General features: G+C 48.1%; 6 protein-coding genes and 1 long non-coding RNA gene across 12 annotated transcripts; 4 read left to right on the top strand and 3 right to left on the bottom strand.

Annotated features, from left to right (window-relative positions):
• The first annotated feature begins 1,940 nt into the window (after nt 1–1,940).
• On the top strand, nt 1,941–11,902 carry LOC122364079 (derlin-1-like). Of its 6 annotated transcripts, none has more exons than XM_043334143.1 (7): nt 1,941–2,027; nt 5,632–5,804; nt 6,055–6,166; nt 6,589–6,680; nt 7,020–7,170; nt 10,284–10,351; nt 10,729–11,902. In XM_043334143.1, exons 2-7 carry the CDS (start codon nt 5,652–5,654, stop codon nt 10,912–10,914), a joined length of 762 nt encoding a protein of 253 aa, XP_043190078.1. In that variant the 5' UTR covers nt 1,941–2,027; nt 5,632–5,651; the 3' UTR covers nt 10,915–11,902. The 6 variants fall into 6 exon arrangements, with proteins under 6 accessions (XP_043190078.1, XP_043190079.1, XP_043190077.1 ...); XM_043334144.1 differs by lacking the exon at nt 1,941–2,027 and adding an exon at nt 2,415–2,577; XM_043334142.1 differs by lacking the exon at nt 1,941–2,027 and adding an exon at nt 2,415–2,462.
• Nucleotides 11,903–12,628: 726 nt separating this feature from the next.
• On the top strand, nt 12,629–17,955 carry LOC122364081 (cytochrome c oxidase subunit 5B, mitochondrial-like). Its single transcript, XM_043334146.1, has 3 exons — nt 12,629–12,806; nt 17,218–17,291; nt 17,578–17,955. Exons 1-3 carry the CDS (start codon nt 12,725–12,727, stop codon nt 17,794–17,796), a joined length of 375 nt encoding a protein of 124 aa, XP_043190081.1. The 5' UTR covers nt 12,629–12,724; the 3' UTR covers nt 17,797–17,955.
• On the bottom strand, nt 17,949–29,088 carry LOC122364080 (transport and Golgi organization protein 6 homolog). Its single transcript, XM_043334145.1, has 9 exons — nt 28,940–29,088; nt 26,456–26,749; nt 25,903–26,052; nt 24,815–24,889; nt 22,806–24,551; nt 21,592–21,781; nt 20,946–21,097; nt 18,465–18,578; nt 17,949–18,254 (listed from the first exon to the last, which is right to left on the bottom strand). Exons 2-9 carry the CDS (start codon nt 26,591–26,593, stop codon nt 18,063–18,065), a joined length of 2,757 nt encoding a protein of 918 aa, XP_043190080.1. The 5' UTR covers nt 26,594–26,749; nt 28,940–29,088; the 3' UTR covers nt 17,949–18,062.
• Nucleotides 29,089–29,179: 91 nt separating this feature from the next.
• On the bottom strand, nt 29,180–32,367 carry LOC122364082. Its single transcript, XR_006253484.1, has 3 exons — nt 31,975–32,367; nt 29,511–29,661; nt 29,180–29,252 (listed from the first exon to the last, which is right to left on the bottom strand). It is a non-coding gene; the product is annotated as an uncharacterized LOC122364082 (long non-coding RNA).
• An 18,219-nt stretch (nt 32,368–50,586) lies between these two features.
• Nucleotides 50,587–76,558, bottom strand: LOC122364083 (G-protein coupled receptor dmsr-1-like). Its single transcript, XM_043334148.1, has 2 exons — nt 76,379–76,558; nt 50,587–53,505 (listed from the first exon to the last, which is right to left on the bottom strand). The coding sequence occupies exon 2, from the start codon at nt 53,471–53,473 to the stop codon at nt 52,232–52,234; it is 1,242 nt and encodes a 413-aa protein (XP_043190083.1). The 5' UTR covers nt 53,474–53,505; nt 76,379–76,558; the 3' UTR covers nt 50,587–52,231.
• Nucleotides 76,559–103,388: 26,830 nt separating this feature from the next.
• LOC122364084 (collagen alpha-1(I) chain-like) lies at nt 103,389–124,908 on the top strand. Its single transcript, XM_043334149.1, has 6 exons — nt 103,389–103,557; nt 103,826–103,866; nt 105,447–105,902; nt 106,977–107,661; nt 110,279–110,416; nt 122,165–124,908. The coding sequence occupies exons 1-6, from the start codon at nt 103,475–103,477 to the stop codon at nt 122,343–122,345; spliced, it is 1,584 nt and encodes a 527-aa protein (XP_043190084.1). The 5' UTR covers nt 103,389–103,474; the 3' UTR covers nt 122,346–124,908.
• On the top strand, nt 124,881–128,695 carry LOC122364086 (uncharacterized protein K02A2.6-like). The gene is made up of 3 exons (XM_043334150.1): nt 124,881–125,149; nt 126,284–128,411; nt 128,690–128,695. The coding sequence occupies exons 1-3, from the start codon at nt 124,881–124,883 to the stop codon at nt 128,693–128,695; spliced, it is 2,403 nt and encodes an 800-aa protein (XP_043190085.1).
• The last annotated feature ends 13,933 nt before the right edge of the window (nt 128,696–142,628 follow it).

Below are 142,628 nucleotides of genomic sequence, written 5' to 3' on the forward strand. Positions count from 1 at the left end.
TTGAGATAAGAGTCCAAAGTTATGCCAAGAACCTTCACAGAAGGAGAAGGACTGATGAGCTGTTCCCCAAAATGAATTTTAAATGTTTCGTTGATTTCTAAGTGAATTCGCTTAGACTTCACGACCAAGAGATCTGTTTTTGAGGGATTAATTTTTAAACGATTTTGAGTAAACCAATTCAAAACAATTTTGAGCGTGTTCTCTAGACTCTACTCTAGTACGGAGGTCACCCACGTTGGCCGGAGCATCCGCATCGATAAACTGCGCGTCGTCGGCATACATGATGAGCTGTCCGTGGCGAATAAAAGAAGGTAAATCGTTGGTAAATAGTAAAAACAAGATCGGTCCCAAAGTACTCCCTTGGATCACGCCATGTGTCACCGCCACTGGCGTTGTACACCCCGCCACACGCTGCGTTCGGCCTTCGAGCCAACCGCGGAACCAATGGTCATCCACACCATACCATCCGAGCTTTTCCAGGAGCCGGCAATGCTGCACGCTGTCAAACGCTTTGGACGTGTCTGTCGTCGTCAACGTGGAGACGAGGCCACGGTCCATGCTGCTGACAAGCCTGTCAACAGCGCACAGCATCGCCGACTCCGTGGAGTGGCCCGGGCGGAAGCCATGCTGTTCAGCGCAAAGTATATGATGTTCGCTTAAATATGACATTAACTGATTTCCAACTACACGCTCACAGAGTTTACCTACAACGGACAAAATCGAAATTGGCCTAAAATTATTTGGCTCAGAACGGTCACCACCTTTGAAAAGTGGAGTAATGACGGCAGATTTCCACGCTGTCGGCACCGTGCCGGACACAAGCGAGTCGTTCACAATGTACAGCAAATGTGGCGCGATCACAGGGAAGGTCAATCGGATCAACTGCACAGTGACACCATCCTCGCCACACGCCCTCGACGAACCCAGCTGGCTCAGCGCAGCCGACAGCTCGGGCAGAGTCGCCGGTTTGACACGGAATGAGCCGGCGCACACCCTCGGAGGTCGGGGCGGTACCGTCTCACCCGCGTCAGCGGCCGCGTTCAGCGCCGCGGCTGTGTCTGGTCCGACGGACGCGAAATAGCGATTTAGTCGGTCCGCCCACGTGACATCAGCTGACCTGTCGGAGTCCGGCTGGGGCTCCCGCTTTGTGGCAGACACGATGTACTTGCGAATGTCTTTCCAGTGTGTGGTTTTTGAGTTCTTGAATGTATCTCTGAAGTGAGCTGTTCTGGCGGTGGCTAACCGGCCCTTGACAGCATTCCGCAGGCCACGATACGCGTGCCAGGTGCTGGGAGATGGATTTCTGTCCTTCTCAGTACGGGCGCTGTCTCTGTCACTCATCAGCTGCCTCAGGTCCTCGTCACCATGGCTCACCCAGGGACAGGGCGAATTACGGACCTTGATTTGAGTGAATGGCATATGCTGGTTAATGACACTGTCCCACACTGTCAGCCACGCGTCGTATTTTTCGGATGGTGTCATAGCTTCGTAGATTGACGACCAGTCGGCCGTCAAAAGGTCAAGGCAGAGATGATCCTTGTTGAGATGTCTCGTAGACCTCACGGTGATGCTCCTCGGCGCGCGTCGGATGCGTGTTCCCGTCACTCGGGTGATGATCAAGTCGTGATCACTGATGTGACTCGTGACGACCCTGGTCGAGTCACACTGTTCCGGGTGGCTGGTGATTAGGTGGTCAAGGAGCGACGGTGGCGCGTTCGGAGCACTTCGCGTCGGCGTCGTTATTAGCTGGCTCAGCGAGAGGTCGTGAAGCAGGTCCAGGTATTGCTGAACACCAGGCTTGCTGGGATGGAGCACGTCCCAATTCAGATCACCCAGCACGTAAACCGGGTGTGCCCTGCATAAGACGTGTGTCAACTGGTGCCGGAAATCGTCCATATCAGGCGCCACACGGCTGCCGGGGGGACGGTAGGCAGCACAGATGGTCAGCGGCCTACGGTGCGGAAAGTGAAGCCATAGAGTCTCCAAGTGGGAGCCGGTGGTCGGGACATCTAGCTCCACTGGCGCGAGTGAGTCTCGGTATATCACACAGAGGCCGCCGCCGCGGGCCCCACGGTCCCGCCTGGACACACAGTAACCGGGAAACAGCAGGTACCGGTCATCAATGTTTGCGCTTAACCACGTTTCAGTTACGCATCAGTTACGCAGTTACGTAGTCTTGGTCTTGTTTACCCACCATTTACCTCCAACTAATCAAATGACGTCATTAGTTCTACTACCCTAGCTCTTGTTCTAGCTAGTTTTTTTTCTTGACAAAAAATATAAATTGCAATGTTTTTTATAGGGATAAAGAGTTTTTACTACTGACCTCATTTTTGATCAATATATTTCTTTTTTGGAATACTTATTTGTATTCCTTGATCATATCTAGTCTGAGTCAAGGTTTTGATTGGTCGTCCGGACTGGAACGCACTGAGATAATTTATTCAGCAAGAAATACGAATGCAGGAAGATTATTTAGATAATTGCATATTTACTTTCTTTTGCAATTTACCCATTATAGAGTTCAGTGAATTTACCATTTGTTGTCACGTCTCACAGTTCACAAAAGCCGTATATGTAGGTATATATAGGCCGTATCAGTATATATAGAACGTATATTTAGTCAGCAGGAAAACCAAGAACGTTGACGTATATGTAGACCACTTTCTTTGCCTTGCTGTCACTCTGACTCGAACTTGGAAGATGTGCTCAAATTTCCTGAGAAGGGAGTGGTTGGGGTGTAGGGTAGGCAAGGCGTGGGAAGTTGTTAATGGGAATATACCACCTTCCTTAAATTAGTTTTTCGCAATGGATTTAAGATTTTTTATGGTCAAAATAAGTAGAAAATGAATTAAAACCTTTTTAAGTATTAGGTTTTTTATATGTTTCAACATAGCAAGAAATATATTCTGCATAAAATACCTAATGCTTGACACGGAAGCTTATCACACGCTGGCCAATCATATTGCGTAGTTCAAACCCACCCATGCTGCATTTGCAGTAAGCAGCTTGCTGATTGGCTGATGATTACATGGCCGCATTCTTCAATAAGACACATTCCTGATTAACCCGTGAGTTGCTGGGGGGCGTTAAACGCGCCCGCCGCCCACTTTTTTTGCCACGCTGTAGCATAAAACCGGTGCGCGTAAGGAATTGATTGAAGTATATTGTGAATTTGTGACAAAGTTTCAAGAAAATTGGTCAGAAATTTCTTGAGATAACGTGGTTCTAGTGATGTGATGATCTCTGTGACCTGACCTGTGACCTCAAAATTCAACTTCAAAGTACTCATCTGAAGCATCTCGTCACGTTCTTTTGTTTGCCGCCTCATGAGTTTCACTGCGCCTATTGGTTCTCGAGTTATGAGCTGGGGGGCGTTAAACGCCCACCCCCCCCGCTCGTTTGCGTACCCCCTAGGGTGATCGTTATTCGTTGGGCCGTAAAACTTCTGATTTGTGCTAGTCTCAGCTCAAGCTGTGAAACTGCTATTCCAGTTCAAAACCTCATGTTAAAAATGAACTTTTTCCTATAACTTACACCTCCATAACAAATAACTTATTTTTGGTTTAGTCTAAAAAGTGTTTGCAACAGAAGCTCACTAGCTGGTACGCACTGACCAATAATATTGCGTAGTTCAAAACCAACTGCATGCTGTTTGTCTGACATTTTGCCTCTGTCAGAGGTGGCTGCATCATTTGCATTCTTCCATAAGGCACCACATTCGTCCATAAGGGACTGTTTCATTAATGAAATCAATATATCTTTGGCTAGGGTGATCATTAACCCGCGCGGGGCTGGGGGGGTAAATTTTACCCCCCTCGCGAATTTTTGCAATATCTCAAAAACGGCGGCGCGCAGCGCCGCCAAACTTTCAGTACCTTTTCTTACATCAATTTGACACGTTCCCTGAAAATTTTAGCGAAATCCGTCGGAATTTTTTTGAGAAATTGACGCTTTAGTGACGTCATGTTCGCCATTTTCGCCTAAAAAACGGCAAAATTTCAAACGCCGCTAACATCTTCATTTTTAAAGGAATCAAGACGTAACAAAAAAGGTTATACGTAATTCTACTTTGTCTATCAAATGGCTATCTCGGTTTTTGGAAAATTTTGGATTTTGGCCCAAATTTTTTTTCAAAAAACTGACTTTTTTGGGAAAATAATTATAAAATCCAAAATTTTGGGTGTATCGAAAAACCGGAATATATGTCAGATAAGTGGTCTATGTGCACCTACATACCCATTTTTAGAAGAATCGGTTAAAAAATGTGGGAGTTATTCAGAATTTTATGACATCACGACACACAAATTTTTTGAAAAATGACTTTTTTGGAAGTTCTAGACCTCGTACGGAAACAAAAATAGCATCATTCGATTTCCAGTGAAAAAACTGCATCAGATAGACACCTTTTTAGGCCTTAACAACCAACTTCAAAATTTGACCTCACTTGACCTGACCTTGACCTGACCTCGACCTGAAATTCATCCAGAGGTGGTCCATATCACTTATTGAGTGTGCCTTTTGAATTCTATGAGTAAAATGACCCATAAAACATGTGTCGCACATGCCCTTTTCTACATTTTGTTTTTTTGGTGACCTGACCTGACCTGACCTGACCTGACCTTGACCTTGACCTCTGAATGATATTGTATGCAACGAATATTGTTTTGGTAGCCTAAGAACACGTTTTGGGCTATCAGTCTCAGTCCATGACTCCATTCTTCGGCAACTACGGTGCAAGGCCGATACTGAGAAACTTGCAATTTGTACCCTTGACCTGACCTTGACCTTGACCTCAAACTTTAAATTAAGTACATGTTTTAGTTGTTCGTGATGAGAGCTTTCGATTGGCGTTTGAATTTTTCAAATCGGACCATTAGTTCGGGAGATAACAGGGGGATAAAATTTACCCCCCCCCCCCCCAGCCCCGCGCGTTCGGCTGGAGACCCCAGCCCCGCGCGGGTTAAGGTGTAATTTTTCGTAAGACAGCTAATTTCTTAGTCATTTTTATTCAGGCTAGGTATATCTCTGGATGTTTTAGAGATACTTTGTTGATTTTTAGCATGTGTGAGGCCAGTAAGGGGTTCTGTTACATATGCTCTTTTTTTTACTAAATTTCAAAAATGTCTCAAGAAATCTAAATTCTGAGTTAGAAAGTCAGAAGTCTCTAGATCTAGAGATTTTGATGTTTTGGAAATTCGAGAAAATCATTTTGTTTGCTATGCTTTTTGTACCTACGGTGCAATTTTTGACTCTCTAGGTTGAAAGTCTGATTTTTTCCGATTTTTCTCCGTGAGCAACTTTTTCGACCAAAAATGGCCAAACATGATCCCAATTTGACCTCTATAACTCGTGACCTTAGATGACCTTAGATGACCCCATCCCCCCCCCCCCCCAACGGGTCGCGGGCTAATACAGCTGAGCAGGCTGATCGGTCTGTAGCTGCCGGTCTCGTTCGGCGGTTTCCCGTTCTTGGGAATAGCGACTATTTCCGACGCCCTCCATGACGCAGGAACCTTCCCGGTACGCCAGCTCCAGTTTAACACTTCCAACGGGTGGGTTCGTTTCGTTAGGCTAAATGCTTTGATAACTCCTGATAGGTGGCTGACCAATTTCTGTCTACATTTTCAGGTGAGCATACATACGCCACGATGAGCGACATACAGACGTGGTTCAACAGCCTGCCGCAGTTCACTCGACTGTGGTTTGGCCTGACAGTTCTGTTCACACTTGTTGGCCGATTCGGACTGGTATCGGCATACTACTTAGCCCTGCTGTATGAACCTCTCTTTAAGCAGCTTCAGGTGAGGTCGCATATCTGGCTACACTGGCAGACTTTTTTTTTTGCCAAATTGTGCATTGCTTTTGCACATTGCACATGCTAGAATGACCCATTTTAATGCAACGGATTTAATTGAACTCTTGTTCGTTTGCATTACACGCTGAGTTTTCATCCATGTACGTATTCAATAGATATGTATAGAGTTAGTTGTGTGCCCGCCCATCTGATTAAGCAATGACCGACCACTGACGGAGCGTTGTGCGTGCCCGCAGATCTGGCGGCCGGTGACGGCGCTGTTCTGGTACCCGCTCAGTCCACAGACCGGGTTCCACTTCCTGATCAACCTCTACTTCCTCTACAACTACTCACTGCGCCTCGAGACCGGTGAGTGCCGACCTGGGTCGCAGCACTGCCCAATGCCGAGAGGAGGCACGTGTGCGAGGTCTAGCTGTAATGAGCCGGATGGTCGTCAGCTGAAGGGATGCTTCACTTTCTTTGGTGTCCTTGAATCTTGGATTTGTACAGTTCCAATATATGTGTGCCGTTTTAGAAAATGATTTGCGGTAAGTTCGTGTTAACCGCAGAGCTTGTCCATTGTCCAATATCATATTGAAGAGACAATAATATTATCAGGAATGTTTCTGAAGGCAATTGATTTTATAAACTCGAAAGTGTTCAAGGGTTGCGTTTCTTTTGAGTTACGTGTAACTGTAGACGGTCTGATAAAACAGTCAGCTATTTTCCCAGAATTGCAGTGCTTCTGACACATACGTTTCATGTTCACCGATGAACGGTCGCCGTTTCAGGTATTTTTGCCCGCAGTCCGGCCGACTACCTGTTCATGCTGCTGTTCAACTGGTTCTGCTCCGTCGTGGTCGGCCTGTTTATGAACTACCCGGTAAGCTGTCAATTGGCTAATAAGCAGTACTTCTGACAGTGCCGACATCGAAAATGATTTATTTATATCCCTCTTATCATGTGTTGACAGCGTCGTACCGCACGCATTTTCTGACCACTTGTTCCAACTTCCATGAAGCTTCCAGAACGTCGGTGTGCGAAAAATGTTAATTTCCGCACACCGATTGGTTGCTATTCTGCCTGGCTCGGTTTTTGGGTCGCTACCGAGGTGTGCCCGCCCGCTGCATGTGCCGTGTCCCCGCCCTGCCCTCTCCGCCTGGTCCCCTCTGGCGGTCCGCCCTGCCCGCTGGCATCTGACGGCCCGCCGCCCGGCCGGCAGATGCTGATGGACCCCATGGTTATCTCGGTGCTGTACGTGTGGTGCCAGCACAACCGCGACACCATCGTCAGCTTCTGGTTCGGCACCCAGTTCAAGGCCATGTACCTGCCCTGGGTGCTGATGCTGTTCAACCTCATCATCGCCGGAGGAGGTAGGGCTGCGTCACGTTCGCCAGCACGAGTGCTCTCCAAAACCTGGCCTAACATGCCAACAATTAATTTTTGTGACGCAACTGGGTAGGTGGTTTATGGGAGGACCAGTTACTGCACGACCTTGGTACTGAGAGGAGGTTGCATAAAATACATCGCACGCTCCTTTTTTTGTCGTGTCTTGTCGGTTTCATAGCAAAGTGGACTTAAAAGGCGTTGCTTTATGTTTTCCCTCGATTGAGGTCATTATTTACCAGTAAAACGCCTTTTGGGCGAAGAACGAGCGAGCGAGATAGTGAGCCCTGCACGTGCGGAAGGGGGAGAGGGTACTTCCAACCGGCTTGTGCAAAGAACCCTTCTAATCGGTCGCTAGCGGTGTGCCAAATTTGAACGCAATCGGGCCAGCCGTTCCTGAGATCTGGAAGCGGCATTCTGCACGTGCGCACGTGCAAATGGGGTCCAAAATGATTTTTGCACGGCACCCTACTAACCGGTCCCCAACCGTGTACCAAATTTGAGCGCAATCGGCCCAGCCGTTCTCGAAATCTGGAAACGCCCCCTGCACGTGCGCACGTGCAGTAGCACCCTAACCGCAACACATGGGAATGTATTGCCTGGTGGGTGCCTACCTGTATGCCAAGATTCAGCGAAATCGCCCCAGTAATTACAGAGTTACTGAAATGGGAACAAATTTGGCACCTCTTCTTTTTGTATTTTGCACAATGCACGTGCAGTGGGGGTCACTCACATAGATCAAGAGTATCCGACCTTTGGTAGAAGGGATGCAGCTACCCTATAAAAATTACCGCAAGACAATCGCTCAGGCCGCTGCTGAGATATGGGCCTCTCAAAATCATTACTTTTGCAAAACTGCTTAAACACTCTTGACTTTTCACGTGGCACGTGCCACGACGGTCACTGAGATGTATCAAAAGTAGTCAATTACGGGGTAGAAGGGATGGGGCTACCCAGCAAAAAAGACCGCAGGCCATTCGGTCCAGCGGTTGCTGAAATATAAGCCTCTCAAAAGCGTTACAGGCAGCAGCCGCTTGGGCGATTGTCTTGCGGTAATTTTTGTAGGGTAGCTGCATCCCATCTACCAAAGGTCGGATACGCTTGATCTATGTGAGTGACCCCCACTGCACGTGCAAAATGCAAAAAGAAGAAGTGCCAAATTTGTTCCCATTGCAATAACTCTGTAATTACTGGGGCGATTTCGCTGAAACGTGGCATACAGGTAGGCACCCACCAGGCAATGCATTCCCATGTGTTGCGGTTAGGGTGCTGTACTGCACGTGCGCACGTGCAGGCGGCGCTCCCACATCTCGAGAACGGCTCGGCCCATTGCGCTCAAATTTGGTACACGGTTAAGGACCAGTTAGTAGGGTGCCGTGCAAAAGTCAGTTTGTACCCCGTTTGCACGTGCGCACGTGCAGAATGCCGCTTCCAGATCTCAGGAACGGCTGGGCCGATTGCGTTCAAATTTGGCACACCGCTAGAGACCGGTTAGAAGGGTGCTTTGCACAAGCCCGTTGGAAGTACCCTCTCGCCTTTCCGCATGTGCAGTGCAGGGCTCACTATCTCACTCGCTCGTTCTTCGCCCAAAAGGCGTTTTACTGGTAATAAAATGGAAGCGCAAGTTAATATTTTTAGTACGAGCATCGATCAAACGATAATGAGATCAAACGATAGGTAGTTTGGTGCAAGAGGCCTATCAAGAAAATGCTGCTTTGACTGATCTGTTGCACATACTGCGTGGTAAATCCATCTCATTTTAAAATTTAACTTGACGCGTTTTAGAAGCTTAATACCGAAGCTAAATATAGAACTATTTCGTTTTCCGTTTTATTTCATTTTTATCTTCATGGCGGTGTGAAGCGGAAAGTGTAATATAATTTAACTCGAATCGACGCCATGGCTCGTAAAGAGCACCGAAAGGTGTTTGTGCCTCCAACCTCCTACATCCATCCTGGATTTTCGCACTAAATTCCCGGGTCACGTAGCGAGAAGCGCTAAACGGTTTTTTAGAGGTCGTTAAAAATAGATAGCTTTGCTTATCGTTAAAAGCAAAAACCAAGAAAAGGCATTCAACTATTAAAGTCGGCTGGAATTAATCTTAATCTAACGGTTTTGCCTGCTCACCTAACAGTCAAGTTCAACTTCATTTGGGAAAATTCAACAAGATAGACGTTCAAATTTATTGGGCGGGGGTCGTTTTCTTTTGCGCTGGTCCGAATGCACCCTGATTCCATCCTATGTCTGGTTGGACTCCGCCTGCGGTCGGGACGGCCCGGCGCCGACCCCGTCTGTAGCGGGGTCGGATGTGCCGGCTGGCTCGGCCGATAACGCCACAGATGACGACCTTACCAATACCGTCGCCCGGGATACTTCGGGGGGGGGGGGGGACGGGCGCGGCGTGACTGGCTGGAGACAGAGCGGTTGCCGCGGGGTGTATTCCATTTACCCCGTTTGTCACGTGTCCAAATGCATTTCTTGTACTGCAGTCGGTTCGCTGCGACTATATGGCTGGTCGATGGCACCGGCTCCGTAGCGGATCTGGTCGAGTTGCTGTGTGGGTACCTAATGTTTTTAGCTAGTCACGGGTGCTGCATGTGAGCTGCGCCATTTTTGTCATATTGGAGGCGTTTTAATGGGTATAGGCCAGCGATTGTTAAGGCGGCCTTCTGAGTAGTTGTTAACCGAGCTTGGTGCTGTCCGCAACTGAAAATCTTGAGCTTACGGCTTCTATATCAAAAACTCGATCCCATTCGCTACTATTTTCATTGAAATTCATTTAAAGGTGGTAATTTTTTAGGATCTTTTGCTATTCTGAATGCAGCAACACGCTACATTGGCATTGGCACACGGTGTCTTATATTTCGCTCGTCGCCATAATTCCTTTGTTTGAGGTAGCGGCACGAAGTAACAGAATTGATCACGGGGCCTGAAGGGTGTTCTCCGAGCAATGCTTCGCAACACACCTTGCTGAATGCCAATCGCCCTGTAAATATTGCTCTCAGTCTTTAACATTTACTAGCCAGTTAGGCGTTTCAGCCTTTTATCGTTTTTCTTTCATCGACTCATTTGTTGATGCGCGACGGCTGCGTTTTTTCAGGAGCGATGGAGCTGGCTGGCATTCTCATCGGTCACCTCTACTTCTTCCTTGTCTTCAAGTACCCTCAGGTGAGCTAAGTCTTGGTATTTTGTCTTATTTTCTTCTCCTTTTATGAGATAATGTAATGTAAAGTGTAAACATTAATTACTTGCGTGCTATATTTCTAGTTCTACTCAAGTTTCTAATGCTTTATTTCATCGTCTTCTCCAGTCTTTCGTCGATTGTTTGCGTAAAGCGTGTTGTTGAGACACTTATAGACACGGTATAAATGTCTTTTTACAAAAGTGTTTGCACCGTCACGTCCAGCTATGTCATGCACATTCTGGTGAACTGCTGGTGTTTTCGGGCAAATTGGTGTCTGCGACTTATCGCCTCAGTAACTCACTGTCTTACCCTGTCAAGTGCAGTCTCGCTGACCCTGACTGACACCGGGCGGCTTTGGCAGGACTTTGGCGGCCCGACGCTGCTGCGCACGCCCCAGTTCCTTTACAACTACCTGCCCAACATCTCGGGTGGAATGGGCGGGTTCGGCGCGCCCCCTCCGCGGCCGGGCGCCGCCAACCAGGCCGGCGGCGGCGGCGGCGGCGCGTTCCGCAACTGGGGCGCTGGCCACCGCCTGGGCCGCGAGTGAGGGTCGAGCGGGCCCGCTGCTCGTCACACCGGACAGCTCAGGGGCGCCGGGCGCCGGGGCCGCCTGGCGGATGGCACGTCACGGCGACCCAGAGTAGGTGGGACGGTGCCGACCCGGTCTGCTGAGCACTGGGTGGGGCAGGCAGACAGAGAGGTGGCGGGCGCCGGCCGCCAGTCGGTGTAACACGCTCCGACGGCCGGGGTGACCCGCTGGGGGTCGGCCAGTGAGCATCCACCTGCCGGTGTGTGTTGACTGGAGCGGGGAGGGCGGACACCGCAGACGGAGCCATGTGGAGGTCCAGGAGACGGGCACTACGCGGCTGGAGAAATGGGGGGTGTCTGTGTCCCCGCCAGTTCGGGTCGGTGTTTGCTGACGTACTGACGTCGGTCAAGACACGTGACCAGCGCTGGCTACGGCCAAACATGGCGATGAACCTGCTGTTTGTGCGCACGTCTGGTTTCCAGACCAACATATAAACGTTGTTGTGTATTTTAGTTCGTTTTTATCGCACGATGCAAGAGTGCTTACCCTAAGATTGCCGTGTGTATGTTGCTTGCGGCTGTTTTGGTATGCCACAATAGGAAAAGTTTCGGTGATGAATCGTGACACGGCAAATTGGTGTTCAGTCGCGTTATATTTCTGATGTGATCTCTTCTGTGTGGGCAGGTGGACAGGTGTTTGTCGGTACTCGGCTCTGTGTGCATCTTGATCTATCAACTAATATCGGACGGTATCCAGTAATTCCCCGATATTGTGACGTAGTGATGTTGCGAACGGCATCATCAAAAATTCATGTCTTCTTTCGGTTTGATTTGTAGAAGGATTTCTGAAAAAATGTGCATTTTTGCTCAAGGATTTGTCATCTAAGCAATTACGATCACTTGGATAAATTTGGCACATAATGCGTTGAATACATTGCGTTTCTCTTGGGTAAAAATTGTGTGTGCTCGGGCCTAGCGTTGTTATTTTGTCAATATATGACGCATGGTTATATTGTGTGTGGAATATCCGCCTGTCAAGTTGAAAGTTGGTTTGAGTTTGGGTGAAATTAATTTCCAAGTTAATTTTCTGCATTTTCCCCTTTGATTGGGTGAACCGGATTCTCCTTTCAGGATATTTGTTGTGTCGATCGCCCAGCTTGTTTGCCTAGCTGTCATGTTTTAGCCAGAGTTCTAGTTAGGAAGTTGTCACTATCAGTTTTGATATTTTTTGTGTGTAATTGAAATAGCAAAATGGAGATGTTCTGTTTGGCGCAATGGCGGGTCCGGAAAGTCTGTCTTGGACGCTGTGGGCATTATAATAGTAAAGTAAACAGAGGATTCCTACCCCCAAAAAAGTTTCTCCGAATTCCGAATACTTATCGGATCTCGATTCCTTATGCACTGCTGTGCAGTTAAAACCAAACTTTTCCTTACAAAAGTTAAGTTTTAGCCTAATTGTCGAAAATCCACAATTTTTTGTCGATTTCCACCCCCCCCCCCCCTCGGGTCACCAGTGGTTGTCTTAGGGTGAAAGAAGATGCAGCAGGATCTTGCCATAAATAGAAGTAAGATAAGATGCATGATGTGTAGAAAACCAGAAGAGAACTGATTATTGAAGGATATAAACTGCACTTATTTAGGAACATTTCTTGGTTCTAATTTATGGGTTATCATTTAGTGGTTGATTCCCTCTATCAGCTGTTCGAGATAGTGGTGGAAAAGAATTTTTTCGCATAGTGGTGAAAAACGGCTTTGCAATCTTTCTTTGCGTTGCCCCGCGTTGACGGATTGTTTGGGCCCGTTTAGTTTTTATACGAAAATAAAGCAAAATGGCCCTCAATATCGCACGCCGTGGCATCTACACTTGCGCTCGCAGATACCTCAGTGTGTCAGCGACACAATGTGATAAAAGTAAGTGAATATGATTCATTGTTGCGTCCACTGCCAACACATGAGCTCTGCTAATTTATGAATGTATCAAAATATCTTGCATATTGATGGAATCAGGTACAAAATTTGAATTGACGCCAGTACATATGTGCCTGTTCAATCAATCTTAAACTTGGTAAAGCTTCTCAGCGACGGCCTGTTTCTACCTATAATGCACCGCAATAGTTTTTGCATCCCTTATATCAATATGAACACGCATTGCTGGTTTTAACTGCTCAGTTGCTAGTTGTGGACAACCCAAGTTTTGATTTTGACTGCTTGACTCAATTGACTTTTGCATATTGATTTTTGACTCCTCCTCACTACTAGAAGCCCCAAGGAATTCATAGCACTGATATCTACTTTACTTTTTACTATCATAGAAATTCCTCGGAGGTATGTGGCTCCTTTAGACTTACACTGGAAATAGTGCCACTGGCTCTGAACAATTTTTTGCTTGCTCTTATTGATGGCACCAATAATTCTAAAAAAAATCTACTGGACTGTTGGGATGAACAGCAGTAGAAAATTGTCATGTTGTACAAAAGTATTGGTATATGTCAAGTTTAGGTCCTAACTACAATTGTGACGCTGTTGATACGAATATGAAACAGCAAAAATTTTAGGTTTTAGGTTAGAGCGCTGTTCGGCAGCCGGCTATTTTGTGTGCAGGGTATGACGTATTTCGCGAGCCGACGTCACAGGCGGTGACGTCGGCTCGGCGAGCCGAGTGCCAACGACAAACTAACGGGAACCCTCGGACACCCTCGGGGCATAAATCGCGGAGTAGCATATTGAGCGAGTCTTATAAGGAAAATTCATATATTTTCGTTTCTCAAATGATAATAAGGGTGTCTCTTACCTTTTTACATATCATTTAGGCTTACCTAACACTTCAGTTGCCAAATATCTGCAATTTATTCAAGCGAAGGTATTTTCAGTAAATATCAATGGTATAGACCGAAATCTTTTGAATAAAAACTCCAACCAACAGAAATAAAAATAACTTTATTTATTCCAACCATTTCCTCCAAATAAACAACATAAAAACTCACTTTTACACACATCATTCATAATAAGGCATACAAACACGCCGCTTTTGACAATTGCGGCGTCGAGTGGCGCGCTGCTAGCGCTCTTTTTCGATCGCAGAGACCCTGCACGCGCGCGAGCACACTACGTCACGTCCGGGGGGCACAGGTATATGAAAAATCGCAGTGACGTAACACTTTTCTCGCTTCTCATTGGTCAATAGCCCGTTGCCGGGGTAACGTGCACGTATGTGAGCGCGGGCAAGAGTACTAGCCGGACGCCGATCAGGGCTTAGGTTAGGTTGTAGGTTTGTAGGTTTTAGGTTGTAGGTAGGTAGGTTTGTAGGTTAGGTTAGGTTAGGGTAGGTTTGTAGGTTGTAGGTTGGTAGGTTATAGGTAAGTAGGTAAGGTTAGGTCAGGTTTGATTATGTTTTTCCTTTTATTTGCGAGACAAATGAGTATCATTTTTGGATTCAGGATGTCAAATAATGTAAAAATATGAAAAATTTATCAATGAAATCTTCTTAGGACTTAAACTTGACATTTACCAAAGTATTGCTGCTAAAGGTCCTAATTTATCAGGTTATTATCAGGTTTTCATTACATGTTTTCATCCATTCAAGTTATTGCACTAAAACAACCTTATTGATATGACACATCACAAATGTAACAGCTCTTATTGCTCAACCCTGAAAAACTTTGAAGTCCTGTGATAGATGTTTTAGACAAAATGATTACATAACAGCCTAGCTGATCATGATTCCCCTGATAGTCCTGACCCTCTGTGCCTAAATGAAGACATAAGCATAAAGGACCACAGCACAAAGATGCTTACCTAAATGAAGTCACCAGAAATCATCCCAGAGGATATACACTCTGGTTATAAATCATCCCAGAAGATATAGGTACACACTCTGGTTATACAATGCATGTTTTTTATATTGTTTTATAGCCAGCAGGTACTCATTGGTTGCACTTGTCTAATTGACAATGGAATATAGGCAATAATATGTTTTCAGATATGGTCCTACCATGGATGAGATAATAATGGATTGGTGTCTTCGCAGTTTTTGGCGACATTGAGCTCAGGCCTGCCATCTAGCGGGAGAATTGTCGTAAGTTAGGAGCAAGCCGAGTGAACGCCGCTGATTAGCATTGTGACACACGGGAGTGTGGTGTAGTAGCAGGCTTGTTGTGCAATTTTTCAAAAGGTTATGTCTTTATATGTCAGTAAAAGCGAAGAAATTAATAGATTTATGTGCAGGGTCAGTAATAAGATAAGCAGTGCCATGTTATTTCCTCATTAAATCGTGAAACAGGGAGTTATTGGAGACTTCGCCAGCACGTGTTGTTTTCACTATTTTTCACATGAGTCTTTACTTGGCCTAAATCAAACAAATTGTCCGATCAAAGAACAAAACGAACGTAAATACCATCTATAAGTCTAATGAAAAAGTTAAACGGAATTGCTAACGTCATTGCCGCTCAATATGCCATTCAAGACGCTCTATGAAAAGGACCCAACCAGCGCTGCGTAGTCGATGAAATTTCAGTGACTTTGGCTCCAACTCCGATTCCGATATCCAAATATCGACTCCGACTCCTTCGGGCAGAACTGTCGATTCACAGACTCCGACTCTGCAGCCCTGGTAAGTTTGTGGAGTCGATGACTTTTCGGTGACGTTCGACTCATACTCCGACCACAGCTTTTAAAAATCAACCGATTCCGAGTCGGAACAGAACCGCTGGCTCTGACTACAACTCCGCAGTCCTGGCCCAAGATAGCCGCCTAAAACAACTTTGATGTGTGATCTTCTTCGTACATTGTTAATGTTATTTTAAACAAGGAGTGGAAAAGGGAGACGAAGCCTTCACAAAAAGGATCTCCTGTTGCGGATCAATCAGCTGCTGGAAAAGAAAGGCATAAACACCACGCATCTCATTTCATCGTTTTCCTAACAGCTCTGCACCAATGTAAGCACTGATCAATGCAGTGCGAGCATCGATGTGACATTTGTGTACCAAGTTTGAGTGTTATTCGCCCAGCCGTTCTTGAGATATGGAAGCGGCACCCCGCACGTGCGCACGTGCAGTAGCACCCCCATAGTGACACATGGAAATGCATTGGCCACTGGGTGCCTAACTATTGACGAAGTTTTACTGTAATTGGCCCAGCCATTGCGGAGTTACTTTATGTGGAACACTTTCGACACCCCTAAGTTGGCACGTGACACGTGCCGTAACATTAACTAAGATGAAGAAAATCTGGCGAAATTCGGAGAAGAAGGAATAAGCCTACCAAATTTGTAAGTGACATATTGTCAAACTACTGTACCATTGTGAGTAAATGACCATATAAAAGGTCGTACAAGCCGATGGGACTGGGCGTTTCAATACACACCATTTTACGCATTTTATTTTCGTTATTACCTAAAGGCCGCTTGACGTTTTTGGCTTTCAAGCATTTAAGACGTTTTTTGTCGTCTCAGGTCCAGTAAGATTACTTCCAACTCGTGGGAATATGCACTTCAAGCCAACTAACACACCACTCCCACGTGTGTCATAATGCTGAGAGATGGCGTTCACTCGGCTTGCTCCTAACTTACGATAATTCTCTCGCTAGATGGCAGGCCTGATCCCAATGTCGCGGATCCCAATGTTAATTTCCACGAGACACCAATCCAGTGTTATATCATCCATGGTCCTACTCTAACTCATCACCCACACATTAAGCTTGAAGATTTGATGAAACGTGTCAAAGAGTATTTGGTTTAATTAGGGAATCAAAATGAGCTGTTGGTTTAAAAGCTATCATAAATGTGTGTAGGTGCAAGGTAGAAAAGTGCTGTAATTCATATTTTCAACTTTTCTGCAGTCTGATGTCATTAAAACAAATATACCTTTTCAAATCCTTTTATTTCATTTTTCCTGGCTTAGTATTGCTTATCTTCTTTTTGCTGGAACAAATTGCCTCCACTTCTTTTTAGTAGAGAAGAGCTAGTGTCTGCTTTTTTACATAACATGATGTCTGACATAGTTGTCATGCACTTTCAGGAAATTGAAGTGTGACTTATAAGTTTTTCTTGCATTGTTCCTCAAAGTATATATGTTACCAATATCTTAAGTTGGTGATTTCATTTACCTCTTTACTCCTTTTCCATACTCGATCTTCGTGTTACAAAAATGATATTTTCAGTGTAATAAAAAAATTGTAGCAATACTCTCTTCCTCTCCTCCACAGTGATTAACTGAGTGACAACCCTGCCTTAAGTTTAACCATGATAGGCATGATCGGCCCTATCCATGCTGATCATGAGCCTGCTGTGTCCAGCGGTTGTCTGACTCGGCGCCTTTGCTTGCAGTGATGCCCGACCCGTTCGAACACGCCACCGGTATTGAGAAGCAGGAGATGCTCGCGCGACGGGCCGGAAACAACGTGAGTCACCAGCGCTGTGCGGCACGCGCTGGGGGGGGGGGGAGGGGGGCTCCTGCAGAATCTTTGGGAGTTCTAGTCACTCGGCAAAATTTGTCAGTGTAGAAGGGTTGCTTCGGTATTTGCTCAGTATTTGCACGTCAAAGTTTTGTAATTTTCTTTATTCCCAAAACGTTGTTTCATTGTTTTCTTCACCCTCCCTCCGCAAAAGATGCGTATATGCTGGGCCTGCCTTTGCATCCCGACGCCGTCACCCTGCGACTGACACCGTCACCGATCTCTCCGGCAGGACCCGTTCGACATGGGCCTGTACCACCGCGGCGTGGGCACCAAGGAGCAGCCCAACCTGATCCCGTCGCGCTTCCAGTGCCGCATCGTCGGCTGCGTCTGCGAGGAGGACGCCACCTGCGTCAACTACATGTGGCTCAAGGCCGGCGAGCCCAAGCGCTGCGAGTGCGGCCACTGGTTCAAGCTGGTCGAGGGCGCGCCGCTGCCCGCGCTGGAATAGGCCGCCGGGGCCGAGCCGACTGTGAGAGCGACCATGTGCGGCGTGCGAGCGAGATGAATAGTCTAAATATTACCTGTGAATCCGGCGCGGTGTTGCGGCGCGGCCCGCAGTGTCGGGTCCCGCTCGGGTGAGGAATATACACCACACACATATTGTGTACTCCGCCGTCTGTCGACATGTATTGGCACGGATGGGTGATGGACACGCTGCTAGCAAATATCACTTCACAAAACATGGGATGGGCATTCACGGGTCTCGAGCGTGCATCACGACGGCGGGTCGAGCACCAGGATGCGTTTCTGCAGAGTGCGGGGTGCCGGCGGGAACAGCATCTGTCGTGTGGCCGACTCGAGGCCGTCCAGTGCCGTCTGCACGTGATGGAGCAGCGCCGGGTCCTCCTCCCTGCGCAGCAGCACCTTGAGTCGCCGGTACAGCGGCAGAAGGACGTCCTCCAGCACCTACCGGCGGGGGGTGGACGGGTCAGCAACAGTGCCACTCGCTAGACACGGCAAGGCATTCCCATTTCCTCGCAACTACGGACCAACCGGCTGACAACACCGACACGCTGACACGACACTGACATTGACCGACACAATGACACGACACTGACACAACACTGACACTCTGACACACTGACATTGGCACTGCCGAGACCAGAAATAGCGCACCTTGAGAGCGTCGGCGCCGAGACCTTCGATGAGCTGGGCGACCACCAGGACGGCGGCGCGCCGCACCTCAACGGCAGGGTCCGTGTCCACCAGTGCTGACAGACAGCCAAACACCTGCGGGGGTGGGGCGCTGGGTTACCGGCACCGAAAACCACCGCGTCACCACGGCCCAAACGCCAGAGCACACACGGCAGGAGGCGATGAGTGCAGACATCGGGTTACCACGGCAGAGATGGTCAAACACCTGTATTGAAACGTGACGCCCGCCCTGCGTTCGGCATCTGGAAATGAGGGATAATTACCCGGGATCACCGGTAATTATTTGGTCTTGCAGGAACCATCGATGCAATTAGTCACATTTTTATATTGCTATTGCTTCACAAATGGCTCTTTTACTCGTTGTCATGTCCGCTGTGCACGGCGTCAGCCTAAAACATCGAATGATCCTGGTGATCCCGGAAAATTATCCCTGATTATCCGAATGCCGAATGCAGCTCGGTTACCAGGGTAGACGGTCAAACGCGGGGCGGCAGAGGTGGACACAAGTAAAGGCTACTAATGACAGGCACAACACTGGGAGTTCCAGGGGTCAGGTAGCTGACTTATTAACGTCAACGGTCATTTGAGCTAAGCAATAGCGCCGCTTCCTTTGATCTTAGTGACGTCACAACTCCGCTCCGGCCGTCCCTGACGTTAATGCGTTATTCTGTGATTTGATAAATAACCGGGTACATGATACGGCCTCTCTGTTGACTATTGCCGTAATTGCGGCCGGCGTCTCCCTGGAAACGGCTCGCGGCCGGTGCAGCGGCAGTGGCCGGCCGCCGCCGGCGGCAAGGCCCTATATACCCCGCCGGCGGTGTGTCGAGCGGACAAACCATTGACCTATGGGACAAACAGACGGCATACTGACGTCATTGCCCGGCTGCGGCCCGATCAGGGAGTCCCCGGGTATTTGCGAGAGCTATGGGAGAAACGGCCATGGCGAAACCATGCCGGACGAATGACGTAACGGCCTCTTATCATGGCGAGGAGCCCGGGATACAGGGCCGCGGTCGAAAGGAAGCCGCCTCCTGTCGGACGCAGTGAATGCAGCGGGCGCGCAGATGCCTGGGTTATGTCGGCCGACTGCTCCGCCATGCACCACTTACGGTCTATCTAACTATTTAGGGCTCATCGTTAGCCAAAGGCATTCATGATATGGCGCTCAATAATGGCAACACATCTAATTTATTTTCAAATACGAATATTCCAAACTGTTAGTACATGAACTGAAGTAAACAAATAGAAGTAAATTTAGCAAATTAGAACACATGGGTCCCCCTACAGGACGCCATGGGACGCTAACCTGGTTTCTCACGGTGCCCTGAAAACGACTTTAAGTAACCTCCGTCTCTTCCCATCGGCAGCCCACACAGGCTGATCCGGACGAACTTAAGAGTCGTGCTCGACTGAATCGTGAGTCAAACGCTTTGGGTCGTCCCAACAATTCATCACTCTAGTCTACTGTGTTCAAAAGAACAGATAACTAAACAAAACAAAACAAATTGATAACGTCGGAAATGAAATTATTCGTCGCTGGTTCGTTGCTTGATGATTAGCTCGAAATCCTTTGAATTTTAAAAGACGCTTGAAATGCCACTACAGCACTCTGCACTTGGAACAATGCCAGCGTCCGATCGGGTCTGTTACGTCACCCAACCTGCACACAGCAGTTCAACAAGCCGAGTTGGCGCAACCGGATCTCCAATTGTGGGGAACGGGGGCAATGCCCGTCGCCAGAGCGACTGACTGTTCAGCTGATACGTGCATGCAAAGCGAAAAACGGTAACGACTGGGCTATAGAAGTCCAGTAATACAATGCTCTTTTAATCTGTTCGTTTATGGAGTTTGTTAGGCACGATAATGGAGGCCAGTGGCGACTCTGGCGTCAGTCCTGGGGAGTACCTGTTGACGATATCTGACGCACCACAGTGATAACAAACGGATCGGCTCAGTGACCAGCTCGTGTTGTTCCCCACTTCCAAGACCTGAGAACTAAGGATCGCTAGGCACGTGCTAATTGAAACGATTGGTGGCTGCAGCTAGTGGAGATACATATAATGAGGCCAGCATGATATGGGGGCTAAGCGTTGGTACGAGATAGCGATTTATCATTGTGTGATGTCCCCCGCTGAGCACAATTAGTCAAATACAAAGCCTATTACTGGATAAATGCAACTCAATCTGGCTTCGGAGGTCAGGAGATAAGTCCCATTCGCACCAGTCTCGTATGAGCATCCAAACACCGAGACTGCCGCAGCCGATGGAACATAACGACCAAAAGCTGGAGTCGCCGAGACGAATCACTGAATTCAGAAATCCCCGCAGTCTGCACACACTGAGTCATCCGGTGGGTAAGAACCTCACCGGCCGGTGAGCATATTCTCACCTGGCGCAGGTGAGCATGTTCTCACCCCGTGCAGGTGAGCATATTCTCACCTCGTGCAGGTGAGCGGCCAGTGAGAAGCGGAGCAGTCGGCACACCTCTGCCAGACAGGAGAGACTGGAGGCCCGCACCAGCGGCTCGGGGTCCCGGCAGCCGGCCAGCAGGGCAGCCAGCAGCGGCGGCGAGTGGTGCGGCGCCAGGTCGCCTGAGGGCACACGGGGCGTGGTCAGCTGCAGTAGTAGATGGGACGCAAGGCGTGGTCCGCACTGCAGACAACACTGACGGGGATAAGGGCCATTCGCCCGGGCCCGGCTGACGGTCGGAAGCCGCGGGGATGAGCGCCGCATTATCTGATCAACTCGGTGTGGTTAAAAGGGCTCTAGCAATGCACAGCAAATCATGTAAACAAGTCTGCCTTAGCGTTCGTGAGTTGGTGACACTCAGTAATGAAACGATAACCAAAGTTGATGATAAATATAATTAGGATCAGAGGAATTTGCGGCCAGCAGCGGGGTTCCCTCCCACTCGCCAGATTCCTATCGGTTATCCCCATTTCCGTCCATGTCAAGGATGGATTACAATGGCCTCGTGCCACCTCTCCTAACTCTCCTATCACATCCACCGTACCCCCAGCACTCCTTCCATTTCCCCTGTCCTCCTGCTGCCTCCCCTTCCTTCCCTTCCCCTCCCCGCTCTCACCCAGGTTTCGGACGACGAGCACCAGAGCCTCAGCCAGTTTGAGCCTCGTCTCCGTGTCCTGGTGTCTGGCGCGGTCAGTGAACTGTCGGCAGAGCTCGGGCACTACCTGTGTGGTGTACCGGTCCGCCAGACAGGCCAGGCCGCGCACCGCCGCCAGGTACACGTACGAGTCGTCATCGTCGAGCTTATCCTGCGGGGGAGGGAGGAGGGTCAGAGGAAGGGGGAGAGAGGGAGAGGGAGGGGAGAGAGAGAGAGAGAGAGAGAGAGAGAGAGAGAGAGAGAGAGAGAGAGAGAGAGAGAGAGAGAGAGAGAGAGAGAGAGAGAGAGAGAGAGGCACAGTCAGAAAAGCGTGGGAGCAAGACTGGGACGTAGGAGTAACCAGTACAGTCATGGTGCAGTTTCCGCATAGCGAATGACGCTGTGGGAATTACATCCCAGAGAGAGCTGCCCGATCTCAGAATAGTGAATGCGTGACGCACGTTACCAGGCACATTAGGAAACGAATATATGTATAATTAGCGTGTCACCAGTACAGCTCTCAACCTAAATATAGATGTATCCACAACACGTTAATGATATACGCATATTAATATAGCAGTGTAAAGAAAAATTCACTTGATTCTACGTACAGCCGAAGTGCCGCAAATAGAAAACCGGCGGCCGGCCCCCGAGCCGAGGACAGAATGAATGAGGTCACAATATTCTTCAAAGTATCTTCCACAACTAAGCCCATCGCAAGTCCCTTTTACGCTCATTCATATTACAGAAACTGGTAGCTCTTCGCTGCTGCTGGCAGTTGAGCAAACACTTGAAGCATTTCAAGCCAGCTGCACCTCAGCAATGCGAGAATGATGCCCGAGCAGTTGTCCAAAAGCAACATTACAATCATTTTAATTGCGAATCGATGACGATGTACTACTATACTTTAACTCATTTTCATCGTGGGTTCCAGATTCTTATCGTAATAGTCATCACTACCCCTTTAATAAAAAAAAATATTCCCTATAAATCGTATTCAAAGCCTATCCCCAACTTGCAGTCTTTGTGCCACCAGGTTGCGATCGGCTGGGCATCGCATCGACTGCACTTCCCTGTCATCTCCCCCCGCTCGACCCGGCCTGCCGCGCCCATCCCGCAATTCCCGCTCACCTGAAACACACCCACCCCGCAGTCCCGCTCACCTGAAACACACCCAGCCCGCAATGCCCGCTCACCTGAAACACACCCAGCAGCTGCTCCCTGTGGCTGCACGTCTCCGGGTCGCCACGCTCCAGGAGTCGGCTCAGTGATAGCAGCGCGTGCGCGCGCACCGGCAACAGGGGGTCCACCAGCTCGTACATAGCCTGCTGGTAGGTGGGCGGGTCCGAGGGCCCGCGGGCCGGGTCCGAGGGTCCGCAGGCCGGCTCCGAGGGTCCGCAGGCCGGGTCCGAGGGTCCGCAGGGCGGGTTGTCCCTGACGATGGCTGACGCTAGGTCCTTTGATACGGCGGCAGGGTCAGTGTGGGTAACGCCAGACGCCGTCCCCGTTTCTCCAGGGACCGGCGGCGAAGAGGCGTCAGATCCGACATCCGTGGAAGGTTTAAGCCGCCGCTGAGCTGTCGGAGTAGGTTCTAGCGGGGACTCGAGTTTCACCGCTGAGTCGGGTGCCGCGTCTGTTTGGTCGGTGTTGTCCCGTGAATCGAGGACCGTGATCAGGGGCGTACGACGTTGGTCCGGTTTGCTGTCCACCTGGCCATCAGGGTCCGGTTTTATCCACTGGTCTTCGGGCGGCGTCTGGCCAGAAGTACGCTGGTCTGGCATTTGACCGGGGCCCGGTTTGCGATCCGGGTCGGCCTTGACGCGGTCGTCGGTCGGCCGGCTCTGCGGCGGCCTGGTGACCAGGTCCTCGGGTCGGACGGCCCCGTTGGTGAGGATCAGTGTCCGCAGATCTGCCGCCATGTCCCGCACGCGCTCCGAGCCACCCTCAGTCCCCGCCAGTCGCTGCAGGACGGGCTCCAGGCGGCGGGCGCCCGCCCAGCACGGCGCCGTGCTGGGCTCGCTGCCAAGCAGACCGCCCAGCACCCCCAGCGCCAGGCAGACCGTCTCCACCTGCAGCAGACCGGGCTCGCCGCCGCCGGCCTCGAACCCCTCCAGCAGGGTCTGCACGACGGGCACCAGGCGGGCGGCGTCCTCCAGGCCGGCCCGCGCCCGCTCACAGTCGGTCAGCGCGGCCAGCGCGCGCAGTGTGAGCAGACCGTGCCGGAACTGGCGGCGCCGCTCGGCGTGCCGCCGCTCCCAGGCCAGCAGGGTCTCGGCAGAGGACAGCGGCGGCGGCGCCTCCTCCGCCAGACCGTCGAGTGCGGCCACCGCGCGCATCCGCTCCAGCAGCGTCACAAACACGTCGGCCACCAGCTGCTGCGCGGCCGCCTCGGCCAGCAGCCCGGAGAACGCCGCCGCCAACACGTCGTCCTCGAGCAGCCAGTTGTCGGCCTCCTCAGCGGGCACCGGCTCGACGCGCGCGCCGCCCGTCTCACCCAGCGCGAACCGGCGCGCCTCACCGACTCCGTCCGACAGCAGGAGGAGCTCCACGGTCTGCGGCGCGCCGCCCAGCCGGCCGGCGCTCAGCAGCCGCAGCAGCAGCTCGCGGCACGGCGCGCGCAGCTGGCTCACGCTGCTGCCGACCACGGCGTGCAGTCTGAGCAGGGCGCCGGCGTACGGCACCAGCGCCTCCAGACAGGGCGAGTCGGGCTCACTGCCGACCACCACCAGCTGCCAGAGCGCCGTCACGGCTCCGCTCAGCTCGGCCTCGGCGGCGGGCTCCGGCCGCTCCGCCGACAGCGGGTCCAGCAGGGGCCGCAGCAGGGCGGCCTCGACCGCCGGCCGGCCCAGCGGAGTGGCCCACAGCGCGGCGGACAGCGCGCCGGCCACCCGGAGCACGGTGACACGGGCCTCCTGGCGCGGCAGCCGCAGCAGACTCAGCACCTGGAGAGCCATGGCAGCGCAGAGAGTCAGTACAGCAGGGCCACATTACCAATGGAGGGCAAGGAGGATATTCAGCTGGCCAAGCAGCAGAAGAGACAGAGACGAATGAAGTGGGAAGGCCGAGAATTACAACATGGATGAAAATAAAGCAGAAAAAAAAACAATAGATTATTCCAGTCGGCAATGACTAATGCAGGCAGACTGGCAATAGGTAAATGATGAAGCGAGACACGCAAGCAGCCGATCCCTTTCATTGGCCGTACCTCAGAAGCCAGGTGTGTGAAGTACTGTTCGTCTTTGAATTCCGGGAGGGGTGCACAAAGCAGCGTGGCCACAGCCTGAAACGAAAATGAAATGGTGAAAAGGTTCAAGCTTATATCTGATTGTTTCGTACCAATCAGATATCAGGCATTGGTAATATTACGGCATATATCACGGCACATATCACGACATTTGGTAACAACATCACGGTATTGGTAAGATTGGGCCCTGGCTTTTAATTTGTAAAGAAAAACAATTAAAACCATATTTGCTTGAATAATATATGAATAGCAGGCTCTACCGAAAACGCTAATATTCGCAAAATTGATATAAAGGTATCAATTTTGCTTTCATAAAAGTAAAGCATTGCACACTGCAGTTCGCGAAACAACAAAAGGGATTATGAAGTGAAGGCTATAGTGCGCAGCGTCTCATATGATATGTGCGTTCCGATAACAGCATAAGGCACTTCCGATATAGGATAGCATTCATAACACAGTAGTGCGTTGAACATACAAAGCCTCTATAAATTGGCCCATTGCAGAAAACGGCTTTCAGCAAGCGCGACTTCAATTGAGCAACGCAATGCGAACGGAAATGCATTATCGTCGACACAGGACATTATTACCCCCGAATCGACCAAGCCTGCCGCCGGGTCTCGGAATGTAAGTGAAATTTTACAACACTCCCCCGAATCCATCTTCTGAAATGTCACACACGCCAACATCCGATCATAATACCAAGCCTCTATTCTTAAGACGCGGAAACGGGCGAGCGCCACTGGCGGATCCAGAGGGGAGGCATTCGGGTCAAATGCACCCGCGTCCCGCAGCATCCCAAATCGACGAAAATTGGCGCTTTTTTAGAAAATCAAACGAAAACTAAGCAACTTTTATGAGGAAAAGTTTGGTTTTAACTGTAAAGCAGTGCGTGAGGAATCGGAATCCGATGAGCTTTTGGAATTTGGAAAAAAAACTTTTGAGGGGGGTATGCCTCCCGCAGCGTCCAAGACCGTCTTTCTGGATCCGCCGGCGGCGAGCACTAAGGTGCACTACGCCGTCTTATACCACGCCACACTCAGCCTTCCCACCTGTATTCTCTCCAGAGGCACGTCATCGAGCCGGTCCTGGCCCCAGAACTGGAGCAGGCCCTCTGTGACGGCGGCCAGCCCGCCGGGCCGCCGCACGTACTGGAACACCCACCAGGCGGTGCGCTCGTGCAGCCAGCGGCGGGGCGGCTTCTGGAACACGCACCAAACGTGAAGGTTATGGCCACCAAAGGTAATAAAACAGGTGAACGGCAACACCGGTGGTCGATATCGCATAAACCTGGTAAGCCGCGACGGGCGAATGCGCGAGTAACCTGAATAAAAACAAACACACCACGCAATAAAGCTTGCCTATCCTTCGATATTGGTCACTAGCTAACCATTGTAATAATACACGGACATAGACCTCTATATACCAGGTATACAGAGGTCTATGGCACGGATTGTGATTGTGGCCTACGGCATGAGGAAGACTCGGTACACTGTTAATTGTTAATCATTAGTCAGTACAGCAAATCCACACCCAGCGGCCAGACGCTCCCAAACAGCCGCTGTGTCGGACGCTCCCCCCTCCCCCCCCCCCCCCGCGACTCACGCTGGTGGCGGCGCAGCGCTGGAGCAGCAGCAGCTCGCGCACGGCGCCGCTGGCCGGCAGCCGGCCCAGCAGCGGCGCCAGCTGCGGCTCCAGCTGGCGCCGCTGGCGCAGCAGCTGCTGGCGCCGCTCGGGCGTCATGCCGGCGCGGCCGTCGGCAGCCAGCGGCGCGTGCGCCACCAGCAGCAGCAGCGCCAGCAGGTCCGTCACGTGGCCGTCCAGCACGGCCCGGGCCAGGCTGCGGTCGGCGCTGAGCGGCAGCAGGCGCCGCGCCGCCAGCACGGCCGCAGCCCGGCGCTGAGACACACGGCACCGTCAGTGGGGACTGGGTGGGTCGGTCACACAGACAGCGTGGCCCGGGAGACGGGACACTCAGTGGACGGGACCGTCAGTGGGGGACTGGGTGAGTCGGTCACACAGACAGCGTGGCCCGGGAGACAGGACACTCAGTGGGTGGGACGGTGGACACTGTTGACGGGACGGTCAGTGGGGAGGGGGGGGGGACTGGGTGAGTCGGTCACACAGACAGCGTGGTCCCAGGAGCATCCGACTCAACGAGCGTGTCAGTCAGACGCTCAGAGAGGCTGACAATGAAATAATAACGTGAAACAAGTACTAGTACTAGTAAATCAAGACAAATCACTAGTATATTACGCTTCTTGGTGAAGCCATGAGTGCGAGAAAGAAAGTTTCTCTGCTGCTCTCAGAAGGGTGTGGTCTTGCCGAGCTCGTCTGCAGTGCAGCTCCGTCAGCTACGACAAGAGTGAGCTGTCCGATGCACCGGGGCTTAGCGACTGACAATTCCGATTTACCATTCTGGATCGCAAATTTTGATTTACGGTGGGCCCACAGACCTTATTGAGGAGTAATGGATAGATAGCGAATCGATGCGACGCCATAATTTACTGAGTCAAGTACTAGCTGTCGGATCTGCTGAATAAATAAAACTGAAGTTACTGGACGCCTACGTCCAGCCGTATGAGGAGAACCTACAACCAATGGCTGCAGCTTCACAGCTCGGAGGTCGGGCCGCATTTCACGTATCGAGTCTGCACTCTTAGGTGCCTACATCAAATACCATAAACCAGGAAATCCATTAATAGCTGAGCTGCGACAGCCAGACAGACAGCAAATTAACACACTATTAATAGGTGCGCGGGAAGCACCTGTTCATCTCCTCAAATCCAACTAAATTGAATGTCAAAGTCTCGACAGTCTCGTCAAACTACTTATGACGACTGCGTTACAGAAACGACGACTGCGTTGGAGACTGTAGAACTAAAACAACGTATTCTAAACAGCATTACAACAGGACGAACCAAGTTCGTTCCTTTTGTCGAGATAAAAACCACGACAAGGAACTAGGAAGTGATATTCGATTATTTTGACTCGCGCAAAAATAGCTACCCGTAGCTTACGTAGATTGCCAAATGAATAGCTAGGCAATCGACATATCACTGTCTCAGTAAGCTTTGCAAATACCAACATATGGATTATACAGGGTGACACAAAAAAAAAACGGTCATCACCAAATTCGAATAACTTCGGAAGTTTTATTCACATCATCACCAAACTTCTGCCACTTTAGGTCACACCTATGTAGCAGACATCCACCAAGTTTCAAGTCTTCACTACGAATACTTTTAGTACAGTGTGTGTTACTGACACTCCACAATGTGCTCCAGGTGAGCGCCCCGGCGCTGCAGGGCGTAAGCTAAGACTAAGCACACATGCATCCGGCGGGCAAAGTTGTCGATAACCCGATAAGAATAACGTTTCTGGGGTAGCTCACCCCCTGAGCACTGTCTCCAGAGACCATTGCACTCTGTAAAGTGCACAGCCATCGGGTTATCGACAACTTTGCCCGCCGGATGCATGTGTGCCCACGCCCTGCAGCGCCGGGGCGCTCACCTGGAGCACATTGTGAAGTGTCAGTAACACACACTGTACTAAAAGTATTCGTAGTGAATACTTGAAACTTGGTGGATGTCTGCTACATAGGTGTGACCTAAAGTGGCCGAAGTTTGGTGATGATCTGAATAAAACTTCCGAAGTTATTCGAATTTTGGTGATGGCCGCTTTTTGTGTCACCCTGTACCATATACAGGTCAGCAGGTCAAGTCCTGGTGACCTGTACTGCCCATCCCAGTCCCCCTGACCTGGTACTACCCGTCCCAACTTCCAGCCCCTGGTGACCAGGTACTGCCCATCTGCTGGCCTGGTTCTGCCCGCCCGTCTGCTGACCAGATACTGCCTGTCTGCTGACCCGGTACTGCCCCTACTGACCCGGTACTGCACCTACTGACCCGGTGCTGCCCCTACTGACCCGGCACTGCCCATCTCTGCTGACCTGGTACTGCCCCTACTGACCTGGTACTACCCCTACTGACCCGGTGGCCGGTACTGCCCTTACTGACCCGGTACTGTCCCTACTGACCTGGCACTGCCCACTCCTGCTGACCTGTTACGACCCGCCCGTCTGCTGACCTGGTACTGGTCCGTGTGGAGCGCGCCGGCGGCCCGCAGCAGCTCGGCGTTCTCGGAGCGCTGCTGGAGCGGCACGCCGACGCCGGCCGGCAGCGCGGGCAGCACGCACAGCGCCACGGTGAGCTGCACGGCGCGGGCGGCGGCGCGCCGCTGACGCACCGACAGCTCGTCCGGCGGCGGCGGCGGCGGCGGCGGCGGCGGCGCGCCCGGGGCGGTCGGAGCGGCGGCGGGCGGAGGACGGGAGGCGCGCGCCGCCTCCAGGCAGCGGCGCAGCAGCTCCAGCAGCGCCAGCACCGCCAGCGAGAGACGCACACTGCGACCCGAGCACGGCCGACGGTTAAACGGAATACTCGCACACAGGAACACGTACACAAAGCGCTCCAACTAGGGGGCACAATGTGAACATTACTGAAAATCTTCATAAAGGCATATTACTAGCAACATGCAATGCAAGTACAAATGCAAAACAATTCAATCAAGATATAGTCAGGAACTCAGTGAATGTTCCCAGTTCACACATGTTTTGCATGTAGAAGAAAATGCTGAATGCAATTAAACATATTCCACTCACTTGATATTACAGTCTCCATGCCACTGAAAGTCATCTGAGAGTAAAATATCATGTAATGATGACTTAAGGTTGACATTTTCTTCCTTCTCCAGCCAGTAGTTTAAGATATTTAGCCTCCTCTCCAGTGCTTCCTCATAGCAATGGCTTTCGCCTGCAAAAAGGCACACAGATTTACACATGCTTGCTTCTGGCAGAACATTGTTAGATTAGGGGATTCTGTAAGGCTATCCAGATTATGGAAAATCTTTCCTAGGAAGCATAAGCAATCATTCAAATGAAACACTTATCACACATAAAGATATCCCAAACATGGATCCAAATGGATGTGGTATCCATGCCATCAGAGGGCGAGCACAGGATGACCAGACAGACTAAAGAGTAGCATGGAGGCAGGGATGGACAGTTGACAATGTCTCACAGTATGTCATCAACTTAGATGCAATGTTCAATTTTCATTTAGCTGAAAATGTATTTGTCACCACCAGATTTACACAGAATATGTGGTGAATGCACAAACAACCATCCAAAAAGTTATGAAGCATTATTTATTGATCAGTTACTTTGTTGGTTTAAATTTTACGAGTTCAAAAAATTTTAAATTGGTATCTACCAAACTGGTTTAACCTCATCAAATGTTTTGATATGATCAAGTTAACATTGCAACTAAAATTGACTCAAATTTCAACAAAAGAATAATGATCACAATATAAGTGTTTGAAACAGGATACGAAAAAACAAGTTTAATTGTTAACTGACTGTAATATGATATATCTTTCAAGAGTTTGACAAAGATGCCTACACAAAAACTTGCAAGTGTGTTGACACTCAGCATTTAAGCATGGGTACAAAGTTTGAAAAAACACAACACACTTAAATAAAGTTAAATTGGTACCAGATTACTTATCTTACCTTACCTTAGGTCTACACAGAATTTAGAGGCCTGTATATGCCTGATGGACTAGATCTTTCCTCTAAAAATTTGTTCATGGTATTGGCCGCCAAAGGCAGAGGAGAAGCAATATAATATAGTTCATGCAAAATTTCAAAGCTCAATTGGTTTACAATGATGTCAAGGTATGACACACACACTACCATAAGCTACAAGGATCACATTCACAGTACAGTCGGGCGCACTGTGGTATCTCCGATTCATTTATGGAGACGTTTCTATTATTGGAAACGTTTCCAATTTTGACTACTCTTCTGTTCCAAAAATGGAAACGCTCGTTCCATAAATAGAAACGCTAACATCTCCGCACATATTTTCTTGCCAAGGGTGGCTGGATTCGATGTATAACAACTGTTTCGCGTAAAACAAGCTCAGATACACCAAAAGCACTTGTCTTCTTGCATGGAAAGCTGTCGTATGCATTAAAATTCACGTCTTTAAAATGCTCCTGAATCGTATCCATTTATGGAGACTTAGTTTCCAAAAATGGAAACGCCGATGTTCCAAAAATAGAAACGCTGAATTTCAAATGTGTGCAAACTTAGCTTAAATGTGTTTTTAAAATTCACATGCAACCAAAAATTTGATGTTTTGGGACTGGTTTAGCATCTCGGCTCTCGGCAGTTACCTTGGACGTCGGGTTCGATAATAATACCTTACGCGCCGCAACTTGAGCACATTCAAAAGTCAACTAAAACTAAGATTTCCCAGAAACTACTGGACAGATGTGGTCCAAAGTGGGCAATACATAAAGCGTAGATATCATTTCAATATATAAAATTAATATCAATGTTACACATGAGCTAGAATGAATAAATTCATCGTCAGAATACAACGATATTTGGTGTGACGACGGTGCAGACCTTATTTCCATCCTGCTTTTTACGTATTTGCACGGAGATTTACGTTGATCCGAGCCTACGATCATATTCAGCACATTTGAAATATCATAAAATGCCCACTTAAGTCTCCAAATAGGGCTTTGCAACAACTTTCATGCGATTTAATCAAAGATTGACGACCACCAGGCCGCTGGTACACCGGAAAACGCAGCGTGAAATTGAATGAAAAACTGAAGTTCCCGGTGATGTGGTTGTTCCAATCAATGGGTCAGTCTTTCAGTAGTCTGTTAAAAACGCTATTTTTTGTTCAAAACATTCATAAATGTTATTATTTTCGATTAGAAAAACGTGTGAATTTTTTATCACGTCAACATGTTATAAGTATTGCCTCGTTCGTCAACTTTCGGTTTTCTGATCGGAAAGTCGGAGAACAGGAACATAAACTAGAATGCTGGCTGTCGATTGGTGGCATCCTGCGCATGCCAAATTGCACCAATCAATGCCCAGTTTGCTTTAAAGGTAGCGATGCACACAGCGTCTCCATTTATGGAACAGATCGTTTCTATTTTTGGAAACGGCGTATCCATTTTTGGAACATTGTTCCAAAAATGGAAACGTTTCCATAAATGGATCGGAAATACCACAGTGTGCCCGACTGAGTACATTGACATACCTTCAAAATCTGCTGATGTTAGCTTATCAAGAGCTTCAAAACATGCTCCAATAGAAAAGTTTTCCATTTCAATTGAAATGCACGTACAGACTAGGCTGAAAAGACACACTCACAAGATCTGTGAAAGCACTTCATATACATAGAGTGGAGCATGTTTGGAAAACTAGAACACTTTCTGGCTTTTGCAGCATGGAGCATGTGCATGTCATCTTGATATGATGCTGATCTTGGTCTGCTGTGTAGGCCACATTCCTCTGATCAGGAAAAACGGCAATCAAATAGGACGCTTTAATTTATTTATTTTTTATTTTATCTTGAATCGCCGTTTCGCAGCCTCTGAAATTCAGCACAGAAAATTGAAATTGAGCGTAGCATTTCCCCCAATGTTTCCACTAAATGCTTGGTAATCGTTTCGTAATGATGTTTCGTAAGCAGCAAAGCCTGCAAGTGTTACCAGCTAGCGAGCCTACCATTTGTCGTTACTTCTGAAATCACTGCCGTCAACAGAACCTATACTAATTTTAAGAACAAAATTGTTTTCATCTTTAGATGTCACACGTGCGTCATTTCTGTCATACTTTCAAGCCAAACTTGATGCCATTCCAGAAAGGAGGCATAGCAGCAAAATAATGATGCGGCATGAGCAAGGTCAAATGTGCATCGCGTAAGATATGAACTACTTAAAGGGACCCTCCCACCTTCAAAAAAGTTAATGAATTGGCATGAAAGTGATGTCGCTCGGTTCAGAAAGAGCGAAAACGAATATCTACCAAATTTCACCGAAAAATATTCACCGGTTTCCAAGACATTAGACTTTTACTTTTGTTTACTTTTTTGGGATCTCCGCTGTTTCTAGCGACTTTATTTTAGAAGTGCGGCGTTTGCGGCAGATGTTGCGCGCAAATAGCATATACCACCGCGTGCTACAAAACGTTTTAGTCAAACATTTAAAAATCGTTAGATATTTGCGCTGACGTCACACATTCAGAGGGGTATTCCTAAGCATTAGCCCCTCTGAATCAAAATGCTGCAATTTTGAAATTCAATATTTCCGATTTAAGGCATTTCTCGATGTTGTGAGTGCCGAAACCGGTAATTGTGAGCCAGGGACCCCATTTTGGCTATCTCAACTCAAATCTAATGTTAAGGTGGGAGGGTCCCTTTAAAGGGACCCTCCCGGGCCTCCCACCTTCAAAAAAGTTAATGAATTGGCATGAAAGTGATGTCGCTCGGTTCAGAAAGAGCAAAAAGGAATATTTACCAAATTTCATCGAAAAATATTCACCGGTTTTCAAGATATTAGACTTTTACTTTTGTTTACTTTTTGGGATCTCCGCTGTTCTTAGCGACTTTATTTGAAAGTGCGGCATTTGTTGCGCGCAAAGCAATATATACCACCGCGTGCTACAAAACGTTTTAGTCAAACATTTAAAAATCGTTAGATATCTGCGATGACGTCACACATTCAGAGGGGTATTCCTATGCATTAGCCCCTCTGAATCAAAATGCTGCAATTTTGAAATTCAATATTTCCGATTTAAGGCATTTCTCGATGTTGTAACTGCCGAAACCGGTAATTGTGAGCCAGGGACCACATTTTGGCTATCTCAACTCAAATCTAATGTTAAGGTGGGAGGGTCCCTTTAAGAGGGACATTTTATACATACTGTTGCTAACATCAATCGCTGAAACTTTCCAAAGTGGTTCAGTCGGTGTAGCTGTCGCACTGAACTAGTCTATACCTACCTTATGTGTGGAAGGCGCATCGGCCGCCAGATGGTGTCCAACAGTGCCGCCATGTTGCGTAGACCAGGAAGCGGCCGCCGCGCCGCCTGTGTTGGGGAATAGGGAATTCTAGACCTCGATTTACGTTTGCGGCCGCTGGCCCGCTGGCCGCTGCCATAGTCGGCGGAACGGGAAGGGCACCGGGGCACCGTGCCCCCTTTGATTTTTATTTTAACATTAGCCCTATAGGCGCTGCATGGAAAGAATGGGACCAAAAGTCGGCAGTGCCCCCTTAACCCTATTCCTGGCGGGCTCCGCCGGGACAAGAAACTGGCGGAAAAGATGCCCGAACAGGTGTGCTAAAAACGGCGGCACGGAGCGCCGCCGTTTTTTAGATACCTGCGAAAAACCGCAGGGGGGGGGTGTTCACCCCCGGCCCGGCGCGGGCTAAAATTGGGTATCATCGGCTTCCTCTCGTCACGGGCAACACGCTCGTTTTTTTTTCCGCGAAGCTCTAGCTCGATCAGGGGCGAAACGGCAAAGGGGGCGTCCAACGGACCCCCCCCCCTTATACGTTCGCGGCTGGAAAAGCACCAATACGGGCAAGGGTTAAACTAAAAACGGAAAAGGACTACTCTTACCTGACTCTGGATAACAACTGACTCGAGTCGTGACCGGTGACCAAAAGCACACAGTCTTCAAGCTCGATAGCTAAGGGATATCTAATAAAAGTACGATGCTTTTATATCATTAGAATCGAGCACAGTCGTACTTTTAGCCAGAAAATAAATGTTCGAGTAATTCTGGGACACCCTGTAATGCCTATGTTATGCAAAGCCTATAGTGAGTTGGCTTAATAATCAATCTTCTTATCTACCCATCACAATCCTCCTCGATGGATTAATAAAAAGTCGCCCTACCTATACAGCCATGATGATCAGGAAAACGTTTGCATCAGTGATTGCAAATGTTTACTATGCCTAGGTGCCTAAAGAAATTAGGCCTATTGGAACTTCCCGAACATGAACAAGCGAGTTAATTGTCGCGATGTTCCCGAAGGGTGTTCACACAAAGAAAGCGTTCCCTAACCTAAGGACTATTCGACAAAGGCTGCCCCGAAACCTTGACACCACTGAAAAGTGCCGGTTTCAAAGACGTTCGTTTTTTTACAGCAAACAGTGTGCCACGGCAATAGTCTTTTGTTGCTCTCAAACCGTCAAATACTGCCAAACAAACTGACCAATATTGACAAACTCTTCCACACGTTGACATAGCACACACACCCACATAAACGCAGTACTTACAGCACAATCAATTCTCCCGCAGCAAGTCGTGCCAGGAGACCATTAGCACATTCCCGCGGTGTTGCCCGTGTTGGATGGTCTTATGAGCCAAGTCACTCACCATCAAACGTCCACGGTCCACCTGCTACCAGCGTGCATGCTCAGTAAATCTGCATAGCACCTGCATCCATCGCATATAAGCGCTTTATAGGCGATAAAGGTTACCAGACAAGCAATCTTATTCCCTGTTTTTAAACCGAGCAGGGGCGGATCCAGGAATTTTCGGGAGGGGGGGCGGCAAGTCGAAATAGGGGCGACCTGGCAATCCGGGGGCGCTCCATACAAAGGGGGCGCCAAACCGTCAAAATCGGGAGCTAAAAGCCCGCGCCGTGCTAGGGGGCGTTATCGCGCTCCCCCTCAGGTTTTTCGCAAATATCTGAAAAACGGCTGCGCGCAGCGCCGCCATTTTCAGCATACCTTATCATGCATCTTTTTTGCACATGTTGTAAAAATGTCTGACGCGGGTGATGGAAGGTCAGGTCACCAGGTTATGCCAGGTGACCTAGCCTAAGAAAAAGTTCAAATGTTTACCATTGCTAATTGCTATACCGACTGAACGATTGCTTTGAACCTTTCAGCGATTGATGAAAGCAACACTATTCATGAAATGTATATCTCGGAATTTCGATATCTGTGACCTAAGGTCAGGGCAGTTGTGCGACGTCTCCATTAGGTAGGTAGGTATAATTAAGTCTTTGGGAGAAAACTGAAAGGCATCTCTTTTGGACGAGCGCCATTCTAGACAATATCAAGCATTGGGATACATATAAAATTAACACACTGAAATAAGAACATTGCACCTAGTGTGACCACTCATTATGTCCCAGAGGTCATCCCATGTCATGAAAGGCCGCAGCAGTTTTTTAAAATAACTTTTGATAGATTCAAGCTAGAGCGATAAAAACACCTCAGCTGTGTTCAGCTCGACGATACGCATCGACTGCTATGCAGCATGACCTTTCCCGGTCAGGTCATGACCTTGACCTGAGGTCAAATTCTCAAAATTACCCTTCATAAGGTCAACCTTTCGTCAACCAACGTTTGTTCGACGTGTCTCGACGACAGAAACGCAATGCTGGCAAACGTAATGTCGAGACTCTCTTGAGTCAAAAGTTATTGCAGGAAAACATTGTTCGTAAAAAGGCTATTTTTAGAATCTTTTGCCCTCTGAAGGCTAAACCGTTGACCTGAGGTCAAATCTGAGCGCAGCTTGCAGAAACACCTTTAAAAGGGCTATCGAATGCGCTTTTCTGCGGCGCTATAGCTCTATTGGTTTCCGAGTTATGTGCTGCTGCTTCGGAAACGGAAAAATGTTGAAACAGGCAACATTTTACCTTTGATGACCTCTGGTGACCTGACATTCGACCTGACCTAAAAAATGACCGTTTTGTTTTCGTCCTGTTTTTGACGATCTTTCGAATGCCGCTTATCGCGTGTCACTACGCGGCCCAGGAGCCGAGTTAGACGAGGGAGTGTGCCCCCCCTCCCCAGCAGGACACGGAAAACTCAGACCACCAGCACGGCACGGGTTAAAAGTCGTAGATGGGCACCGCTACCCTAGCAAAAGATATTAGCAAAAAGGTGACCTCCATTTACTGGTGCAGTCCTCCTTCTCCCGGTGATGCCCCCTCCTTTTTCTGGAAGCGTCTCACTTATGCTAGTATGCCTCACTTCCCGGGGGCGCCCAACCTCTGCTTGGATCGCCTAATCCATTATGGAGAGACCCACTTTGCTTAAGTCGCCTCATTTCTTCCTTCTAAGAACGACCAATTTGCTGTAGGCGGCCCACTTATCTGGGACGCCCATCTTCTGCTAGAAGTGCCCATCTTCTTCCTGATGCGTCCCACTTCTATTACGAGTGCACCTTTTCTGTTAGGGCGCCCCTTTGCCGCTGAGGAGTCTTTTCTACTGTGAATAGGGCGGCCCTCTCCTGTTTGGCGACCCCAATTTCTGCTGGAGGCGCCCCACTTCTGCCCAACTTTTAGTGGAGTGCCCCTCTCTTGCAGGGGCACTTCTCTTTTGCTGGAGACGCCACTCTTGTGGGGGCGCCCTTCCACTGCGGGGAACGTCTCTCTTCTGCCAGAGGCACCCCTTTTCTTCTTATGGGGCTCCTGTTTTTTTTTCTGGGGCGAGGCGACCCTCTGCTGCTCGGAACGGGGCACACCTCTCCTTTTACTGGGGCACCGCCCCTCTGCTGGGGTTGCCCTTCCGCTGTCGTCAGGGGCGCCCCTCTTGGTAGAATATGTATACTCCTTTTCTTTTTGTAATGGGGCGCCCCTCTTCTACCGGGGGCGCCCATCTGCTGCTGGGGCGTCTGTCTTCTGCCGGATATTGTCAATGGGCCGCCCCTATCCTGCTTGGCGAGCCCAACCTCTGCTGAAGGCTGCCTATTTCTGACTAACTTTGGCTGTGGCGCCTCTCTTCTGCTGGGGCGCCCCTCTTCTGCCAGTGGCACCCATTTTCTTATTATGGGGCTCCTTTTTTGCTGGGGCGCCCAGCTGCTGTCAGGGCGCCCCTCTTCTCGGAATGGGGGCGCCTCTCTCCTTTTGCTGGGGCGTCGCTCCTCTTCAGGGCGACACGTCTCCTGCTAAGGGTGCCCTTCGGCTGCCAGGGGTGCCCCTCTTGCATGGGTGGAGAACCTGCCCCGGCCACCCCGGCCGTGGCCGGGGTAACTTTCAGTCTACCCCGGCGCGGCCGGGGTAACTTTTCCACTCTTGTAAATCCTAAAAAAATGTCTCCATACGAGCAAAGAAAACTCCCTCTTCGAATATTGACTTCCATGGGCATACCATTGCAAATCAGGTAGGTATTTATGATTTACTTAACTTGCCATAATCTCCAACCCTAGGACCCGCTTGTGGTCGCCACTGCCAACTCAAATCCTGTTCACTGTTCAGTTTCGAAAATTTGGCGCGCTTTCGGCGCACTTTTTCAAAACCATTGCCCGAAGTCGGAGGCGGAGCTGCAGCGTCGCTAAAATCTTACCGACTCCGACTCCGGAGTTGGAGTTAAGACTGCATGGCTCAAAGCCATGCCTTGCACCTGGTTGCTTGACGATTTTTCTTTCGTTGACCTTTCAAAATCAGGTTTTGTTGAATATAAGGACCTCTTTTGGACCAGCGTTTTTATTTAAAAAAGCTGAAGAAGGCTGCTGCGTCAAAACCTGTTTTTATTTTGCACGCTATTTCAAGAGTAGGTACTCATTTGCAATACAGGGCCTTGGAGCGCGTAAAATTTCGTTTCAGGCAAGATGAAAAATATCCAACCTAAAATGTGATTTCATTATATGGACTTAATGAGCAATGCCCGGAGTCGGAGCTGGAGTCGGAGATGGAAATGGAGTCGATTTTTGAAGCCGGAGTCGGGGTCGGAGTCGGAGTCACCTTAAAATCTATCGACTCCGCACTCCGCAGCCCTGTTCAGAATAGCACTGACTGTTTATGACGATCGTTGACAACAACGTGAGCATTTCGTCTTTCCGACTATCGGTCGCCGGCCGGGGTAACTTTTTCAAACATTCTCCACCCATGCCCTCTTGAACAGAAGGTATTTTATATTCTTGTAACGAGACGCCCTCTTCTGCTGGGGGCGCCCATCTGCTGCTGGGGCGACTCTCATCTGCTGGGAATAGGCAATTGGGCGTCACTCTCCTGCTTGGTGAGCCCAACTTCTGCTGGAGGCGCCCTATTTCTGCTTAACATTTGCTGTTTCGCCGCTCTTCTGCTCGGGGCGCCCTCTCTGCCGCGGGATATGGGCGCCTTTTTCGGATGGCGGGGGGGGGGGGGCGGCCGCCCCCGTCGCCCCCCCCCCTGGATCCGCGCCTGAAACCGAGGATTGAGGAATGACTCATTTTGGAGCATTCATGGTCTTGTTGTCACTCTCTTGCGTTTTCTTTTCTTTTTTACTGAAGTTGTTAGTGTAGGTTTTATGTGTTCTTACTTTATTTTCATGACTTTATGACTTTATTAATGCAATTCCACATTTCTCTCGTTAAAAGTACGTCAGGTGACAGGCACAAAACATTATTTCTACCTTGCAAAACGCACACTGCTTCGTATTTGCACCGTATGCTCATTATGTGACCGGCAAATTATATACACTGGACTGAATAAAAAATAACGCGTATAATAAGCTGGGGGGATCCGTGCTATCGTAAGTTATATCGGACGTGGCTGCGAAACTTCTCTCGGTACGAAACTTCTCTTGATCGGAAGAAAATCGGAGGGATGAAAAAGAAAGAGGGGCAAATCGGAGCTACGTTGTACGTAAGTTGTTTCGCAGCGTTTAAATGCCAGTTTTACTACGATTTAAATGCCAAGCAGATCAGCTGACCTCGTAGTACCATGTCGATAAGGTCGAATTCCCCATACGTCTATAGTGTAAAAGTGACCCCTATTGCAAAGGGGCTGTCAGGGACATCTCCTCCTCTGTAAATTTGGAGGGATCATGTGTCGGCATTCCCGCGTTCGTTTCGGAGTCCATCTGTTCCATTTGGAGCCCGTCAGTTGTCGTCGAGAGTTGGCGCAGCGAGCGCCCCGAAGACTGCGTCTGCGCACGAGGCTTCGCGATAGAGGAGTACACCTTTTTGCACTCAAAATAGGCATCTTTTCATTCAATTTCGGCGAATTGCATTCAATTTTAGCGATCTCTCTATTCGAAGCAAATGAGAGATCGCTAAAATTGAATGCAATTCGCCGAAATTGAATGAAAAGATGCCTATTTTGAGTGCAAAAAGGTGTATTTTGACGAAATCGCCCTCGCTGCAGAAGAAATAGAGGGACTTGTTGAGAAAGAGGAGGCCGCAGTGTGCCGACGACTTTAAACTGTACGCCAACGCCAAGACCAAGGCAATCAGGGGGCGCTCAGATGATCGGGAGGTTTCAATTGATCAGGGACCCACCAGGTGACCAGGGAACCCTCTGATAACCAGGGGTCCTTCCAATAACCAGGGACTCCTTCAATAACCAGGGGCCCCTCAGTAAACGTGGGCCACTCAGGTTACTGCAAGAGACAGGAGTCCCTTATAACCAGGGACCGGCAAGGTCTCTCAGGTCCGTTTTTGACAAAGCTGTTATTGATGTCATATGCGAGCCCTTTGCCACCAGCAGAGGGCCCTTTCAAGCCTTTTTAGGGCCGTTTAACGTCTCTTGAGTTTCCTTTGAGGCTAAGGGCCTCTTCAGCAGCCGAGGGGTCTTTGAGGCCTTTTTGAGGGCCTCTTAACGTCAGCTGAGGACCGTAGGACGCCATCTGAGGACCGTTTGGGGCCTTCTGATGGCCAGTAGATGCCAACTGAGGGCTCTCTGACACCAGCTGAGAGCACGCTGACACCAACTGGGGGCCTCCTGACACCAACTAAGGGCGCTTTTATATTTGACACGAGCTCAGGGCCCTTTGACGCCCTTTGAGACCTTCTGAGGTCCGTTTGACGCCAGCAGAGGACCCTTGGGGGGCATATGAGGGCCCTTTGCTGCCTTCTAAGCGGCCTTTGAAGCTTTTTGAGGGCCGCTTGACGGCACCTGAGGACCGTTGCGGTTGGACTCCAGTTACGGACCGTTTGAGGCCTTCTGATGGCCATTTTGCGCCAACTGAGGGCCGGGGGGCCCTCTGACACTAGCTGGGGGCCCTCTGACACCAGATAAGGGTCCTTTAAGGCCTTCTGAAGTCCGGTTAACGCTAGGTGAGGGCCTTTTGAGGCCAAATGAGGGCCCTTTGAGACCTTATAAGGGCTCCTTGAGGCTTTTGAGGGCCGCGTGACGGCATCTGAGGACCGTTGTACTCCAGCTGACGACCGTTTGAGGCCTTCAGATGGACTTTTGGCGCCAGCTGAGGAGGGCTCACTGACACCAGCTGGGGGCCCTCTGACACAAGCTAAGGACTCTTTAAGGCCTTCGGAGGGTCGTTTGACGCGAGCTCAGGGCCCTCTGACGCAGGTTTAGGGCCCTTTGACGCCCTTTAAGGTCTTCTGAGGTAGGTTTAACGTTGGCTGAGAGCCCTTTGAACCCATCTGAGGGCCCTTTGAGGCCATCTTGTGGCCCTTCATTTGGCCATCTGAGGGCCCTTTGACACCAGATGAGGGCCATTTGACTCTAACCGAGGGCCCTTCGAGACCATCTGAGGACCCGGTGACCCCATCTGTGGGCCCTTTGAGGTCTTTTGAGCCATTAAAATTTCACCACAATACCCCTGGCTGCGCTACTGGGCATTTATGGACTCGTATGGGCCTGCTGGGGAACGAGATGGGCCCTCCCGGTCTTTTTAATCATTATTTCAGTTCATTTTGCATGGTCTTCGGCGGTCTAAAGATTAGGGGCCCCAACTCGAATGGGGGGGGGAGGCCCGTGTGCCCTCTCCTGTGTGCGGCCTTGCCGACACTACACCGCTTCCCCTCCCTCCGCCATAAACTCACCGCTGCACTGCTAGGCGCCGACAAATACGGACCGGCGCCGCAACCGGCTCCCCCGCGGCCTGCCTCGCGTTGACATAGCCCTCCCCGAACACCAGTGTAACCCCCACGCGGCCTAGGTATCGCCGCGCCCACCTGTCCGCGGCGCGGCCTCTGATGGCGTATCGGATCATTGATGGTGCGATACATGTTTTGGTCAGATTTTCGCAATTAACGCGAAAAATTGCCCAAAACACTTTTTAAACTTCAAAATTGAAAAAAATAATTACAAAAATGACGTGAAAGTGACCGTTTTCAACGTGTAAATTTAAAACGCTCTAGCGCAGCCATTTTTGAAGAAATCGACTTCAAATTTTGCACACGTGTTCATCAACCATATTTGTTTAACATATATTTCGGTTTTGTGAAAATTTCGAAAATTTCTTATATTTTTCTCTTGAGAAAGAGGTAAAGCTTCGCTACGATCGGCCTTCCGATCGACCGAGAAGATTCGTAAAGTTAGTTCGTATCTTCACCATTTGCGATACAACTTGCGTATCTACTTAGCCTACGATGTGATGGATCCCTCCAATATCTGTTCCGATTCAACTTACGTTTGATCGCAACTGCGAGGTGCCTTGCGATCACATGGATCCCCCCAGCTAAATCAAATAAAAATTCGTTTAGCGTGGTTGAGTCGCGACCCACCGGTGTAAGCTGTAATTACGGATCGTTCGCCGTCACCTGCCAGAACAGCCATGATGGTTGTGAGTTACGAGTACAGGCATCGTAAATTAATCTCCCGTGCAAGTGGCATGTCCGGTATTCTTTCTGCGAGCCTCGCGCCGACAGCTGGGACGAGCATACATCATTAGGTCGGCTGCGGTGCAGCTTCAGGCTCCATCAGCTCTCTGGTGACAGGATCATTGCCGAGACGGTGCAGGGTGAGACAGAGCGCTAATTAGGACGCTACTCGGGAGCACCGATTTAGGCGGAGATCTCCGAAATAACAGCCGAGAATGACACGCAATCAAACATGGTTCGAATAGATAAACTGAACCTAAAGCGATGTCAGTTGACTGATGAAGCTATAGCTTTAGATAAATATGGTATAAGCGACAGTGTTGGAGCTGTTTAAGTGCATTTTCAAATGTCTCCCGTTTCAAGTGAGGAGTTCAACCAAGGAGTTCTATTGCATTGGTTTCAAGCCTACGTTACCTGTAGACCAATTATGTTTTTAAACTCTTAGTGTCTTTTCAGTATATATGGCAGAAGAACAAGTATTCATTGTATTCATTGTATTCATGTAGCTGACATCACAAGTGCCAATTGGCCCCCATGGTGATGAGGTGCGACACTTGCACAATGCACAATATCATGCAACATTGTTAACACTTGTAGCTTGGTAGTAACTTGATGAAATGGTTTTCACACAGAACAAAGCATAAAAAGCTTAATTTTAGCACTAAACAAAATGGCGCGTCAAGGTCTGCACTCTACTCTAACAAAACATGAACTCCCTCTACGAGTTAACCGCTGCAATAAACTCATCAGTAGATTTGTGCAGCACTTGGAGAACAAGACTAGAGTGCACAGCTCGCAGCTAGAACACAGCCACAAACACAGCGAAGTCTACGATCAACAGCATATGGCTCTTTAATCTCCGGCGATGAAAATTTCCACCTGGGCAGGACATTCGACAGAAATATGTATCTATTCTGTTATGTTCCACACTCTCTATTCCACGATTTTTCATTTACCTACTCGCTCGTCTCGCTGCTGTTATTTGTTCTCGAGCAGTCGGATGGGGGCATTTAACGCCCATCCCCCTCCGGGCCTTTGGCAGGCGGCGAAATACCCTAGCAACTAGCGGTTTATACTCTGAGGGATTGACGGGCTGTGGGTTAACCGCCATCCGAACAAAACCGCTTGTGCTTGTGCTGTGATTCATTAGTGCTACTGCTGGCCGTACTGAGATCGTTCAAGATGTAGATCGATGCAGAATGGATTATAGAATTTCAAGTATAATCTCCCAAACAAATGAACCCGATAGCCTCAGTTTTTGCAGTTTTTTTCTAATGTTCCGCCTGACCGAACGCACAATATATTTGTGACTTATGAGTCCAACTGGCAACTGGGTGCTCATACAAAGTTTAACTGAATATTTGTAACACTGAACACTTCAGTTAGTTCGAGGGCGGCTGACATTTGCTGCTGATGATTCGAGTACTAGCTGGGCACTCGTAGGGGAAATACACGATTGTATTTCAGTGCGGGGCTCTTTTAATCGGCTGGCTACGTCCTCAATAGCATCGTTTAAAGTTTTAATAGAGCGCAAATGCTATTTAAGGATGGCAATTGCGAATAGGTAAATATTTAACAGTTTGGAGGCGTTTTCAACCCATCGGCTTTGATAAAGGCTTTGTTACATAAATCATCTATATTTATATAGATGATTTATGTAACAAAGAGGCGAGTGATTTGCACTGGTCTCCAAGCAGCCAGTTTACGAATGGACAACTATATATGCCTGGTGATCTTTGACCAACAAATGTGGTGACAGGTTCAAGAATCTAGTCGAACTCTTTTTATTTAAGCAGAACTTTGCAGCACACAATAACACAACAGTTGTCAGGTTGACTGATAAGTGATAAGCTCAGCAGCCGGTTAACCAGCAGCCAAGTGACAGACCGACCAAAGGTCCAAAGCCATCTCCTCGTTGGATTGCTGGTTTTGGTCCGTGCACTGAAAACAATTCAACCCGCGGATTGCGAGTTGGCCCGGGTATCGCGGGTATTTTGAAGAAATTACCCGCTCTGCGCGAGTTTTTGCTGCCGGGTAGGCTGACTACCCGTTTAGCTTCCCGCGTTTTGCAGAGCATCCCGTTATCATCGTAGCTTTCACCCGCTTCACGGGTGTCAACGCCCGCTATACTCGGGTAAATCAGCAACCCGCGTGTGAATTTATATCCGCGCATGACGCATGACGCGTCATGCGCGGATACATGAAACCTCCTCTGGCGGGGTCAATCACTCGTCCGCAGCGGGTTGTGGCCGCAGGCGTTACTCGCGCCCACGGAGTAAGCGCATCACGCAGGTTTTGCATCGTGTAACTCGCTGCGCCAAGGTAGGTGACATGCTATACGCAGGTTGCCTTGATCACGCATGTGTCATGGCAGATATCCCACTGATGCACGGCATTGGTTTTGAAATTAATACTTTTGACTTCGACGCTCAAACGAGTGTTGAAATGTGACGCGCCACAATAGTCGCTTTTCGGCTCGGCTGCGTGCTTGTGCAGGCCTTGTGCAGGGGTAGAGATGTGCAAGGCAATTGTAATCGTAACTGTAACAGCTGTGGGGCTGCGTTCTGTGAGTTAGGAGGGTACTTAACGGGCTTGGGACATTTGAATCATTGTTTGGATGACGTCACGTCTTGGCCGGCAGAATATTTCGCTGGAACGCTCAGCAGAATATTCTGCAGTCCGCGAATCTGGCGCATTGTGGTGAAGTTTGCAGACCGTTCTTAGCACATTTTATTGGTAAAAATAAGCCTGGATAAATAAATCTTTCCCGATGCAAATGAAATATTTGTCCAAACTATTCCTTAATATTTAAAACAATATAGGCGGATTCATGTCAATTGTCTAAGATAAGCCTTTTTACTTTCTGTATTGAGTCCGCCGTCAGTTCTTCATTTTAATCTGATATACACCGACATTTCAGTCGCTTTGCGTCAGGTCGCCTGTGGCGCAGTTGGTAGCGCATCGGTTTGTAATGTCAAAGATATCGGGTTCGAATCCCGGCGATGGCGGCGTTTTCCTCCTTGAACGCCGCCACTGGAGGGTACTTTACCCTCCAGCTGATTTGGACACCCTACCAGCGGATATTTGTACTCGCAGAAAGCGAGTTCCCAACCCACGCAGCGCAGGTAATACGCCATGTGCGGATTGTGTACCCGCTGCGAACGGGTAGGTTGCCTTCTGTGTGTGGGTTGAGTCCCCATCCTATGCGGGTTAGGTACACAATATACTCGGGTTGACAGCCTGCGATATGCGGGTAAACGCACCCGCTGGTAGAGTGTCAAATTAGGTGGTGGGTAGGTGTACCCGCCAGCAGCGGGTTTTACTCGCTGTACGCGGGTTGAATTGTTTTCAGTGTGGCATCGTCCCAACTGACGAAATGTGCCTTGGCCCTTGACCTCTCTGCAACAGCTTATCAGTGCACATGGGTGGAGAATGTTTGAAAAAGTTACCCCGGCCGGCGACCGATAGTCGGAAAGACGAAATGCTCACGTTGTTGTCAACGATCGTCATAAACAGTCAGTGCTATTCTGAACAGGGCTGCGGAGTGCGGAGTCGATAGATTTTAAGGTGACTCCGACTCCGACCCCGACTCCGGCTTCAAAAATCGACTCCATTTCCATCTCCGACTCCAGCTCCGACTCCGGGCATTGCTCATTAAGTCCATATAATGAAATCACATTTTAGGTTGGATATTTTTCATCTTGCCTGAAACGAAATTTTACGCGCTCCAAGGCCCTGTATTGCAAATGAGTACCTACTCTTGAAATAGCGTGCAAAATAAAAACAGGTTTTGACGCAGCAGCCTTCTTCAGCTTTTTTAAATAAAAACGCTGGTCCAAAAGAGGTCCTTATATTCAACAAAACCTGATTTTGAAAGGTCAACGAAAGAAAAATCGTCAAGCAACCAGGTGCAAGGCATGGCTTTGAGCCATGCAGTCTTAACTCCAACTCCGGAGTCGGAGTCGGTAAGATTTTAGCGACGCTGCAGCTCCGCCTCCGACTTCGGGCAATGGTTTTGAAAAAGTGCGCCGAAAGCGCGCCAAATTTTCGAAACTGAACAGTGAACAGGATTTGAGTTGGCAGTGGCGACCACAAGCGGGTCCTAGGGTTGGAGATTATGGCAAGTTAAGTAAATCATAAATACCTACCTGATTTGCAATGGTATGCCCATGGAAGTCAATATTCGAAGAGGGAGTTTTCTTTGCTCGTATGGAGACATTTTTTTAGGATTTACAAGAGTGGAAAAGTTACCCCGGCCGCGCCGGGGTAGACTGAAAGTTACCCCGGCCACGGCCGGGGTGGCCGGGGCAGGTTCTCCACCCATGTGCAGATAGTTGCCTGCCATGAATCCGGGAAAAGTCCGGCACGCCCTTTCAGCAGACAGCCCCCCTCCCCCCCCCCCAACGAGCTGAGCAGGCTCACAGCGCCACAGAGTAAGGCGCTGTCCGGGAGTCAGTTTGTGAGCAAGTCGCCAGGTGGCGGATAATTACACAATGTTCATGTGCTCACGTCATCATGAACTATGTCAAACACGAAGATATTGTGTTTTACTGTTAAATTATCTGTCAAGCACAAACCACAAGAGAAACCACAGAAAACTAATAGGTCTGGCGAGGGTTAAAGCTACGCAGGTGTAGTCTAGGTGGCCCGTGACACTTGTTCATTACAGAGCTGTGCATTTTCACTTTTCAACAAATATCTACATACGTGCACGCACGTAACAGTGTTTTGTCTAAGCTAGTCTAGTCAAAGTATGAACCTTTGGAGTTAGGCCGTGTAGCTATATATAGGCGGCCGTTCAGTAGATACTGGTCTGTGTAATATTTTTTTTTTTTTTAATAATTGTCTACATAGCGTCAAATATCATAGGTGCGGTTGACCGCATCCCTCCCATTGCGTAATGCGTGCAGGAGCTGATATTCCCGATGATATCACTGATATCTGCATGGGCCACGGCGCGTACATACCTGCACGGGGAGGGCGGCAGATGCGGGACACTATTGTTTGTCCAGCAATCGTCCTGTGCACCATTAAACGATAGCGGGAAGCTATCGATCGCTGGCACTGTTTGCTCCGGTACCGGCCACGCGGTTTTTGCTGGCTTTGAGGGTCTTATCAGCTGCAGTCGGCGGCTTGATTTTCCAATTCAAAATGATTGGGCTTGGCATTTGCTGAAATGAGGAGTACGATTGTTAGGCATCCTATAGCGAAGTCCTCGCACTAAGACACCAATCAAATGATGTAATGTTATTTTTGTTAATAACATAAATTCAGTTCAATGAGAAATCAAATTTATGACACTAATTTAACGTATTCACATGTTAGTTCTGAAGTTCTCTAAAGGTTTGATTAGGTCCAGGTAATTAGAAGGTAACATACTCATAGGTGTACCTTGATTTTATTGACAATTACCATGACATTGCAATGCTTCAGGTTCGATAAACTTTTTTAGGAATGAAAGGCTTATTCAATGATTTTTTTCTGACAGTATCATCTCAGGACCATGCCACTAATACTGAGCCTGATTGAAGAGCTTGAGCTAGCAAGCTAAAAAGAATTAATTGAGCTCTGGCTGCCAAATCAAGCGATATACCAACAACAAAACATCCCCTCCGAAGCCCTGATCTGAACCTATTCGACCTGACCTTAAAAGGACCCTCCCACCTTCAAAAAAAAGTTAATGAATTGGCATGGAAGTGATGTCGCTTGGTTCAGAAAGAGCGAAAACGAATTGCTACCAAATTTCATCGAAAAATAAACACCGGTGTTCAAGATATTATACTTTTACTTTTGTTTATTTTTGGGATCTCTGCTCTTCCTAGCGACTTTTTTTGAAAGTGCGGCACTTGTTGCGCGCAAAGTAGCATATACCACCGCGTGCTACTAAACGTTTTAGTAAAGGATTTAAAATCGTTAGATCTGCGCTGATGTCACACATTCAGAGGGAGTATCCTAATGCATTAGCCCCTCTGAATCCAAGTGCTACAACTTTGAAATTAGATATTTTCGATTTGAGGCATTTATCGATCTTGTGAGTGCTCAAACCGGTAAGTGCAAGTCAGGGACCCCATTTTGGCCATCTCAGCTCAATACTAATGTTAAGGTGGGATGGTCTAACCATGTACTTTAATTGACCTCTTCTAGCCAAAAGTATAGCACGATACGTTTCTGGACTGAACATTGCAAAGTTTCTAACATTAGGTATTGAGCTGTGGTCATATTTGCTGGCTCATAACAAAATGATGCCGCCGTTTGGTCTTTGGCCTAGCCTTTTAGTTATTCTTATATTCAGGTACCTCCCCCCACACAGACGTACACACACTCCCGCTTGTATGTAGAATCCAGTGTCCTCGCTTTTCGACAACCTCAGGCTCATCAGGAGTGAAAGCCGAGAGAATCCCATAGAGAAGGTAGGTTATAGGTATTTGGTGAATGAAGAGCGTAGTGTGTAAATGCATGTACCAGTCGAGAGTTTCTTTTTCGAGAATCGTTTCAAGGTAGCATTTGGGGCATTCCACGATAGATCGTACCAGGCCCGTCACCCTCATCCCTCAGATTTGAATGAAAATTGGTACTAGGGGTAATCATAGGCTCCAACAACACCTGCCAAAATATAAGACTTCTCAGATGAAAACTTTTTGAGTTATATTGCCTAATATTTTCTAAACTCCAGATTGCAAGGGTGAGTTTGATGAGCTATAACTTAAAAACGAGCTAAGCAAGCAACAAACGGTAAACAGCTTTGAACTAACGATGAATCAAAGATTAATACAGCTTTTTTAAAATTGGAAAGAAAAGCTTTACATATTGAAAAAAGTCGTAATATTTTTTTAATTGTCTATAATGGCCCTTGGGACCAAAATTTTTGCCATTTTTATTTCCTCAAAATAAACTTCAGGCTATTTAAAATCGACATGAAAAAAATAGAAAGGTGTTCTTTCTATAAGTTCCTCATTTTAATGCATACTAATTGGGTTTCCGGGGGGTCGGAACGACCCCAGCTCGCCGTTTCGCCTCTAATGGAGCTAGAACCTTGCGGAAAAAACGAGCATGTGCTCCGTTACAAGATGCATCGAATGATACCACATTTTAAGGTCTCGGGTTCATTGGTGAACCCTGAGGTCATTTCAAGTGACCCAAATTACGGGTCCGGTTTTTTGGTAGATAACTTCGCAACAAATGGTCGCAGAGCCGCGATTTCAGCATCTTTGTGTTTGCCTAGCTCCGGCGCGTCGAATGGTATACTGTTTGTTCTGGTGAGGTCAGCATAAGTCTCTGATCTCGGGTCAGCACACTGCCGTATATTTGGCTCCGCTCCCCGACCGGGCGGCCCAGCCGGCAGCCAGCCCCCGGGCATCACGTGACCGCCCCGAGTCCGCGGCAAAGCCAACCAGCGCGGCGCTGGACAAACAGCGCCGCCACAGAGATGTTAACAGTCGGGTCAGGCCACGAAACTGGGTGAATGAGATCATATTGCACATCATTCGATTCGCAAGGTCTTCCCGAGTCCATTGGTAGCTTTCCCGTCTCTCTAGTTCAATTTGATCGAGAGTTATTGACGAAAAACTCTTATGACCCTAGTGACGTACGATTGACGTCACGCAAGGTCAACAATGCAAAAGTCAGGCACAAATGACTTCAATTGAACTTTCAGTAACCGGTGATGTCACTAGGCAGCTTTACCACGCCATTTGTAGGCTCTCTTCCCGAAATCACAATTTGAGACCATTACGGTAACGCAAAATAAGTACATTTATAGAAAGAACACCTTCCTAATTTTTGTCATACTACTTAATAATGATCCAAAAATGTTTTTAAGAACATAAAAATTCAAAAAAAAATTGGTCCCAAAGGCATGAAAATGCAAAGGAAAGGAAGCTCGAGGTGTTATATATCAAAAAAAGTTTACATTTCAAAATTTTAAAAATGAATGTTATTCTTTGTTTCAATGCAAGTTCAATGCCGTATAGCATTTGGCATTTCGATTATCCGTCTTAGAGTTACAGCCCGCCAAACATGGCGCTGCAACGCGAGATCCAAAACATGTTATTCACTATAACTTAAAAACTACTCATCTGATAAGCCTGAAATTGTCACAGGAGGATTCAGAGCCCCTGATTACCCCTTAGACCAATTATCGTTAAAATCCGAGAGATGAAGGTGTCAAATTGGAAAAAAGTGATACGATCTATCGTGGAATGCCCCATTTACGAAAAGTGTGATTTCGTGGGTGACAGTGATTAGTAGGTACCTAACTTTGGAAAAGTACCCCTTCGTCGTCAAGGTACCCCTTCGTCGTTTCCTCGCATCCCTTTATAAGTATATTCTTCTCCGTGTGATTCCGCATAACTACTCCTCTTGTGTCTAAAATAATTGTATTCGTGAAACAGCAACAGTTGTACGACAATATACACTGAGCTTTGTTACATCATTCGACATGTCTCTACATCACACGAAAGTGCCATGAAAAGCCATCATTAGGTACTCTTTAGAGCGTTGAAACGTAAACACATATCTTTGAAAACAATTTCCTGCTTGTGGATGACACTATACAAGAAGTGGTGCACAAATTACGAGCTCCTGTATCGCTTTGACTGAAACAACTACATAAACTTGTTACACCTAAACGCAGTTCGCATGAACTTCCCGGTTAACTTGCTTATTTTGTTTCTCTTCCGGATATCGCAATCGACCGTGCCACCTCGTGTTATCTTTGACTGGATATATGGCGGAAGCCTCTTGTTCCGGTCGTCATGTTTACTTTCGGGAGGGATGGAGAAATGTAAAGCAGAAATCTGTTCATTGTTTGGCACAGAAAACGTCATCATTGACGCCTCAATCGACCGTAGATGACAGGAGACAAATGAAGATCTCCTGTTAACTATGGTTACATTAAAGAGCGTGCATTTCATCTCACATGACCTGTTAGGGCTCAGCACTTGGTCATGCTTTGATGCAAATGTTGGTATTTAGTATGACACGTAAACTAGTTTGGAGTGAAAAGTAGCAGAAATGGTTTAAATACCCTCAAGTTTCTTTTAGGACAAAAGCTTTTGCAAGTTCCTTTAGAAAAACGGAAATTTACACGGCAGTTGTTTTAAAGATATGAAGAAAATAGGACGCATTCCCATCAAGCAAAGTCGCAAGCAATATTGTGCTTTACTTGCACATAAGTTCTTGAAGTTAATTTTCTGAAGCATCATTCCAGTCCACGGATAATGCCTTCGAATGGCTCCTATCCGAACCTGTATGGCCAACTCTTGCGCAGGTATTGAACTTCTAGTTACCATTCAAAACATGACAGCAACAACGACCAACACATAACAGCCACTGTAAAGCCGTCTACCGGTCATATGCCCCTCACACATACATACGTCGAATGATGACCAATTAAGAAAGGTCACAGGCGCACAGAAAGACCATCGCCGTCCGGCCGTGAGCCGTGATTTCTCAAAAGTAGCGGCAGCGCCGAAAGCCAGGTGTCATCCGGACGACATTTGGCACAACATTAACATTCTGGCCGAAGCAGGTGAAGTCAAACTTCATCAAACGCGGCCGGCGGCTGTAGTGAACGCACTACACCCACCTACCACGGCGACGCCAGAAAGTATTTATCGAAACGCCAGCCGAAAAGTCAACAGCAGCTCAAATTTACATAATGCTGCCTCACGAATACGCACAAATGTAAATTTCTGTCTGGTTCGTACACTGTGCAGCATATATGGATGGTAGTGTAGGATCGCCACAACAGTTTGTGATGCCGATAGATGCGTGTGCGTGGCACACACAGGGAGTTCGAACAACTAGGTGCGGCTCACAGCCTGCAGAGTTCTACCATCGGTCACAGCAAACAGCCTGTGATTTCACCCACTGTGAGCTAGTTGCAGCCTGTGACACTGACGACCGCACGGCTCAGAGTCCAGTTCAACACTCCACGCCCGTCCTCCAGTCTGCGTTTCGGACGAGTGCGCCGGGTGCTCGGCCCGCGGCTCTCTGGCGGCGCTCACACGCACGTCGTGTCGGTGACGCACGCCTGGCGCAGCTTGTTGACCGTGTGGGTGCGTCGGCGACGACAGGGGCGCGCCGGCAGCGACATCAGCGCCCGAAACTCCACCCGAAACTGCTTGTTCATCAGGCAGTAGAGCAGGAAGTTGACGGCCGAGTTGATGAGCGCCAGCATGTCGAGCAGCTCTCCGACGTGCAGGTAGCAGCTGCGGAAGAAGCGGTCCTGCAGGATGCCCGACAGCAGCGCCAGGATGCCCTGCGGAAACTCGGTGATGAGGAACAGCAGCAGCACGGTGACCAGCATCCAGGTGGTGCGGTCGGCCTGGCGCGAGCCGCGCGCCAGCGGGTGGTGCTCGCCGGCCGGCTGGCAGCCCGACAGCAGCCGCTGCTTCCGGCGCTTCGTCTCCAGCAGCACGCCGATCAGACGCACCGAGAAGTACGTCAGCGCCAGGCACGGCACCAGCTTGATGGCCACGGCGAAGAGCCAGAAGTTGACGCGGCTCAGGAGGCCGCCGTGCGCGCGGCCGAGGCTGCTGATGTCGATCCGGTACAGCACCTGGCCGCTGGGAGTCGGGTGGCCGCGCAGCGAGAACGTGAAGTAGGACGGGATGCAGATGATGGGTGTCAGCACGTACGTGGCCACGATGCAGCAGATGGAGTTGCGCATGCTGCAGCAGCGCGACGCCGTGTGCATGTGCACGATGGAGAGGAAGCGCCACACGGCCAGCATCACCGTCATCCAGATGGAGATGGTGTGGAACACCTGCGCGAAGTGGGCGTGAAACAGGATGTACAGCGTGTCCGGGTAGCTGAACGTGTCCTTGATGGTGCTGATATGGCGGCGGTAGGCGAATGGGATGTACTCGACCATCACCATCAGGTCTGCCACCGCCAGGCCCGTCAGGATGACGTTGGTCGGCGAGCGCATCTCCTTGCGCGTCAGCACGGCGATGTTGAAGAGGTTGGCCACCGAGCCGAACAGGCAGACGAAGAGCGCCAGGTAGCCGTGCCAGGGCCGGTACGAGTCGCGCAGCCACTGGCCGCGCTCGCCGCAGATGGCTCGCTCGTCCTCGTCGCCGGTGTCGACGGCCCACAGCTGGTCGCTGAGGCCGCCCAGCTCGCCGCTCTGGCCGGTCAGCTCGCGGTAGATGGCCCAGTCGTCCAGCGTGAAGTTGAGGTCGCGCAGCATCGTCTCCAGGTAGCGCTTGGCGTTCGACGTGACCACTGAGTTGAGCGCCATGGCGGCAGACGTGCAGTGGCGCCCCACCCACACTGTCGGCAGGAGAGGGCGGCGGACGCGTGAGGTTAGGGGTGCGCTCGACAGCGAGACTTTTAGATGACTCCTTTCGCTATTACTGCACTCAGCAACGAGTTGCGATGAATCTTAATGTCATCTATGTAGCTTTGTTTATAGCTTTATTTATTGTGATATAATAAAGCTAACTTTGTTCATTGATATTTATCAACTGTCTGTTTGATCACCTTGTAGGTATATCTGTTCGTGGAAAGCAGTGCATGACAAAAGTGTTGATTGCATGTTATTTTCAAGCATTGAAAAACGAGTTCAAGCAATTCCACGTCATTATTGGCTATAATTCAAATAATTCAATCAAGCTAAATGTTTTGTTTGCTTCGTTTAACTTTGTACTGGAATCGAGAGACTGCAGGGACCGTGCAATATTCAAAATTCGCAACTCATTTCACCCTCACAATAGATTTGGGTCAACGGCTCAAATCTATTAGGTTATTACGGTGAATACGGCCCGTGAACAAGCGATAACCTTACGCAAAACGTTCTCATATCACAGGGGTCTTTATGCTTGGATCAGCTTCGAGATTGGCCTATTTATTCGGGCGTCATTGACAGAAATTGTTTTTCGCCGAAAGTAATCCCAAAAGATTCTGGATACCCATTTACTAGTGTAACTAATGTGAGTCATTTTTCATGTCATCAGCGAAAATCTGGATTTGCTTGGCAAATTCAAATCACATTAGTTTAGGATTGGATAGGGATTGATGGTATTGGAATGGGGATATCAAATTAGTCAGGATGGTTCATTCGCTGCACCACGCTGACCATGGACTGGGCATTACGGTAATGAACTGGTGTGGGCTGAACCGGGGCGGCTACCAGTGAGTACCACGAGCCATCTCGTCAGCGCCCATAATGAGCGGCGAGCTGGTCCCGGCCGGACTGGCGCAACGGGCTGCGGCGCGGTGTTCTATAGTCACAGCGAGTCTGTGGGGGCGCGTTATGCTCTGCCATGATATTCAGGCAAAACGAAATAGTACCTAACAATATATTGTATCATGCATAATTATTATTGAAGTGTTGTATGATGCTTAAGGCCTCAGAATAAGCCAAGCAAACATTTGCTTAAAGTATAAGTTCAACAAATACCACTTCATTATGCTGTTCTACGGAAACAATCTCGATATTGGTTGATTGAACTGTTGAGAAGAAGTTGCACCAGCGCAGCATCGCTATTACCTAAAAATGCGGATCATTTGGTTATTTTACTGCTTCACGCAGCATTGGTTCTTTTACTGCTTCATACACAAACGTCTCGCTCATATGACCACGCATGATATAGCAAGGCCCGATAACGAGCGCAGACCGTTTGTAGCAACTGTGATCACTGGGATTGCAATATCCAAGGCAATATCCCTAACTTCAAAACCGTTACATTTCTCATTCAGTCAAACACCTTTTAGCACGTGCAATGCTTTCCATTGAATAACGTGAGTTGAATTTGTGAAGCACATTATTGGCAACACAATGAACAAAATAAAACGAAGCAGCCTATCGAGTAGACGCATTCAACCCCAAACCATTTATTCTGTAATCTGATGTGATAAAGTACTGCACTGAGCATTCAAGTCAGGAAGAGTTGTGATTATCAAATAGCTCTTGCTCCTATAATGTCCCTGCAATTTTTAAATGAGTATACGTATTGAATGTCCGTGAAGTTGGCGACGTCGCCAGCGACTTTTCCAGCGACGAGCACCGATTTTAGCCAAAACCTCGTCCAAGGTCAATTGGACCATGAGGATCACGAAAATCGAACCCATTCACCCCTGAACCTTGACCTTCAAGGCCAAATTCAAGGTCAAAGGACGGGGAACTGAAAAAGTGCCACTAAATATTGTCCGATTTTCAAAATTTTGGCACCAAAATGTAGCGCGTGCAAAGTTCTAGCCGCACATCGAAAGCCATTTTCATCAAGGTCAAACTTCAAGGTCAAATTCAAGGTCAAAGGACGGGGAACTGAAAAAGTGCCACTAAATATTGTCTGATCTTCAAAATTTTGGCACCAAAATGTAGCGCGTGCAAAGTTCTAGCCGCACATCGAAAACCATTTTCATCAAGGTCAAACTTCAAGGTCAAATTCAAGGTCAAAGGACGGGGAACTGAAAAAGTGCCACTACCTAAATATTGTCCGATTTTCAAAATTTTGGCACCAAAATGTAGCGCGTTCAAAGTTCTAGCCGCACATCGAAAACCATTTCCATCAAGGTCAAACTTCAAGGTCAAATTCAAGGTCAAAGGACGGGGAACTGAAAAAGTATCACTAAATATTGTCAGATTTTCAAAATTTTGGCACCAAAATGTAGCGCGTGCAAAGTTCTAGCCGCACATCGAAAGCAATTTTCATCAAGGTCACTCTTCAAGGTCAAATTCAAGGTCAAAAGACGGGGAACTGAAAAAGTGCCACTAAATATTGTCCGATCTTCAAAATTTTGGCACCAAAATGTAGCGCGTGCAAAGTTCTAGCCGCACATCGAAAGCCATTTTCATCAAGGTCAAACTTCAAGGTCAAATTCAAGGTCAAAGGACGGGGAACTGAAAAAGTGCCACTAAATATTGTCCGATTTTCAAAATTTTGCCACCAAAATGTAGCGCGTGCAAAGTTCTAGCCGCACATCGAAAGCCATTTTCATCAAGGTCAAACTTCAAGGTCAAATTCAAGGTCAAAGGACGGGGAACTGAAAAAGTGCCACTAAATATTGTCCGATCTTCAAAATTTTGGCACCAAAATGTAGCGCGTGCAAAGTTCTAGCCGCACATCGAAAACCATTTTCATCAAGGTCAAACTTGAAGGTCAAATTCAAGGTCAAAGGACGGGGAACTGAAAAAGTGCCACTAAATATTGTCCGATTTTCAAAACTTTGGCACCAAAATGTAGCGCGTGCAAAGTTCTAGCCGCACATCGAAAGCCATTTTCATCAAGGTCAAACTTCAAGGTCAAATTCAAGGTCAAAGGACGGGGAACTGAAAAAGTGCCACTAAATATTGTCCGATCTTCAAAATTTTGGCACCAAAATGTAGCGCGTGCAAAGTTCTAGCCGCACATTGAAAACCATTCTCATCAAGGTCAAACTTCAAGGTCAAATTCAAGGTCAAAGGACGGGGAACTGAAAAAGTGCCACTAAATATTGTCCGATTTTCAAAATTTTGGCACCAAAATGTAGCGCGTGCAAAGTTCTAGCCGCACATCGAAAGCCATTTTCATCAAGGTCAAACTTCAAGGTCAAATTCAAGGTCAAAGGACGGGAAGCTGAAAAAATGCCACTAAATATTGTCCGATCTTCAAAATTTTGGCACCAAAATGTAGCGCGTGCAAAGTTCTAGCCGCACATCGAAAACCATTTTCATCAAGGTCAAACTTCAAGGTCAAATTCAAGGTCAAAGGACGGGGAACTTTAAAAATGCTACGTCACCAGCGACTTTTCCAGCGACGAGCACCGATTTTAGCCAAAACCTCGTTCAAGGTCAATTGGACCATGAGGATCACGAAAATCGAACCCATTCACCCCTGAACCTTGACCTTCAAGGTCAAATTCAAGGTCAAAGGACGGGGAACTGAAAAAGTGCCACTAAATATTGTCCGATTTTCAAAATTTTGGCACCAAAAAGTAGCGCGTGCAAAGTTCTAGCCGCACATCGAAAACCACTTTCATCAAGGTCAAACTTCAAGGTCAAATTCAAGGTCAAAGGACGGGGAACTGAAAAAGTGCCACTAAATATTGTCCGATCTTCAAAATTTTGGCACCAAAATGTAGCGCGTGCAAAGTTCTAGCCGCACATCGAAAACCATTTTCAGCAAGGTCAAACTTCAAGGTCAAATTCAAGGTCAAAGGATTGGGAACTGAAAAAGTGCCACTAAATATTGTCCGATCTTCAAAATTTTGGCACCAAAATGTAGCGCGTGCAAAGTTCTAGCCGCACATCGAAAACCATTTTCATCAAGGTCAAACTTCAAGGTCAAACTTCAAGGTCAAATTCAAGGTCAAAGGACGGGGAACTGAAAAAGTGCCACTAAATATTGTCCGATTTTCAAAATTTTGGCACCAAAATGTAGCGCGTGCAAAGTTCTAGCCGCACATCGAAAGCCATTTTCATCAAGGTCAAACTTCAAGGTCAAATTCAAGGTCAAAGGACGGGGAACTGAAAAAGTGCCACTAAATATTGTCCGATTTTCAAAATTTTGGCACCAAAATGTAGCGCGTGCAAAGTTCTAAGCGCACATCGAGAACAATTTTCATCAAGGTCAAACTTCAAGGTCAAATTCAAGGTCAAGGGACGGGGAACTGAAAAAGTGCCACTAAATATTGTCCGATTTTCAAAATTTTGGCACCAAAATGTAGCGCGTGCAAAGTTCTAGCCGAACATCGAAAACCATTTTCATCAAGGTCAATCTTCAAGGTCAAATTCAAGGTCAAAGGACGGGGAACTTTTTCAGTTCCCCGTCCTTTGACCTTGAATTTGACCTTGAAGTTTGACCTTGATGAAAATGGTTTTCGATGTGCGGCTACAACTTTGCACGCGCTACATTTTGGTGCCAAAATTTTGAAGATCGGACAATATTTAGTGGCACTTTTTCAGTTCCCCGTCCTTTGACCTTGAATTTGACCTTGAAGTTTGACCTTGATGAAAATGGTTTTCGATGTGCGGCTAGAACTTTGCACGCGCTACATTTTGGTGCCAAAATTTTAAAGATCGGACAATATTTAGTGGCACTTTTTCAGTTCCCCGTCCTTTGACCTTGAATTTGACCTTGAAGTTTGACCTTGATTAAAATGGTTTTCGATGTGCGGCTAGAACTTTGCACGCGCTACATTTTGGTGCCAAAATTTTGAAGATCGGACAATATTTAGTGGCACTTTTTCAGTTCCCTGTCATTTGACCTTGAATTTGACCTTGAAGTTTGACCTTGATGAAAATGGTTTTCGATGTGCGGCTAGAACTTTGCATGCGCTACATTTTGGTGCCAAAATTTTGAAAATCGGATAATATTTAGTGGCACTTTTTCAGTTCCCCGTCCTTTGACCTTGAATTTGACCTTGAAGGTCAAGGTTCAGGGGTAAATGGGTTCGATTTTCGTGATCCTCATGGTCCAATTGACCTTGAACGAGGTTTTGGCTAAAATCGGTGCTCGTCGCTGGAAAAGTCGCTGGTGACGTAGCATTAGTTCCCCGTCCTTTGACCTTGAATTTGACCTTGCAGTTTGACCTTGATGAAAATGGTTTTCGATGTGCGGCTAGAACTTTGCACGCGCTACATTTTGGTGCCAAAATTTTGAAGATCGGACAATATTTAGTGGCACTTTTTCAGTTCCCCGTCCTTTGACCTTGAATTTGACCTTGAAGTTTGATCTTGATGAAAATTGTTTTCAATGTGCGGCTAGAACTTTGCACGCGCTACATTTTGGTGCCAAAATTTTGAAGATCGGACAATATTTAGTGGCACTTTTTCAGTTCCCCGTCCTTTGACCTTGAATTTGACCTTGAAGTTTGACCTTGATGAAAATTGTTTTCGATGTGCGGCTAGAACTTTGCACGCGCTACATTTTGGTGCCAAAATTTTAAAGATCAGACAATATTTAGTGGCACTTTTTCAGTTCCCCGTCCTTTGACCTTGAATTTGACCTTGAAGTTTGACCTTGATGAAAATGGCTTTCGATGTGCGGCTAGAGCTTTGCACGCGCTACATTTTGGTGCCAAAATTTTGAAAATCGGACAATATTTAGTGGCACTTTTTCAGTTCCCCGTCCTTTGACCTTGAATTTGGCCTTGAAGGTCAAGGTTCAGGGGTGAATGGGTTCGATTTTCGTGATCCTCATGGTCCAATTGACCTTGGACGCGGTTTTGGCTAAAATCGGTGCTCGTCGCTGGAAAAGTCGCTGGTGACGTAGCATTTTTAAAGTTCCCCGTCCTTTGACCTTGAATTTGACCTTGAAGTTTGACCTTGATGAAAATGGTTTTCGATGTGCGGCTAGAACTTTGCACGCGCTACATTTTGGTGCCAAAATTTTTAAGATCGGACAATATTTAGTGGCACTTTTTCAGTTCCCCGTCCTTTGACCTTGAATTTGACCTTGAAGTTTGACCTTGATGAAAATGGCTTTCGATGTGCGGCTAGAACTTTGCACGCGCTACATTTTGGTGCCAAAATTTTGAAGATCGGACAATATTTAGTGGCACTTTTTCAGTTCCCCGTCTTTTTACCTTGAATTTGACCTTGAAGTTTGACCTTGATGAAAATGGCTTTCGATGTGCGGCTAGAACTTTGCACGCGCTACATTTTGGTGTCAAAATTTTGAAAATCTGACAATATTTAGTGATACTTTTTCAGTTCCCCGTCCTTTGACCTTGAATTTGACCTTGAAGTTTGACCTTGATGGAAATGGTTTTCGATGTGCGGCTAGAACTTTGAACGCGCTACATTTTGGTGCCAAAATTTTGAAAATCGGACAATATTTAGTGGCACTTTTTCAGTTCCCCGTCCTTTGACCTTGAATTTGACCTTGAAGTTTGACCTTGATGAAAATGGTTTTCGATGTGCGGCTAGAACTTTGCACGCGCTACATGTTGGTGCCAAAATTTTGAAGATCAGACAATATTTAGTGGCACTTTTTCAGTTCCCCGTCCTTTGACCTTGAATTTGACCTTGAAGTTTGACCTTGATGAAAATGGCTTTCGATGTGCGGCTAGAACTTTGCACGCGCTACATTTTGGTGCCAAAATTTTGAAAATCGGACAATATTTAGTGGCACTTTTTCAGTTCCCCGTCCTTTGACCTTGAATTTGGCCTTGAAGGTCAAGGTTCAGGGGTGAATGGGTTCGATTTTCGTGATCCTCATGGTTCAATTGACCTTGGACGAGGTTTTGGCTAAAATAGGTGCTCGTCGCTGGAAAAGTCGCTGGTGACGTAGCATTTTTAAAGTTCCCCGTCCTTTGACCTTGAATTTGACCTTGAAGTTTGACCTTGATGAAAATGGTTTTCGATTTGCGGCTAGAACTTTGCACGCGCTACATTTTGGTGCCAAAATTTTGAAGATTGGACAATGTTTAGTGGCACTTTTTCAGTTCCCCGTCCTTTGACCTTGAATTTGACCTTGAAGTTTGACCTTGATGAAAATGGCTTTCGATGTGCGGCTAGAACTTTGCACGCGCTACATTTTGGTTCCAAAATTTTGAAGATCGGACAATATTTAGTGGCACTTTTTCAGTTCCCCGTCCTTTGACCTTGAATTTGACCTTGAAGTTTGACCTTGATTAAAATGGTTTTCGATGTGCGGCTAGAACTTTGCACGCGCTACATTTTGGTGCCAAAATTTTGAAGATCGGACAATGTTTAGTGGCACTTTTTCAGTTCCCCGTCCTTTGACCTTGAATTTGACCTTGAAGTTTGACCTTGATGAAAATGGCTTTCGATGTGCGGCTAGAACTTTGCACGCGCTATATTTTGAAGCCAAAATTTTGAAAATCGGACAATATTTAGTGGCACTTTTTCAGTTCCCCGTCCTTTGACCTTGAATTTGACCTTTAAGGTCAATGTTCAGGGGTGAATGGGTTCGATTTTCGTGATCCTCATGGTCCAATTGACCTTGGACGAGGTTTTGGCTAAAATCGGTGCTCGTCGCTGGAAAAGTCGCTGGTGACGTAGCATTTTTAAAGTTCCCCGTCCTTTGACCTTGAATTTGACCTTGAAGTTTGACCTTGATGAAAATGGTTTTCGATGTGCGGCTAGAACTTTGCACGCGCTACATTTTGGTGCCAAAATTTTTAAGATCGGACAATATTTAGTGGCACTTTTTCAGTTCCCCGTCCTTTGACCTTGAATTTGACCTTGAAGTTTGACCTTGATGAAAATGGCTTTCGATGTGCGGCTAGAACTTTGCACGCGCTACATTTTGGTGCCAAAATTTTGAAGATCGGACAATATTTAGTGGCACTTTTTCAGTTCCCCGTCTTTTGACCTTGAATTTGACCTTGAAGTTTGACCTTGATGAAAATGGCTTTCGATGTGCGGCTAGAACTTTGCACGCGCTACATTTTGGTGCCAAAATTTTGAAAATCTGACAATATTTAGTGATACTTTTTCAGTTCCCCGTCCTTTGACCTTGAATTTGACCTTGAAGTTTGACCTTGATGGAAATGGTTTTCGATGTGCGGCTAGAACTTTGAACGTGCTACATTTTGGTGCCAAAATTTTGAAAATCGGACAAAATTTAGTGGCACTTTTTCAGTTCCCCGTCCTTTGACCTTGAATTTGGCCTTGAAGGTCAAGGTTCAGGGGTGAATGGTTCGATTTTCGTGATCCTCATGGTCCAATTGACCTTGGACGAGGTTTTGGCTAAAATCGGTGCTCGTCGCTGGAAAAGTCGCTGGTGACGTAGCATTTTTAAAGTTCCCCGTCCTTTGACCTTGAATTTGACCTTGAAGTTTGACCTTGATGAAAATGGTTTTCGATGTGCGGCTAGAACTTTGCACGCGCTACATTTTGGTGCCAAAATTTTGAAGATCGGACAATGTTTAGTGGCACTTTTTCAGTTCCCCGTCCTTTGACCTTGAATTTGACCTTGAAGTTTGGCCTTGATGAAAATGGTTTTCGATGTGCGGCTAGAACTTTGCATGCGCTACATTTTGGTGCCAAAATTTTGAAAATCGGACAATATTTAGTGGGACTTTTTCAGTTCCCCGTCCTTTGACCTTGAATTTGACCTTGAAGTTTGACCTTAATGAAAATGGTTTTCGATGTGCGGCTAGAACTTTGCACGCGCTACATTTTGGTGCCAAAATTTTGAAAATCGGACAATATTTAGTGGCACTTTTTCAGTTCCCCGTCCTTTGACCTTGAATTTGACCTTGAAGTTTGACCTTGATGAAAATGGTTTTCGATGTGCGGCTAGAACTTTGCACGCGCTACATGTTGGTGCCAAAATTTTGAAGATCAGACAATATTTAGTGGCACTTTTTCAGTTCCCCGTCCTTTGACCTTGAATTTGACCTTGAAGTTTGACCTTGATGAAAATGGCTTTCGATGTGCGGCTAGAACTTTGCACGCGCTACATTTTGGTGCCAAAATTTTGAAAATCGGACAATATTTAGTGGCACTTTTTCAGTTCCCCGTCCTTTGACCTTGAATTTGGCCTTGAAGGTCAAGGTTCAGGGGTGAATGGGTTCGATTTTCGTGATCCTCATGGTTCAATTGACCTTGGACGAGGTTTTGGCTAAAATAGGTGCTCGTCGCTGGAAAAGTCGCTGGTGACGTAGCATTTTTAAAGTTCCCCGTCCTTTGACCTTGAATTTGACCTTGAAGTTTGACCTTGATGAAAATGGTTTTCGATGTGCGGCTAGAACTTTGCACGCGCTACATTTTGGTGCCAAAATTTTGAAGATCGGACAATGTTTAGTGGCACTTTTTCAGTTCCCCGTCCTTTGACCTTGAATTTGACCTTGAAGTTTGGCCTTGATGAAAATGGTTTTCGATGTGCGGCTAGAACTTTGCATGCGCTACATTTTGGTGCCAAAATTTTGAAAATTGGACAATATTTAGTGGGACTTTTTCAGTTCCCCGTCCTTTGACCTTGAATTTGACCTTGAAGTTTGACCTTGATGAAAATGGTTTTCGATGTGCGGCTAGAACTTTGCACGCGCTACATTTTGGTGCCAAAATTTTGAAGATCGGACAATATTTAGTGGCACTTTTTCAGTTCCCCGTCCTTTGACCTTGAATTTGACCTTGAACTTTGACCTTGATGAAAATGGTTTTCGATGTGCGGCTAGAACTTTGCACGCGCTACATTTTGGTTCCAAAATTTTGAAGATCAGACAATATTTAGTGGCACTTTTTCAGTTCCCCGTCCTTTGACCTTGAATTTGACCTTGAAGTTTGACCTTGATGAAAATGGTTTTCGATTTGCGGCTAGAACTTTGCACGCGCTACATTTTGGTGCCAAAATTTTGAAGATTGGACAATGTTTAGTGGCACTTTTTCAGTTCCCCGTCCTTTGACCTTGAATTTGACCTTGAAGTTTGACCTTGATGAAAATGGCTTTCGATGTGCGGCTAGAACTTTGCACGCGCTACATTTTGGTTCCAAAATTTTGAAGATCGGACAATATTTAGTGGCACTTTTTCAGTTCCCCGTCCTTTGACCTTGAATTTGACCTTGAAGTTTGACCTTGATGAAAATGGTTTTCGATGTGCGGCTAGAACTTTGCACGCGCTACATTTTGGTGCCAAAATTTTGAAAATCTGACAATATTTAGTGATACTTTTTCAGTTCCCCGTCCTTTGACCTTGAATTTGACCTTGAAGTTTGACCTTGATGGAAATGGTTTTCGATGTGCGGCTAGAACTTTGAACGCGCTACATTTTGGTGCCAAAATTTTGAAAATCGGACAATATTTAGTGGCACTTTTTCAGTTCCCCGTCCTTTGACCTTGAATTTGACCTTGAAGTTTGACCTTGATGAAAATGGTTTTCGATGTGCGGCTAGAACTTTGCACGCGCTACATGTTGGTGCCAAAATTTTGAAGATCAGACAATATTTAGTGGCACTTTTTCAGTTCCCCGTCCTTTGACCTTGAATTTGACCTTGAAGTTTGACCTTGATGAAAATGGCTTTCGATGTGCGGCTAGAACTTTGCACGCGCTACATTTTGGTGCCAAAATTTTGAAAATCGGACAATATTTAGTGGCACTTTTTCAGTTCCCCGTCCTTTGACCTTGAATTTGGCCTTGAAGGTCAAGGTTCAGGGGTGAATGGGTTCGATTTTCGTGATCCTCATGGTTCAATTGACCTTGGACGAGGTTTTGGCTAAAATAGGTGCTCGTCGCTGGAAAAGTCGCTGGTGACGTAGCATTTTTAAAGTTCCCCGTCCTTTGACCTTGAATTTGACCTTGAAGTTTGACCTTGATGAAAATGGTTTTCGATTTGCGGCTAGAACTTTGCACGCGCTACATTTTGGTGCCAAAATTTTGAAGATTGGACAATGTTTAGTGGCACTTTTTCAGTTCCCCGTCCTTTGACCTTGAATTTGACCTTGAAGTTTGACCTTGATGAAAATGGCTTTCGATGTGCGGCTAGAACTTTGCACGCGCTACATTTTGGTTCCAAAATTTTGAAGATCGGACAATATTTAGTGGCACTTTTTCAGTTCCCCGTCCTTTGACCTTGAATTTGACCTTGAAGTTTGACCTTGATTAAAATGGTTTTCGATGTGCGGCTAGAACTTTGCACGCGCTACATTTTGGTGCCAAAATTTTGAAGATCGGACAATGTTTAGTGGCACTTTTTCAGTTCCCCGTCCTTTGACCTTGAATTTGACCTTGAAGTTTGACCTTGATGAAAATGGCTTTCGATGTGCGGCTAGAACTTTGCACGCGCTATATTTTGAAGCCAAAATTTTGAAAATCGGACAATATTTAGTGGCACTTTTTCAGTTCCCCGTCCTTTGACCTTGAATTTGACCTTTAAGGTCAATGTTCAGGGGTGAATGGGTTCGATTTTCGTGATCCTCATGGTCCAATTGACCTTGGACGAGGTTTTGGCTAAAATCGGTGCTCGTCGCTGGAAAAGTCGCTGGTGACGTAGCATTTTTAAAGTTCCCCGTCCTTTGACCTTGAATTTGACCTTGAAGTTTGACCTTGATGAAAATGGTTTTCGATGTGCGGCTAGAACTTTGCACGCGCTACATTTTGGTGCCAAAATTTTTAAGATCGGACAATATTTAGTGGCACTTTTTCAGTTCCCCGTCCTTTGACCTTGAATTTGACCTTGAAGTTTGACCTTGATGAAAATGGCTTTCGATGTGCGGCTAGAACTTTGCACGCGCTACATTTTGGTGCCAAAATTTTGAAGATCGGACAATATTTAGTGGCACTTTTTCAGTTCCCCGTCTTTTGACCTTGAATTTGACCTTGAAGTTTGACCTTGATGAAAATGGCTTTCGATGTGCGGCTAGAACTTTGCACGCGCTACATTTTGGTGCCAAAATTTTGAAAATCTGACAATATTTAGTGATACTTTTTCAGTTCCCCGTCCTTTGACCTTGAATTTGACCTTGAAGTTTGACCTTGATGGAAATGGTTTTCGATGTGCGGCTAGAACTTTGAACGTGCTACATTTTGGTGCCAAAATTTTGAAAATCGGACAAAATTTAGTGGCACTTTTTCAGTTCCCCGTCCTTTGACCTTGAATTTGGCCTTGAAGGTCAAGGTTCAGGGGTGAATGGTTCGATTTTCGTGATCCTCATGGTCCAATTGACCTTGGACGAGGTTTTGGCTAAAATCGGTGCTCGTCGCTGGAAAAGTCGCTGGTGACGTAGCATTTTTAAAGTTCCCCGTCCTTTGACCTTGAATTTGACCTTGAAGTTTGACCTTGATGAAAATGGTTTTCGATGTGCGGCTAGAACTTTGCACGCGCTACATTTTGGTGCCAAAATTTTGAAGATCGGACAATGTTTAGTGGCACTTTTTCAGTTCCCCGTCCTTTGACCTTGAATTTGACCTTGAAGTTTGGCCTTGATGAAAATGGTTTTCGATGTGCGGCTAGAACTTTGCATGCGCTACATTTTGGTGCCAAAATTTTGAAAATCGGACAATATTTAGTGGGACTTTTTCAGTTCCCCGTCCTTTGACCTTGAATTTGACCTTGAAGTTTGACCTTAATGAAAATGGTTTTCGATGTGCGGCTAGAACTTTGCACGCGCTACATTTTGGTGCCAAAATTTTGAAAATCGGACAATATTTAGTGGCACTTTTTCAGTTCCCCGTCCTTTGACCTTGAATTTGACCTTGAAGTTTGACCTTGATGAAAATGGTTTTCGATGTGCGGCTAGAACTTTGCACGCGCTACATGTTGGTGCCAAAATTTTGAAGATCAGACAATATTTAGTGGCACTTTTTCAGTTCCCCGTCCTTTGACCTTGAATTTGACCTTGAAGTTTGACCTTGATGAAAATGGCTTTCGATGTGCGGCTAGAACTTTGCACGCGCTACATTTTGGTGCCAAAATTTTGAAAATCGGACAATATTTAGTGGCACTTTTTCAGTTCCCCGTCCTTTGACCTTGAATTTGGCCTTGAAGGTCAAGGTTCAGGGGTGAATGGGTTCGATTTTCGTGATCCTCATGGTTCAATTGACCTTGGACGAGGTTTTGGCTAAAATAGGTGCTCGTCGCTGGAAAAGTCGCTGGTGACGTAGCATTTTTAAAGTTCCCCGTCCTTTGACCTTGAATTTGACCTTGAAGTTTGACCTTGATGAAAATGGTTTTCGATTTGCGGCTAGAACTTTGCACGCGCTACATTTTGGTGCCAAAATTTTGAAGATCGGACAATGTTTAGTGGCACTTTTTCAGTTCCCCGTCCTTTGACCTTGAATTTGACCTTGAAGTTTGGCCTTGATGAAAATGGTTTTCGATGTGCGGCTAGAACTTTGCATGCGCTACATTTTGGTGCCAAAATTTTGAAAATTGGACAATATTTAGTGGGACTTTTTCAGTTCCCCGTCCTTTGACCTTGAATTTGACCTTGAAGTTTGACCTTGATGAAAATGGTTTTCGATGTGCGGCTAGAACTTTGCACGCGCTACATTTTGGTGCCAAAATTTTGAAGATCGGACAATATTTAGTGGCACTTTTTCAGTTCCCCGTCCTTTGACCTTGAATTTGACCTTGAACTTTGACCTTGATGAAAATGGTTTTCGATGTGCGGCTAGAACTTTGCACGCGCTACATTTTGGTTCCAAAATTTTGAAGATCAGACAATATTTAGTGGCACTTTTTCAGTTCCCCGTCCTTTGACCTTGAATTTGACCTTGAAGTTTGACCTTGATGAAAATGGTTTTCGATTTGCGGCTAGAACTTTGCACGCGCTACATTTTGGTGCCAAAATTTTGAAGATTGGACAATGTTTAGTGGCACTTTTTCAGTTCCCCGTCCTTTGACCTTGAATTTGACCTTGAAGTTTGACCTTGATGAAAATGGCTTTCGATGTGCGGCTAGAACTTTGCACGCGCTACATTTTGGTTCCAAAATTTTGAAGATCGGACAATATTTAGTGGCACTTTTTCAGTTCCCCGTCCTTTGACCTTGAATTTGACCTTGAAGTTTGACCTTGATGAAAATGGTTTTCGATGTGCGGCTAGAACTTTGCACGCGCTACATTTTGGTGCCAAAATTTTGAAGATCGGACAATGTTTAGTGGCACTTTTTCAGTTCCCCGTCCTTTGACCTTGAATTTGACCTTGAAGTTTGACCTTGATGAAAATGGCTTTCGATGTGCGGCTAGAACTTTGCACGCGCTATATTTTGAAGCCAAAATTTTGAAAATCGGACAATATTTAGTGGCACTTTTTCAGTTCCCCGTCCTTTGACCTTGAATTTGACCTTGAAGGTCAATGTTCAGGGGTGAATGGGTTCGATTTTCGTGATCCTCATGGTCCAATTGACCTTGGACGAGGTTTTGGCTAAAATCGGTGCTCGTCGCTGGAAAAGTCGCTGGTGACGTAGCATTTTTAAAGTTCCCCGTCCTTTGACCTTGAATTTGACCTTGAAGTTTGACCTTGATGAAAATGGTTTTCGATGTGCGGCTAGAACTTTGCACGCGCTACATTTTGGTGCCAAAATTTTTAAGATCGGACAATATTTAGTGGCACTTTTTCAGTTCCCCGTCCTTTGACCTTGAATTTGACCTTGAAGTTTGACCTTGATGAAAATGGCTTTCGATGTGCGGCTAGAACTTTGCACGCGCTACATTTTGGTGCCAAAATTTTGAAGATCGGACAATATTTAGTGGCACTTTTTCAGTTCCCCGTCTTTTGACCTTGAATTTGACCTTGAAGTTTGACCTTGATGAAAATGGCTTTCAATGTGCGGCTAGAACTTTGCACGCGCTACATTTTGGTGCCAAAATTTTGAAAATCTGACAATATTTAGTGATACTTTTTCAGTTCCCCGTCCTTTGACCTTGAATTTGACCTTGAAGTTTGACCTTGATGGAAATGGTTTTCGATGTGCGGCTAGAACTTTGAACGTGCTACATTTTGGTGCCAAAATTTTGAAAATCGGACAATATTTAGTGGCACTTTTTCAGTTCCCCGTCCTTTGACCTTGAATTTGACCTTGAAGTTTGACCTTGATGAAAATGGTTTTCGATGTGCGGCTAGAACTTTGCACGCGCTACATTTTGGTGCCAAAATTTTGAAGATCAGACAATATTTAGTGGCACTTTTTTAGTTCCCCGTCCTTTGACCTTGAATTTGACCTTGAAGTTTGACCTTGATGAAAATGGCTTTCGATGTGCGGCTAGAACTTTGCACGCGCTACATTTTGGTGCCAAAATTTTGAAAATCGGACAATATTTAGTGGCACTTTTTCAGTTCCCCGTCCTTTGACCTTGAATTTGGCCTTGAAGGTCAAGGTTCAGGGGTGAATGGTTCGATTTTCGTGATCCTCATGGTCCAATTGACCTTGGACGAGGTTTTGGCTAAAATCGGTGCTCGTCGCTGGAAAAGTCGCTGGTGACGTAGCATTTTTAAAGTTCCCCGTCCTTTGACCTTGAATTTGACCTTGAAGTTTGACCTTGATGAAAATGGTTTTCGATGTGCGGCTAGAACTTTGCACGCGCTACATTTTGGTGCCAAAATTTTGAAGATCGGACAATGTTTAGTGGCACTTTTTCAGTTCCCCGTCCTTTGACCTTGAATTTGACCTTGAAGTTTGGCCTTGATGAAAATGGTTTTCGATGTGCGGCTAGAACTTTGCATGCGCTACATTTTGGTGCCAAAATTTTGAAAATCGGACAATATTTAGTGGGACTTTTTCAGTTCCCCGTCCTTTGACCTTGAATTTGACCTTGAAGTTTGACCTTAATGAAAATGGTTTTCGATGTGCGGCTAGAACTTTGCACGCGCTACATTTTGGTGCCAAAATTTTGAAGATCGGACAATATTTAGTGGCACTTTTTCAGTTCCCCGTCCTTTGACCTTGAATTTGACCTTGAACTTTGACCTTGATGAAAATGGTTTTCGATGTGCGGCTAGAACTTTGCACGCGCTACATTTTGGTTCCAAAATTTTGAAGATCGGACAATATTTAGTGGCACTTTTTCAGTTCCCCGTCCTTTGACCTTGAATTTGACCTTGAAGTTTGACCTTGATGAAAATGGTATTCGATGTGCGGCTAGAACTTTGCACGCGCTACATTTTGGTGCCAAAATTTTGAAGATCGGACAATGTTTAGTGGCACTTTTTCAGTTCCCCGTCCTTTGACCTTGAATTTGACCTTGAAGTTTGACCTTGATGAAAATGGCTTTCGATGTGCGGCTAGAACTTTGCACGCGCTACATTTTGGTGCCAAAATTTTGAAAATCGGACAATATTTAGTGGCATTTTTTCAGTTCCCCGTCCTTTGACCTTGAATTTGACCTTGAAGGTCAAGGTTTAGGGGTGAATGGGTTCGATTTTCGTGATCCTCATGGTTCAATTGACCTTGGACGAGGTTTTGGCTAAAATCGGTGCTCGTCGCTGGAAAAGTCGCTGGCGACGTCGCCAACTTCACGGACATACGTATTGAACACGTATTAATCAAACTCGTGATGCTGTATCCGGTGAAAAACAGTACCATTGCGCTATATGGATTGCATTGTATCACCTATCATGTCCCTGGTGTCTGTGCAGAAGAGCCGTCACGTTTTGCGTTCACTGACGTTCATTGCGACAGACGCCGCAGTGCGACTCGAGGTGTGCGACAGAACATGTGGCTTGCTAAATGCTATGTAGTTAAACAATCCGGCCATAACGTTGAGGATCACATAGCTCTTTGCACTTGACGACTGCCTTTGTTTCATCATTCCAAATGGTCACGACTCTCGAACTGAATGGTCGGTCTTTCAGGAATTTCAGATACTTTACATGTTCGAAAGTTCCACAAACTGTTTTTTTTTCTCAAGAGCGAGGACGTTTACGAGGTGTTAGTGCCTGCGTTACTCTTGATCACCGGGAGACAGAACAGGATTTATGGGGTTTTGATCACCAATGGAAATATTTTTTAGAACTCCATGTACAGATGTTCTAACGAGGCAGCGCTGTGGATTTTCCGGGTCTTCGAACGTCCTAGTTAGCAGTGTCCGTTATCCGGGTATTTACTCTGTGTCTATTGTTAATGTCTGACGTTCCACTAATTTTAAGACAACGCTGTAGATACTATTTTTCAGAATTAACCATCTCCTCAGAGAAGCTGTCGTATTTCATTGCACTCTATACCCGAATAGGTTAGTTATTGACCACCACATAGCCAGCTGCAGCGGGCATAGCACCTAGTGTTTTCAATCCCATTTGACCTGTTTCAAATATAAACCTTCATTTCCGGACAGTCATCGCATGGTTCTATAACAGTTCTCATTCCCCGAGTCTATTTCCCTTTCCAACAGGCTTTAAGCTCGACTTTTAGAACTATTTTGCCCCACGAATCTATTGAGCGGTATCCAGATTTCCGGCTCTGCTTATGTTAACCCGCGCCCCAGTGGCGGTCTCAGCCAACTTCGCCCTAGTGGGGGGGGGGGCATATGTTACCACCCACCTCTAACTCAAAAACTAAGAGGGCTAGAAAGACGCGGTAAAAAGCAGTCGATAGCTCTCAATGCGTACGTTTGAAAGTATTTCGGTCATTTTTCACCTTAGAGCAATATTGGGGTCACCAGAGGTCATCAAAGGTCAAAATTTGCCAATGGTCATTATATTTTTCAGAAAACATGCCGCTATCTCAGGAACTATGGTAGCTAGAAAAACGCATGGAAGACCAAACGATAGCTTTTGAACTCTTCTTTTGAAAAGGTCATTATCAATATTGACCTCAGGTCAACGGTGTAGCCTCCAGAGGGCAAAAACTCCAAAAATAGCTGTTTTTACGGAAAGTGGTTTTCGACAATTACTTTCGACTCCAAAAAGCCACGACATTTCTATGGCCAGAATCGTGTTCCCCTCGCCGAGACGCGTCGAATGAACTATAATTTGACCTTGAAAGGTCAACTTGAAAATTTGACCTCAGGTCAAGGTCATGACCTGACCGGAAACGGTCATGTTGCATATCAATCGATGCGTCTCAACAAGACAAACACAATGAGACCATCCCCAGCGTTCTATCTCTTTCCAATCGCGAGTTATTGGCAAAAAACTGTTTGTAGCCTCAAGTGACCTCGGATGACCTGTCTAGAGGCTATCAGCAAAAATGACACCTTGGTCATCACGAGTGGACTAAATCATTGTGATTCTGAAATATTTGGACTGTTCCGATGCGTACACACGGATCTAGAGGCATTTTCATTTTTCTCCATTGACTTGTAATGGAAAGGTCACGCCACTGACCTGACCTTAGGTCACAGATATAAAAAATCCGAGATATACAAATTGTAGGCGCCCATAACAGCATGCAATCCACCAAGTTTCAAATCTTTCTGACAAACACTGTAGGCTGCACTGTAAACCAAATTGACAAGTCTTGTGTAATATAACCAATCATCTCTTGGTATGTTTACCAACTGATACTTTTCAAACAAGCCGCTGTCTGGTGCATTGCTTGTCAGATGACAACTACGAGTCAATAGTTACTATGCACACCAACTTCTCAGTATCCAGACCAACTCTACATTTGTTTCAACGTTTGTTTCTTAACCAGTTTTGGAAACTTGTTGCCGCATGGTTATTTAACCGGCGCCAAACTTGTACTGGTCAGCTAGTCAGCATACACATGGTCAGCTGCGCCCGTGACGTCAGACTTGGCGGACCAATCAGCGGTCGCCGTCCGGCCCCTGCGCGGCGGTTTCAAACCGTTCAAACCAGCAGTTGTCGCGCGGCCGCCGTGCAGCATGGATCAGCGACGAGGGCTGTTCCAGCATTTGTGCAGTAAAAAGTGAAATCTGTGAACTGTGGTGTTCGTGCTGTGAGTGAGGCCCGCTCTGGCCTGCGGGACGCACTAATCGTGCCTATACCCGCGGTCGAGACGCCTCCCTTCCCCTGCGCGCGCAATGTAAGTGGGCCAGACCTTTGCATGCACATATGAGCAGATGTTTTGCGGTCGGTGTTTTTTATATATAAATACATTTATTTGCCTTTAATTCAACTCTTTGTATTTTCAACTTAACTGATGGACATATATGGGCTGTAAAAGCTAATCTGGTTGGCGATCATGCTTTATTCGAATTATCTGCGTGATCGTGCAACTGCCATGATTGTTATGGTCAATGTGGAAATATTTGTCATACGGGCATGTGTTATACTTCTGGCTTGATGCGATGCACAAAACCATGTCCTTCCACATACGCAGCAGTTCTTGCTTCAAAGACTTATATGCTGACGGTGCACGATAGGTATACCTTATACCTCATGCATTTACCACATCCATTCGAAAATATGCACTTGAAATTGTCTCCAGTCAATAGTATTAATTACATACTACGTGATGTAGGTACGTGACCGTAATAAATACTAATGATTCCAGAAACTTCCGAATGGTTGTGGTGTATGCATTCATCGATTATATAACCCATCAGTATTTCGTTTCTTGTCAGCGCAAGCCTTTGAGCAATAACTGATGCCAGTCATGATTTTGTGCACCACTTCCAGCCAAAAAATGACCTGTCCGTATAGAAAATATTTCCTGAATCAGTATCGTGGCAATTGAAAACGAACGCGAATCGTAAGTTCTTAAGGTTATCAACGCAAACAAAGCGATTGTAAGGAAGAACAAGTTCGAACTGAGCGTTAGTACACTTACTTGTTGACAATTTGTAAACTAGCAATGCCCAGTCAAAGGCTAGTTCATCAACAAACCAGGGGTTGTTGAACCGACAAGGAAACGGCTATGCCTATCCAGAAGTTGGTAGGTTCACAAGGCCCAGACTAGTACTCAACAAGGTGACGCCTATGCGAATTGGAACCAAACTTGTAGACAAACTGTTAGTTTGTTGGCCAACACGCCTGGGGTTGGTGAATCGACAAGGTGACGCCTATGCGAATTGGAACCAAACTTGTAGACAAACTGTTAGTTTGTTGGCCAACAAGCCTGGGGCTGGTGAATCGACAAGGTGACGCCTATGCGAATTGGAACCAAACTTGTAGACAAACTGTTAGTTTGTTAGCCAACAAGCCTGGGGCTGGTGAATCGACAAGGTGACGCCTATGCGAATTGGAACCAAACTTGTAACAAGGAGCCAACTTGTAGATTTGGTTTACAGTGTGGACATGATTGCAAACTTTTTTTTAGGCTTGGTCAGTTAACTTGACCTGGTGACCTGACCTGACATGACCTGGGGTCAAAAATTTCACACATTGTCCGAAATTGATGTACCAAAAGCTACCCAAAGCGGCGCGGCGCTACACGCCGCGGTTTTTTAGTCACACGCAAAAAACGCGACAGGGTGGTAACATATAGCCCCCCCCCCCACTGGGGCGAAGGTTTATGTATCGTCCAACCAATGAGAACAATTATTGTAGTATGACAGCTTGGTATTTTGCCCGGTTTTTCGTAGCATCAATCGCTTAGGAAAGAATAGAATGACAAACTCCACGTATTTTTTCCGAGGCGTGCCAGTCCTGCATCGGGATGCATAGTGCATATACCATTCGTTTTGCCACGCCTTTCGAGATGTACGAAGCATACCTAAATTCAGTCTTCCCGAAAGGTGCCTTGCTGCGGCTAAATTAACCCTCGCCCGTAAACGGCGATCTGCCACCTTCGCCCATGCAGGGGGGGTTGGTGCGACCCCCCCCTTGGCGTTTGAAAACGGAGCGTCGTAGAGCTTAGCGGAAAAAACCAACGGATTGCTCTCAACGAGATCTCGCGATTGGTGGCATATTTTTTGGTCCTAGGTCAACATTTGACCTACTTTTGACCGGTCAAAGGTCAAATTTTCGGAAAAATAGACTTTTTTCAACTTTCCGCGGCGATTGCGGCAAAACGGTGGGAGATATCGACTTGAAACCTTCACTATCGTGTTCCTTAATCAATTCTCTATCGTTTGGTATGTATTTCGTTTCCCTAGCTCTAAAAATGGCGCGTTGGGAGCGCCGGAAGTTGGCAAGGTCACAGTCGGCGGCAGAAATTCGAAAAATCAAAATTTAAATTTTTGAAATCTGATTGTATTTTTGGATTTGGAAGGTCCATTTGCTCCCTATAGAAGCTAATATTGCTGCATATTCCCATTGAGGTGACAATAATTAGCAAAATAGTGGTTCGGGCGCTTTTCAAAAATAGTACCGGACGCTGTTCCTCTTGTGACGTCATAGCTCCGTGACCTGACCTGACTCGGTCAAATTTCTTATACCATATGATAGCCAATACTTGCCCCAACATGCATGGGAAGTTTCATCACGATCCATCAACCGATGTCCGTACCACCGGCAGGAAACCTCGGGCGTTGGCACTCAGTTTGTGAAAATCCGGCCGGAGGCTGTTCCCTTTGTGACGTCATAACTCCGTGACCTGATATGACCCGGTCAATTTTTTTTTATCAAAAGATGCGCAAGGTTTGCCCCATAAGGGACCCAAAATTTGGCGGCGCTGCGCGCCGCCGTTTTTGCACTATTTCCGAAAAACCTCAGGGGGGGGGTTGCATCAACCCCCCCCCCTACATGGGCGAGGGTTAAATAAAACGGCTCATTTCTACGTCCTTTTGTCATCGAAGTCAACTTCATTCTTCAATTCCCAAAGCAAGGCGTAAATAATGTTGTGTTTATTTCCTTGAGCCTCATACGGTAAAATGCGTTATCATTCACATTAAATAAACAAACTCGCCGTTTGGCTTCAATTAATTGATGAATACATACAGATACAACGGCATCCACATAATTGGTGGTATTTCAGCCGAAGTGAATACGAGATGAATGAATGAGCACTAAGGCAAAGAGGAGAATAGAAACGGGGATGATTGAAGGAGGTGGGCCCAGTTCTGTGAGCGCTGCTGCTGCTGCTGCCTCGATTGTGCTGCGGACATCTACACACTGAAGGTTCAAAAGATGGCACCGGGTCCTAACTCCTAAAGCTACTTGAATAAAGCGCTGTGTTTGATGATGAATCATGAACACTTGCATTCGAAGTCGCTCGTTTTAGATATCGCCGCTTTATCTTTTGTTCTCTTGATCAATTACCTGCTGTACGATAAATCTGCCTGATTTTTCCCGCAATATTCTATCTGAATTTTTGTCGAAGGGCAGAGTCGGCGTGAGCGATGTGTTCATTCGTCGGTTCGTGGTGCTGTATATCAAACCTTATTGTGAGTTTGGAAAGCAAACTGGAGGTGTGGTTACCCCAGCCAGCTTTGGCAGCATTATTCAGACAACTCATGCTTAGTTTTCAACAGAAAAGCACCGTTCTAGTGAATAGTGTTTTTATCAATTGAAAATTCGATTACCTTCGGTTACTCTGTGTAGGGGACTTCAGGGCCCTTGTAACCATCCAACAGTATAAAAAGGCAATGAGTTATTTCCAAACCGCTGAGTGTGCCGTAATTCATCGATCAGATTCGCTCATATCATGCTTCTTCATAAAACATTAATATCAAACGATTAATGAGAAAAATCACATCCTATCAGTAAATTTAACAACAAGTTACCCTATGGGAAGAAATAAAGGATTCCCGAATCACTATATTTTATATACCAGACAATGAGCTAAAAGACGTCGAATATGTCCTTCCAACCTACATCGCTGACTTATGCAGCTTTCATCAGCAACAGCTGTTAGCAATAGTAGTTTTCTGCAAGCTTTTTCTCAAAAAGAACAGGGCACGCTCATGAGTGCATATTTACTAAACATATCTCCAAACATCACTCGCGTGTTATCTAGAAAAGAGCTCACCTGCACAAGACCGTTGAGCGGGCCAAATCACCGGGTGAAAGTCACGAGCGCCGTGTTTCGTTCCCTTGATCCTGTTCCAGACCCTCGTCCCAGTAGTATTCTCTGTTCTTCCGACAACTCTCTCAGTGTGGGACCCGCCCGAGCCGAGTCCAGTTGGACGGAGCAGGAATCAAACGCGTCCGTCGCCGCGGCCCCGCACAGTCCCACTGACCGTCGGCGATCGTCGTCGCCGACTATGGCCTGCGTCGTCACCGACGCAGGCGACGACGTCGGCGCGCGACGGAGCGAGTCGGTATACACTGAAAACAAATCGACACAGTGAGGGCATGTTCTGTACTGGTAACACATCAGTCATGTGTTAATCGCACCCAAAACACAATAAGGCTGTGTATTTTCACGCTTGGCGGGACCTTCGACACGTTTGATAACACATAAAACAGAATAATGACACAATTTTATCGTGCCAAGCACGCTGGACGAATGTAATGCATCAGTGTACCGTAAAGTGGGGCTATTTGAGACAGTGGGGCTATTTGAGACAGTATTTAAAATCGCTATAAAATGAAGAGCGTTTGATTTTTATGAGATCTTTTTGCTCAGGAAGGTGTGGAACCGAGCAGTAAATCGCCTGAGCAAAAATTAAGCATAAATTTCAAACGGTTTTTAATAGATTGATTGATTGTTGAGTAGGTGCTTCGGTCCGCGTGGACCATTTCGCACCATAATAAGTTACCTATTTAAGATGGGAACGTGAAGATAGTTATTTCTAGAGTCTGTCGAGGAGGTCTATTGTGGAGAGAAAAGAGAAAAGAAGCTTGAGCAAAGCGGAATGTTCGTCTCCTAAAATAACAGACATTGTCATTGGCACGCCTTGTGCCCGACAGTAGTCTTCCATTGGTTTCCTTTTTCTAGCGTGATTTAAACAGTGTAAGACAATGTGTTCGATGGTGAGTGTTGTCCTGCATCGTAAACATACAGGTCTTGGTTGTCGAGAAAAAATGAATGCATGAGTGAGATATGTATGACCTATGCGCAACCTTGTCAAGACCTTTTCTTCTCTTCGGGACGGACGAGTTGATGATTCCCAGTGAGCTATAAGTGGTTTAATGCGATGAAGGTGTGTAGGTACCTGGACCATCCGTGTCCCAGATGCGCTGCCAAAGTTGATGACAATGACGTTTTATTGAAGACTGAATACTACTAATATCAATGGAAGTTTCAGTTACGATAGGGAGATCCAGAGATTGCCTAGCATATCTATCTGCTTCCTCATTTCCGTGGATACCACAATGGCCTGGTACCCATAAGAAATGTAGTTGTACCCCTTTTTTCCTTAATGCTTCATGAAGGTTTAGAATGTTGATTTTGATGTGCTGGGTCAATTCTGGATTTTTCAAGTATTGAATGACAGATTTTGAATCGGTGCAAATGCATGCATGCTGAATACTGTTTTGCTCAATGAGTTTAAGTGCATGCAAAACCGCATGCATTTCCGCCGCGAATACTGATGACTCATCAGGTAGCCTCAGCTTTGCATGTGGGAGGCTTGGAGAATAAATGCCAAAGCCTACCTTATTGTTTTGTTTCGATCCATCCGTATACAGAAAATGGAAGCGAGAGTGTGCTGCTCGGAATTTCATAAACGTTTGCTGTATTTCAGTCGGAGAGTATGAGTCCTTTTTCTCGGTGATCAAAAACGAAATAACTAATGGTTGCATCATCCATGGCGCCACTCCCAAGGGCGGTAGTGGAGTAACTTCAGGTAAGTTATATTCTATATTTTGCTGGTATTTTGTAACTCTGGAAGCGATTGTGAGGCCAGTTCTTCGTTCACATCTCCCAATGTAGCTAAAGTGTAACCGAGGAAGAATCGATATTGCTTGGTAAGCTGCGTGAGATGGGAACTGTTTTATTTTTGTATAATATCGTAAGTTCAAGTTTATTCGTCTAATATGCAGGGGAGGTATATTCGCCTCCACCTGTAGGGACAGTATTGGCGATGTCCTCATGGCACCCAAAGCTAGACGAATAAAGTTGTTTTGTATGACCTCTAGCTTCTGTAAGGAGCAACGGCTTCCTCCAGAATACATAACTGATCCATATTCTATTACTGGTAATACTATGCTTCGGTATAAACGGAGTAAAGTTGAACGATCAGCACCAGCTGGAGTACTTGTGAGGCATCGGAAAAGGTTCAGTCTTCTTTTTCATTTTGTTTGTACATGTTTGATGTGCCTATTCATTGTTAACTGGGAGTCCAAAACGACCCCCAGAAACTTGAAACTTGAAACCCGTGGAATATCGGAACCATGTAATTCTGGAAGCTTCAAGGGTGAAATCCTGGTGTTTCTGGAAAAAATCATAAGTGCCGATTTCGCTGCCGAAAATTCTAAGCCGTATGTTTCTGACCACCTTTCTACTTTATGGAGAGCGAATTGCAAGCGTTGAATACCATAATCATAATCAGAGTCGGTACACCAAAGTGCGCTGTCATCCGCAAACAAAGAGAAGGAAATGCCGTCTGGGATGTTGCTGAACAAATCATTAATCATAATATTGAATAGAATTGGAGAGAGGCAGCTCCCCTGAGGAAGGCCATTCTGTGTCTCGTGAACGTTTGAAAAAATAGAGCGAATCTTCAAGCGGAAACGTCTGGTTCCAGACAGAAAGTTGTAGAGATAGAATGCCATATGTCCTCTGATGCCAAGTTGTGCTATTTTGTGTATTAATGCAGGCTTATGGACCATATCAAAAGCGTTTTTGATGTCCAAAAAAATTGCTGAAGTGTGATGTTTCTTTTTGTATCCTTTCCTTATGTCACTTTCAAGGCGAACTATGTGGTCAATCGCAGAATGATTGTTTCGGAAACCACATTGAAACTTGGAAAGCATATCCTGTTGTTGACTTATAAATGAAAGACGTGATGCAACCATCCTTTCAAGCAGTTTTCCTCACTGGCGGTCCCAGGGGGGGGGGGGCCACGGGGGCCATGGCCCCCCCTTTGGTGTTGAAAGGTGGGGCCATACTATCTTTTGGCCCCACCTTTCAGATCGAACAAAAGTCCTAGAAAAGCTTTTTGTATGTTTCATTTTCTTTCTTGCGCCATCAAAGGACGTAAATTTCACTCATAAGTGGGCTCAGTTTCGTATTCTGTCAATTTGGCGGTCAGCGTCGCTGGCACCGGTTCACGAGTATGGCCGCAACTTACATGGAATATCAGCGTGGGTTTACTTGAGGCTCTCGTAGGCCCAGCAATGGCTGGCATGAGACCTCTTCGGCAGTGGCGGGTGGGCCCTGCCAAAGGAGTGTGGCTCTAAGACACTAAAGTAAGACCTCATGGGTTGGTGCTTTGCACCTCAGAAGCCCGGTGGTGACGCCGTATGCCGGCTTGGTTTCTTAAGGATTAGCGTGGGATCTCCGGGGCCTGCATAGAGTTTGCATTAGCTAGTATGTAATTTCAGAGGCCTGTATGTAATGTGTACACAGTGGCGGTCGCGGGGGGCATCAGGGCCATGCCCTCTCAAGGCACATAAAGGGGGCCATCATATTATTTGCCCCCCCCCCTCAAGCAACCGATGGGCCCCCATAGGTGTATGGGACCCTGGCCCTGATTCGATCGTCACGAGGCTAAAAAAAACACGCTCACACCGGTCTTTGAGCGTCCAACACTGACCTCTGAGGGAACTTCAGTGGCGGTCAAGCGCTCAAGTTGACCGCTAAGAGCCCACATCGACCTCTGAGGCCCCACATCTGACCTATGAGGACCCCTTACCGGCCTCAGGGGCCCCAACCGGCGTCTGAGGGTCTCACACCGGTCTCTAGTGGCCTTATTGCTGTCTCTGGTGTCCCAAGACGAACATTTAGGTGCCAATGAGGGCCCCGCATTGGCTGCTGAAGACCCGATGCTGGCCTCTAAGGGCCTGCATTGGCCTCTGAGGAGGGCTCATCTTGGCCTTTGAGGGCCCTCTGCTGGCCTCTGGGTTCCAACGACGGCTCATTCCGGTCTTTTAGGGCCCCACGCTGACCTCTGAGGGCCCCATGTTGGCCTGTAATGAGTAGGACCCACATAAGCCTCCGAGAGCCCAACTCGGTCTCTGATGGTCTCAAACTACTGGCCTTTGCAGTTTGCAGGCCCTGTACTGGTCTCTGAGGGCCCTAAACTGGCCTCTAAGTAAAAACATACATGGGTGGGTTTCTGAAGATCAGAGGGCTCACGCAGTCTCCGGCACAGCCTTACGTTGGTCCTGATCGAGATAACTTTACGTCTTGATGGTCCCGCGCAGATTCCCTCATATTTCGACGTCGGGTCCCCATGAGCCGGTGTGGGTCCTGGGGCTGGCAGAGACTGATGAAGTCCTTAGGGCTCAGGGCCAGTCTTTTTAGCAGTAGGACTATGAGGCAGGTTGAGTGAGCCCCAATAGAGCCGTTGCGAGGCCCCGCGCGAGTCGTGCGCGGCCCTCAGATGCCAATTTTGAAAACCAGGAACCTGTGCGGCTGGGGGTCTCCAGAGGTCGGTGTACTTATTCTCTCCCGCCGCCAAACAACTATATGGGTAAATTTCATAGTCTGAAAATGATCTCTGGGTTTCACATGCTTGTTCAAAGCAAGAGGTATCCGTACTTTTCCGAATTGTTTTATTGTGGTAAGGTCATGAATCCGCGTGCCCGACCTTCCAGTATATGCTACACCGATCCGTCGCCATGGTGCAGTGGCCCGACCGGTGGAAACACCGTGGGACGGGAAATGGAACTGGTGCTTTTGCCTTAAATTGAGCTTAAAGATTTCACGCAAGAATGAGGTGGATGAAGCATAAGTAATGACAACTGCGCGGCGCCTCGTGGACGTAAAAAAATAGCCGATCACCCCCCCCCCCCCGGTGACTGATAAATGTTATGTCCTGCGAGTGTGACTTTGGCCCCCCCTTTTGCGAGCGGCTGCGACCGCCAGTGGTTTTCCTAAACAACTTGACATTGCGATAGGTCGATAACTTTTCGGGTCGTATCGGGCTTTACCAGGTTTCAATAATGCTACTACTATGCTTTCTTTCCAATCTTCAGGAAAAAGATGTCCGCTGAAGAGATCGTTGAATGTTTGTAGAATTCAGTGCTTGGAGTGATCTGAAATATGGCGAAAGAAGGAATAATGCAGTTTGTCTGGTCCTGTTGATGTGTTACCAGAAGAGTTTATGGCCTTGTTAAATTCTTGCATCGTGAAAGGAACGTTGTAGTCTTCACTGTTATCAGAGAGAAAAACATTGTGATCGAAAACAAATTGCTGACGGGCAGTGTCGATAAACCCGGGACGATATCTTGCGTTTGAGCTTGTGTGGGAGATTGTCTCAGCCAGACAGTTCGCGACGTCGTTCGGCTCGCTCACTGTTTCCCCAGTTCCTGGGAGCTTTAGAATAGGGAAGGTTGCGCTCACACGTTTCCCTGACAACCGTCGAACTAAATCCCAAATCTTAGAAAGTGGTGTTGAAGAAGTGAAAGATGATAAGAAATGTTGCCAGGATTGACGCTTAGCCGTTCTTATAGTACGTTGTGCATTTGCACGTTCTCTATTTCGGATGATTAATGCGTCATCTGTACGGTGTCGTAAATATGCTCGAAAAGCTCGCTTTCTCTTTGCCACAGCTTGTCGGACAGCAGGAGTCCACCATGGTACCGGGTTGGCTTTCCGGCATGGCTTGGTTAATGGGATACAGCGGTTTGCCACTGAGATAATTGTTTCAGTAATGTAAGAAATATTGTCTACTGGATGATCTAGGTGTTCATTGAGCTCAAGTTCACACAACTCAGTAAACTTGACCCAATCCGCCTTATTTAGATTCCACCTAGGTGAAAAAGAAGAGACCCCGGCGACTGGAAAATTAAAACGAAGAGAAATCGGATAATGGTCGCTGTCGTGGATGTCGCCGTCTACCGACCACTGGAACCAAGTGGCTAAGCATGGAGAAGAAATAGATAAGTCGATGGAAGACTCAGTATTATGTGACAAATTGAAATGTGTGGGCTGGTTAAGATTAAGTGTCACCAGCCTATGAATGTCAAGAAAGTCTTCGATTATTTTGCCTCTACCATCCAACAGTTGTTCATCCCACCAAGCTGGACTGTGGGCGTTAAAGTCACCGAGAAGAAGAAATGGATGTTCGAATTGCTGAACAAGATGGTTGAGCTGCCGAAGGAGTTCGGAGTTATCGAAATCCGGAGGAATGTAAATACTGCATACGTCTACGTCCCTGCCATTGATATACATCGTACATGCGACGGCTTGTAATTCTGTTTGGATATCAAGTAAACTATGTGTGTAATCATTTTGTATGTAAAGCGCCACACCACCGTGTCGGCGCTCTCCGTAGAGCTCATCGTGTCTGTATAATGTGTAATTAGAAAGTTGAAAATTATACTGGTCGGTTGGTAAAAACCAAGTTTCTTGGAGAGCAATCAGTACCGGAGTAAGTACCGAGAAGAAGTTTTTTATTTCGGCCCACTTAGAAAGCAGGCCACGACAATTCCATTGCAGCATGGTGTGCGGATTCATGATTGTGGACGCGAAGATCTTCCACGGCTGGGCGAGGCCCAGCTCGACGCGCGGTTACGCCCCATCGCCACCCGAATCGGTGGTCGTGGTTGGCGATCTTTAGACTGTTCATCCGTGTGATGGGAGGGTTTTGGGCGAGCGCCACTCGACCTCTGGACTTTTATCCAGCCAGTGGAGCGGCTTGCTCCAACAGACTTCGGCTTCTGCGCAATCTCGGGAGAGACAGCTGGCTGGGAGTCGGGAGGGGACGGCATCTGTTCATCAGGGACCTCAGACGTCTGAGTCGTGCTCGTGGTGGCGATCGGTTCGGGGCTCAGAGGCCGCAGCAGCTCCAGAGGAGGTAGCGCGGCGATCGGCTCAGTCTGTGTGCTGGAAGAGGTTGTCTGGGTGCTGGCAGCCTTAGCGTAAGACCTACCGGGTGTTGGTGTTGTGGTTTGGGCTTCCACGCGACGGCGGGCCTCGGGGTAAGAGATGTCAGCTTTGGCTTTGAGTTCACAGATGCTTTTTTCTTTTTTCCAGGTCGGGCACTGAGAGGATGAGACGGTGTGGTCTGGGCTTCCGCAGTTGAGGCACGAGACAGGGGAAGTGCAGGGAGAACCCTCGTGAGGAGCCTCACCACACTTGGGGCAGCGAGCAGTCTGCCGGCAGGAGGAGCTACCGTGTCCAAAGCGTTGGCATTTGTAGCAGCGAAGCGGGTTCGGGACGAAAACTCGGATATCCTTTTTCAGCCAGCCAATCACGATACTTTCCGGCAGAGTGGTGAAGTCGAAAGTAAGGACTAAGAGACTTGTGTCACGCCGTTGGCCATCACGGAACGTGGTCAGACGTCGGATGTGGGTCACCCCGTCCCCTCTGAGTTCGGCCAGGATCTCGTCTTCGGTCATGTGGCGGAGTTCGGGAGCGAAAATAGTTCCTTTGCAAGAGTTCCGAGCGTGATGGAGCGAAACGGTGACCTTCTTGCCGCAGAAAGTTGTAGTCTTCAGGAGTGCCTTGGTGTGTTTGCGTGAGTTCGTTTTAATGATCAGAGTACCGTTCGCCGGTGCCTCGATGTCTACATCGCATGGACCGCATATGGCGTCTACCTGTTTTTGTGGCCAGAACACGTTGATCTTCCGGAAGGAAACTTCACTATCGCAAGGCTTAACGACCAGGTAAGAACCGTTCGAAGCTAAGTAAGGCTCGTCAGAAGAGCGATCAGCGGTGGCACAGGCAGGTGAGTAATCAAAGTTCGTGCGCGGGTCAGAGCTCCGGGAGTGGTCGTTGGACGGGCGAGGGTCAGAGATCCGGGCGTGGTCGGCAGACAAGCGAGGGTCGGAGTCCAGGGCGGGGTCAGAGGTCGAGCAAAGGTCAGAGGTCCGGGCGTGGTCGGAGGACGAGCGAGGGTCAGTACCGGGTAGGGCAGCCGAGGGGTGGGTGGAGGAGGGAGGGGTAACGGTTGGGCGGGAGTCGGTTTCCATGGAGGCAGGAGCAGGGTCAGGAGAGGGATTCGAGACGGGAGGAGAGTCGGTGTCAGAGTCGGAGCAGGAATCAGAAAGCGGGCGCTGACGGCGCCGCTTCCCCATGATGGGGCAAACGGAAGTTGGGTGTAGGCAGTGAAGGGTCAAGGATGGGAACAGTTGGTATCAACGGGGAAGATAGGAGTGCGTGCGCGAGGAAAGAGCTCAAACAGTACCCGTGAAATGCCAGCCAAATGCCAACGATCACCTTAGCCTGTGAAACGGTTTTTATTTTATAACAATTTTAAATACTGTCTCAAATAGCCCCACTGTCTCAAATAGCCCCACCTTACGGTATCGAAATCATGTGTTGTCGGATATGGTAGATGTGTACCCTTGCACAAATACACCGTGCCATCCACCAGTGAGCGACCTCTGAACCTTAACTTCAGATGGGGATAATAGAGGGCGTTTTTCGAGCACCTACTTTTATGCTGGGGCTTTGTAAAAAATTGCCAAAGTGTTTTGAGAAAGGTCAAAATGCACAATACAGCCGAGGGAGTCGATACATGATAAATTGTCTAGAGCAATATGCGCATTGCGCTGATTACATCAAGTGCAAGCTGAAGCATGGCTAATTAACGTCTGTTTGGAGGGAGAAACTCCTCGGTCTATATAGGATATATTTGAAAAATTGGTGGCTGGAAAGTCATCTATCCGTGCTTCTATCCTCAGGATACTGAAATCCTTCTCCTCCACGCCGAAACCCCCTTCCGGGCTGGACAGGCAACTTTATCTCATGCGGGCTGCTCCCTTGGAGCGGCACCGCTGCTCCTGAGGGAGCGCACCCCGTAGCCGGGTGCAGTGAGTGCCTTGGGGCTGGGTGGCCTGTCTTTGGACGGGCTCAGCCCCGGCGACTCACTAGGGTGCCTGCCCAAACCAATGTCTCCCCCTAATTCCTATCATCCTTCCGGCTCTGCAATGGTCTTGTCGACCGAAAGGGCCTAACCCAACAAAACAAACAAACAAAAGGCTGGAAAGTTATCCCGGTTTTCTGGATAACTGTATTGTACAGTTAGTCCTCCAATTTGGAGCATCGTCATTGGTGCATTAATTGAGCCGTCCACGTGACGCGTTCACCCTTCGGCTCTGAAGTGGCCGACCGGGCGCAGCTCCAGCTCGTGTATGGGTCGGCCGCCCGCGTGCTCAGCCCTGACCGCGCCCTGACCTATGGGTCGGCCGGCCGGGTACTCAGGTCTGACCGCACCCGAGCGCCCGATTCCACTCGGGGCCCGGCTTTGGCAGTCAGCCTGTCCGGCTAAAGCCAAAGTCCCTTCAACTGCGCCCCGGCAACAAACTACATAATCACCACGTGTTTCCTTCTTTCACTTGCGATTTGTGTTAAATTTAGTAACACATTTACCTTGTATTCTGCAAATGTATTCACACAAGCCTTATGTGTTGAAGACACAATGATATTGTGTTTTAGGACACAACACGACTGGGTTAACACATTTGTAAATTGACACGTCTGCGACGGGTCAAAAAATGCATGATGCAGGATTGCAGGGTAGGGGAGAGTGGGGTAATTTGGCCGCTTTTTTTAGAAAATGATGTAACTAAAAATCGACAACACATTTCTGCATTTTCTCAACGCTGACAGGTGTGGCATACATTTTACTTTCCTGGACAGTAAATTTGAAATGATAGAGTAACTACTTATATTGAAATTGTGACGTATTACAAAGGTCTGCAAAGCGGCCAAATTGCCCCACTAGCAGGGTTATTTGGCCGGGGGTGTGGGACAATTTGGCCGGTGTTAGTTTGAGGCCATGATTTTTGTTATAGGCGAGTCAGCTTCACATTCAGCAATGACGCGTGTCCTACGACGCATTTGAAGCATTTTGGAGGTTGACTCAGCCGTCACAGGGGTCGAAAATAGTCAAAATAGCGGCTCTAGATGCGATGACAGTTTTTTACGAATAGCTTTTGAAGTAATCAAGCTAGGCCAAAACTAAAAGTACCATCGTAATTGTCTCGTCATTGCGCATCGAAACATGTATGTGTTGACCTCGAGAGGTCAAGGTCAAAGGTTTGCTTCAGGTCACGTTACCTCAGGTCGCTTGACCTCAAGGTTGCGTGAGTTCAAGGTCATCATGTATATCATTCGATGCGCCTTGACGAGCTGAATACAATGAGATCATTTGCGCGGCTGTATCTTTTTTCTGTAAGTATTTATTAGCAAAAAAGCGTTAGGTAGCCTTTGATGACGTCACATGCCCTTACAGCTGTCCAATAGGAAATATGACGTCAAGGTAGTCAAAGTTGGTCATGAATTATGTCCTTTATGGTATAATTGACCATGACAACTCGGCCGTCCCAGCATATAGTGACTCTGAGCGCACCGGCCAAGTTGCCCCGCTAGTCCCGGCCAAATAACCCCACATTGCCATTCTGAAAATTTTTGTCTATAAAGTTGTCATGGCTGTACAGAACTAGATGAAATTGCTCTTGGAACCGCTGAACACGCTCAAGAATGGCGCTATAAGGTTGGAATTCGTTTACAGCCCAAATACTAAATGTTATACAAATTTTTAAACGGAAGTGAAAGTTACCATTTTCTAACGAAATTCACGTTTTATTAATTTTGAATAAAACTAAGAGGGGGAAAGTTTTGACATTTGCTCTCGAGTTAGTTCTGCCGATGACAAATGACTAGAGACTAAAGTTATTTCATTCACTTTTATCAGCTTTCGTACAGGTGGGGGCGGCCAATTTACACCACCGGCCAAATTACCCCACTCTCCCCTACACAAGAAAGCCTAGTTAACACGCTCTGCCTGTGCGTTTTTAGTCGTTTTTGTGTCATTTTGTTTTCAGTGTATGTCCGGCGACAGGTTGGCTGACGGGTTAGGTGGCCGGCCACCGTCATTGACACGGATGACGGGTACCGGCCGCTGCTGATCCAGACACCACGGCCGGTCAGCCCACCCAGGCGTCGAGTGGCGTGGGTACTTCTAAAAATGAATAGCTTTCAACAAGGTTTTGTTAGAGCTTCCGATCGCTATCTTCTTGACTCCAGAAGTCCGATCGTCTTAAAATAGCGCGATGAGTGAGCACAAACACATTCGCACATACATAACCCTAGAACGCCTAGGGAAGGGGGGGGGGTGTATCAACCCCCCCCCCCCCTGAGGTTTTTTCGAAGTGCACGCTAAACGGCTTGTCGTAGCGGGCTGAAATTTTCAATACCCTCTGGGGCAACCTTTGCGCATCTTTTGCCGAAAAAAACTGATCGGGTCATGTCAGGTCACGGAGTTATGACGTCATAAGAGGTACAGCCTCCGGCCGACAGTTACCAAACGTGTGCGCCGAATCCCTAGGTTTTCTGCCGGTGATACCCACATTGTTTGATGGATCATGATGAAACTTCCCATGCATGTTGGGGCAAGCATTGGCTATCGTGTGGTGCAAGAAAATTGACCGGGTTAGGTCAGGTCACGGAGCTATGACGTCACAAGAGGAACAGCGTCCGGTACTATTTTTGAAAAGCGCCCGAACCACTATTTTGCTAATTCTTGTCACCTCAATGGGAATATGCAGCAATATTAGCTTCTATAGGGAGCAAATGGACCTCCCAAATCCAAAAATACAATTAGATTTCAAAAATTTAAATTTTGATTTTTCGAATTTCTGCCGCCGACTGTGACCTTGCCGACTTCCGGCGCTCCCAACGCGCCATTTTTAGAGCTAGGGAAACGAAATACATACCAAACGATAGAGAATTGATCAAGGAACACGATAGTGAAGGTTTCAAGTCGATATCTCCCACCGTTTTGCCGCAATCGCCGCGGAAAGTTGAAAAAGTTTGATTTTTTCGGAAAATTTGACCTTTGACCGGTCATAAGTAGGTCAAATGTTGACCTAGGACCAAAAAATATACCACCAATCGCGAGATCTCGTTGAGAGCAATCCGTTGGTTTTTTCTGCTCAGCTCTACGACCTTCCGTTTCGAAACGCCAGGGGGGGTCGTAACCCCCCCCCCCCCCTGGTCGTTCGTGTTATGAGAAATGGCCTGGTCGTGCGAGGGATAACAAGCAGTACCACAAAAGAGTCTAGGATGTTAATGAATTGAAGACCAGCTAGATCACGTTAAGCGCTACATCGGGCTCATCAGACACCCACCCACTCCACCCCCCCCCCCCCCGCCGTGCTGCAGTGACAGCTGGGAAATGGATGGCACGTTAATACTAGATAGTAACTACTGATGTAAATCGCCCTCCCCAATCCCAGTTTCATTGACGAGTTGACTGGAATCTTCAGGATAGGCTATTCAGAAGTATGTAAGCACCTGTATGTAAATAGGTATGTACGGCTCTCCAGCACTGGCGAATCCAGGCTTGCGTTTTGGGGGGGGGGCCAACTCATGCAGGAGCCAAACCTAGGGTACCCCCAAATCCTGTTTTCTCATCGGATTTAGGCCACTTATTTTTCGTCACAGCCCTGACACTATGAATTTTTTTTTAACTAAAAAGAAAAATATATAAATGGTAGCCCACCCGACCCATGCCTTTATATTACTTTGTAAACACTTACCATTGTTTTTATCGACCAGTTAAAGGGACCCTCCCACCTTAACATTAGATTTGAGCTGAGATAGCCAAAATGGGGTCCCTGGCTCACAATTACCGGTTTCGGCACGCACTCACAACATCGAGAAATGCCTTAAATCGGAAATATTGAATTTCAAAATTGCAGCATTTTGATTCAGAGGGGCTAATGCTTTTGGATACCCCTCTGAATGATGTCCGTGAAGTTAGCGTCAGCAACAGCAACGAATACAGCGTCGGATTCAGAATCGCTTCAAAAAGTGCCATCAGGTCAATTGGGGGACGGGGAACACGAATATGACATTTATTTTGCCCTAGCTCTCTTCCTTCATCCCTTAATCGTCCCTTAAAGGACGGGGCGCGTCAAAAGTGCCCCAAGGCTTCGTCTGATCGCCAAAATAATGGTCGCAATCGATTCCTCGGGTCAATGTCTAACCTCAGTCGAAGGTTCCAGACCTGTGGCTCCTATCACTCATCCCTTAATCGTCCCTTAAAGGACGGGGCGCGTCAAAAGTGCCCCAAGGCTTCGTCTGATCGGCAAAATAAGGGTCGCAATCGATTCCTCAGGTCAATATCTAACCTCAGTCGAAGGTTCCAGACCTGTGGCTCCTATCCCTCATCCCTTAATCGTCCCTTAAAGGACGGGGCGCGTCAAAAGTGCCCCAAGGCTTCGTCTGATCGCCAAAATAATGGTCGCAATCGATTCCTCGGGTCAATATCTAACCTCAGTCGAAGGTTCCAGACCTGTGGCTCCTATCCCTCATCCCTTAATCGTCCCTTAAAGGACGGGGCGCGTCAAAAGTGCCCCAAGGCTTCGTCTGATCGCCAAAATAATGGTCGCAATCGATTCCTCGGGTCAATATCTAACCTCAGTCGAAGGTTCCAGACCTGTGGCTCCTATCCCTCATCCCTTAATCGTCCCTTAAAGGACGGGGCGCGTCAAAAGTGCCCCAAGGCTTCGTCTGATCGCCAAAATAATGGTCGCAATCGATTCCTCGGGTCAATGTCTAACCTCAGTCGAGGGTTCCAGACCTGTGGCTCCTATCCCTCATCCCTTAATCGTCCCTTAAAGGACGGGGCGCGTCAAAAGTGCCCCAAGGCTTCGTCTGATCGCCAAAATAATGGTCGCAATCGATTCCTCGGGTCAATATCTAACCTCAGTCGAAGGTTCCAGACCTGTGGCTCCTATCCCTCATCCCTTAATCGTCCCTTAAAGGACGGGGCGCGTCAAAAGTGCCCCAAGGCTTCGTCTGATCGCCAAAATAATGGTCGCAATCGATTCCTCGGGTCAATATCTAACCTCAGTCGAAGGTTCCAGACCTGTGGCTCCTATCCCTCATCCCTTAATCGTCCCTTAAAGGACGGGGCGCGTCAAAAGTGCCCCAAGGCTTCGTCTGATCGCCAAAATAATGGTCGCAATCGATTCATCGGGTCAATATCTAACCTCAGTCGAAGGTTCCAGACCTGTGGCTCCTATCCCTCATCCCTTAATCGTCCCTTAAATGACGGGGCGCGTCAAAAGTGCCCCAAGGCTTCGTCTGATCGCCAAAATAAGGGTCGCAATCGATTCCTCAGGTCAATATCTAACCTCAGTCGAAGGTTCCAGACCTGTGGCTCCTATCCCTCATCCCTTAATCGTCCCTTAAAGGACGGGGCGCGTCAAAAGTCACCTTTGACCATTATTTTGGCGATCAGACGAAGCCTTGGGGCACTTTTGACGCGCCCCGTCCTTTAAGGGACGATTAAGGGATGAGGGATAGGAGCCACAGGTCTGGAACCTTCGACTGAGGCTAGATATTGACCCGAGGAATCGATTGCGACCCTTATTTAGGCGATCAGACGAAGCCTTGGGGCACTTTTGACGCGCCCCGTCCTTTAAGGGACGATTAAGGGATGAGGGATAGGAGCCACAGGTCTGGAACCTTCGACTGAGGTTAGATATTGACCCGAGGAATCGATTGCGACCATTATTTTGGCGATCAGACGAAGCCTTGGGGCACTTTTGACGCGCCCCGTCCTTTAAGGGACGATTAAGGGATGAGGGATAGGAGCCACAGGTCTGGAACCTTCGACTGAGGTTAGATATTGACCCGAGGAATCGATTGCGACCATTATTTTGGCGATCAGACGAAGCCTTGGGGCACTTTTGACGCGCCCCGTCCTTTAAGGGACGATTAAGGGATGAGGAATAGGAGCCACAGGTCTGGAACCTTCGACTGAGGTTAGATATTGACCCGAGGAATCGATTGCGACCATTATTTTGGCGATCAGACGAAGCCTTGGGGCACTTTTTACGCGCCCCGTCATTTAAGGGACGATTAAGGGACGAGGGATAGGAGCCACAGGTCTGGAACCTTCGACTGAGGTTAGATATTGACCCGAGGAATCGATTGCGACCATTATTTTGGCGATCAGACGAAGCCTTGGGGCACTTTTGACGCGCCCCGTCCTTTAAGGGACGATTAAGGGATGAGGGATAGGAGCCACAGGTCTGGAACCTTCGACTGAGGTTAGATATTGACCCGAGGAATCGATTGCGACCCTTATTTAGGCGATCAGACGAAGCCTTGGGGCACTTTTGACGCGCCCCGTCCTTTAAGGGACGATTAAGGGATGAAGGAAGGGAGCTAGGGCAAAATAAATGTCATATTCGTGTTCCCCGTCCCCCAATTGACCTGATGGCACTTTTTGAAGCGATTCTGAATCCGACGCTGTATTCGTTGCTGTTGCTGACGCTAACTTCACGGACATCTCTGAATGTGTGACGTCAGCGGAGATCTAATGATTTTTTTAATATTTTACTAAAACGTTTGGTAGCATGCGGTGGTATTGGCTGCTTTGCGCGCAACAAATGCCGCACTTTCAAATAAAGTCGCTAGGAACAGCAGCGGATATCCCAAAAAGTAAACACAAATAAAAGTATAATCTCTTGAAAACCGGTGAATATTTTTCGATAAAATTTGGTAGATATTCGTTTTCGCCGTTTCTGAACCTAGCGACATCACTTTCATGCCAATTCATTAACTTTTTTGAAGGTGGGAGGGTCTCTTTAACCCGCTTCGAGTCAGTGCTTGGGTCCCTTTGCGGGCCGGGAGGTGGTAAAACAGCCCTGTCTAACTCGGCTCCTGGGCCACGCCCTGATTGAACTATGTTTCGTTATCGTTTGGGGAGGGGGAAAACGGGCCACTTTAGGCCTCTGGGAAGGGGGCATGGCCCTAAATGCCCCCTCCCTGGATCCGCCAGTGTAAGAAGAGACCATTGGAGCTGCAGTTGGGTACCTCAGACATCAGGGTACGCCCTCAGATGTATGTATAGGACTCGCATGGAGACCTCTTATGCTATAGTGTACTGAAAGGACCCAAAGGAGCCTGTCTATATGGGCTCCCGGAGATTGACGTGGGCCCTCAGGAGCCCGCCAGAGCCCCAATGAGGGATAAGTGAGGGATACCAAGTGCCTGCAATTGCATATTGCATAAGCCATAACGCCTTTACAAATCAATATATTATGCATCAGTGGCAGATCCAAGAGGGGCCACATGGGTCATGACCCCCTTGGTGCCCGGGGGCACCACAGGCCTGTCAGGGGCACCACCGGCCTAGTAGGGGCACCACCAGCCCGCCAGGGGCACCACAGGCCTAGCAAGGGCACCACGGGCCTGTGAGGGGCCCCACAGGCTTGTCAGGGGCACCCCAGGTCTGTCAGGGACACCAGAGACCTGCCAGGGGCGCCGCCGGCCTCGCAGGGGCACCATGGGCCTGTCAGGGACACCAGAGGCCTAGCAGGGGTACCACAGGCCTTACAGGGGCACCACCGGCCTTGCAGGGGCACCTTGGGCCTGTCAGGGGCACCACAGTCCTGTCAGGGCCCAGGGGCACCAGCGGCCTAGCAGGGGCACCACAGGCCTGCCAGGGGCACCACCGGTCTAGCAGGGGCACCATGGGCCTGTCAGGGGCTCCACCGGCCTCGCAGGGGGCACCACCGGCCTCGCAGGCATCACGGCATCACGCAGGGGCACCTTGGGCCTGTCGGGGGCATCACGGGCCTGTTGGGGGCACTTTAGGCTTGTCAGGGGCACCACAGTCCTGTCAGGTCCCAGGGGCATCAGCAGCCTAGCAGGGGCACCCTAGGCCCGCCAGAGGTACAGCCCACCGCTAAAGTAATGTAGGGTTTTACCAAACTCAACGGTTGGCTTTGACTGGCGATTGTTTAATGCGAAGGGATTGAAAAGAAGATGTCAATAGCTAAAGTTGCAGCTGCAAGGGTGACGATACATATAAGCTACATTCAAAGTTTCATTGTAGTCTGGCTAATCGTTCCTAAGCTTCAGAAGCAGAACATACCCATGACTGAAACCCCACATTACTTCTGCTGTGGACTGTACCACAGGCCTGCCAGGGTCCAGGGGCACCACAGGCCTAGCAAGGGCACCACAGGCCTGTCAGGGGCACCTCAGGCTCCCGTGCCCCCCCCCCCCCCCTCCCCCCACCAGATCCGCCAGTGATGCCACACCACGCGAAACACCGCCAACTACCAGCTGCCGCGCCATAAACACGTGCCAACAAGTCTTTTTTTTTAAGGTCGACTCCGCTCGCGCAACTTTTGACTGACCCTCACTGCTACTATATTGCTTCCATATTATGCTGTGGAAAGCTTTACTTCACCAAGTGGCTAAAAACCTCCATCAAGGTATATTTTCTTAGCAATTTTTCTGGCGTTTTGGGGGGGGGGCCAAACAGGCCACTTTAGGCCTTTGGGGGGGCCATGGCCCCCGTGCCCCCCCCCCCCTGGATCCGCCAGTGCTCTCCAGTAAAAGTCTTGCTGGTTTTGCTTTTTCGGACATATCTGGTCCTATATAATGTTTAAATGCATAAGTATCAACCCGGATTATGTGTATGCACATTTACCACGAGACTGTGAAATTTCATCGTTGTATGCCAAATACTTTCCGAGATATCCACCAAAAACCTCATTTTCTGCCGTTTGGGGTATTCTGGCCGCAATCTTCCTGGGATCGCCTATGACATCCATGGTGCCACCTAGCGAGAGGGACGCGGAAACACAGAATCATGAATGAATCGAGCGCGTAGTAAACGGTGTATGGAAGGGAGACTCGGCAGAGGCTATCCGGGTGGCCGGCGCGCGGCGCGCCCTTAGGCATCGGCCGACCCTTCGGACCGCGTGGGGTCAGAGGTCGCGCTCGGGAAGTCTCGGCTCTGGGTTTTAGCGCTGTGCAGTCAGGAAGGGAGGGGAGGATAGCGCTAGCCCGACTGAGTAGTATCTCGGCTGATTCGTGTGGGGTGGAACGGATCACAGAACGGGATGGTGGCTAGTGGTGGATGATGGGATGGTGGTTAGGTTAGTGCGTACTGCGTAGAGCGTAGCTGAACATGCTTTTTTCATGGCAAACAACATGCAGCATAATGTGCGGGATTATGCCAGAATTGATACAAAAAGGAACTAATATTTCGGCCGAGGGAGTGGATGAGTGCCGTGACAAAGCATGACGATGCTGCCAAAATCGGGATGCTTGTTTGCTCCCATTTTTTTTTTTTAAGTTTTAACCCTAACATGCAGCGCTTGATCCAAACTTAGAGGTCCCCAACTGACCTTGGACCTTAAAATCGCACCCGTCCGGTGCGCCACCTTTTCTTCAGGGGCATAGGCGGCGGAACGATTTGAGACAAGGGGGGGCACCAGCCCAAGGAGCCAAACCTAGGGTACCCCCAAATCCTGTTTTCTCATCGGATTTAGGCCACTTATTTTTCGTCACAGCCCTGACACGATGATTTTTTATTTTTATTTATTTATTTTTTTACTTAACGAAAATGGCAGTTCGCCCCCATATGTGTGGTTAACTTTAAGCTGATCCTCAAGTACCTATGTGTTTGTCTCTTCCTTATTGTCGTTGATAAATTCCATTTATCCTACATGTATCAAATTCCCAAGAAGCCATCGCAGTACTTATCAGTGGCGAATCCCAGGGGGGAGGTCACATGGGTCATGACTTAGGGCCTGGGGTCACCACATGCCTGCCAGGAGCACCACAGACCTGACAGCCGACAGAGGCACCACAGGCCCGCCAGGGGTACCACAGGCCTAGCAGGGGCACCACGGGCCTGTCAATGGCACCACAGGCCTGTCAGGAGCACCATTGGCCTAGCAAAAGCACTACAGGTCTTCCAGGGGCACCACAGACCTGCCAGGGGCACCAGAGGCCTACCAGGGGCACTATCGGCTTCGCAGGGGAACCACCGGCCTCGCAAGGGCACCATGGGCCTGTCAAGGGCACCACAAGCCTGTCGGCACTTTAGGATTGTCAGGGGCACCACAAACCTGTCAAGGGCGCCTGCGTTCTAACAGAGGCACCACAGGCTCGCCAGGGGCACCACAGACCTGCCAAGGCCCAGGGACACCACAGGCTTAGCAAGGACACCACAGGCCTGTCAGGGGCACCACGGGCCTGTCAGGGCCCATGGGCACCTAAGTCATGTCAGGGCCCACGGTAGGCCTGTCAGGGGGCAGGGTAGGTAGGTACCACAGTCTTTCCAGGGGCACCAGCGGCCTAGCAGGGGCACCAGTCATCACATGCCTAACCAAAAATAAAGAAAAAAACTGAAAATAGGGCACCACCAAAATTAAGTGGCCGAAATCCGTTGAGGTTTTAATTTTGGGTAGGGGCACCACTTCGATTCATGACCCTCCCCTTGGAGTTTTCCCGAATCCGCCCCTGGTACTAATTCATCAAATTTAAGGGGGGGCACCTTGCTATTGGTGCCCCCCTTGCAGAATTCAAGGGGGGCACGGTGCCCCGGTGCCCCCCCCCCGTTCCGCCGCCTATGTTCAGGGGCGCTCTTCTTGGTTGTATCTGTTCTTACCAATAACTAAAGCAGATCGAATGTATAATAAAAAAGGCATACCTCAAACACAGCTTAATTCACATCCGCTCGTGTGCATACTTGTTTTTACCTATACCTTCTCGCATCATAATATATCACTTCAGTGCTTAACCTTCAACGGAATTTTGGGTTTTCTGCATATACCCCGGCCGAGGGGGGGGGGTTACGACCCCTCTCCGTCTTTTTGCCCCTAATTGAGCTAGCGCCTTGCGGATAAAACTGAGCGCGTGCAGTCGTATGAGATGCAGCCAGGGCTGCAGAGTCGGAGTCGGAGTTGGAGTCGGAGTCGGAGTCAGTCGGAGTCGACAGTTGTGACCGGAGTCGGAGTCGGAGTCGGAGTCGATATTGGAGACCCCAGCCGGAGTCGGAGTCGGCGTCACCGAAAATCTGTCGACTCCGCAGCCCTGCCAGGTGTGCGGAGTCGGAGTCGGGAGTTGGAGTCGATCGGAGTCGACATTTCTGCCCGGAGTCGGAGTCGGAGTCGGAGCTGGTTTTTGAAAGCCGGAGTCGGAGTCGGAGTCGGAGTCGCCGTAAATCCATCGCTTCCGCAGCCCTGGATGCAGCAACTGGTACCCGAGTTGAATGTCTCAGGTCCACCGATAAACTCTGAGGTCAGTATAAGTGCTCCAAGTCGCGGGATCGGTTTTTGGTAAACAATTTCACCTTAAGTGGTTGCAGAGCCAAGAGTTTTGCATGCTCAAACGCGTCGAATAGTTTATGCTTTGTTTTTGTTGAGGTCAATTTAAGGTGTTTACCTCAGGTCATGTCAGGGCAGAGCCACTCAGGCCACGAGGCTGACTCAAGGAGGTCATATCGCTTCTTCGATGCGGTAGGTCCTTACAAGTCCACTGGTGGCTTCCCGACTCGCTAGCTCAATTTGATCGGGACTTTTTGGTGAAATCTCCTGTGACCTTAGTGACGTCATAAATGAAGTCGCCTAACTTTAAGAATGGAAAAGTGAATGCTGGGGCTTGCAAAAATTGTATAAAATCGCGAATTCATGCGCTTGAGACAGCTTTAGGTGGCTCCCGGCGCCAAAATACAGTTTTCATATTTCCCAATTGATTAATAATCGTGAGGTTGCGTGACTGACCTGACTTCAGGTGACTCTTAAGAAAAATACGAGATAGCTACATACAAGTTGTGACTTGTGAGGCCTCTGGGAGATAGTACTAGATCATATAAGCTTCATTCCCCGTTGAAAAGTCCCCTGGCACGAAGGGTGCTGCGACGTCGCGACATTTTGGGGCCTTACAGAGGTTCACTTTTGACGCCATTGGTCAACGGCCTGACCTTATCCTTCGCACTTGAAGGAGGGTGTCGAACAGACCTCCTACCCTCAGTTTTTGCAAATAACTCGCGCAAAAAGCGGCTGATTGCGGCGAAACTTTCAGTACCCTCGAGCTATTCAATATTACGCCTACCCTATAATTTGCATGACCCTGACTCAAAAGACCTTTGACTTGTGACCTGTTTTCCGAGACCATGTTTGGCCGGAATCGCGTTTGGGCGTATTTCGAGTAGAACGCGTTTTATTATCTTTTTGTGGCTTTAAGCGATCAAACATGTGAAAGGATGTTGATCGCATGGATTCTAGTGGGTATCAAGGTCACGTGAAGATCAGTCAGGTCACTGACCTTTGATGACCTTTGTTCACTCTTTCGAGTTCTACATGTTTCTAGGGTAGATTTTGGAGTTGATTTCGCATTTAGAAACCGTTTGAACATTTAAGAAGTATGTTTTGGTTCACTCGTAACATGTGACCTGACCTGACCTAACCCGACCTGGCCTAAATGCACGAAAACATCATCTGTGATCAAAACTAACTTGAATTTCGTGATCAGCACCCCGCAAAACCCTATAACAGCTTCACTTTACGAAGCTCTTACAGGTCCCGATTCCCCGACTTTTGAGTTATATTGACCTGTCAACCAATGACCTAGGACCTTAACCCTCGCCGGCACAGGCCATTTTGCGTCCTTCGACGACACAAGGGGGGTTGGTACGACCCCCCCCCCCTCGCGTTTGGCCCCTGATCGAGCTAGAGCTTCGCGGAAAAAACGAGCGTGTTGCCCGTCACGAGAGGAAGCCGATGATACCCAATTTTAAGGTCCTAGGTCATTGGGTGACCTTCCAGGTCAGGTCAATGACCCAAAAACCGGGAAAATCGGGGCCTGTTAGAAAGTCGTAAAGTGTGGCTGCTATGTGGTTTTCCGGGGTGCTGATCACGAATATCGTATTAGTTTTGATCAGAGATGATGTCTTTAAGCATTTAGACCAGGTCGGGTCAGGTCAGGTCAGGTCAACCGGTAGGGGTTGTGACGGGTATTCGTAATACGTGTCAACCGCCTCTGACCGCTTCGTAACATGTTACGAAGGCACCAAAACTACTTCGTAATTGTTCAACGGGTTGCTAAATTCGAGTTCAGCTCCAAAAACTAGCCTAGAAGCATGTAAAACTCGAAAAAGTGAACCGAGGTCACCCGAGGTCACCAAAGGTCAATGACCTGACCTGACCTTCAGCTGACCTTGAAACCCACCCTAATGTATGGGAGCAACATCAAATCACATGTTTGAACGTTTGAAACCACGAAAAGCTTGCAAACGCGCGGCTAATGCGAGCCGACATACGCCGAATCGCGATTCCGGCCAAACATGGTCTCGGAAAAGAGGTCACAGGTCAAAGGTCATTTGGGTCAGGGTCAAAAAATTTTCAGGGTAGGTGTCAAATTGATCAATGCGAAGGTACTGAAAGTTTCGTCGCGATCGGCCGCTTTTTACGCGAGTTATTCGCGAAAAACCTTAGGGGGGTTGCATCAACTCCCCTGTGCCGGCGAGGGTTAAAATTGGGTATCATCGGCCTCCTCTCGTCACGGGCAACACGCTCTTTTTCCGCGAAGCTCTAGCTCGATTAGGGGCTAAACGGCAAAGGGGTCCAACGGACCCTCCTCCCCCTCTTTACGATAGACGCTGGCAAAACACCAATATGGGCGAGGGTGAAAATACAGCTGCTGTCATAAAAATTCAGCTTGAACCAAAGGTCAGGCGTGCCAAATTTCAGCTCTCGCAGAACAAAAATAAACATGTGGAGGCGGCACCCGCCTCCCCCCCCCCTCCTCCTCTCGGCCACTGCCAGCGAGGTTGCGTATCATACATGTTACAAAGCATCATATCAAGATGACACACCCCAGCAGCCTGAACAAAAACTTATTACCCACGCTAGTCTATCGGCACCATAGCACATGGTCGAGACTGTCGTCAGCCACGGACGCGCACTCGACCAACCCTCCGAGCCCGTTGACTGCGGATGACCTTGACATGTCTAGCCTGATCGGCGGCCGGCCGCTGTCGTGCGGTCGTTACACGCGGAGGGGAGAGAGACACAAAGTTCTACGTTATAGCTGACCTCTGACCTTTCCCTGCGCCCTGGTCACCGACCCCGCTCCATGTCGCTGGGCGGTGGCATGGCGGTGGAAACCGGTTCTAGCCTCTACACATGCCACCATTCTAACCCTCCCCTCCCCACGCTACTACGCGGCGTGGAGTACGCTCGTGCGTAACTGGGCGGAGCAAGGGGCCACGCGATACAGGGGCGGAACTTGTTGCCCTCCCGCTCGCCGAGCGACCAACGACTAATACCCTGGAGAACCGTACCTATTTAACAGCGAGGTAGGTACAGTCAGGCAAATTCAAAGTTAGCAATCAAGATAGCGTCTGTAGTTTAAAGTTTGGAATCACCAACTTAAACAAATCCCACACTCTGCTCTATACAAAAGAGCTGGGGAAGGTATGTGACTAAATTTAAGATACCCTTTCCTACCGTCAGCAGTCAAAGCGGTGTCACGAGTTGAGATCTGTGACAGTACGTTGAAGAGAAACTGTGCTGCTCGCATGCGAGCGCGTAAGTGCCGTACATAGGTGTCAGCCAGAAAGACGAAGAGCTGAATGCTGACTCCGATTTATCTCACCTACATCATTCCAATAAAAAGCCTTACCCGCGCACCGACAGGGGGCGGTTGACCGCCCCCCCCCCCCCCTGAGCTTTTTCACGAAATTTGGTCTGAATATTCCCTCATTAATATCTAATACATGATGCGCAAGTTTGAACCTCCTACCTTTCAAGGTCAAGTCACCAGGTCACTTCGAATGACCCAATCTCAAATCACTTTTTGCAACTTTGTCACCGTGTCAGAGCTAAAATAGATGACGGAGGCCTTTGAAAGTCGCAGGATGTAACGAAGTAATTAGTAACTACAAGTTGTATATCTCGGAAGTTTGATATCGATGACCTAAGGTCAGGTCAATTTTTTTACCTTCCCAAGTCAATGGAGGAAAATTAACCACCTGTTTTTCCACTAAACGCGTCGGAATGGCCCAATATACCACGAATGAACTTACATTACATTGTATATAGATCAACCTTGATTACCTTGAGGCCTTTTTTACTCTTCGGCAACTGTAACGTCATATGACGTCACCAAGGGTCACCAAAGGTGCTTATACCTCCTCACAGGAACAAGATGCAGCCGCGTAGATGGTCTCATCGTGTTCAGCTCGTGAAGGCGCATCGAATGATATACGTGTTGACATTGAGGTCACGTGACCTTAGGTCAACCTTTGACCTTGACCTTTCGAGGTCAACACATAGATATATGCTGCGATGCGGATTGACGAGAGAATCACGATGGTGCCATTAGTTTGTTCCTAGCTTACTTACTTCGAAAGTTATTTGAGAAAAACTCTCCTCATATTTAGCGCCGCCATTGTGACTTTTTTACCCCTGTGACGTCATCTTTGACCTGACCTGAAAGTGACTTCAGTAAAAATTGTAGACCTTGTCCGTGCATACCCCATGCCGTTTATCACATGTCTCTATCTTGCTTCGTTCTCGAGATCTCAGGGGGGGGGCGGTCAACCACCCCCCCCCCCGTCGGTTCTATGTTGGGTCGGTTTGCGGGTTAAGACTTATTTAGCTTTTGTTGCTTATTTTGGTAGATTGGGTAATGATATCCATGCTTTTAAATACATTTATTTGTACTTATTGGTTTGTTATTTACATCAATATTCAACCTATTAATCTGATTAAATACACCCCACACCTGTCTTATTGTATCAGCGCACCGCTGACTGAGTGACGGGTAGGTAAGTGCCGTTATATAAACGTTTGCGCAGGGTCCTCGGATGACGTCCCTGTTCCGAGAACTCAGAGAATGGACGACAATGATATGAACTGGCAGTCACAAGGACTCCCACGCACGCCGTCAGGTTCTGGTCAATTCACAACCTCGGCTTGTATGGATGCTCCGACACACTACTGAGTGAAGGGGAGACGCTTCATATAGCCTCCGAGTTTATAAAGTTAGGCGTGGGCGAGTGAACGAGTGAAATACACAGGTTACCGTGACCGGTGATTGAGGGAGTGAGTGAGTCAATCACTGTAAAAAAAATTCACTAGCTAATTTTGAAATTAGGCATTTTTTACGAGTGCCTCCCTTGCACCTCGTTACAACATATATGGACATTAGTAGTCAGAGCCATGCACGTTAACAATGCCCTTTGTGGAACAAATGCCTACGAGCGAGAGCATGTTCAGGAACCTAATTTTGCGCAATGTTAATGAACTACGCACAGCCTCACAGTGTTACCCGGCGTTGGCTTGTTCTCGGCCAGTTTTTGGCGTGTCCCTCAATTAGGTAATTTTGCTATTAGCTCAGCTGACGAGGCCCCGGCTGGCACCTACTAAACGGATAACCTTGCGTGCAACCCCGCTTGTTGTCACGAACGCCTGCAGCTGGTAAACGTGCTGGTAAGCTTGCGTGGTAAGCGGCTTCGGATGGCTATGAGGATGTGCCTCATAGCTATCCTCGTCGCATGTTACAACCTAGGAGTCTGTGGCTGCTTTCAGAAGGAGTCCCCCCCCCCCGCATCCGGGAGCCGGCGTCCATTTTGTGTTGCGTCGCCATTGCTGTGTGTGTCTGCCCAACTGCTCTTTGGCTTGATTGAAGGTGAGGCATCTTGTATCATTTGCTGTGTGCTCAACAAAAAGGTTGTCCATTTGTAAACAAAAGTTATTATGTTGTTCAGCTTCTTAGAAGATGTATGTATCGCATAATGTTGCCCGTCGTTGGCAGAAGTGCGCCGGTATCGTCTATCCAAGTCAGAATAGCTATACGTTTGGGACTTACGCTAGCTTGTGGCAGGAATATATCACTTTATTCAACTTTAATTTAATCATTTTCCAGATTGGTATGCCTTATGATAATAATAATGTTAATATTGTTTTTTTTTCACCTATTACAGACTTCTCTGGTAAAGAATGGGGCCATGTACATATGTCCTGGCCTACCTTCACCCCGCGACTGCCGCCGGTGCAGAGCTAATGGAAAATCACAAATGTTTGATTGTGGTTATTTAAGAAACCTGATTGCAAATTATTCAGTTAGTTGTTGTTGTTGTTGTTGTTGTTGCTGTTAAAGTTATAGTTATTGTCCTGGCGTTGTTATTGTTCTCGTTCTCGTTCTCGTGTCCGAATAAATATGCTGCAGCGCTACTCAGTCTATTTACTTGCGGGTGGCGGTCGAGAGTCGGGGGCACTGGGTTGACGGAATTCCGTCGACGGAATTCCGTCGACCAGTGCCCCCGACCCCGAGGGCCAGTAGTGGTACTAGTTAACTAGTGCCACTACTGGCCTTGAGCTAGTACCACTACTAGCCTTGGGGGCTAGTACAATTACTGGGTATGGATTAGTAGGCAGTGGCTAGTTACCTTACCAGGCAGGGGCTATTATGACACCTAGTAGACGCACTACCCACGCTATTTACGTGCGTGTTGTCAAACTAGGTGGAGCACGGTGGTCGTATGCATACGAGGCACAGCCTTGTCGAACAAGCTTGTTACTCGGCAACTAGCCTAAAATTAGCCAAATTTACACGCTCCTGCAATGTTATTTTTGCGCTGAGAATTCCTCTACGAGGGGCTTGTAAGTTTTTTTTACAGTGATGGGTGAAAGAAAATGAGATGGAGCAAGATGGGGATAGAGAGGTAATAAGCATCGCAAGGGCCTATTCGGCCCAATAAAATGAGGATCATAATACCAGAGGAAACAATTTAAGGTCATTGATGAAACTTTAGGCTCACAAACCTACAGCTCACATCACTTGTAGGTATTTCAGTCATAGGTATATGTATTCCAAAGAAATACAAGGCGCACGGCATTGTGCAAAAGTGGTTGCAACTGAAAGCAATCACCCTGAGAGAGCAGATGACGTGCCTGAAATCTAATGACAATACCAAAGTTGTTGTTTGACCTCAAAACATTTCCTTCAGACTCACAAAGACCGGTAATTTAATGCTCCTGCATTACACCGGTGTGCGTCATAAATTCACAGCGCCGCCGGGCGGAGCTGCTCGTGTCTGTGTCACTGACAGGCCGAGCCACTCTGGGCCGGCCCTGCACCGTCCGCTGACACCGCGTCGGTCCGCCGAAAGGTCAGCGCCGCGACACCTGACAGCGCGTCACCCGAACTCGGCCAGTATACTCTGATTCAGCCGGACTCACCGGCTCAGTCAGGCGCGACCGCAGGACTGGTTCACTGGGGTTCAGACGTCCAGTGATGGTGCGAGCTCCGGGTGTGGTTATTCTGCTCTGCTCTCTCATCACCACCTGTCTGGGACAGGTGCTGTGGCTCGGAGGCGGGTAAGTGTCGAGCTATGGTACTCTGGGACAGGTGCTGTGGTTTGGAGGCGGGTTAGTCCAAAGTTGCTGAAGCATTAGCCGAGTATGACTTTCATCAAAGGACGTTTTGCAGTACGGTAAGCCAGAAAGGGGTGAATAAAGTGAAGCTCTTCAGGTCCAGAGATCACCGGTGGATCAAAATTGAATACGTTGAATGAACATTTGTGCATAGAATGCTGATATGACTATGATAACTGAGTGTTGAGTGTTTGGTTTTGCCTCCTTCCAGGGGAGTCGGTGGCAGCCGTGATGCAGAGATGCTGCCTCCAGGTGAGGAGCTCGTTTGTGCTCGGCTGACTGTGCGCGGTGTGGGAGTGTAAACAGGTATAGGTAGGTATGTGTATTCATGCATGCTTGCATGTGTCGTATTGCACGCGTACAAACATGCGTACTAACATAAGCTGACGAATGTTTTGTATAAATGCGATTTGATACGCGAATCATAGATCATACTTCTTAGACATGTCCTTTCCTAAATTTGCCACCATCAGGTCCCCAGGGGCCGTATTCACGTCGATCATTTTCATAAGAATTTTCTTAAGTTTGACCTACTTCTTAAGTAAATTTTTTTATTCACGTGAACTCCGTCGATAAAAACTTAAGAAGTGTCGACTTGAATACCAAATTATACTTACGAAAGAAAATCGACTTACGAAGTCGACGTGAATACGGCCCCAGGTCACCAGCTTAACGATTCTGTATATAGTTTTTTATTCTTTAAAGAATGCATCAGTAGAAGACCAAAATAGCCAAATGGTTTCGATTGTCCCATACAGTACCTTACCTCGGCACCTATTATTTTTAGAAAATGGATCGACACCAGCGAAGGATATCTTACCTAATACATGCCCGAAACATTTCCGCTATCTTGTAGAACCCAGTCCTGTTGGCCGCTACCTACCTAATCCACTGCTCAGTGCTCGTCCAATCACGTGAAACCAGGCGATGTGTTGTACTGTGATACGAGAGTGGGCTGGCTGGGGTTCCTGGCCTAATCCCACTAAAAGGGCGACATTGGGGAGGCGGCGGGCACCATGCAGGGAGATGCAGCTTCACGCTGCCCAACCGCACAGATAACAACCCGACCGCCGACAGCTAACTACCCTGCATTTCTCAGGGGGGGGGGATTTCGCTTGATTTGATTTTCGATCGTCCCTTATCAATTTGTCTTAGTATATTATGCATGAGCAAGTCTGGGTGCTTAAGTGGCAATGAAATGCATTTCAGAACAAAAGCACAACATTCCGCAAAGTACGGCATAGCTGAGTTATATTTATATCTAACTCTGAAAAGATACTGGCGAAAAAAAAAACTCAGAAGTGTCTTACCTATCGATGTCCCCTCGAGCTAAGATAATCTTTACCGCTACATATCGCTACGTCATTGTCGTTACATGAACGGCCTCGATACACGACTCTGTCTCTGTGCCCGGGCGGACCCAGGTCACCAGCGCGGCGCCGGCTGCGGAGCGCAGTAATCCGACCCGGGCCGGCTCGGCCACCGCCGCCGGCGAGACAGCCCCGAGCGCTGCGCACCAATCGGACCGACCCGGTCACCGGACGCCCGACCGCCCCAGGGAATCAGACCGCTCCGATTTCACGCAAAAAGCCAGTCCATCGAACCGGGAGGAGGGATACTCGCAATCAAACCCATCTCTTATCCGGTTCGGGTCCCTCTCCACTGCCGCAGGCATGTTGAATGATGTTGGACGTTGATGTTCGGTTTGGATTTTTACTGTTCGCGGTAGATGTAGGTATGTGATCCGCGGGACCTTACACACGGAATATGGATAGTGAGGGCTCCAAACATGTCATACCACGTCAATTCACAATGCTACCTTTAATTTCCAGGTTTTCCGAGGCAGGGAGGTGGACCCGGGGGCTCGTACCGTCCCAAAAGAGACTACGGTAGCAGCCCGCCGCCGCCGGCACCCAGGAGGACGCCTCGGCCCTCCCCTGCGGCGGCGGAGGGCAGCCAGACCGGCCGGGGGAGAGCCGCTGGGGACAGCCGTCCTGCCTTCTTCGGGGACGCCGAGGGAAGTGGAAGACCAGCTGCAGGGAGAGGTGGAGATGTTCCTGTCACAGGCGGCCCAGAGAGACGTAATACTGTTGTGATCAGACAAAATAGAGGCAGTGTTCCTGTTCATACCGCTGCAAAAAGGATTCCAGTCGTCGTCCAGGGAAGTGGCGGAAGGGTTCCAGTTACAGGCCGTAGAAGAGTTCCTGCGTTCGTTATAAGGAATGGAAGACGTATTCCGGTTATTGTTCGGAGAACAGAAGGAAAGATTCCAGTTGTCATACAGAGCGGTAAGAGTCCCAATGATTACCCAATCCAAAGTGCCCTGACATTGGACAGGAATACGACCGGTTCAAGGTAAGTGCGCTGGCCGCTGCGAGTGCTTCATCAATATGATAGTTCAAATGAGATGTAGATGAAAAGATATTTAACTACCTACTTATTTAACTACCACTTACTTGTATGTACGATGGCCCTCACGGTCCCTGCAACGCGCCGAGCTTTTTGCTCCGAAATGCGCTCCAGTGCATGACCATGTGACCAACTTATTTCAGCTAATCTATTGACGAAATAATTGATGTATGCTGCGTAAAGCCTCAACTGGCTATCGATGATTGCTGTTCTTGTGTGCCCGTTTTCAGCACTCACTATGCGGCCGTATCTGTAATTTGCATTGTGCCCTAAATCCTTTGTTCCTAAATATTTAAATGTTAAACATATTTATGCATCCCCTGAATTGAAAGATAAGTATGTGATAAAATATGTTCTGCATCCATGACTTATGGATTGCAACAGACACCATAGTTTGCGTCATCGTTATTAACTGCGTCCCTCTCAGTCTCAGGTTTCAAACGTTGGGGGAATGTTATGATAGACTAGTTCTATGTAACATCATACAAAAACTGAACACACGATACTGATTACGGATTCATATTGTGCCCATTCCCATAGACCGTCATTTGCGCATACGGGCAGCTCTACGGTGTTATGATGAAACTAATTCAGTCTGGCGTCATCGCCATATTCCTGTCATTCCTATGCTGCTGCCGTATGACGTATGAGCCCAGTAATATAGCCAGCTGGTTATATGGCTAGATTACAGGTAACAGGTTGATTGTAATGTGAATATTTTGTAGCCACGCATTTGTTTGGAATTGAAATTGTATTTTTTTAATGATTGGATCACTTCATGTGAGTTTCGTCGATGATATGGACGAAATGGGTGTTTTTCCCGTTGAAAGTAAGCTGCATGGAAGTGGCACAAAAAGAATGCATAGTTTTACTCCGCCAGTGCCATCTGCCAGTTACTGTCCAACTGCGAAGTTAATCCTGGAGGCAATTAGCGTATCGTTTATGACCTACAGGAGCTCCGGAGCCCGACGGAGGTGTCGATGACTCTCACAATTGCCGAGAGGGGGACGGAGAAGACAGGGCGGCTCGCCGGCCCGGGACCACCGGCAGTGGCGCCGTCGACCGAGGGCCAGTCACAGGTCAGAGCGGCAGTGGATCCTCCGGTAGGAGAAGGGTCAGCACCAAACCGCCGGTGCGGAAGAGGAAGGTCGGTGAACCCACAGTGGCCAGACGGAGAGCTGCTGATAGGGACGCTGCTGCCAAGCCCACTAACCGTGCGGCTGGAGCTCGAACGCGAACTGTGGTGGTCAGACGCGTGCAGCGGCGCCGACCCGTGGTGGTGAGGAGGCGGTTCATACAGATCCCCTTCTACGTGGGTCGCCGCCGGAGGTCCCGGGGGACCCCAGCGTCTGGTGACGGCGGTAAAGGCTCGTCCCCGTCCAGCTCCACGCCGGCGGCGGGTCGGGCCGCTCCGACTCCGGCCGGTCCCAGGGTGTACCCGGTGGTGGTGCGCGCCGTCCCAGGAGGGGTGGTGCGCCGCGAGGGCTACTTTCCGTCAGTGAGCGCCAGCCGAGGGCGCGGCGGCAGCTCCCGCGGCAGCCCAGGGTCCGGTGTGGACGACGGATTGGTGGAGAGGAAAGAGGCGGTGGTCAGCTCAGGAGGCGGCCGTTCCACGGCCGGCGGGCCTGCCGGCAAAAGGTGAGGGCTGGGGAGTCGCCCAGTATCACTTGCTGCTTGCAATGCAATTTAATTTTAACGATAGTTATACAGTGTGCGAAAGTGGTTACAAAACTATGTTTTAGACTCTTACTAGCCGTGTATTTTGCAACAAAAAGCCGACGCCATTAAAGGGACTATCCCACCTTCTAAAATGTTGTTAAAACCAGTTAAATTGTGCCCGACTTTATAGATTGGATGACCAGGAACACGGTTCTGGCATTTATTTTTCATTTAACATCTTAGGCTTCCCATATTCCAAACACAAACTTTCAAATATGTGACGTCACAGCCCAAAATTACCTCCTTCCCCAGGCCACATTACTGTCATAAAGCTGATTCTTTTTACTCTGTAGGCACCACAACAAAGTTCAGACCAAGTTTTAAGCGATTTTTCAACGAACAAACCCATTTAAATCAGAATGACTAAACGAGGTGACGTCACACTAACGGTCGCTCCATGTTGAAGATAGGGCCTTGTACAAGGCCCATTTTCAAATGAAGGGAACGAATTTCTTCAACACCAATAGGCCGCGGGGGTTGCAACCTAGATAGATAGTGGTTTCTGAACCTCGCCGCAAACTTGGCTATCTCAACTCGAACCCCATGTTAAAGGTGGGATAGTCCCTTTAAGCTAGAAATGTCTAAAAAGAAACAGTTTTTTACAAGGATCATTGACCACACACGTAATAAAGTGTCGAGGTAAAAGGGTTCATTATAATGAACCCTTTTATTATTCATAATTATGAACAACACAGCATTATGAGATAAGTACCGTAAAATTAATGCAATGCAGTTTAAAATTCGCGGAGCAGTGGAACTTAATTACGTGTAGACCGTAGACAAGGTGATAGGACTCACTGTTTTGTTGAGACGTGAAAAAAAAATGAAGACAAAACGAATAAATTTTTATTGGTGCCATCTTCTTTTAATTAATTGTTTTGAATGACCTAACAAATTAAAGCTTTTTCATTCATGTATATTTTATACACACAAAAAATAGGTAAAATAAAAATGAATGTAAAAAATTTATTTTTGTTAGGTCATTCAAAACAATTAATTGATTTAAATGCCGTATATTCAGCAAGCACTTAGCAATGAAAAAAACATTTGCTTTCACTACATCACCTTCATCAAAGTTCAAAGCCTTTATCTAATGGTTTTGAAATGTTGTTCCTTTAAATCATTGTCAGAACGTCCTGTGCAGACCAGCCTAGCCGGCCGTCCCGGTCCGTACAAAACTTTGGTCGGCGGCACCACAAATAATGAAATATGTTACTTTGATAGCAAGTAATGGCTTACATTTGTAGGTCCTGATTGATGTCGTCGTTCTGGGTAGTTCGTAGCTCTGATGTCTCTGTTATACTGAGCCGCTGCCAGTAATCATTGCCACCTCATTTCCAACTCCACAACTTTCCGCAAACTCGTCGAAAGTTGAACTCGCAAATCCATCGCGGTTAAATGTGTGAATGCATCATTAGTCGCAAAGGCGTAAGATCGGTCTCGTCATTGAGCAAACATAGCGGTGTGTCTTCAGGATAGGTACTTAAGGTACATACACTGTATATACAGTGTACAAGTGTCAGGCGCGGATACAAGGGGGGGCCATGGGGGCCATGGCCCCCCCCCCTTGGCCGATTTTCTTTCAAAAATAAAATAAAAAGTTAAAAAGTTAAAAAGCTGAAAAGGGGGCCTCCTGAAAATAAAGTGGCCGAAATCCGATGAGTTTTTTTTTAACCTACCCACTTCCAAGCCTGCACAGATGTTGAGATGTTGCCTGAACAGCTAGATAAGCTCAATAAACGCAGTTTTTTTTGGGGGGGCCCAACAAGTGGGCCCCCCCATGGGGGCCTGGGGATGGGGCCTCCAACAGGTGGGATTATGGGGGGGGGAGCCTCCTGGTTTCTAATGGCCCCTCCCTTGGAGATTTTCTGGATCCGCCCCTGACAAGTGTACAGTGCGCAGCCCCTTGTTTTGTCCATCGCATATCGCTATTATCCTTGTCATAGATAACAGTAGAACAGTAGTAGTTCTACTGTTATCTGTCCTTGCCCATATCACAATCATAGCTTATGTCTACATAGGCGCGGGAGCCGGGGGGGGGGGCAGTGGGGGCAGCTTGCCCCCTCAACTCTGGGGCCGTTGGGGCGATGCCCCCACAGCTTTGAGACGGAATACCACACTTTTTGCAAATGTTTTCTTTTTTTGAAAAAGCCAAGGGATGAAAAATAAGTGGCCTAAAACCGGTGAGAAAACTAAATTTGAAATTACCCTAGGTTGATCTCTATTATGGTGTGCCCCCCCCCCCCCCAGTCTGAACGTAGTTCCCGCGCCCCTGTATGTCTAAATCAGCATAGACGGACAGATTGCAAAAAAAATGCTTCTCAAGAACAATATCAGAGCAGTAGGCCTACGTGCACTGGTGTGCACTTTGATCAGTTGCATAACATATTGACGTCATGTTCATTTTGACAAGAGGGTTATTATCAAGCTTCCACTCGGTAGCTGGTTCATATTCCGACCCAAATCCAGACAGGCTGAGTGTTGTAATATGGCACTGTTTCGTATCTAGCCCTGGACCACCCCGTCCCGTCTGCAGGGGCAGCGGCGGCCTCTCGGGCCCGCGGGGCGTCTACCGCGGCAGCTACCCGCAGTACCTAGCCGGGGTCGGCGGTACAGCGAAGGGTGACCGGTCACACGACGGCGGCACCTCCGGTTCAGGAGATACCGGTAAACGGTGAGACTGGTAGTGTGAGCAGCGGAACCGGCGGCGAAGGGGGGGGGGAGCAGATGAGTGGAGAGGGTGATGGTAAACATTAAACACAGTTGTGGGGAAGGAGCCAGAACGGAGATGTGTATACTAATTACTATACAGAGAGCGGTAGGCGCTAGATTTGTCAATCGGATACCAGCTTTTTGGTATACCGATACCAAACCGATACCAACTTGGTATTTGGTATTTCAATCGTATATTTTATATTACAGTTTGGTATTTTGTTGGTATCATAAGCCCTCACTAATGTATAAGAGGCTAAGAAATCGATAAAAAGTTGGTATTTCCCTCTGTTTCCCAGTTGGTTTGGTTTCGGTATTTTCCCGTGGTTTTGGTTGGTATTTGGTTTGGTATCGGTATTCCGATTTTCCGTAATTGACATCACTAGTAGGCACACTAGGTAGAGAGATGGAGAGGGAGGCGGTAGGCGAAGAGAGTGGAAAAGAGGGCGGTAGACACCAGACAGAGAGGCCAGGGACAGAGCCCAATATCACTCCCGTTTTCTGCAATAATGCTCTGAACTACCAGACGTATCTACCCGAAACGTTTACTACATAGTTTCGGCTGGCTGCATCCTAATATAGCATCTTGTGTAGAAAGGAAAATTTGTAGCTTCCCGGGTCGCTTGAAAATGATATCTGAGCAACGTCATGCTCGGTCGACTTTGACGCAAAACAAGTTTCCACGATAATCGCTGTCGCGAGCGCTGTATCTATTTTAGCCAGGGGGAGGCACTCGCCTTGGCCGTATATGGGCCAGAATGTCTAACGATTTCCGCCCAGTGGCTCTCCGTCTTGGCGCCCCTATATGTGAGCCTCATGCCTGTCGCCTATGCAGCCGCCCGGTTGACAGGTTGGGTCATCACGCCTTATCCTGCAGCAAAAGTGCTGGTCGATTCCCCCGTCATGCCGAGCTGAACGATTTGGTGAAGCGCAGCCTCGCTGCATCTGGCATCCCGTCCGTCCTCGAGCCTACTGGCCTTGACAGAGGTGACGGCAAGCGTCCTGACGGGCTTACCACATTCCCTTTTAAAGGCGGAAAATGCCTGATCTGGGACGCGACATGCACGGATACTTTTGCTGAAAGCAGCCTGACAAAATCGGCAATAAAACCAGGATCAGCGGCCCGGGCCGCAGAGGATCGAAAGGTGCAGCGGTACGCCTCCTTATCATCCCAGTACATTTTCGTTCCATTGGCGGTCGAAACATCAGGCGTTGTTGGCCCCAGTGCCATCAACCTAGTGCAGGAACTCGGCCGTAGGATCACAACAGTAACCGGCGAGAGGCGCGAGACGGCCTGGTTATGGCAAAAAATTTCTATTGCCGTCATCCGCGGAAACGCGGTAGCAATAAGAGGCTCTGCTGATCATTCCTCCTCCATGAGCCCCGCCAACCAAACCTCACCACCACGTGCAGCTCCACATCATACACCGAAACAACAGACTTATCATGACACCCGTAACACTCAGGCCCACTTCTCTCACACCCTCCCTCAGCCACGATCACCAGCTCAATCCAACCCAACAGCACCACCATCCCCAGCGCTTGAAACCCACGACTACGACACACCATCAGCATCCCACTCTTTTGCCGGACACCAAGACATACCATCATCACCCTCAAAATCCATCAGCTCAATCTCTACTCGCCTTATAATGTATAGAAAGATATATGAGGAAATGAGGGCAAGTTTTGTGCTACAAGATGTCGATCTGAGCCGCGACCCCCTGGCGGACCCAGACCTGGCTCCATACCTCATGCGCGGTGTTACTCAGTGTCCTGACTTATCGTGTCTAGCTCAGCCTTAGCTGTAGTTATCTGTGCATATCTAACTTACTATTCCAACAGAATCCGTCTGTGAGTCTGTGAGTCTGTGTGTCCGCACATCGTGTAGTGGGTTCAATTAACCTCGCCTACAAGGCAGACGGTATGTCGTAGGAAGTTGAAAGTTGCACACCTTATAGGTGACAGAGCGGGTCAGCGCCTTTTCTAGGTTTCGGCTCGCTGGGGTGCACGGTTCGCGCGTGGGGCGCGCTGGAAGAACGCCAATGAAATTTTGATCGGTTCGTAGATCTTCATTGAGAGCCGGGGTCGACAAACTTTGTGGACTAAATGCATGCCGATCGGTGGCGGGTGCCTCGCATTGGCGGATGGGCAAGTTTTTAATTTGAATGAAAAGTGGCGAGATAATGTATAGATTATAAAAATGCACCGTGAAAGGTGACCAAGTATAAAAATGCACCGTGTTTGCCGCAATGCGTCACATTGGTGACAAGGCGTCATTTTTGCCGCAAATCGCACAGTTTTGTCAAATATGGTCCGATAAGGGTACAATTTGTTGCCAGGATACATGCTCAGCCAACAGGTTCAGATGCGCCGCGTTTGTCGCAATGCGCCACATATGCCACAAAGCGCCATTTCCGACAAATACGATTAAGCGTAATGGAATGGCACGAATAGGGGCAGGGCTGGGAACACTTTAAGTCTGATATTTAAGTACTGATTGGATCCAATTATTCTGTGACCTGACATGACCCGGCGGTGTTGGTAGGGGGGTAGGGGTAGGGGTAGGGGTAGGGGTAGGGGTAGTGGTAGGGGTAGGGGTAGGGGTAGTAGTAGGGGTAGTAGTAGGGGTAGTGGTAGGGGTAGTGGTAGTGGTAGTGGTAGATGTAGTGGTAGGGGTAGGGGTAGGGGTAGTAGTAGGGGTAGTGGTAGGGGTAGTGGTAGGGGTAGTGGTAGAGGTAGGAGTAGTGGTAGGGGTAGGGGTAGGGGTAGTGGTGGAGGCAAAAGTAGAACAGTGGCCAGGGCTGATCCGATCGGACGAGAGGCGACCTATGTGACCTGGCCTGACCTAAAGTGACCGGGGCTGACCCCTTTGGCCCATCTTGACCCCGTATCAGCGAAATTTCATCCAACAAAGCCCCCAGAACAGCTCTTTTTTCTCTTCACATTTCCGTCCATATCTACATATGCTTCTAGCCAACATATCGATTTGAAACGAACACCATTCGAAAGCAAATTGGCTGGTGCCGCAATTTTCTCCTACCACGCAGCAAAGCAAGTGGCGCAGCCGCTTGTCTATATTACTATTTGAGGAGGGTGCGTCTGTCCGTTACCGAGGTCCCGACTTGGTGGTGCTTTGCGTGGACTACAGGCCAGACCGTTGCACCTATCCCGGTGAAATTTGCACAACTTATAGATCAAGGATGCGCGACGTGCCTTTGAGGGGTCTCAGCTTGATCGGATTGATAGGGAGCGCGTGGTGCGTGCTCAAAAAGTGCAAATTCGCGTCATAGACTTTACATGTATAAATCGGCGTGCGAAATCGGGCGAAAACGGCTAATTTTGGCCGACACGGGTCCAGTTCCCGTGCAATATCTTGGTGACCAGGGGTCCGACCGGCACGGGGAAAACAGCATCGTGTAGATAATTGAATGAGCAATGGAATCGTGTGCGATACAGAGGATAGCACGCGCCACGTGCACCGGGGAGGGCACTTTTGTTGAAAAATTGCGGTTTTTGGCGGATTTTGGAATTGATTTTATTTTTAGGTGACCGTTAAACAGGGCGAGTTGGAACAACGTCTGTTGGCAAGAGAAATGTACCGCCTATCATATAAAAATTGTGAAAAGCTGATTGATCCAAATCAAGGTGGTACAAATCACGGGAGAAAATGGTGTTTGTCAATTTTGTGTCACTTTGTTCATCAAAATGGCTTTGCTCCATGATCTGATGTATCTGGCAATCAAAAATGGCACCGTTGGAAAGAGCATTCAATTCTGACCAAGGTTAAGTCTTCATTTTTGCATGATGAGCAACAGTATTCTAAAAAACGTAAATTTTCCAAACCATTGCATCGTCATTTTTAGCGAAATTCATCGATGGCCCTCAAAAGACTTCACGCCAGTTTTCGAATCATTCTAAAGTAGAACGCATGATAATACGACACGGGCACCTCGATGCGATGTATCTTTTTGTTTTCTTACAAAATGCTTGGCCGTCAAAAAGCAATCGAACGAAATGGATATCTACCAACCAAACCGACACAGACCAACCCAATACCCACGGGTCAAAAAATCCCCCCTTCGCGTTGCGGAGCACGCGGGTAACCCTAGTTTGTATACCTATTTGAGGTGCATGTTTGTACTGTTTTCTTTGTTTGAATACAATATTGTGGTAGTTTCCGCCATGTTGTGTATACCAAAGTCTTGAAAAGTTGATCACTGCAATCAAACTGCAAGCATGAATCAGCAGCACTTTTGAGTAGTGTACCTCTCACTAAACTGCACCTCTGCTACCGTACAGTGGGTCTATTTAAGATCTCCAGAGCCACCACGTGGCGCTACGGTCGGGGTAGGGCGAGTCCAAATCCCGAGGGAAGTGAGGTCACCGGTCATTGTGGGGGAAGGAGGGAGGGGGAGTGACGCGGTATCACGGCGCATGGGGCGTGCGTAGCGCCGGGAGTGGGCCGCCCAGGGCCGCCCGCCACTGCGCCGAGGCTGAGGGGAGGGGATGATGGTTGCGGGTGCGTTCACTCCGGTATGGTGGTATCCTGTTCATGTGGAACCGGCAAGAACGCGACTGAAGGGAATCATCATCTCAAACAAACGGGCAAGCCAGAGGCAGCGTCAGTTCCAGCCAAAATGTTGAACAATGATAATTGAAATCTAGGACGTATTCATAGCATGCAACTTTTCAGTCGATAGTTGCACAGAGGCGGGTCCAGCTCACAGTTTTTTTTTTTTGGGGGGGGGGGCAAACCATAAAAATTTATCGATTCTTTCCATGCCTCGTCCATAGGCGTCATGCTAAAATTATGCCGTGGGGGGGGGGGGCAAATGCCCATTTTGCCCCCCCCCCTGGATCCGCCACTGTAGTTGCATAATGCTTTTCATGATGCATGAGGCTTTTCTAAACTGTTATTTGAGTTATATATTTTTCATTTGGCACGTTCAGTTTTGGTGGGTTTTATCGGGTCGAAAAGAATCAGAAAAGAAAAAAAAAGAGTTGAAATGGCTCCAGACAAATGACCAAAAATATTTTCCTAAAAAATGAAACTTAGCTAAACGTTTATAAGCGATAATTTTGACTTTTGGGGAGGATATTGGGGAAAGATATCGGGGAAAGATGTCATCGTGCTTAGCTGTGTTGCAGTAGAGGGAAAGGTTTTTGTTGTGTCTATGATAAAACCAGACCCGGGAGTGGGGATGGAACTCACGACATCGCGTTCAGCTCACAGGCTACCCAACCTCAACGCTACGAGCACCTATCGCCCTGCGCAGCTTGCTCAGTGTTTCGGCTAAAGTTCGGTCAAAGTGTCTGACGTCTGTCAATGTCACGAGGCGAAACCCCAAGGTAAATGTCCGTCCCGGTATAGCTCGGTCGGTAGAGCGTTGGACTCCATGTGCCATGTGGTGAAGGCGCACGTCCCGGTTGCAAAAGTCCGGGTTCGAAACACAACGTGTGCTTGACGTTTTTTAGCCTCCTGACGGGTATGGTTGTGGTTGGTGGCAGGCCGCTGCCAGGCGAAGTCAGTGAGGGGACCGGCCGTGCGCGGCTATGTGCGCACGTTAAAATTTGGACTCTAAACCATAGACCCTTTTGCCCTAGACTAAACCTCAAAACCATAGTCTGCAATAGACCAGGAATTGCTTGATCGGAGGGTAGATGGCAGGGTCAACGCTTAATTAGCTCAGCTTAGCGGGGACTCTGTCCTTGTGATTCCTTCCATTCAAAAGGTTCGGGCCAAATTTATATTAAAAAAGGGGGAGCCGAACCAGGTTGGGCCGAGTTGAACCAGGCTGGACCGGGGTCATACATGCAATCATGGTCAGACAAAACAGACGTTAATTTCGGGTCAATTATTTTTATTAACTGATCTTATTGTTTTTTAGCTTACACGTATAATAACTTTCAGCTTTTTTAACTCGAGACTTCATGCACAGAAATGTGGCGTTCGTCCACTTTTCCTCATCGTCTCTTAGCGACTTGATTTCATGTGGCGGCGGAACGGGGGGGGGGGCATCGGGGGGCACCGTGCCCCCGTTTGATTTTGGCATTTTAACATTAGCCCTATGGGCATTGCATGGAAAGAATGGGACCAAAAGTCGGCAGTGCCCCCACTTCATATGGGACCCTCCCGGCTCCCACCTTCAAAAAAGTTAATGAATTGGCATGAAAGTGATGTCGCTCGGTTCAGAAAGAGCAAAAACGAATATCTACCAAATTTCATCGAAAAATATTCACCGGTTTTCAAGATATTAGACTTTTAGTTTTTACTTTTGTTTACTTTTTGGGATCTCCGCTGTTCCTAGCGACTTTACTTGAAAATGCGGCATTTGTTGCGCGCAAAGCAGCATATACCACCACGTGCTACAAAACGTTTTAGTCAAACATTTAAAAATCATTAGATATCTGCGCTGACGTCACACATTCAGAGGGGTATTCCTATGCATTAGCCCCTCTGAATCAAAATGCTGCAATTTTGAAATTCAACATTTCCGATTTAAGGCATTTCTCGATGTTGTGAGTGCCGAAACCGGTAATTGTGAGCCAGGGACCCCATTTTGGCTATCTCAACTCAAATCTAATGTTAAGGTGGGAGGGTCCCAAGGTGTTCCGCCACCACTGCTTGATTGGACCCTAAAGGCGTCTTACCAGCAAAAAAAAAAAAATCACCTGCGTTATACCTAAATATTTGCCCAAGCGCGCTCTACGCAAGGAACGCCAGCCGGTCAAAAAACTGGCGAACGAATACCTAGTGCTTGAATTATATTCAATGAAAATTTCAGGAGACATAAATAATCTTAACCCTCGCCCGTATAGGGGGGGGGGGGTCGAACGGACCCCCCCCCCATGGTTCTTCGCGAATAACTCGCGTAAAAAGCGGCCGATCACGACGAAACTTTCAGTACCCTCGCGTTCATCAATTTCACACCTACCCTGAAAATTTCATGACCCTGACCCAAATGACCTTTGACCTGTGACCTACTTTTCGAGACCATGTTTGGCTGGAATCGCGATTCGGCGTATGTCGGCTCGCATTAGCCGCGCGTTTGCAGTCTTTTCGTGGTTTCAAGCGTTCAAACATGTGATATGATGTTGCCCCCATGCATTAGGGTGGGTGTCAAGGTCACCTGAAGGTCAGGGTTCAGGTCATTGACCTTTGATGACCTCGGCTCACTTTTTCGAGTTTTACATGTTTCTATGCCAGTTTTTGGAGCTGAATTCGAATTTAGCAACCATATGAACATTTACGAAGTAGTTTTGGTGCCTTCGTAACTTGTTACGAAGCTGTCAGAGGCGGTTGCCACCTACTACGAATACCCTTACTGGTTAACCTGACCTGACCTGACCCGACCTGGCCTAAATACATGAAGACATCATCTGTGATCAAAACTAACATGATATTCGTGATCAGCACCCCGAAAAACCCCAAAGCAGCCACACTTTACGACGTTCTAACAGGTCCCGATTTTCCCGCCTTTGGGGTCATTGACCTGACCTGCAAGGTCAACCAATGACCTAGGACCTTAAAATTGGATATCATCGGCTTCCTCTCGTCACGGGCAACACGCTCGTTTTTTTCCGCGAAGCTCTAGCTCGATCAGGGGCGAAACGGCAAGGGGGGGGGGGTCCAACGGACCCCCCCCCCCCCCTTTTACGTTCGCGGCTGGAAAAACACTAATACGGGCGAGGGTTTTAATCCTTATAGCTAGGCGCTCGGAGCATTCGCTAGCATTCCATTGCCAGCTGCATTATCAACGCCACATTTGCATTACTCTGGGTGCATCATAAGTAGGTGAACCGGCCACAGCAAAACCATGCCTTATTATCCTTTCTTTCCAAGCTGCCAAGCTAACCGGCCGCCCGGCCCACCACCGCGATATGGAACAACGCTGGAGTGCGCCATTTGCCTACGGCAGTGCCCCACCGCGCCGGCCGCCGAGGCTGTTTGACAGGTCACCCGCACCGTGACCTCGCCACCCGCCCCGCCCTCCCCGCCCACCTCCCCACCCTCCCCATCGGGCCCAGCTCGGTAGTGACCTCTCCTTGAATTTGACATGGACTCGACTAAGGCTCAACGCCATCTAGTTACGTCTGGAGATCCTAATAAGATCCACTGTACATGCAATTTATATTTCTGGTATACACAACATGGCGGAAATCGATAGACAAAAACAAGTCACCAATGCTCCTTCCAGTATATATTAGAGTTCAGTGATTTTAGCACTAATTTCTTTGCATGAGATGATACAGTATGCACAATATTGCAAACTAAAATTCAGCTCCATGTCACTTGCTCAGTGACCGCCAGAGCCTTAGGTGTGAACATGCCAACATGATTATTGTTTTTACTTTGAACTGACCTGTGACGTCATAAATGACCTCGAGGTCAGCAATATTGGCTTTTGCCCAACATCTTTTCCTGGGCTATCAAACCTCCTTTGAATTTTAAAGATCGGACTAGTGGTTTCGGAGATAGGAGGGGGAGGCTCTGTACTCTGTAGAGCCCCGCCAATCACTCGCGTTATGGACTACAGCCCATGCACGCACGGGATGACAGCAAAGAGGTGTAGGGGAGACGACAGATAGAGAAGTGTTCAGGGGAACCACATGCTTATGGAAAGTACAAGAATGAAAGACTCAAACGTTTCGAACCGTCCAGTATCTGACTAAAGTTATATCAGCTGATTATATTAATGATTAAGAATTAAGATATGTGACATACTAAGATATATGATAAAGCCGCAATGCATTTTCAATGGGTAAAAACAAATAATCTCGAGCGCACTCAAACCCTTATCTTTCCAAACCTGCCACTTTAACAAAAGCGGCTTTCTGCAATACCTTCCATTCTAGCCTCGCTTTTTAATCGGGCAGGCTTTGAACTTTTCAAACGTTCCTTTGATTCTTTTAGCTGAGGACTGAAGTCGTCACTAAGTGAATGCAGCGGCACCGGCCAAAATACCTTCAAATTAGACGACTCTGGAGAGCAGTCTACGCATTCTTGCATACTTACGAACGCTAAATGGTGTGCAGTAGTATATGAAATTCTTCTATCAACGCCACGGATTCCTTGGTGTGGCAGACGTGAAAAATGCCGCCATCTCGATAACCCGGATGTTTGAAAAACGACGCAAGGCAAGGGAAAGAATGGTAGCAAAAACGACTCTTCCAGCTCAAAGTCCTAGGTACTTTTTCATCCGGCCGACCGCACGAACGTGTTGCATCATCTATGCAAGGTGTCACCAAAACAATGCACGTACCCTTATCTTTAACGAATAGCAGCTCAAAGCTTATCGGTATGGTGACAAATCTCATCCGTCATTGGAAACTGCTGTCAAATTTACCGAACTTCGAAAAACACGGAACAGATAGTGCATGGACGCGTTTCGATTATTAAATCTGCATCAGCATGACATAATCACAGAGAAAACAAGATATATATATCAAGATATATATATCTTGTTTTCTCTGTGATTATGTCATGCTGATGAAGATTTAATAATCGAAACGCGTCCATGCACTATTTGTTCCGTGTTTTTCTACTTGTCTCCATCAATATACAATTACCGAACTTCATTTTATTTGGGAACGCACTGTACTGTTGTCTTACTACGCGCAATTTAGACCTAACTCTCGCCCGTATGGGGGGTCGAACGGACCCCCCCCCTCTCGGTTTTTCGCGAATAACTCGCGTAAAAAGCGGCCGATCGCGATGAAACTTTCAGTACCCTCGCCTTAATCAATTTTACACCTACCCTGAAAATTGCATGATCCTGTCCCAAATGACCTTTGACCTGTGACCTACTTTTCGAGACCATGTTTGGCCGGAATCGTGATTCGACGTATGCTGGCTCGCATTGGCCGCGCGTTTGCAGTCTTTTCAAGGTGTCAGGCGTTAAAACATGTACCTAATATGCTGTTGGTCCCATGCATAAGGGTGGGTGTCAAGGTCACCTGAAGGTCCGGTCATGTCACTGACCTTTGATGTCCTCGGTTCACTTTTTCGGCTTTTACATGTTGTCAGGCTAGTTTTTGGAGCTGAATTCGAATTTAGCAACCATTTGAACATTTACGAAGTAGTTTTGGCACCTTCGTAACACGTTACGAAGCTATCAGAGGCAGTTGACACCTACTACAAATACCCGGCGGCAGGACCCTTACTGGTTGACCTGACCTGACCTGACCCGACCTGGCCTAAATGCATGAAGACATCATCTATGATCAAGACTAACATGATATTCGTGAACGGACCCCTCCCCCTTATACGCTCGCGGCTGGCAAAACACCAATACGGGCGAGGGTTAAATCGTTTCAAAACTGTATAAATGAAAACTTCAGATGTTCATAGGTAATTCGTTAGCCCTATATCAAACTGTACCCTCTTGTTATTTAACAGCTACATAGGTAGCTACGTACGAACAACTTTCATTTTTAACGTAACATTAAAGGTAGTGTGCCAGCTTTCCTGGACCGTATGGAGTTAATGGCCCAGATAAGGAGAACCGGATTTTTAGAACTTATCCATACCTTCACAACTCATGGAAACGTCTTAAATTCTTCAAATTTTGAGTACCCCAGTGCGAAATTCGCCCCGACGGGTTGTCGGTCGTACCCCAACCACATTTCACACCACTATGAACAATAAATGCACACACTGAAATCGCTATTACCGATATGCTCATCCAATCAAGTTTCGATAAACCCGTTCACCATCATCTCCTGCGGTTTCGAACACGCCTGTTAGGTGGTGCGGTAGACCGCGCCCAAAGCCAGGGCCCCGGAAACGTGAGGTAGCCGAGTCGGGGCAGCGTGCGCTGACCCAAGCCGGGGCCGCGCGTCCTCCCGGTGTCATGTGATAGCCCGGGGCTGCCCGCGGGGATGCGGTAGACCGCGCCCAAAGCTGCGGCCCCGGCTTGGGTCAGCGCACGCTGCCCCGACTCGGCTACCTCACGTTACCGGGGCCCTGGCTTTGGGCGCGGCTTCTGCTCATACTTTGTGGTGCGGTGGTGGTGCGTCGGGCCGCGCGCTCTGACTTCGGCCAAGAAAAATGCGTCAGCTGATCATTGTCATTTCTGCCACTTGCGTGTGGTGAAATGGGGTCATAACTTAAGAGACGGCTTTTTCATATCAATTATTTTACATAAAATCATATTTCAAACCGTAAATAATGTTCGACAGCCAAATAAAAGAAACAATACCAATACAGGCTTACAGTTTAAGGCTCGACATTGTGTTGTCTACGATTAGACAGCTGATAACTCCTTCCCGTACGTCGTAACTCTATAATGACCTTTGCTTATTGTCACATGTGCGCCGCATTCGCGATTGTTGCCGACGCCTGTTTGCAGCTCAGCCCACTACAGTTGTTATACATATCGAAAAACCGATAAACTTTTAGGCGAAAAAGGCACTATTCCAGGCCCATTTTTGATTTTTTTGCAATATTAGGTAAAAACAGAAGCTTCTTATCCTAGGAAAAATAAAATAGGAAATCTTTCAAAGGTGGCACACTACCTTTAAAATTGACGAAGGAACAGCAGACAAACAGAGCATATTGGAACCTCAGAACACCTTGGAACTCAGTGCATTTTTATCTGAGACTCGTTGATAAAAAAAAAAAATGTAGCGTAAGTTTTATAAGCAGGAATGGCAGTGTTTTGTACAGTTCAGCGGCAAATACGTGAAGCGCTGCCGCCTGTTTCAGAGTGTCCGTCCGTCACCTTGTGACTCTGACGAAACAGCTAGCTGCTCGACAGCACACTGCACCACGGCGGCCGTCACAGCGCCGAGCAACTGAAGTGATGCGACAAACCGGTGCACCGCGGCAGACCGGTGCACGGAGCGCCCGACCGGCGAAATGGCGGCGAGTGGTGCGACTGGAATAGTTTGTTTCCTTGTTTTTGTCATTGTTTTATTTTACAGACCGGAGTGAAGTGAACTGTGGAATAGCGCCAGGAGTCAAACAGGAGTGAAACCTGACCTGCACGCTCATGTGTCAGGCTGTCAAGTTTGACAGAAAGCCCGCAGGAGCCACGGTGGCTTTCAGGCCTCACTCGAGCGTTGGAGGCCCCCCTCGCTGGCCTGCCGTGCCGTAGTGTCGGAGGCTCCATAGGCGGTCGCCCGCCTCCGCTGGAAGCTCTCAGTGGAACAGGAGCTCTTTGGACGGGTGCCCGCGTCCCGGAGCGCGCCTGGCCGGCGCGGCGGACGGCTGGCCCCCGCTGTGAATTGTGCTTGTTTGCTTGTTCACCAATGAGAAGTCGCGCGCCGCGTGCGAATATAAATGAATGGTGGATTATGGGATATCACAGATAAGTGTGTTGCTTAAATAGAATGATATCGCCTCATCGCGTTAAGAAAATAAAAATGTCAGGCATTTCAAGAATAGTGAAAGATGAATGCAATTTAATGTTTTCAAACTTCATTATCTGATGTTAGTCATTTTAAAATGTTATCGATAACACACTTGGCAACAACATTGGAAAAGCTAAATGCCCATTCCTCGTTTACCTTATGCCGATGTATGTTTTTTTAGCGTATGTATGTATGTATGTATGTATGTATGTATGTATTGACGATCAAGAGCAATCCACAATCGGCGTGGCGATTACACTCCGAGTCCGAGCTGGTTGAAGATAACACAAGAAATACCTACACAAGAAAACGCACACACTTACGGATACGAAATACACAACGCGAACGCCGAACACGCACATACTTGGTGTAACCCGCACGAAGCCGCGTTCATAACTATGTACACACAGACTCGTTTGCCTTTCATAGTCCAAGAGTCATGAGGCTAGCTACTATGGCTACTCTGGCTAGGCTTAAGCCCCTTTTTTACAGCACGGGCAAATCTGGCTGGAGGCAACTGCGTTAGCTCGAGGGGGAGAGTATTTAGGAGCGCCGCGGCACGGTAGGCGAATCTACGTTTTCCGGTCTCTAGTCGGGGTCGCGGTAAGTGGAAAAGGTGGTCTTGGCGAGTAGACCTTGCTCGTGTTTGGGAATTTTTGGAAAAAAGGGGCGCGATCTCCTCGGGTTCACCTCTCTGGATGGCCTTGTGCGCCGTGATAAGGGTATGGTATTCAGCCATTGATTTAGGTGCCATCCAGCCGAGTTGGTCCCGGAGATGGGAGACATGATCAAATTTACGGCGACCGAAAATGACTCTGGCGGCAAAGTTAAGAATAGCAGGTGATTTCGTTAAGCGCTAAATGCCCGCTGCTCCTCTGTGTTAAAGGCATTTGATAAGTATTTTCGGCCCTGGGGCATTCTTGTTTTACCAATGTGAAGATATTCGTAAAAAAGACATTCGTTAATGTAATGATTCAAATTCAGCATCGGTTTCCTTAAATACAACAGCAGTTTGGTAATAAATATCACGTCACCTTATAAACACCGCGCATGATTCCAAAACAAACGTTTTTTTGCGCATTTAATTTTATTGTGATCGACATTCCGTGCACTTGATTTTGTTGCTAAGCTGTTATGAAACAACAATTACGAACGTCCGTTCCGATTCAACAAACATGAATACTTGTTTACGCATAGATTTATTCAGGAAATCACCATTAAAGCATAAACCACTTTTCAGTGACCACAATCACATTAAGTTTACTAAGGCCTAGGCCAGGCTAAAGTTATTGAAAAACAAATCATTCTGAAGAATTTCAATAAAATTATCGATGATAACCAAATACTATAACTTTTACTTCATAGCCACTGACGTAATCATTCCATGTTTTCAAGGTCATTAGTGTTGTGTCGTGAATTTAGTTGCGCTGTTCAGTGTTCGTATCAGCTGCGCCAGAATTGTGCGAGGTTGCTTTGTTATTTTTAGGGAAGACCCAAGTCGTGTCAGCGGATTGCAAATTCCGAACCGGCGCCAAGGTGATTTGTAAAATGTAGACGTTTCATGCCCACGCGTTGTAGTCGTGCTTAGTTTCTTATTTGATAGGCACTACGATTGTAAGAACGCTCACCGCCCTCTCGTCTCGTGTTTAGTCACCGGCATCGGCCCACTACTAAGTCCGGGGTGGACTTCCGGTAATGGCGGCGTAGGCGTTGGTCACGTGGGTTTTTGGCATCTTGTTGTGCGGCGGCCAGAATACAGGTCCGGCAGTTCCGGTGATTGTTTTCGGCCGCCCGCCTCTCACGAGGCCACAGCGAAGAGGCAACACAACAAAGTGGCGACTGAGGACTTCGAACAGTGATTTTTCACCATGGATTTCGCGGCGGCTCCCGCGCCGTTTTTGCCCACCGCTGGAGCTGAGCCGGCGATTCCCTGGCCTCGGTGGGTCAGGATGTTTGAGAACTTTTTGTGTGCGGTCGGAGGTGACGCTTTCCCTCCCGCACGTCGCCAAGCTGTCCTCCTGACTTGTCTAGGGACGGAGGGGCAGCGGGTGTTTGAGAATCTGCCACCCATGGAGAAGCTGGAAAGCGAGGACGACTTCCAATGGTGCCTGCGCCGCCTCGAGGCCCATTTCGCTCCCAAACAGAATGTTTGTGTTGAGCGCTACCGCTTTCGCAGCCGGGGGCAGCAACCAGGTGAGACCACCAGCCAGTGGGTCTCCGTGCTGCGCCAGTTGGCCAGCACGTGTGAGTACGGTGCCCAGATGGACGAGTTTATCAGGGACCAGGTGATTGAGAAAACCGTGAGCTCTAAGCTGAGGCGGCGGCTTCTCATGGAAGGGTCAGGTCTGACTCTGGAGAAGACCCTGACTCTGGCCGACACCTTGGAGTCTGCTGAACGAGAAGCAAGGGTGATCGAGGGACCAGCCGTGCCTGTGCCTGTCCAGGCCCTGCAGCCACAGAAGTTTCAGCGAGGGGGGTCCAGACGCAGACGCTCCGGCCCGGTCCCAGCCCAGCAGCAGGAAGGACGGCAGCAGCTTCCGCAGGGGAGGCAGCAGCAGCCGAGACGGCAGCAACCACAGCAGCAGACAGCAGGCCCTGAGTGCTGGGGCTGCGGGCGCCCTGGACATCGCAGAGGTGACCGCAGCTGCCCAGCGTTCGGTAGGAAGTGCTCCAAGTGCGGTAAGACCAACCACTTTGCCCAGCACTGCGGTGCTAGTGTGGTTTCTAGTGTCCAGGTGCTAGCTGTTGGGGCTAGTGCCGTGCCGCTGACCCTTGATGCTGAGGTAGAGGGGCTCAAGGTAACTTTCACTGTGGACTCAGGGTCTCCAGTTTCCATCCTGCCGAGGGACTCTGTGCAGGGTGATCTCGGGGCAGCCGAGGAGAGCCTTTGTGCCTACGGGGGGAGCGTGCTAAATGTGCTGGGGGTGAAAAGTGTTCATGTGTCATGCCGGGGGAAAACCGAGTTGGTCAAAGTGTATGTTGTGCCGTCAGGACGCGCTCTGATGGGCCTTGACCTGATGGAAGTGTTTGATGTTTGTATTGTGGGCAACCGTGTGTGCAGTGTGTCCACCAACCCCACCTGTGTGTCCTCTCCTGAGCCTGCCCAACCCACCAGCCCACCTGACGAGCTACCAGCCTCTCCGGGGGCCCAACCCGCTATCCTTGGGTACCAGCACCGAGTGACAGTTGACCCAGGGGTACCACCAGTGCGCCAGCCACTGCGCCGCCTGCCTTTGGCTGTGCTGGACGCAGTGAATGCCCGGATTGATGAGCTGGAGGCCCAGGGTGTGATTGAGAAGGTGAGCGCGTCTCCCTGGATATCACCACTGGTCGTTGGCAGGAAACGGGACGGTGCCATCCGCCTCTGCGTTGACATGAGGAGGGTGAACCAGGCGGTCATCACGGATGGTCATCCTCTCCCGAGGATTGAGGACGTTCTCGATCGGCTCCGTGGTTCGCTGATGTTCTCCAGGCTGGACCTGAAGGACGCGTACCACCAGCTGGAGCTGCATCCCGACAGCCAGAACCTGACCACGTTTGTCAGCCACAAGGGTTTGTACCGGTTCCGCCGTGTAAACTTTGGTCTGGCGAGTGCCGGCCCTTGTTTTCAGAGGGTGATGACGTCGATGCTGGAGGGCATCCCCGGGGTGGAGGTGTACCTCGACGACATCATCATCCACGCACCGTCCCAGGCGGAGCATGACGCTCGCCTGAAGCAGGTGCTGCGGCGGTTGGAGGACCACCGTGTGAAAGTGAACTGGTCCAAGAGTGCCACCGGCTGCCGTGACATTGATTTCCTCGGTTACAGGATCTCAGCGGCCGGTGTGCAGATCGACCCAGGGCGGATCAGTCCGCTGCTGGAGGCTCCAGAGCCACAGGACGAGAAGGGCCTCCGCGCCTTCCTGGGAGCCACGGGCTACCACGCCCGTTTCATGCCGCGGTACTCGGACCTGGTCGAGCCGCTGCGAGCTGCGCTGCGCGCTGACAAGTTCGAGTGGTCGCCGGCGCTGTCCAGCGCCGTCCAGCGCGTCAAGGACGCCATCCGTCAGTCACCGGCGCTGGGTATGTTCGACCCCGCGCTCGCCACGGTGCTGACGACCGACGCCAGCGACGTCGGAGCAGGCGCGTGTGTGACGCAGATCGACGCCTCGGGGTCGCCCAGGGTCATCGTGTACGCGTCTAAGTCGTTCTCTCCGGCCGAGCGTAACTACTCCACTGTGGAGAAGGAGGCGCTGGCCGTGGTGTGGGCCTGTGAGAAGTTTCGCCACTATCTCTGGGGGCGGAAATTCACTCTGCGCACGGATCATCAGGCTCTGTGTACCATTTTCGGTCCCAAGGGTTCCACGCGCGTCGGGCGGCGTGTCGCGCGGTGGGAGGCCCGCCTGCTCGAGTTTTCTTTCGACGTTGAGTACGTCCGCTCGGAGCGGAACACCGTGGCCGACGGCCTGTCACGGCTGCCGGTAGCCGAGACCTGGTGGCCGGATGATGACGATCTCCAGATTGCAGCTCTGACGGTGGCAGCAGCCATCTCTGAGGAGGAGCTCAGCGACGCCTCGGCGGCCGACGAGTGTCTCAGCGTCGTCCGTGGGTACGTGTCCGGGCAGTGGCCCCGCCAGAGGGACGTTGACCCCCGAGCAGCTGGTTTCTTTCAGGTACGGGACGAGCTGTCCGTACATGGCCAGCTGCTGCTCCGCGGCGACCGGCTGGTGGTGCCAGCGGCGCTGCGCGAGCGCGTTCTGACTAACGCGCACGCGGGCCACCAGGGGGTGGTCCGCACAAAACAGCGGCTTCGTGAGCGTTTCTGGTGGCCGCGCCTGGACCGGCAGGTGCGTGACCTGCTGAAGAGCTGTGAGGTCTGCTCTCAGCACGATGGGCACGTGCGGAGGGAGAGGCCGCCCCTCCAGCCCATCCCAATCCCAGATGGACCGTGGCAGCGCCTCATGGTGGACGTGATCGGTCCCATGAGAGGTCCGTCGTCTGAGCGCTACGGCATTGTGCTCGTCGATATGTACAGCCGGTGGCCGGAGGTCGCGCTCTGCCAGGACGCGACGGCAGACAGTATCTGCCAGTTCCTGGAGACAGTGTTCGCTCGCGAAGGTGTGCCGCTGGAGCTACTGTCAGATAACGGCCCTGCGTTCCGGTCGGGCCGACTCGCCGAGTTTTTGGGTCGCATGGGCGTCAAACAGACGTTTAGTTCGCCCTATTCGCCGCAGACCAACGGCATGGTCGAGCGGCTGAACCGGACGGTTAAGGAAGCCATCCAGTCGGCTCGCCTGGCGAGGGAGCCGCGCTCGACGTTTGTCAGAAAGTTCCTGGGTGAGTACCGGGTCACGGTCCACCCGGCGACCGGAGTGTCGCCCTTTGTTTTGATGAGGGGGCGGGAGGCGCGGACGATTCTCGATGTGACCCCGTCCGATGTGACCCCGTCCGGCCGTGCTGCCGAGGATCGAGCTGTCCGGCAGCATCACCAGTCGTACCAGGAGACCTACAGGGCCCGGTATGACCGCACCGCCACGGCCGCCCCGCGATGGGAAGCTGGCGACTGGGTGCGAGTACGGAAGCCCGGGACGGGCCGGGTCGAGGGGCAGCGCTCTGTGCAGGTGAGCCGCAGGACCGGTCCGGTCAGCTACAGGCTGGCCACAGGTGAGCGGGTGCATGCCAGGCGCCTGGTACCGGGCCGCCCGGGGGAAGCTGATCGCGAGGTGCCGGTGACCTTTTACCCAGTCGGGGGCGAGCCCGAGCCTACTGACCCAGCCCCTGTGACCGTGGACCCCGCTCCTACCGATGATGTGTGTCCCGAGCCGCCCAGGGGTACCAGTCCAGTCCCAGCGGCGCCAGTCGGTGCCGCCTCTGACGAGCATGCGGCCCCGCGCCGCAGCCGTAGGGTGCGTAGGCCGCGGAAGCGTTTCTCGCCGTAGGTTAGGCGAGTTTGCGCGTGTACAGTTTAGCTCAGCACCGTACCTGTGCCTGGGTGTTTTCATAGGGTGTGTTTTCCCTCAAAGAGAGGGGTGGTGTTGTGTCGTGAATTTAGTTGCGCTGTTCAGTGTTCGTATCAGCTGCGCCAGAATTGTGCGAGGTTGCTTTGTTATTTTTAGGGAAGACCCAAGTCGTGTCAGCGGATTGCAAATTCCGAACCGGCGCCAAGGTGATTTGTAAAATGTAGACGTTTCATGCCCACGCGTTGTAGTCGTGCTTAGTTTCTTATTTGATAGGCACTACGATTGTAAGAACGCTCACCGCCCTCTCGTCTCGTGTTTAGTCACCGGCATCGGCCCACTACTAAGTCCGGGGTGGACTTCCGGTAATGGCGGCGTAGGCGTTGGTCACGTGGGTTTTTGGCATCTTGTTGTGCGGCGGCCAGAATACAGGTCCGGCAGTTCCGGTGATTGTTTTCGGCCGCCCGCCTCTCACGAGGCCACAGCGAAGAGGCAACACAACAATTAGCTTCTTGACTTTTGATGCATATTCTTTCATGTGTTACTGCGTTTTCACTCCTTGCTATCTATCAAATTAATTAAATGGTTTTCGTCTGCTGTCATTGCTAATTACTATAAATCCCAACCGCATCAAATAAAATCAATGTATGTACCAATTTACATACAGGTTCATTACTGATTAGTAAAGACAGCAGTAATTGTTGACAAACCGACGCAATTAATGCCTTTTATCACCTAAGACGTCGTCGGCTTAAAGGGACTATCCCACCTTCTAAAATGTTGTTAAAACCAGTTAAATTGTGCCCGACTTCATAGATTGGATGACCAGGAACACGGTTCTGGCATTTATTTTTCATTAAACATCTTAGGCTTCCCATATTCCAAACACAAACTTTCAAATATGTAACGTCACAGCCCAAAATTACCTCCTTCCCCAGGCCACATTACTGTCATAAAGCTGATTCTTTTTACTCTGTAGGCACCACAACAAAGTTCAGACCAAGTTTTAAGCGATTTTTCAACGAACAAACCCATTTAAATCAGAATGACAAAACGAGGTGACGTCACACTAACGGTCGCTCCATGTTGAAGATAGGGCCTTGTACAAGGCCCATTTTCAAATGAAAGGAACGAATTTCTTCAACACCAAGAGGCCGCGGTGGTTGCAGCCTAGATAGATAGTGGTTTCTGAACCTCGCCGCAAACTTGGCTATCTCAGCTCAAACCCCATGTTAAAGGTGGGATAGTCCCTTTAACTGGAAACTTCTACTTCTGTTGAAACTTCTACTGAAAGTCTGCGTCCATGATGCACTACTGACTACACCGAAACATGCAAAGGAATTAAACGAAATAGTCAGCAACATTGAAGACCTGGCTTGAAGAAATGGTACCTAATCTTAACGTCATTGTGAAGCTTACCTAGATAATCTGTTTTTCTTTTCAACAACAACAAAAAAAAAACAAGAAGCTTACATCTGTCAGACACCAGCATGACGTAATAGTGAAAGGGTAGGTATAGCACACAATATGAAAAGATGACTGGAAGCCATACAAATGGTCTTTGTTTATAAATTCATAAACCCAGCGTACCTAAATATCGGAACTTCGCGTAATGTTTCCGACGTACTTTTTGTACCATTTCTTAGTTCACCATAACTGCGCAGTGTGCAAGCTGCCTTTGCGATACAGCTTATGTCATTCCAGTAAATGGCGTTGTTTATTACACCATTAATTGCCATTACCCACCGTTGCACCACCATTAATCCTCGCCGGGCTGTAGGTGACACGGCAACTATAAAGTTGCTGCTGTTGCTGCTGCTTATATCGTTTAGCCAGGCGATGTATCGTTACAGCACAGCAGACTACCAGCGCCCGGTGTGCTCCTGAAGTCTAACTAGCATGGGGGCCTGCGCGGCTGACTGGCGCTTCTCGACTCATTTGTTACGGTTAATCCGGATCAAGGTCTGTCAACTTCGAACGGACGTCAAAGCACGGATATCTAGCCGATGCATCACCGGCACGATATTGAAACGGCGTTTTGTTACGGGAAGAAGTCGGAACTCTAATGCTATAGACGTGGTCGTTGGAATTTAACTCGTTATTTCTTTTCGTGCAGAAATGAATGGCACATAACAAATTAGGTGTGAAGAAAGATTGTGTGGCCGCAACCGCGACATATCCTGAACCCGCTGATTATTTATGGTCAAAGGACAGCCGTACAACGGGCACAGCACATCCGCTCTCCGGCCATTGCACGAATCTGCTGCGAGGGCTCTGAAAGGTGGATCAAAGGTGCTTCCAATAGGAGGATAATTGTATTGACACTGACGGCCGTGGCCACTGAAGCCTTCCAGGGACTTGCAATGTACTTACCGCTCTTACAAAGGTAATTTTATCACCCGTCCGATCCCAGAAATAACACCTTACGGAAAACGAGCTGCACGTCGCCTATGATCATGTATGTGCATGTTTAGGCGTCGTCATGAGAAGTACGCGCTCCAGCGTCCCTTATATCTGCCCTCCCACGCACTCAGCAGGCAAAACCAGCCCGTCTCGTGAGGGCGGCCGTGGCCACTGAAGCCACGGCGTTAACTGTTCCTTGAAGCCACGTCTCTGAGGCTTTGATCGGCAGGTCAGTCAGCACAGGACAGTGCAAAGCCAATCAACAGGCAAGCCGCAAGGGGAGCAAGCCAATCAACCCATGGTGTAATACAGATACGCATTGTACAATTCATGCCACTGATGCTTACATACATGTGCATGTGCGTGTTACTGTATGCCTGGCCTATTCAAATACATTAGCCTGAGGGGTGTGGTAATAACTGGTGTAAGCAAAGTGACCACGGTCAAAAACGAATTACCAAGTCAACATTTTGGGATGGCCTCGCTCAAAAAATGGCTAAGAGCTTCGGTCTAGACAATTATTTTATCGTTGGCATACAGTAAAATACATACCAAACTCGGCCGGTGATAAATTTTCAAGACCTCAGTCCTTAGGTACTGATTTTTGAACTCGGCCTTCGGCCTCGTTCAAAAATTCAGTAAGGACCTCGGTCTTGAAAATTTATTTACACCGGCCTCGTTCAGTATTGTATATTACATACACGGATGCATGCATGCATGCATGCATGCATACGTGTACACGTTCTTACAGGTGTTTTGCCGGCACGTAGCAGCGATGGCTTCGGTCCCGCGATCTTGCTCGGTGAAAAGATGCCGGCAGCCATGCAGTGCCCATTCTGACGAGAACTCGGCTCGGTACTGAATTCTTAGAAACAGGCTGATAGCTATCCACAGAGGTGCTTTAAATATAACAGTAACGGCGCAATACGGGCATATTTTGTCATACGGGATGAGGCTGAATCAGGCCGGGCGGATCCTTGAGGGTCGTATCGCTGTGAAGAGTCTACCATTGGTGGTGATTGTCTGCTGCTGCGGGATATTTATCAACGGCTAACCTACTTCCTTGGGCGCGTTATTATGTTTTATTGTGAGAATAAAGCCACCCTCGGCTGCTGTCTCGTTTGGTCGTCTCACCTTTATAATCATGATTTAATATCGCACCGGCTAGCAGCTGTGTGACGATATATGTATACGCGGTACGCTAAGCACTTCATAATGAAATCAGTACGAATAGACACCTATTGACACCAACGTTTGTCGATACCAGAGCATTGTTTCAGCCGACGACAGAGCGGTGTAGGTTCTGAGCCACACTGCACCTCAAACAAATCAGAGCGGGCTCACAGTCCGCCCCATATTGGAGCTCATATTCATCCACATCGTGCTTGTAGGCACTTTTTACTGACCTTTTCTGACATAAACCTGTATACACAGTGATACAGAGAACTATGCCTATGTCTGTTTTTGTTTTTGTTTTTTGTTTTTGTGGGGGAAGGCTTGAAGGGGGAAGACTTGTGGGGAATTTTCCTAGCTTTGAGGTGCGAGAAGAAGCAGATATCGAAAAACTGGTCAAAGCACAATTGTGAAGACAACTGTTGCTGTGATTTAGGTTAAAGGAACCTCCCACCTTAAAAGGTTAATGAAGTGGCACAAAACTGATATACCGTGGTTCGGAAAGAGCAAAAGTGAATATCTACCAAAGTTCACCGAAAAAATGTTAACTGTTTTTAATGGTATCAGACATTTATTTATATACTTTTGGTTTTGGGGCATCCCCTATCCCTATGACGTCTTTTAATAATTTGGTATCTCAAAAGTGCGACATATATGTTGCGCGCAAGGCGGTAATATACCATCACTGTAACAGTTGTCTCTTTTAGTATAAGATTTAAAAATCGCTAGGTCTGCGCTGATGTCACAAAGTCAGAGGGGCATTCAAATGCATTAACACCTCTGAATCCAAGTGCTGCAACTTTGATATTAAATATTTCCGATTTAACCCTCGCCCTGGCAGGGGGGGGGGGTCGATGTGACCCCCATCCCCCTAAGGTTTTTCAAAAATAGCGTGAAAAATCGGCACAGCCTATTGGGCAGCCCTTTTACATATGACCTGATAATTTCCGGTCCGGTTGACCTTGGGCCAGGTCACCAGGTCAGAAAAACCGGTACAAGATGATGGTCAAATTTCAATTTTCTTTATGCACCTGTCCAACTCACAGTTTTGGACTGATTTCCTTCAAACTTGAAGGATGTGCTAAGTTCACCGAGCTGTATAGCATATAGTTCGGTTTTTGTGATGTCACTGACCTGAGGTCAGTTAGAGGTCATTGCGTCGTAATGTAAAGCCTATGTGAAAATATTCAATTCGGAAAATACTGGAGATACCCGCTTCGTTCTATCACTTTTGTGCTTTGAAACCACATGACTTAACAGCATGCTTGGTGCTTCTTTTTTGGTGTACTTATCCATGGGTCAGGTCAAATGAGGTCAACTGAGGTCAAATGACGTTTTTTTGCCAATAACTTGGCACACAATGACGCTGGAGCTTAAAAAATGGTGTCATTGTGTTCCTGGTGATCAGCCGAATCGAATGATATGCGATATGATGCAAGTTGGTTAACTTGAACTTAATTAATTGATTAAAGTTTACTGAATAATTAGGAAAATTTTAAGTACACTTAAGCAAGCAAAAAGTATATCATTCAACGCGCCTTGACCTGCTGAGTTCACTGGTGCTTGTGTATGATAAAATACACTGTAAAAAATATTAAATAGCCCCTCGTCAAATGATTCTCAACGCTAAATGTCGGGGGTACAGACTAGTTTTGCATCCTACTTTTGACACACGCTGCGAGCCCCTGGCTTGTTTTGTGTTCGTCAGATGACAGTTACCAGGTGTCGGTTAGTTTTTACCACGTCCCAAAAATAGCTGGAGCGTTTCTGCCTTGTTTTGGAAGCAGGTCCTCGTTAATGCTGTGTATGATAACAAAGTACCTAGTAACAATGATAACGAAAAACAATGTCAAAACGAGGGCGGCTTGTTCAGTGACGATGTTGAAAAGAAGCATCGTCTTGTTCCTACTTAACGAATGAAGCTCAAACTAGGTCCAAACTAGGCCCTTATCAACCCATAGTCAGATGACCAGCAGATCCTACGCCGCCCGATCCAGTCATCGAATTTGCCAGCGAATTCGTTTGAAAACCATCATATTATTAAATATCGGTGGTCTTCAAACGAAATCCCTTACCAGTTTGATGACGAATTCATCCGGTCCATTCCAAAAAACGCTCAAGATAAAATGAAAGTGTATTTCTGAAATAATGTGCTTTCTTGCAATGCACCTTTCGTATATAGCGAACCTTTCACTTCCAGCGCCCGTTTACAGTTATCAATCGAATCAGAAGCATGCACATTGCACATACCTATCGATAGATCTGAACCTAAGAACACAGAAGACATTTTGTAGAGTACCTGTCTGAGCCTATGCAGTGGAGCCCGTGAGCCGCCCAACCGCAGCCATGCCTCATGAACTTGATGATAGGTCTGAACCTCAGATTGGCCAGAGCTTGGCCGTCAATAACCAGCTTATTTATATCCACAGTTGTAGTGACTTAGGGTTTGGAATTTGCAAAACCTAAGTTTTGATTACCAAGAGAAGTTTTGTACTTCTTGCACTTGCCTTTTCTTCACTTTGGCGGAAATCGTCGTAGTGAAACTTCAGTGTTCCGTTAGCTGTCGGTTCTTGAGAGAGTTGGCCAGGCCGGACACCGGGGGCGGCTCCACAACTTTCGAAAAATTAAACCTAAGTCCTATTGCACTGCATGGAGAGCAATTCATTTAAAATCGCTCTTGTCCCCCCCCCCCCCCCCGACAACTTTGCAAACGTCTCTGCGCGATTTGGTTGAGAATAATGGCTTATGGCAAGTTATTGAATCAGAACGTCAATCACTGCAGGTCATATCGCCAAGCAATTCTTCGTAACTAGACACTGCACAAATGGAAACGATACAGGTTTGCCCAATGATAAACACTCGCACTTCACAGACGCGCGCACCCCCGACCGAACGCGGCACGGCACAGCGCAACTGGCGCCGGGAAGCCGGGAACGCATTAAGTGAAGGATTCACAGGTGCGCAACTTTATTGCGAACAATAAAAACCTACCGCAAACGATAAAAAAAGTTTTAGCGCAATCGGAAATACAAATGTATTGACTCATAGAAATAAAATTGTCATTCACCTTCCAAATAACCCAACAATTTATTCGCCGTAAAAAGTGTCTGGAAATGGAAAGTTGCAAACATGATTCAGCAAGTAGGGAAACGCAGCAGCTGCCTGGCGGATAATCTCAGGCTGGTTTAGTGACGAGTGCATTGCTACGGTTTGTTCCTCACCCTTCACAGATTACTATGACAAAACTACCCCTAGTATTTTGATCATCCTGAGGCTGGCTTTCACCTAATAATTTGATGAGGGTCTTCCTCGTTTCGGATTGGGGCGAAAACAAACGTCAAACAACCTTGATAATTAATTCAGCACTTCAAAACAAAGGTATACACCTAGGGTATCATTACAATACCGGATCATAACGATCTGGATAGTTCTCAGCCTGTAAGCTAACTAAGCGGTAACTAGTCAAGTGGTAGGTACCGAAAGCATTGACAACCTGGTGACTGTTTCGAGACCCTTGTTTTGACACATAGCTCGTCAATACTTTTTACAGTGTAGGTGTCCAATATTCTGTCGTGAAGGTGGCAGTATTGACGTTACCCTATTGACGTGGCCCTATTGCAGTATTGACATGTACTTTTGCTTTTGTGTAATAAAATGGGTGCCCAATATTCTGTCGTGAAAGAGGCAGTATTGAGGTGACCCGAAAGTGCTTTTAACAAAAGCTGCAGGTCTTTCAACGAATTATCAAGCCCCGTTTTCCATTTGTCGCTCCGATGCATGATCTTTGGATATCTGATGAGGAGGGGGGAAGGCTCTCGCCCGAAACCGGACCCGTCATAGCCCACCCTGAATAGGGTTCAGCTGATCAGAAATATAACTATGTTTGGACCATTCCATTCAAAAATAATATACGCATTATACGTAATTAGTCGTGACCGCCTGCTGTAACTGCAAAATAATCATTTTGTCTCATCATGCCTTCACCCGCAAATAATTTAGTTCGACGGCTAATCAGCGTAAACAGAAGTAATTGAGTGTACCGGCTTACCGCAATTCCCGTGCAGCTGGTAAACACACGTGACATTTCGCACTATATCTCTACTAAATAGACACATTTCAGCCGGAGCGTCTAAACTGTCAATGCAGTAAGCCTTTCAGCGACCCTGGCCTCGTTTGCCCGCATTGATTGATCTCCAATCGTCAGGTCTGGCCAAATATCCTGTGTGAAACTTCCATCTTGTTAGCGTGCTGTGTGTGCTAGGCTCTGAATTCGTGTTGAACGGCGCAGTTAGGGCTTGTCAGTCAAATGAAATAGTTACCCTAATACTGCTCTAAACTTTGGGAAAACATTCACACCGAAAAGGACTTTTTAAAGAATACGCCTTGTTTTCGTTCTTAGAAACTTCGGAAACACCATATCACGGCCAAGTTCTAAGAAAAATAGACGCGTGTGTGCACTAGCCTTAAAAGCTTGTTTGTCTTTTATGTGCCTTGCAGCGACGGCTACGTATTATGGCAATCGGTACTGTGTCAAATGGCAACAAGTTATTGAACTTTCTTTTGTTCCTGCCTGTCCAAAACAGGTATATTCAGCATCGCTTTATGATTTTTCTTGGTCTTGTGAAATCTGCTGAAAATAAGGTCGAACTCATAGATCATCGTTTTATACTCTGAGAGTGCATTTTCCAAAAGTCTCCATTTCCGTTAAACGGACCTATTATCGGCGTGCATACCTAATCTTCATTTTATTTGTGTGTGTAAACTGTTAAATCTAACTCAACCGCTAATGGGTGGGGTGATTGCAGTAATTTGCGTTGCCGCTAATGTGTGCTATGGTTAGACTGCTGCACTATTTTATTTTATTCTTTCCTGGCTACAAACGAGCAGCTGTTCACAAACGCCATGTGGCAGAGACAGCTGACTTACGGAGACACTCTGTGGGGAAATAGCCACTGAGAGCGTCGATTTAATCCCAACGACAGGCCCATGTAGGGGGCCGATATTTCAGCGTCCAGTCCGGGGTCCGGCAGGCTATCGAGCGAACATGCACGGGTGGACATTGGACAATGTTCCATTGGTCAGCGCCATTGACCACTCGGTGTACTGTGCCGCCTTAAACCGGCTTGGACCTTCGCACGTAATTTTTTCTTCTTCTACAGCTTTTGGGAACCAATTGTGTGTAACATACACATAGAATGTGAAAACAAGTGATCAATTTTTCTCAAAGCCAACAAAGCTGACATTGCAAAGAGGCAGAGACCTAATCACTGGCGGTGTGTTTGAATGGTACGGTATCTCCGAACAAAGACTGCCGTTCACCAAATACTACCAAATTAGTCCATTTAGAGCTAGCAATAAGTCTTACGTCCACATTCGTAATGGAGTTTCGACACTTCTTTGATAGCCTTCCAAAAATAAGTTCCAAGTTAACCACCAACTCCGCGGGTCAGCCCCGTCAAACAGCCGCCTCTTTGACGATAATCCATAATCCCGCCACTTAATCAGCCGCGGTTTCCCACTGCTCCGCTCTCGATATCGCCTCGCTGACCGGAATTACTGCCGGCCGGCGCGGCCGTGCGGTGCTTCCCGGCCCACCTGGCGACTGCAGTGTCACAATGGGACGCAGACGGGTTCGGACGGCTGACTGCAGTGGTAGAGCGAGACATCGATCCTGCATGTCGCCGGGAGGCCCGGCGACGGTGAAAACGGCCCGCCCTGGTAACTGCACAGTCGACGGGGAGTCGAGCGGAGGGGGGGGGAGGGGAAGCCGGAGGGGCCTCACCAACAGCTCCCAACGATAGACTTGGATGGTATCGTTTCAACGTCTTCATAAGTTGTATTGAACATCATATTGATGTTCATGAGTCATCTGGTCATATTCTAAGTTTACTAGGTCTAAGTACGCTATTTTGGTGATTTTCGATCCCAATCAGATGCTCACCGTCAAATCGTGTGAAGCGATCTCTTATTACATATGGGAGACTAGGGTGATGGGCCCCGGGAGGTATGGGCCATCGCAGTTTTGAAGAAGTGTTACGCATTTTTACACATTTGACCGCGTAAACTGGTAGCAGCCATCTCGTTATACAACCCTCGTGATTTCCAAAAATCTTCCTCAGTCTTCTTTGGCATAGGGCGGTGATAATGCGTTTTTGCCCTCTTTGATTAAAATGCGGTACATACAGAAAATTCGTGATAAATTTGAACCAGGTTCGTTTTATTATGTCAGGCCATCACTAAAATCAAGTTTAAAGCATGCAAAGTAAGACTGGATAGACAATTTGAAGCTTTCTTGCCCGCAAGATTATGAGCGGAGATGCTACGCGCATTCTGGCGTCCTTGCCGGGAGGTTCGGGCCACCCACCCCCGGTAATCCTAAATCAATAAAATGATGCCGTCATTGAATACCCCCTTCAATAAGTTTTATTTTTGTCGCACAAGGTCGAAAATTTAAGTACAAATTGCATTCGAACATAGAAATATTATTTGTCTTATTTCAGGGAACATGATTAGAGCTTACCAAAATACATATCCCAAGTGACCTCCATGAAGTAAGCTACTGGCCGCTTATGCAGTTCCTGGGCTCTAAGCGAGCTCAAGGTAGAGCCCAGCTACGAGTATTATTCTCAAAGTCGAGAAAAGAATATGAAACATAGCACCGGCCCATACATCCCGGGCCCTGGCCCATACCTCCCGGTGTATTTTGATTGATCGAAAAAGCGCATGATTTATTTAAAGTAATCTCGATACAAAATAGTTTATCCCAGATGCATAATATCAGGCACACTTTACAGCCGAAAGGCAATTTCACGTACACAGAGTGAAAAACCAGGTCTATAGCCACTGCCCACTGGAAGAAAATTGCCTTTTCACAAAACCGGCCCATACCTCCCGGGTTTCTCAAACTTAGAAAGCTCGCTGCCTTCCCTGACGAGCGACGCTCCTGGTCCTCCAGCGAAGCTCTATATCAGTATAATTCAATCAGTATCGAGATGGCCGGTGTGCGGATCCAGCCCAGGTCGTTCCCCGCCCTGAGGGCATTGGAGCTCTAATAACAGATGATGGCTGAAACCCGATCGACATAAACGTCAGTAGTGCAGAGCGTTCATGGACCTAACTATATAAAGACGTATCGGGAAAATAGATATACTTATATGCTCGGCGGCAACTGACGTCAAACCGGAGGCAATATATACGCATCCCGGTTTCCAACACTTCGGTTCCAATTAAGACAACATCAGAAAAGGCTTTTAGCGTAATGCTATGCTGAGCGTCACGTCGCGACCTAGTCTCGGTGGCAGTATCACCTGTCATAATAGCAATGACAGTTGCAAAACGCCTCCTTGCAAATTATTCACGATAGATACATAACTGAAAAACCAACTATACGCTATTGACGTAAAACTCCGTGTACCCTTTTCAATGAAAATAATTTATACACCATTTGCGACATTTATGTTTAGCTTTTATTTTAGGTTGATGTATGACTGATTTTGCGACGTCACAGCCTATACGTCAGCGTTGGCCAAATAACCGCAGATCATGAGTAAATTAAAAACAAGACGCTGAAATACAACAAGATGATCTTGGTATTATAAAGTTTTCGGAATTTGCACCCCTGAGGATGTCGGAACAGAGTTTCTGGCAAGCAATAAGCACAAAGTATAAAGATCTGCAATTTTTTAGAATACTCATGTCATATAAGTACAAACATTTATATACCTGCGTTATGTCTCGTCTATTTCGCTGTTGCAGCGAAAATCAATTTTGTTCCGACAATCCATCCCCCCCAAAAAATAGTGTCCAGCGATGACGTCCATCCTCTGAGTGCATTCTTTTGTGCACTACAACATCCACATGCATAACTTGTGGCTTTTCAGCCGGGGTGACGGTGTATATGATACAAATATGAAAACACATATTACAAGGGTAAGGATACGGAAAGGATGGTGAAAGTATGTAAGACGATGGGGCAAAACTGCAGAACTGCGAGTGCCGCTGCTGCCCAATTGGACCTGCGTGCATCTGCTGTATGGAAATTGGGAAGGACCGAAGGACCGATCAGGAGGTCACCGAGGCCTTATAAGCAGAAAAACGTGATAACAAAATGACCAGACCCAAAAATAAATACACCATTAATTAATCAATTCGTTTTGGTGTACAGAGATGGATGCGTTTCGCTCCAGCGACGAGGCAAGTGAACGTGTGGTGAGCGTATTGCAGGGAACGCTGGATAAAAACTCGCCAAACTTCCTGATTTACATACCTTTGCGACGTCTGGAAAGGGAAGAAGATCAGCAGGAAGATATCTGTTCATTTAGATATGCTGGCGTAATGGGTCTTTGACCAAAGGTTTTGAGAAGTTGATTTCATTTACGAGCCGGCTTTCCACTAGTTATTATCCAGACCTGGGCGTTTCTTCAATTAACCATTTCCATTGCATACCTATTACAAGTACCTAATACCTCAAGCATAGACCTCTGTAGAGGTCTATGCCTCAAGTTATGCGCACATGAATCCTGGGCATAGAAGTCCGAAGGTGGCGCACAGACAAGATCCCCAGGTAGGTATGTTGCGTTCGATACCAAGTCCCGCTCCGTCTATTGTAGCTGACCGACGGTGCACTGCGCACATTGATCACTGCCGGCGGGGTATAGCGGCTCGGTGCGGCCGCCGACCGTGCAGGACGAGCCCCGGGGGCATCCTTTGTGTCGACGGCGCCGCTCGGTATTAGATACCGGTCCGCTCGGACGCTCTGCCATCTCCGGCGCGGTATTAAAGGGTGCTCAAATAACGCAGCATGGATATCTGTAGGTCGCAGCCAATATACAGTTCTCAAATGGCGGTATTGAGACGGGTCTCAGCCAGCCGTGCACTAGACGCACGAACAAGGTGAAATACGGCTCAAGTGCAATAGCTTTCAGCGCCATCGTCTAATTCCCTCGGCAACAGGTCCCTTTTATAACGAAGGAAGCATCCGTAAAGTGGGATCCGTTGGCTACGGTGAAACAAGCTACACTTCCTTGGAAAATAAATGCATTTTATATTATAATAAAAACGTCAAGAGCCCTCGGTCCGCACGGAGCGATATAGGTCCGCGCTCCGAGCATGCTTTTGATCTTTGGTCACTGCACAGTGCACTGGTTGGTATTGGCAGCATGTAGTCCCATTTCAGCTGTGTACTACCACAGTGGCGGCGGAACACCTTCAATGAGGGGGGGGGGGGGCACTGCCGACTTTTGATCCTATTCTTTCCATGCAACGCCCATAGGGCTAATGTTAAAATGCCGAAATCAAAGGGGGACACGGTGCCCCGGTGCCCTTCCCGTTCCGCCGCCTATGCACCACCACAGTTAATCACACATACTCTGTGATTAGTTATTACACAGTCATTGTCATGTGGATCAGTCCAAGACAAGGAAGGCTGATGCTGGTCATCCCCTAATTACACGTAAGTACTAAGTACCTTATACACTTTTGACTTAAGCGATCTCTGAACTCCCAGAAGCTGCAATAAACTGCCCTGATGAAACCTTCCGTTCAGCAGCCTATGGCTGACGTGTGCAGTTTTCCAATGGACAATAACGACGAAGGTCACGTTGCTGTGTAAAAGTTTCTTATTTCCTCCTGCCTGTACGGCTGTTACAAATCTTTCTCTCGGGATATTACTCGATTAGACGGATCGCCGATAAATTCGCTAATGCTGATGACATCGGCTCATTTCCACCACAAGACGGAGCGAGGATAGGTACAGGTGATGTATCTCATGGTCGTCAATGGCTTTATAGCTACATTATTAATTTGGATCTCATGAGAAAAGACGTTTGTTTCTTTTTCAGTAGGATTGGGTGAGCCTTGGTGAAGTTGAATTCCTTCAGCTCAGATGATAAACATCTGCCCGGATCAGCTTTCTTTTCGACAACAGAAATACATCACTATATAGCATGCATTTTTAATTTTCGCACTACACATCTTGTTCACTTGTTAAGCAGTTACTTATTGCAATAGAAGTTGCTTTATGAGGAGAGGCAGCCAGGTGATATTCTAGGATGCCTCTCCGTATGTTCAAAATCATCCAATCTGAATATCCAATATATAACCATATTCCCAAAAGGTTCGGGAAAGTTATGTTAGGCAAAGGTAACGGCGCAGGCAGGCTCGCATTCACCCATGATGTATTTTTATCGACCTCCTTTATTGACGGACATGCACCCGATATTTAACTTCCCGACTACCCATAACACAGACCGCGGACGCCGCGGCGGGAGCCTGCTGTGCGCTCAGCGCATACCGTAGCGGCGGCTC

This window comes from Amphibalanus amphitrite, unplaced genomic scaffold, assembly GCF_019059575.1.
Source record: "Amphibalanus amphitrite isolate SeventyFive unplaced genomic scaffold, NRLGWU_Aamphi_draft 000655F_arrow, whole genome shotgun sequence".
Lineage (NCBI taxonomy): Eukaryota > Metazoa > Arthropoda > Thecostraca > Balanomorpha > Balanidae > Amphibalanus > Amphibalanus amphitrite.

What these genes read in the sequence shown, in the direction of transcription:
- LOC122364079 (XM_043334143.1), top strand. Translation starts at nt 5,652, where the DNA reads ATGAGCGACATACAGACGTGGTTCAACAGCCTGCCGCAGTTCACTCGA. An exon ending in CCTCATCATCGCCGGAGGAG is followed by an intron (nt 7,171 to 10,283) that starts GTAGGGCTGCGT and finishes GCGTTTTTTCAG; the next exon opens with GAGCGATGGAGCTGGCTGGC. An exon ending in TTGTCTTCAAGTACCCTCAG is followed by an intron (nt 10,352 to 10,728) that starts GTGAGCTAAGTC and finishes CGGCTTTGGCAG; the next exon opens with GACTTTGGCGGCCCGACGCT.
- LOC122364081 (XM_043334146.1), top strand. Translation starts at nt 12,725, where the DNA reads ATGGCCCTCAATATCGCACGCCGTGGCATCTACACTTGCGCTCGCAGA. An exon ending in AGCGACACAATGTGATAAAA is followed by an intron (nt 12,807 to 17,217) that starts GTAAGTGAATAT and finishes CTTTGCTTGCAG; the next exon opens with TGATGCCCGACCCGTTCGAA. An exon ending in CGCGACGGGCCGGAAACAAC is followed by an intron (nt 17,292 to 17,577) that starts GTGAGTCACCAG and finishes TCTCTCCGGCAG; the next exon opens with GACCCGTTCGACATGGGCCT.
- LOC122364080 (XM_043334145.1), bottom strand. Translation starts at nt 26,593, where the DNA reads ATGACGCCCGAGCGGCGCCAGCAGCTGCTGCGCCAGCGGCGCCAGCTG. An exon ending in AGCGCTGCGCCGCCACCAGC is followed by an intron (nt 26,053 to 26,455) that starts GTGAGTCGCGGG and finishes TGCGTGTTCCAG; the next exon opens with AAGCCGCCCCGCCGCTGGCT. An exon ending in GCTCGTCGTCCGAAACCTGG is followed by an intron (nt 21,098 to 21,591) that starts GTGAGAGCGGGG and finishes GTGTGCCCTCAG; the next exon opens with GCGACCTGGCGCCGCACCAC.
- LOC122364083 (XM_043334148.1), bottom strand. Translation starts at nt 53,473, where the DNA reads ATGGCGCTCAACTCAGTGGTCACGTCGAACGCCAAGCGCTACCTGGAG.
- LOC122364084 (XM_043334149.1), top strand. Translation starts at nt 103,475, where the DNA reads ATGGTGCGAGCTCCGGGTGTGGTTATTCTGCTCTGCTCTCTCATCACC. An exon ending in TGCAGAGATGCTGCCTCCAG is followed by an intron (nt 103,867 to 105,446) that starts GTGAGGAGCTCG and finishes TTTAATTTCCAG; the next exon opens with GTTTTCCGAGGCAGGGAGGT. An exon ending in TCAGGAGATACCGGTAAACG is followed by an intron (nt 110,417 to 122,164) that starts GTGAGACTGGTA and finishes CGCCTGTTTCAG; the next exon opens with AGTGTCCGTCCGTCACCTTG.
- LOC122364086 (XM_043334150.1), top strand. Translation starts at nt 124,881, where the DNA reads ATGGAGAAGCTGGAAAGCGAGGACGACTTCCAATGGTGCCTGCGCCGC. An exon ending in CGGCGGCTTCTCATGGAAGG is followed by an intron (nt 125,150 to 126,283) that starts GTCAGGTCTGAC and finishes GATGTTCTCCAG; the next exon opens with GCTGGACCTGAAGGACGCGT.